General features: G+C 43.1%; 1 protein-coding gene across 1 annotated transcript; it reads right to left on the bottom strand.

Moving 5' to 3' along the window:
• Positions 1 to 18,677: 18,677 nt before the first annotated feature.
• On the bottom strand, positions 18,678 to 105,584 carry LOC143788322 (uncharacterized). The gene is made up of 13 exons (XM_077277895.1): positions 105,488 to 105,584; positions 79,220 to 79,357; positions 77,063 to 77,134; positions 68,308 to 68,433; positions 62,690 to 62,761; positions 49,658 to 49,783; positions 42,248 to 42,319; positions 39,276 to 39,419; positions 37,745 to 37,810; positions 33,294 to 33,563; positions 30,902 to 31,216; positions 21,082 to 21,279; positions 18,678 to 19,220 (listed from the first exon to the last, which is right to left on the bottom strand). The coding sequence occupies exons 1-13, from the start codon at positions 105,491 to 105,493 to the stop codon at positions 18,954 to 18,956; spliced, it is 1,872 nt and encodes a 623-aa protein (XP_077134010.1). The 5' UTR covers positions 105,494 to 105,584; the 3' UTR covers positions 18,678 to 18,953.
• Positions 105,585 to 144,179: the final 38,595 nt, after the last annotated feature.

The raw sequence follows: 144,179 nt of genomic DNA on the forward strand, positions 1-144,179 counted from the left end.
GAATACTAAAAAGGTTTGGTATAGGGCCTTCTATCTGGTGGACTGGAAAGGCTTTGGACCTAAGCAGAGATCCTGTGAACCTGTGTAGCATATGCCCCTTGTCCATTGGTCTGGCCAAGAAAGAGGGAGTACTGTCAGAGCAGAAATCCTCACTCCTCCCCAGGGCCACCTTACTCACTGTGATCACTGAGCTGCTTTTCCTCCTGTCAGGCCGTCTCGCTGAGTTTGCTTCTTTCAACACTCCTGCACTGCTGCATCTTCCTTATGTTTCACCTGACTTTAGGGTGGCAGGCCAGTGTCTGCAGGAATTTAACCTTGCTGTGTCCTGTGGAGATTAGGTTCCCTGGGCTATCCCGTGTGAACAGGAGCAGGGTTTATTTGAGGTAGCTCCTCCCACCACTCCTTGCCTGAACATTGGTTCCTGATTCCTAGTTAGTTCATCTACTAGTGTCCTGCACTTGTTTGTATAGTAACTCTCATTATCAACCTGACTAATTTACCTGTGGTGTTTGACGTCTTCGCTTCTGACTTCAGCTACTTGTATTGAACCTATGTTTCCTGCTCTGTCCTCTGATTGTCTGTTTTTGTCTTCACCCTCCTGTACCTTGTACCCGTGTATCTGAATCTACGGTCAGCTGCTACAGACCCGGAGACTGTCCTGGATTGGTACCTGCTGTCTACAGGCAGCTAAGCCTATCCTCACCGTAAGAGGCTTTAGCGAATACTCAGTAGTCACTTAGACAGGCCTATCATGATCTCTGCAGGCAGAGATCATAGCAAGCCTATAGAAGGACAAGCTCTCGGAAGATGGAACTATACTGACCATGAACTAAGCCTGCCGCGCAACTAGAAATAGCCAGGTAGCATTTCCTATTTATCGCTAGATGCCCAGCTCTGGCCTAAGACCTAAATAGCTAGCAGAGGGAAATATAAGACCTGGCTCACCTCTAGAGAAATATTCCAAAGAAGACAGTAGCCCCCCACATATAATGACGGTGAGTTCAGATGAAACTACAAACGCAGCAGGAAAATAGTCTTAGCAAATTTGAGGTCCGCTTACTAGATAGCAGAAAACAGATAGTATACTTTCATGGTCAGCAGAAAAACACTAACAAAACACCATCCAGAGATTACCTTAAACTCTGGCATTAACTCATAACGCCAGAGTAGCAATCCCTGATCAACGAGAGCTTTCCAGACACAGTAACAAAACTTCAGCTGTGAACTGGAACAAATAGGCAAAACAAAACATGGACAAAAGTCCAACTTATCAGTAGTTGTCTAGAAGCAGGAACAAGCACTGAGAGGCATCAGATAACATTGTTGACCGGCAAGAAACCACCAGAGAAATGAGCTTAAATAGCGACACCCACTACTGATGGAACCAGGTGAAACAGGAAAGAGGATGACAAGTCCAATTCCACAAGCGGCCACCGGGGGAGCCCAGAATCCAAATTCACAACAGTACCCCCCCCTCAAGGAGGGGGCACCGAACCCTCACCAGATCCACCAGGGCGACCAGGATGAGCCCTATGGAAGGCACGAACAAGATCAGAAGCATGAACATCAGATGCATTGACCCAAGAATTATCCTCCTGGCCGTAACCCTTCCAGTTGACCAGATACTGGAGTTTCCGTCTGGAAACACGAGAGTCCAAAATTTTCTCCACAACGTACTCCAACTCACCCTCAACCAACACCGGAGCAGGAGGCTCAACTGAAGGTACAACAGGTACCTCATACCTGCGTAATAACGACCGATGAAAAACGTTATGAATGGAAAAGGACGCAGGGAGGTCCAAACGGAAAGAAACAGGATTAAGAATCTCCAATATTCTATAAGGGCCGATGAACCGAGGTTTAAACTTAGGAGAAGAGACCCTCATAGGGACAAAACGAGAAGACAACCACACTAAATCTCCAACACAAAGCCGAGAACCAACACGACGATGACGGTTGGCAAAACGCTGAGTCTTCTCCTGGGACAACTTCAAATTGTCCATAACCTGCCCCCAGATGTGATGCAATCTCTCCACCACCGCATCCACTCCAGGACAATCCGAGGATTCCACCTGACCGGAGGAAAATCGAGGGTGAAACCCCGAATTACAGAAAAACGGGGACACCAAGGTGGAAGAACTGGCCCGATTATTGAGGGCGAACTCTGCCAATGGCAAAAAAGCAACCCAATCATCCTGGTCAGCAGAGACAAAACACCTCAGATATGTCTCAAGGGTCTGATTAGTCCGCTCGGTCTGGCCATTAGTCTGAGGGTGAAAAGCAGATGAAAAAGACAAATCTATGCCCATCCTAGCACAGAATGCCCGCCAAAATCTAGACACAAATTGGGTACCTCTGTCAGAAACAATATTCTCAGGAATACCGTGCAATCGGACAACATTCTGAAAAAACAGAGGAACCAACTCAGAAGAAGAAGGCAACTTGGGCAGAGGAACCAAATGGACCATTTTAGAGAAACGGTCACAGACCACCCAGATGACAGACATCTTCTGGGAAACAGGCAGATCTGAAATAAAATCCATCGAGATGTGTGTCCAAGGCCTCTTAGGAATAGGCAAGGGCAACAGCAGTCCGCTAGCCCGAGAACTACAAGACTTGGCCCGAGCACAAACGTCACATGACTGCACAAAGACTCGCACATCTCGTGACAGGGAAGGCCACCAGAAGGATCTTGCCACCAAATCCCTGGTACCAAAAATTCCGGGATGACCTGCCAATGCAGAAGAATGTACCTCAGAGATGACTCTGCTGGTCCAATCATCCGGAACAAACAGTCTATCAGGCGGACAACGATCCGGTCTATCCGCCTGAAACTCTTGCAAGGACCGCCGCAGATCAGGAGAAACGGCCGACAAAATTACTCCCTCCCTAAGGATACCTGTGGGTTCAGAATTACCAGGAGAGTCCGGGTCAAAACTCCTAGAAAGGGCATCTGCCTTAACATTCTTAGAACCCGGTAGGTATGACACCACAAAATTAAAGCGAGAAAAAAATAAAGACCAGCGCGCCTGTCTAGGATTCAGGCGTCTGGCAGTCTCAAGATAAATCAAATTTTTGTGGTCAGTCAATACCACCACCTGATGCCTAGCCCCCTCGAGCCAATGGCGCCACTCCTCAAACGCCCACTTCATGGCCAAAAGCTCCCGATTCCCAACATCATAATTCCGCTCTGCGGGCGAAAATTTGCGAGAAAAGAAGGCACAAGGCCTAATGACGGAGCAGTCGGAACCTTTCTGCGACAACACTGCCCCAGCTCCGATCTCCGAAGCGTCAACCTCAACCTGAAAAGGCAGATTCACATCAGGCTGACGCAACACAGGGGCAGAGGCAAAACGGCGCTTAAGCTCCTGAAAGGCCTCTACAGCATGAGGGGACCAATTAGCAACATCAGCGCCTTGTCTGGTCAAATCAGTCAGTGGTTTAACGACATCCGAAAAACCAGCAATAAATCGGCGGTAAAAGTTGGCAAAGCCCAAAAATCTCTGAAGACCCTTAAGAGAGGAGGGCTGAGTCCAGTCACAAATAGCTTGCACCTTGACGGGATCCATCTCAATGGAAGAGGGAGAAAAAATATACCCCAAAAAGGAAATTTTCTGGACCCCAAAAACGCACTTAGACCCCTTCACACATAAAGAATTAGACCGCAGAACCTGAAAAACTCTCCTGACCTGCTGGACATGAGAGTCCCAGTCATCAGAAAAAATCAGAATATCATCCAGATATATTATCATAAATTTATCCAGAAAATCGCGGAAAATATCATGCATAAAAGACTGGAAAACTGAAGGGGCATTAGAAAGACCAAAAGGCATGACCAAATACTCAAAGTGGCCCTCGGGCGTATTAAATGCGGTCTTCCACTCATCCCCCTGCCTGATCCGCACCAAATTATACGCCCCACGAAGATCAATTTTAGAGAACCACTTAGCACCCTCTATACGAGCAAACAAATCAGTAAGCAATGGCAATGGGTATTGATACTTAACAGTGATCTTATTCAGAAGCCGATAATCAATACATGGTCTCAAAGAGCCGTCTTTTTTTGAGACAAAGAAAAACCCAGCTCCCAAGGGAGAAGAAGATGGACGAATATGTCCCTTTTCCAAAGACTCCTTTATATATTCCCGCATAGCAGCATGTTCCGGCACAGACAAATTAAACAAACGACCCTTTGGATATTTACAACCCGGTATCAAATCTATGGCACAATCGCACTCACGGTGCGGAGGTAACGACCCAAGCTTGGGTTCGTCAAAGACGTCTTGATAATCAGAGAGGAACTCAGGGACTTCAGAGGGAATGGACGACGAAATAGAAACCAAAGGTACGTCCCCATGAATACCCTTACATCCCCAGCTCAACACAGACATTGCTCTCCAGTCCAAGACTGGGTTGTGAGACTGCAACCATGGCAATCCCAGTACCAAATCGTCATGTAAATTATACAGCACCAGGAAACGAATAATCTCCTGGTGATCCGGATTGATACGCATGGTTACTTGTGTCCAGTATTGTGGTTTATTATTAGCCAATGGGGTGGAGTCAATCCCCTTCAGAGGAATAAGAGTCTCCAAAGGCTCTAAATTAAAACCACAACGATTGGCAAAGGACCAATCCATAAGACTCAGAGCGGCGCCAGAGTCAACATAGGCGTCCGTGGCAATGGATGACAAAGAGCAAATCAGGGTTACAGACAAAATAAACTTAGACTGAATGGTGCCAATGGAAACAGACTTATCAAGCTTCTTTGTACGCCTAGAGCATGCTGATATAACATGAGTAGAATCCCCACAATAGAAACACAATCCATTCTTCCGTCTAAAATTCTGTCGCTCGCTCCTGGACAGAATTCTATCACACTGCATACTTTCTGGCGTCTTTTCCATAGACACCGCCAGATGGTGCACCGGTTTGCGCTCCCGCAGACGCCTATCAATCTGAATAGCCATTGTCATGGACTCATTCAGACCTGCAGGCAAAGGGAACCCCACCATAACATCCTTAACGGCGTCAGAGAGACCTTCTCTGAAAGTTGCCGCCAAGGCGCACTCATTCCACTGAGTAAGCACAGACCATTTACGGAATTTTTGGCAGAAAACTTCAGCTTCGTCTTGCCCCTGAGATAGTGCCATCAAAGTTTTTTCTGCCTGAAGTTCCAAATGAGGTTCCTCATAAAGCAAGCCCAAGGCCAGAAAAAACGCATCCACATCGCGCAACGCAGGATCCCCTGCTGGCAATGAGAAGGCCCAATCTTGAGGGTCACCCCTGAGCAAGGAAATCACAATCCTAACCTGCTGAGCAGGGTCTCCAGCTGAACGAGACTTCAGGGACAAATAAAGCTTACAATTATTTCGGAAATTCTGGAAGCTAGCTCTACTCCCTGTGAAGAACTCCGGCAAAGGAATTCTCGGCTCAGATACCGGAGCATGTACCACAAAATCTTGTAAATTTTGTACTTTCGTGATGAGATTATTCAAACCCGCAGTTACACTCTGGAGATCCATTATTGTCAGGTGCACACAGAGCATACAGAGATTAGGAGGAGAGAGAGAAAAAAGACTGCAGCAAGGCAGACTGGAGGAAAAAAAAAAAAAAAAAAATTCCAGCAGACTTCTTATAACTCTCCTTTCTCAACCTGGGTCTTTAACACTTTATGGGCCGGTCAAACTATCATGATCTCTGCAGGCAGAGATCATAGCAAGCCTATAGAAGGACAAGCTCTCGGAAGATGGAACTATACTGACCATGAACTAAGCCTGCCGCGCAACTAGAAATAGCCAGGTAGCATTTCCTATTTATCGCTAGATGCCCAGCTCTGGCCTAAGACCTAAATAGCTAGCAGAGGGAAATATAAGACCTGGCTCACCTCTAGAGAAATATTCCAAAGAAGACAGTAGCCCCCCACATATAATGACGGTGAGTTCAGATGAAACTACAAACGCAGCAGGAAAATAGTCTTAGCAAATTTGAGGTCCGCTTACTAGATAGCAGAAAACAGATAGTATACTTTCATGGTCAGCAGAAAAACACTAACAAAACACCATCCAGAGATTACCTTAAACTCTGGCATTAACTCATAACGCCAGAGTAGCAATCCCTGATCAACGAGAGCTTTCCAGACACAGTAACAAAACTTCAGCTGTGAACTGGAACAAATAGGCAAAACAAAACATGGACAAAAGTCCAACTTATCAGTAGTTGTCTAGAAGCAGGAACAAGCACTGAGAGGCATCAGATAACATTGTTGACCGGCAAGAAACCACCAGAGAAATGAGCTTAAATAGCGACACCCACTACTGATGGAACCAGGTGAAACAGGAAAGAGGATGACAAGTCCAATTCCACAAGCGGCCACCGGGGGAGCCCAGAATCCAAATTCACAACACAGGCCCTTATAGGGTAAGCTTGGTTCATTGTGCAGTGGGTCCCCACCGACCAACATTACTGTGTGGATTTCACATTGTGTATGGAGTAATGTACTGTGGGGTTTTGAGGAATGTACTGTGGAGGCATCATATTGCATGTGGGGAATGTACTGTGAGGGCATCATATTGTATGGTGGGAACTGTGGGGGCCATGAAAGGGGTAACATACCATATGGGGACACTATTTGTATTCATTAGAAACAATACTTCTGTGTGGGTGTATTTAAAGGATTCGGCGAGATTAGGGTCTTAGCTTAGCGTAAAATGAAAATTGCTGCACAGGCTACAGAACGTTTCTTTCTTTTTTATCTTTTACAGTTACAAGGTATGGCTAAATTGTAAATATTACAGCACGCAGCTGCTTGTCCTATTCTTATGATGTATTTGCTGTATTTTTGGCTAAGAAAATTGTGACAAATGTGACAATTTTTTTTCATTATAGGTTTTACTTACATTTTTCAGATACGTTTTGTATTGATATTTTCATATCTAAACATAAATGGAAAGCCAAAAATTGGGAAATACCATAAAAATATATAAGATGCATTGCCTAGTCAATCAACGCATATGTAGAAAGGTATTCCTTAACAAGTACTTATAAATAGGGAATATTGTTGGTCCTTGTTGTCATGAAAGGGTTCCAAGTTCAACAGCAAACATATAAAGAAGTAATGAAAAATGTTTTAAAAAATATTTTAAAAAATGTAACTTTTCCTAATTAAAAATAAAGAAATGAGAAATGAAAATTTTTTGTACAAGTACATTGTAATAGTCTAATCTATCAAAATATAAAATAAATTCTCCAGTAAAGTTAAAGCAATCATGAGAAAAAAAATCAAAACATCAGAATGCAATAAAAAGTGATCAAAATGTCATATGTACCCCATATTGGTATCAGTAATACTGTCAGCTCACCATTCAAAAAACAAGCACAAACACAACTCAATCAATAAAGAAATATAAATGTTACAGGTCTTGGAAAATGGTGACAAAAACCCAATGTTTTTTAAACAAGCTTCTGAATTTTGTTCCCATTTTATGGTGAAATAAATGGTGTAATTCAAAACTGCAAATGATCCCACATGTAGATGAAGAAGTAAGACAGTTATGGCTCTTGGAAGAAGGGGAGGAAAAAATGCAAATGTAAAAATTGGCTGCAGAGACAGGTGATTAAGAATACAGCCAAACAGGGACCGATGACAAACACATTGATGAGGAAAAACAAAATCTCATAGGTGAAGTGAATCAAATGGGGTATAGGAAGGGAAAATTGGTTAACTACCAACGCACACATTTCACGTAGCCTTGGGCTTTAAGAGGTTAAATGTGGAGGAAAGATTTGTATCCCCGTAAAGTTAGCTGAACAGTGGGTTAGCTATACACTTCCATTTCTTAGGCCATGTTCACATTTTGCGGTTTTTACCGCGGATCCGCGGCGATTTTGATGCTGCGGGTCCGCAGCAGTTTCCATAGCGTTTACATTTACATGTAAACCCTATGGAAACTGCAAACCGCTGTGCACATGCTGCGGGAAAAACCGCGCAGAAACGCAGCGGTTTACAACCCGCAGCATGTCACTTCTTTGTGCAGAATCGCTGTGATTCTGCACCCATAGGAATGCATTGATCCGCTAACTTCCCGCATGGGGCTGTGCCCACGATGCGGGAAGTAAGCGGATAATGTGCAGATGGTACCAGGGGTGGAGGAGAGGAGACTCTCCTCCAGGCCCTGGGAACCATATTTGTTTGTAAAAAAAAGAATTAAAATAAAAAATAATGCTATACTCACCTCTCAGCGCTGCACGCGGCTGTCCGGTCTCAGGGTTGCTGTGCGAGCAGGACCTGCGGTGACGTCGCGGTCACATGACCGTGATGACGCCGCGGTCACATGACCGTGACGTCACGAAGGTCCTTCTCGCACAGCATCTTTGGAACCGGACCGCCGCGTGCAGCGCCGAGGAGATTGGGACATCAGAAGGTGAGTATATAACCAATTTTTATTATTTTTAACATTACTATTGATGCTGCATATGCAGCATCAATAGTATAGGAGTAATCCCGCAGCGGAAACCGCAAAACAAACTGCGATAAATCTGCAGGGATAACCGCAGCGGTTTTGCCCTGCAGATTTATCAAATCCGCTGCGGGAGAACCTGCAGAGGACGCCGCAAAGTGTGCACATAGCCTTATGGTTCAGTGCCCCTTACTGGATAGTTTGAGATTCATGATCTCATTATAAGAGCAAAGTATTGCTGAGAGGACCATATTCTATTATTTTTTTCCATGGTGTTGAAGGATACAAGACGATTTTTAAGTTACTTAACAATTCAGGAGAGCTTTAATATTTCCAGGCCTTTTTAATATTGATAAGGTATCTGCCATTACTACCTCTCGAGGTACGGAATTTCACAGTATGTCTGCTCTAACTGTAAAGAACCATTTCCTATTTAGCTGCCACAATTGCCTTTCTTCCACTTGTAAGGAATGACCCTGCTCCTTTAGAAGGTCTTTGGAAGGAATAAATCATGTACCGGACCTTTGTATTGAAGACACATATACTTATACATATTGTGAGGCAGTGACTGGGGTCATATGCGAGAGTCGATATACATCTCCCAGGATGCGTACAGAGTCCTATTAGACCCGCTGGAGTGCCTTGTATTCACAGCAGGACGCCTATGAGTCACAAGGCAAAGTAAAAGTAAGGGTACCGTCACACAGTGCCATTTTCATCGCTACGACGGCACGATTCGTGACGTTCCAGCGTCGTATACTGCGGTCACACGTTGCAATACACGGCGCTGGAGCGATAATTTCATGACGTATTTGCGATGTAGAAGCCGTTGGTTACTGTGCGCACATCGTATACAACCTGTGTCACACAATGCAATCATGCCGCCACAGCGGGACACTAGACGACGAAAGAAAGTTTCAAACGATCTGCTACGACGTACGATTCTCAGCGGGGATCCGGATCGCAGTAGCGTGTCAGACACAGCGATATCGTAAATGCATCGCTGGAACATCACGAATCGTGCCGTTGTAGCGATCAAAATTGCACTGTGTGACGGTACCCTAAGTGTGGACCTGGTCAAGCTATGTGGCCAAGGCATTGTTCAGGAAAACCTATAAACCTATAGAGAACCTGCTAGGTTGCAAAAATAAAAAGCCAGATGTATATGAAAATTCACTACCGAGCAGAAGAGGTAGCAAAGAACAAGTAGTTTTTATTAAGGTAACAAATACAAAATAGTACAATACTTAACTATGGACAAAAAACGGTGAAAGGGAAGGCGTGCCAATAGCACCACCAGCAGAATAGATGTTAATTAATAGCTGGAGAAAGACACAGCACATTCAGGCTACCTGACTCCACATCCACTCTGGGAAATGCCCAGAAATGAGACCAGTGGCAAGCAGTGGTATAACAAGAAGAATCAGAACTCCAAATGGATAAAATGAAAGTTAGAATAACCAGTATATCCATGGAGTAGGTCCATTGAGAATAACATAAGACCACATATAGAATAACAAATCACAGTGTCACTGCACTAAATGAAAGGCAGGGCATAGAGATGTATCTGCACCGGTACCTCCAGGTCTAAGGAAAAAATGTATGCATGCTGAAGATGTTAGAAGACATTACCTTGAGACATGGTGGTAACCGGGCACCAGCGTGGTGTGGGCAGGAAGGAACCTCGACGTACGTTTCGCCTTTGTGGGCTTCGTCAGGAAAACCTTTTAACCCCTTTACCCCCAAGGGTGGTTTGCACGTTAATGACCAGGCCAATTTTTACAATTCTGACCACTGTTGTTTTATGAGGTTATAACTCTGGAACGCTTCAACGGATCCCGGTGATTCTGACATTGTTTTCTCGAGACATATTGTACTTCATGATAGCCATAAAATTTCTTTGATATTACCTGCGTTTATTTGTGAAAAAAATGGAAATTTGGCGAAAATTTTGAAAATTTCGCAATTTTCCAACTTTGAATTGTTATGCAATTAAATCACAGAGATATGTCACACAAAATACTTAATAAGTAACATTTCCCACATGTCTACTTTACATCAGCACAATTTTGGAACCAAAATTTTTTTTTGTTAGGGAGTTATAAGGGTTAAAATTTGACCAGCAATTTCTCATTTTTACAACACCATTATTTTTTTAGGGACCACATCTCATTTCAAGTCATTTTGAGGAGTCTATATGATAGAAAACAACCAAGTGTGACACCATTCTAAAAACTGCACCCCTCAAGGTGCTCAAAACCACATTCAAGAAGTTTATTAACTCTTCAGGTGTTTCACAGGAATTTTTGGAATGTTTAAATAAAAATGAACATTTAACTTTTTTTCACAAAAAATTTACTTCAGCTCCAATTTGTTTTATTTTACCAAGGGTAACAGGAGAAAATGGACCCTAAACGTTGTTGTACAATTTGTCCTGAGTACGCTGATACCCCATATGTGGGGGTAAACCACTGTTTAGGCGCATGGGAGAGCTCGGAAGGGAAGGAGTGCCGTTTGACTTTTCAATGCAAAATTGACAGGAATTGAGATGGGACGCCATGTTGCGCTTGGAGAGACACTGATGTGCCTATACATTGAAACCCCCCACAAGTGACACCATTTTGGAAAGTAGACCCCCTAAGGAACTTATCTAGATGTGTGGTGAGCACTTTGACCCACTAAGTGCTTCACAGAAGTTTATAATGCAGAGCCGTAAAAATAAAAAATCATATTTTTTCACAAAAATGATCTTTTTGCCCCCAATTTTTTATTTTTCCCAAGGGTAAGAGAAGAAATTGGACCCCAAAAGTTGTTGTACAATTTGTCCTGAGTACGCTGATACCCCATATGTGGGGGTAAACCACTGTTTGGGTGCATGGCAGAGCTTGGAAGGGAAGGAGCGCCATTTGACTTTTCAATGCAAAATTGACTGGAATTGAGATGGGACGCCATGTTGCGTTTAGAGAGCCACTGATGTGCCTAAACATTGAAACCCCCAAGTGACACCATTTTGGAAAGTAGACCCCCTAAGGAACTCATCTAGATGTGTTGTGAGAGCTTTGAACCCCCAAGTGTTTCACTACAGTTTATAACGCAGAGCCGTGAAAATAAAAATTATTTTTTTCCCCACAAAAATTATTTTTTAGCCCCCAGTTTTGTATTTTCCCAAGGGTAACAGGAGAAATTGGAACCAAAAGTTCTTGTCCAATTTGTCCTGAGTACGCTGATACCCCATGTGTGGGGGGGAACAACCGTTTGGGCGCATGGGAAAGCTCGGAAGGGAAGGAGCGCCATTTGGAATGCAGACTTAGATGGAATGGTCTGCAGGCGTCACATTGCGTTTGCAGAGCCCCTAATGTACCTAAACAGTAGAAACCCCCCACAAGTGACCCCATATTGGAAACTAGACCCCCAAGGAATTTATCTAGATGTGTTGTGAGAACTTTGAACCCCCAAGTGTTTCACTACATTTTATAACGCAGAGCCGTGAAAATAAAAAATCCTTTTTTTTTCCACAAAAATTATATTTTAGCCCCCAGTTTTGTATTTTTCCAAAAGTAACAGTTGAAATTGGACCCCAAAAGTTGTTGTCCAATTTGTCCTGAGTACGCTGATACCCCATATGTGGGGGGGAACCACCATTTGGGTGCATGGGAGAGCTCGGAAGGGAAGGAGTGCCATTTGGAATGCAGACTTAGATGGATTGGCCTGCAGGCGTCACGTTGCATTTGCAGAGCCCCTGATGTACCTAAACAGTAGAAACCCCCCACAAGTGACCCCATATTGGAAACTAGACCCCGAAGGAACTTATCTAGATGTGCTGTGAGAACTTTGAACCCCCAAGTGTTTCACTACAGTTTGTAACGCAGAGCCGTGAAAATAAAAAATCTTTTTTTTGCACAAAAATTATTTTTTAGCCCCCAGTATTGTATTTTCCCAAGGGTAACAGGAGAAATTGGACCCCAAAAGTTGTTGTCCAATGTGTCCTGAGTACGCTGATACCCCATATGTTGGGGTAAACCCCTGTTTGGGCGCACGGGAGAGCTCGGAAGGGAAGGAGCACTGTTTTACTTTTTCAACGCAGAATTGGCTGGAATTGAGATCGGACGCCATGTCGCATTTGGAGAGCCCCTGATGAGCCTAAACAGTGGAAACCCCCCAATTATAACTGAAACCATAATCCAAACACACCCCTAACCCTAATCCCAACAGTAACCCTAACCACACCCCTAACCCTGACACACCCCTAACCCTAATCCCAACCATATTCCCAACCGTAAATGTAATCCAAACCCTAACCCTAACTTTAGCCCCAACCCTAATGGGAAAATGGAAATAAATACATTTTTTTAATTTTTTAATTTTTCCCTAACTAAGGGGGTGATGAAGGGGGGTTTGATTTACTTTTATAGCAGGTTTTTTAGCGGATTTTTATGATTGGCAGCCGTCACACACTAAAAGACGCTTTTTATTGCAAAAAATATTTTTTTGCGTTACCACATTTTGAGAGCTATAATTTTTCCATATTTTGGTCCACAGAGTCATATGAGGTCTTGTTTTTTGAGGGACGAGTTGACGTTTTTATTGGTAACATTTTCGGGCACGTGACATTTTTTTATCGCTTTTTATTCCAATTTTTGTGAGGCAGAATTACCAAAAACCAGCTATTCATGAATTTCTTTTGGGGGGGGGGGGCGTTTATACCGTTCCGCGTTTGGTAAAATGGATAGAGCAGTTTTATTCTTCGGGTCAGTACGATTACAGCGATGCCTCATTTATATATTTTTTTATGTTTTGGCGCTTTTTTTACAGAAAAAATAATTATTTTTCCATCGATTAGAATATTCTGAGGATTATAACCTTTTTATTTTTTCGCTGATGATGCTGTATTGTGGCTCGTTGTTTGAGGGACAAGATGACGTTTTCAGAGGTACCATGGATATTTATATCCGTCTTTTTGATTGCGTATTATTGCACTTTTTGTTTGGCGGTATGATAATAAAGCGTTGTTTTTTGCCTCGTTTTTTTTTTTTTACGGTGTTCACGGAAGGGGTTAACTAGTGGGACAGTTTTATAGGTCGGGTCGTTACGGACGTGGCGATACTAAATATGTGTACTTTTATTGTTTGGTTTTTTTTATTTAGATAAAGAAATGTATTTATGGGAACAATATATATATTTTTTTTAGGAATTTTTTTTTTTTTTTTTTACACGTGAATATTTTTTTTTTACACTATAACATTGCACCGGGGGGGGGGGCATCATGTTATAGTGTAAGATCGCTGATCTGACACTTTGCTGTGCACTGTGTCAGATCAGCGATCTGATGTGCACTGCTCCTGGCTTACCAGGGCTTGCTCTGAGCAGGCGCTGGTAAGCCACCTCCCTGCAGGACCCGGATGTAGCCCCATGGCCATTTTGGATCCGGGGCCTGCAGGGAGGAGACGCTCGGTACAAGGTGAGCACATCGCCTTGTACCGATCGTCTCAGGGAAGCCCGCAGGGAGTCCCCTCCCTGCGCTATGCTTCCCTATACTGCTGGAACACTGCGATCATGTTTGATCGCAGTGTGTCAGGGGTTAATGTGGCGGGGGCGGTCCGTGACCGCTCCTGGCACATAGTGCCGGATGTCAGCTGCGATAGTCAGCGGACACCCGGCCACGATCGGCCGAACTCCCCCCGTGAGTGCGGCCGATCGCATATGACGTACTATCCCGTCAGTGGTCATATGGGCCCACCCCACCTCGACGGGATAGTAAGTCCAATGTCAGAAAGGGGTTAAGGGCTTTCATTTTTTAAATGGACTACATGAAGGTAGTGGGGTTGGTCTGTTTCCTCTGGACGGGTTTTCTGTTGTGAATTCTGCTTTTGGGTTCCCTCTGGTGGTAGTAGGTGGTAATGCAGTTGTCCCTGGGTTGCAGTCCTGGTCAGGTGTGTCTGCTGATTGCAGTTCTGACTGGGGTATTTAGGTGTGCAGGATTCATTAGTCCTTGCCAGTTGTCAATTGTTGTTGGGAGGTGTTGGACCTCTCCTGGTTCCTCCTGTCTTTCTGCCAAATCAGCAAAGATAAGTGTCTGGTTTTTTTTTCCTGTGGCACACATGCTGTGTGCTTCACAATTCAGTGCTATTCTTTGTGTTTTCTTGTCCAGCTTAGATTGTGTCAGTATTTTCTCAGTCTTGCTGGATTCTCTGGAGTGGCAGATATACATTCCATGTCTTTAGTTAGATTGTGGAACTTTTTGTATTTTCTGTTGTGGATATTTTTGGAAGGGTTTTAATACTGACCGCCTAGTAATCTGTCCTATCCTTTCCTATTTAGCTAGAGTGGCCTCTTTTGCTAAATCCTGTTTTCTACCTGCGTGTCTATTCTTCTCCTACTTGCAGTCATTATTCGTGGGGGGCTGCCTATCCTTTGGGGGTCTGCTCTGAGGCAAGATAGCATTCCTATTTCCATCTATAGGGGTATTTAGTCCTCCGGCTGTGTCGAGGTGTCTAGGGTTTGTTAGGCACACCCCACGGCTACTTCTAGTTGCGATGTTAGTTCAGGATTTGCGGTCAGTACAGGTTCCACTGACTCCAGAGAAAGTTTTCATGCGGCTCCAAGGTCACCGGATCATAACAGTTTTCCATGTGGCCTACGGCCACAGGTTGATTGTTAAAGACCCTGCAGTAAAGGGTTTGGTTGTGTCAATGTGGAGTTTGCATGGTGTAGAGCAGACAGCGCTAAAAGAGCACTACCTGTGTGAGGGAACCAGAGCCCAGCGGAGGGAACTCCTGGCACCCTGCAGCGTAATAAGATGGTGCGGTGGCCCTCGGCAACCGGACGCATTTATGGACTGTTTTGGTTTCCGGCTGCGATCCAGAGGATACCGTTCCTTTTGTTTTGTAAGTTTTTGGACATTAAACCTATGTTTACTTTGAACTTTCCTGGGTCACTGCCTCATCACTGCACAACGTGGACACTGCTGTATTACAATATAAATAAGATTGCCTCCGAGACATCTTTTTTTCTAAAGTAAACAAGCCTGCCTTTAAACTGACTTCCGAATATCCTTTTTAAATTGTGGAGCCAAAATTGGATCCCGTATCCTAGATGTGGCCTCACAAGTGATTTAGAGAGGAGTAATAATACTTTGGGGTTATGGGATTTTATATTGCTTTACTTTATATGCTCCCTAAAATCTTGTTTGCTTTTGCAGCTGCTGCCTGACATTGAGTGCTACAGCTTAGCTTACTTGTAACCAGAATACCCAAGTTTTTCTCCTATTCTGTAGTCCCTAGTATATTTCTGTGTAATGTATATGCAGCATATGATTACTCCAGTCATGGTACATTACTCTACATTTGTCAACATTAAACCTCATCTGCCAAGTGTTTGCCCAATCAGACATTTTATCCAAATCCCTTTTCAATATTGTAATGTCAAGGTCAGATTTTATTATCCTACATAGTTTTGGTGTCATCATCAAAGTCTGACACTTTACTATCTATCCCATCCACAAGTTCATTAATAAGAGATTAAAAATAATTGGTCCTAATACAGATCCTTGTGATCCCCACTGCTGACTTTCTTCCATTTATAAAATGTGCCAAATTATGTATGCTATCTATGCTCTGCTCTCAATAACTAACCAGCTTCTCGCACCACATATACGCATTTGGATTCTTAGCTTATCGATGCCTCAAAAAACAAATAGAATTTAATTGGTAGAAATGGGCAAAAGACCTCTTAAAGGGAACCTGTGACCCCCAAAATGGAAGGTGAGCTAAGCCCACCAGCATCAGGGGCTTATCTACAGCATTCTGGAATGCTGCAGATAAGCCCCCGATGTATCCTGAAAGATGAGAAAAAGAGGTTAGATCATACTCACCCAGGGGCGGTCCCGGGGTGGTCCGGTTCTGGTCCGATGGGCGTCGCGGCCTCCCATCTTCTTACGATGATGTCCTCTTCTTGTCTTCACGCTGCGGCTTCAGCGCAGGCGTACTTTGTCTGCCCTGTTGAGGGCAGAGCAAAGTACTGCATTGCGCAGGCGCCGGGAAAGGTCAGAGAGGCTCGGTCGAGAAAAAGAGGTTAGATTATACTTACCCAGGGGCAGGGGGTGTCGCAGTTCGGCGCCTCCTATCTTCTTACCATGACGTCCTCTTCTTGTCTTCATGCTGCGGCTCCGGCGCAGGCTGTCTGCCCTGTTGAGGGCAGAGCAAAGTACTGCAGTGCGCAGGCACCGAGCCTCTCTGACCTTTCCCGGCGCCTGCGCAATGCAGTACTTTGCTCTGCCCTCAACAGGGCAGACATAGTATGCCTGCGCCGAAGCCGCAGCGTGAAGACAAGAAGAGGACATCATCGTAAGAAGATGGGAGGCCGCGACGCCCATCAGACCAGAACCGGACCGCCCCGGGACTGCCCCTGGGTATGATCTAACCTCTTTTTCTCATCTTTCAGGATACATCGGGGGCTTATCTACAGCATTACAGAATGCTGTAGATAAGCCCCTGATGTTGGTGGGCTTAGCTCACCTTCGATTTTGGGGGTGACAGGTTCCCTTTAACCCTCCAACTACTCTTATAAAGTTTCCAAACCTGAGACCACACTAGAGGTCACAAATTTACAGAGTTTTGCATTTTATCATTATCATCAGTTTCTAAAGATCCAGTCAAGCAACCTCAGACATATGGGGACCCCATAATTCAGTTAACATTAACAAAGCATATTTATGTACAGTATTTTTCGCTTTATAAGACACACCTAGATTTTAGAGGAGGAAAATAAGAAAAAAAAAATTGAGCCAAATAGAGTGCAAAAAACTTGCGGATGACACAATGTTATGGGGGATCTGCAGGGTACACCCTTATGGGAAGATCTGCGGATGACACACTGTTATGGGGGATCTGTGGTGACGCACGGTTATGGGGGATCTGCGGATGACGCACTGTTATGGGGGATCTGCAGGGTACACACTTATGGGAGGATCTGCGGATGACACACTATTATGGGGATCTGAGACGTTACCTTGACGTTTTGGTGAATGGGCTCACAACGTTTGCAAATCTTGTGCTAAAAATCTCATGTGTTTTTTCATAAAGTTCATAAGCCAGTATGCTATTCACATTTCACATATTTCACATTTCCTTAGTTTTTAGCACAGACGAATGTGGCCATTGATCTATTTTTGTATTTGACTTTTTTTGGCTACAAATTATTTATATATATATATATATATATATATATATATATATATATATATATATATATATTGTTCGGTCAGTTGATCTATTTTACTATATACTATTTTCTGACTTGAACGTCCCGCCCTTCTCCAGGTTTTAATTACATCTCAACACAGTTGGTTCTGAGCCTCCTATATAAGTAGGCTTTATCCTGTTATTAGCCATAGGTAAGTGTTCACATTAGGCAGTCAGCTCAGATACCATAGGTAAGTGTTCACACAAGGCAGTCAGTGTAGTTACCCATTCGATCTGAGATTACCTTGACGTTTTGGTGAATGGGCTCACAACGTTTGCAAATCTTGTGCTAAAAATCTCATGTGTTTTTTCATAAAGTTCATAAGCCAGTATGCTATTCACATTTCACATATTTCACATTTCCTTAGTTTTTAGCACAGACGAATGTGGCCATTGATCTATTTTTGTATTTGACTTTTTTTGGCTACAAATTATTTATATATATATATATATATATATATATATATATATATATATATATATATATATATATATATATATATATATATATATTGTTCGGTCAGTTGATCTATTTTACCCTATTATGGGGATCTGTGGTGACGCACTGTTCTGGGGGATCTGCGGATGACACACTTATGGGGGATCTGCGGATGACACACTGTTATGTAATCATGCTTCTTTCCCTCCTCTGCTTTAGGGCTCCGTGCGCAGTGGAGCCCAGAATTCACCCTGGTGCCAGCTAGTATTTGCCGAGAACTACTGCAGCACATGCGCAGATCGAGAACTCAGTGACCGAGAGCTCCATCTGCGCATGCGCTGGTTTGGCGGCCATTTTCTTGAAGTCCTGTGCGGTAGGCACAGGCGCTTATTCCGGAAACTCCGGATACCAAAAGTGCACCGCCACCTCCAGGCCCGCTGCACTGCCCCTCCGGTGACCATGCCTTCTGCCAGCCCGCCCGCTCCGCAGCCGCCACCAGCACCACAGCAAGAGATTCCTTCACTTTTTCCCTATTTTTTTCACTATTCCGATTGTAAGACACACTCCCATTTCCCCCCCAATTTGGGGGAAATAAAAGTGAGTCTTACAAAGCGGAAAATACGGTATTACTGGTTGACATTTACACTGTTAAAATTACCGATCTCTGGATGCAGCATGTCATCTCTTAGTTACAAAAAGAGCTTAATATGATGAGGAATCGAGGCTCACAGTATATTAGATAAATGGAGAACAGTTATGGAAAATAATAATTTTCAATGAACTGACAACCTCCTATTAGCTTTCTAACACCATAGATCACAGACATTCATCACAAGCACCAACATTAATAAACGTTAGAGATTCTGGGGCACTCTCACTGAGCACAATAAAATCGGATTCATCATCGACAATCATTGAACTGTCTTGTGAATGATGAGTAGAAAGAACAGTGTCCACATTCACTTGAGTTTCAGAAGATCCTTCAGTATCACTGGATAATAACTCCAGGTTGTAGTTAGATTTGCCAGTCGATTCCTTAGCACCAAGTATAGTCACCATTTGTTTTTTCTCACTAGAAAGAGCCTGAAAAAGAATTTCTAGAAGTAACTACAAATTGAAATCGCAACAGTTATAGATTGTATGAATTTATGAAAATGACGATCTAACAAATAATGCAATTAGTCTAATAAATAGTCAAAATAATTTACCTTTCTGTCACCTATGTCATGTAAAGTTAGCCAATTGTAAAGGACTCCATGTACATTACAATAAAGTAGCCAAGCTATCCGATATCAGCAGGACCGGTCTCCAGATGATTTCAGGAGAGGGAACGAACTAGCACGCTGGATTTCCAATGACTAATCCTTTTGTTCTCCAGTAAATAAGTCTCTGCCAGAAGAGACTGGCAGCAGCTCTCTCCCTATGAGAACACATGAGCACTCTTCTGAGTCGGTGGAGCCGTCTGCAGCTATCAAATATGTATGAAGGCCTTACAAGGATTCAGTCAGCAGGTCTTCACACCCCAAACTATTTATATGTATACTATATAAATGTATACTATTTATATATAATTAACTACATTAATAAGACTTTTCACTTTTCGTGTTAAATTGGGCATATGATGTAATAAACCTTTTATGTTTTTTTCGCCTCTCCTTTGCAGAGATATTAGCAATCAAATTATTTGGCATCTAATGAGTTAACTTATGTTACGTCTAAGTAGGTGTTATCAGACAGGTTTCACTTGGGGCGGGTACATCTTCTCCTTGTTTGACATTGACTATTTATAAGAAGGCAGCAACACACTGAAGAAAGAACACACCTCCACAATGGTTTAGAGCAGGATTTCAATGGGTGAAATATAATGAGACAGCCCTGATTTCTTGGTATAACCCCTTACATGATTAGAAAGTGCTGGGAGTAGAGCACGGATGACTTACACCTTTCAGGAAAGGTCATTATATAAGCAAGGCAAGGCATGCTATACTTATACATTAACCTGCCTGTTGTGGACTACTCCTGTGTGAGATGTAATGACAGCCTGCTCTTCTCTCACTGATGAGGGATACAAGATGCTATGAGCATAACAATCATTGGTGTGACTCAGGCAGTGTGGAGGAGTACAGCAGAGCTGACAGTGCTATGAGAGGGGAAGAGCTAGGGTTTTTAATGTGACACAGGTAAACTCAGCTGCACTTTCTGACCATACAGGAGGTTTGGCCAGGAGATCAGAGCTGTCTAACATACATTTCATACCCTGAGAAATCTGCTCTAAGCTTCCTTCCTTTGAGTGTAGTTGCCAGCTTATGACTGGTCAGCATCATACTTGGAGAAGTACACGCCCCACCTCCCCCCATGAAAACTCTCTGATAACACCCATTTTTAAAGTAGCAAAAGTTAACTCCTTAGTTGACAAATACTTTGATTCCTAATATCTGTGCAATGGAGAAGCAAAATAAAAACAAAAACACAAAAACAACATTTTATTCTGATCTGCAGCCATTATTGCATTGTGTGTCCAGTTCAACATGATGCATTTTGTGAAAGACCCTCTTTTATGGGAATCTGTCACCTACAAAAAAAGCTATTTCAGACATTTTGTAGTGTTACTTTGCAGGTAAATAGGTTTTGCAACATGTTAGGCAGTGTAACTGGAACAGCAGCTACAGGAAGAATATAAAATTATAACTTAATTTCCTCTCTGTAGCCACTCCTAGAGTAAAGTAGTCTAATATTACTAACGCTATTTACCTGCAGCCGGCCACTAACCACTATATGTGCAAGTAAATAGCGTTTCTGCAGGTGACAGGTCCCTTTAAATGTGCTAAAGTCTATCAGATATAGGTAATCAGTAGTAGTCTTTTATGAAGCCTATTTAGAAAGTTGCATAATTTTGTAGTTATAGTTTTTTTTTTAGAATTCATACTACGTGCACTGTACTTACATGTGAAACTGCTTTATTTTTCACTGGATTTTTGTCTTCCATTTTCTCCACATTAGACAAAAGACAAAAGCATGTCTGCCCAAAACTTTCCATATTTCGATTTAGAGCACCATCAGACTCTTCCTCATCTTTCAAAGTACCTGGCTTTGTTTGGATTTCTCTTCTGGTGCATTCAATAGCATAATTTGGAAGTGTGGTCTAATGTGTTAGAAGTGAAATAGATTCATAATAATGTTTTTGACTTTCATGACAATGCATGAGATTCTATAAGAAAAGTAATAAAAAGTTCTACAAAAAATATGTCTATAAAGCTTGGTTCACATTTGTACGTCTACAAATGTATGATGTATGAGTGGGACGTACAATGGGGAAAATAAGTATTTGATAGACTGACGATTTTTCAAGTTTTCCTACCTACAAAAAATGGAGAGGTCTGTAATTTTAATTGTATGTACACTTCAACTCTGACAGACAGAATCTTAAAAAAAAAAAACCAAAACACAGAAAATCACAATGTATGATTTTAAAATAATTAAGTTGCATTCTATTGCATAAAATAACTATTTGATCACTTACTAACCAGCAAGAATTCTTGCTCTCACAAACATGTTACTTTTTCTTTAACCCCTTCCCGCCGCGGCCCTTTATTGTTTTTGCGTTTTCGTTTTTCGCTCCCCTCCTTCCTAGAGCCATAACTTTTTTATTTTTCCATCAATTTGGCCATGTGAGGGCTTATTTTTTGCGGGACTAGTTGTACTTTTGAACTACACCATTGGTTTTACCAGGTCTTGTACTAGAAAATGGGAAAAAAATTCCAAGTGTGATGAAATTGCAAAAAAAGTGCAATCACACAATTGTTTTTTGTTTGGCTTTTTTTCTAGCTTCACTAAATGCTAAAACTGACCTGATATTATGATTCAGGTCATTACGAGTTCATAGACACCAAACATGTCTAGGTTATTTTTTATCTAAGTGGTGAAAAAAAATTCTAAACTTTGCTAATAAAAAAAAGAAAATGCGCCATTTTCCGATACCCGTAGCGTCTCCATTTTTCGTGATCTGGGGTCGGGTGACAGCTTATTTTTTGCGTGCCGAGCTGGCGTTTTTAATGATACCACTTTTGTGCAGATACGTTCTTTTGATCGCCCGTTACTGCATTTTAATACAATGTCACGGCAACCAAAAAAACATAATTCTGGGGTTTCTCATTTTTTTCTCACTACGCTGTTTAGCGATCAGGTTTATGCTTTTTTTTATTGATAGATCGGGTGATTCTGAACGCGGCGATACCAAATATGTGTAGGTTTGATTTTTTTTTAATTGTTTTATTAAGGATGGGGCGAAAGGGGGGTGATTTAAACTTTTATATTTTTTTCATATTTTTAAAAACATTTTTTTTAACTTGTGTCATGCTTCAATAGCCTCCATGGGAGGCTAGAAGCTGGCACCACTCAATCGGCTCAGCTACATAGCAGCGATCATCAGATCGCTGCTATGCAGCCGAAATGCAGGCTTGCTATGAGCGCCGACCACAGGGGGGCGCTCACAGCAGGCCGGCATCAGTAACCATAGAGATCTCAAGGACCTCTACGGTTACTGTCCTGACACATCGCCGACCCCCGATCATGTGACAGGGGTCGGCGATACACTCATTTCCGGCCGCGTGGCTGGAAGGGCCGGTTAAATGCCGCTGTCAGCGTTTGACAGCGGCATTTAACAGGTTAATAGCGGCGGGTGAATCAAGATTTCACCCGCCGCTATTGCGCGCACATGTCAGCTGTACAAAACAGCTGACATGTCGCGACTTTGATGTGGGCTCAACGCCTGAGCCCACATCAAAGCAGGGGACCCGACATGCGCAGTTCTAGTACGGCGCCTGTCGGGAAGCCCTCCTACACTGTACTCATTACCTGTATTAATTGCACCTGTTTGAACTCGTTACCTGTATAAAAGACACCTGTCCACACACTCAATCACGCTTCAACTTCTCCACCATGGCTAAGACCAAAGAGCTGTCTAAGGACACCAGGGACAAAATTGTAGGATGGGCTGGGATGGGCTACAGGACAATAGGCAGCTTGGTAAGAAGCAAACAACTGTTGGCACAATTATTAGAAAATGGAAGAAACACAAGATGGTCAATCTTCCTTGGTCTTCCCTCAGTAAGAGAACTGAAAATGGGTTGTGGCTGGGTTTTCCAACATGACAATGACCCGAAAAACACAGCCAGGGCAACTAAGGAGCGGCTCCGTAAGAAGCATTTCAAGGTCCCAGAGTGGCCGAGTCAGTCTCCAGACCTGAACCCAATAGAAAATCTTTGAAAGGAGCTGAAACTGTTGCCCAGCGACAGCCTCGAAACCTGAAAGATCTGTATGGAGGAGTGGGCCAAAATCCCTGCTGCACTATGTGCAAACTTGGTCAAGAACTACAGGAAATGTCTGACCTCTGTAATTGCAAACAAAGGTTTCTGTAGCAAATATTAAGTTCTGTTTTTCTATTGTATCAAATACCTATTTCATGCAATAAAATGCAAAATAATTATGTAAAAATCATGCAATGTGATTTTCTGGATTTTTTTTAAAGATTCTGTCTCACAGTTGAAGTGTACCTATGATAACAATTACAGACCTCTCCATTCTATGTAGGAGGGAAAACTTGTAAAATCAGCAGTGTATCAAACACTTAATTTCCCCATTGTATATGTAAAAAATGAATAAAAGTTTGTGCCATACGTCGAACTACATCTGTCTGAATTTTAACTTATACATCATCTATACTATAGATGCTTTTAGAATTAGATTATATATCATCTCAGAAAGAAAATGTATACTGTTTAATTCTCAGCTAACTTTTAATACATGCTACAATAGAAAAAAGTGCTCACAGAACCAAAATGTAGAAAAATATAAATAGTATTATCTGTATTTCGGCACAAGATATACATAAAAACAGATTAAAAAGAAGAGTCATTCAGTGGCCAGGACGCATCTCAGCAGAAGGTTAAAGGGAACCTGTCACCCCCCAGGCGTTAGTAACTAAAAGAGCCATCTTGTGCAGCACTAATGCTGCATTCTGACAAGGTGGCTCTTTTAGTTATTGTTCGTTGCACTGCAGAAATAATCGCTTTTTAAATTTGTCCCTCATACCTTCAAATCGCCACGGGGGCAGGTCTTTCCCCCTAATCCAGATGCACCACATCCGTCACTTTGCGAGCCGGGCACCGCCTCCTAGGCGTTATTCAATTCTCCAGGTGCCTGCGCTGTCATATTCTACCTTGGGCATGCGCAGTTCGCGCTGCTCGACCACTGATATCACTTGATGTCTTGCTTACTGCGCCTGCGCGCACGCGCAGCCAGAGATCCCGCCCGCAGTGTGAATAAATCATAAGAAACTGCGGGCCGGGATCTCGGGCCGCGCATGCGCGCAGGCGCAGTAAGCAAGACATCAAGTGATGTCAGTGGTCTGGCAGCACGAACTGCGCATGCCCAAGGCAGAATATGACAGCTCAGGCGCCTGGAGAATTGAATAACACTGAGGCGGCGCCCGGCTCGCAAAGTGACGGATGTGGTGCGTCTGGATTAGGGGGGAAAGACCTGCCCCCGTGGCGATTTGAAGGTATGAGGGACAAATTTAAAAAGTTATTATTTCTGCAGTGCAACGAACAATAACTAAAAGAGCCACCTTGTCAGAATGCAGCATTAGTGCTGCACAAGATGGCTCTTTTAGTTACAAAAGCATGGGGGGGTGACAGGTTCCCTTTAAAGGGAATCTGTCACCCCCTGGGACGCTTTTAAGTTATTACTATGGGCTGTAAGGCAGTGACACTTGTCACAGGTAGAGGTCGCTGTGTGTTCTCCCCAGGTTGTGCATGGAGACAGATGAAGTCCATAGGTGTGCATGGCAGTCACGGATTTCCGGTCCGGGTTTTCCATGTGGCTGAAAGCCACAGGTTTGTTTGTTAAAAACCCTGCAGTAAGGGGTATGGGTGTGGCAGGTGTCAGGTGCAACGTCAGTGTCAGTCTGGTGTGTGCTGTTGTGCAGAGCAGAGGCCTGCAGAGCGCTGGCTGTGTGTGAAGCAGCACAGGCCAGTGGAGCCAGCAGCTATGGCAGCTGAATAGCCTGGCACCCACAGTGTGCACAGCGATTCAAGTCGTCCATGGTAACTGGTCTTGGATGTGGACAGTCCTGTGTCTGGAGGTGGATGTCCTGTGCCCAAAAGAGTCGGATGTGGACAGTCCTGTGCCTAGAGGTGTACCGGAGGTGGGTGTCCTGTGCCCGAAAGAGGACTAGCATGTGTTACGATTGCAAACAGGTGGATATGGTGCGCGGCTGCTATCCGAAGGATATCCTGGGCTGTGTGGGTAAAGAGACTGTGATACAGCGGTGCAGGACACCCACGGGAACTAGTCAGAGGAGGACTGGCGTGTGTAGTGTCTGCAACATGTGAAGCTGTGTTTGGAGACTGTAATATGGTGTGCGGTCGCCCCACAGATACTGGACAAGGAGAGGTCTGACGTGTTTAGGGACTGCAATCTAAAAGCCGTATGATGTGTAGTGCCATGAAATGACAAGATGCAACTGTGTGTATTGAACTTTGATGACATGTACTATAAAATGCTATGCACCTTTATGTGTGAAGTAACACAGTAAAGAGACTTTTGTATTCGAACTTGGTCGGTCACTGCCTCTTCACTGCGTACGGTGCTACTGCACCATCACAGGGCGTACAGATAATGGTTAAAATAGTCTTACCTGTATGCCTCATAGCTGCGTGCAGTTGTTGAGAAATTGAGTTGTGGCACCGTAAAACCATTCATTAATATAGCAGATTAAAATGCAATTTTTCAACAACTGCACTGCAGCTTTGAGGCATACAGGTAAGACTATATTAGCCATTCTAATACCTGTATGTCCATAAAAATAGCTTAAAAGCGTCCCAGGGGGTAACCGATTCCATTTAATATCGTATACAGTATTTAATGGTGCAGACTGTAGACGTAGAACAGTATATTTCAAAACATTTTAATATGTCTCCCATAAAGAAAAATTATACGTTTTTCTAGACTTCCAAAAAACAAATACAACATAAACCTGACAGAACATAGTCAAAACAACATTTATTTCACTATGTCTTGCGATTTTGGTCTTTAGATACACTGCCAAGTATGTCTGAATACAGGTTTTTGCAATTCAGGCATATACAACCAGTGACGTGCACTGCATAAAAGTGAACCAAGCCTTAAAATTATAACCCACCCCCTTCAAAAACACTTTTTTATAAAATGCTTTATTAAGTAATAATAAGCAAAAAGTATATATAATTTGTCTCACCGCATCTGTATTAATAGAATAGGTTTAGAATTAAATGATATGGTTATGTGCGTCGGCAGTCACTACTAGGATGAGCTCATTGCATACATTTGTATCCAATTAAAGTGGCTAAAAAAACGGTCTTTAGTGAATAGCTAAGCCTTCCCTAGTTTGCAGTGTGAGGTTTGAGATTTCTCTTAGGCCCCCTTCACATGTCAGTTTTTTCGGTTTGTATGTGGTCCTTTTTTTTTTTTTAAGGACTGCAAATACGGACACATGCGTATACCTATTGTATCCAATGGTGGTGCGCATATATCAGGTTTTTTCTACATGGACCATGTGTCCTTTTTTTTGCGCTGCACGGAAAAATTGCATGTGGCAAAAGTGCACACAGATGACTCATGGGTGACAAGTGACACGTAGTAGTGCCTGGGAAAAAGCAGTACAGTTTGCGCTGTTGCCATGCGCTGGCTGCTGAAGACAGCTCTGATCATTGTCGCCTAGTCTCCCTGAGCTCAGCACGACCAGGCAATAATGATGGGAGATGTATTCAGCACCTGCTGTGTACATCATGTGCAAAATTAAGAATTAAATAAAAAATTTGTTATGAGCTCGAGCGTAATTTTGATAACCAGCAGATGGAAAGCTGATGTTACTAATTTGGGAAAGGGGACAATACCTCAAAAGGTTCCCAGGTTACTAATAAGAGCTCAAAGCTGTTTACTTAGCCTTTACTGATTAGTTTTACGGGGGACCCAAGAAAAAAAATGATGTAGGGTCCCCCTATAAATTCTAATCAGCAAAGACTAAATAGACATCTCTGTGTTGATATTAATAGCCTGGGAAGGGTACAGGGATATTGACCCCCCACCCAGGCGACCAACATCAATAAAATGCCCCAAATTTGTCACTTAGCCTTGCTCTTCCCACTTACCCTGGTGCGGTGGCTAGAGGGGTTATAGGGTTGGAGTTATTGTCAGCTGACATCAAGCCCAGGGGATAGTAATGGAGAGGCGTCTATAAGACGCCCCCTTTACTAACCCCATAGTCATCTATCTATATATATAATTGTCTAAGGGTTTTTCTGTCTGTCCTGGAAATCCCGCGTCTCTGATTGGTCGAGGCCGCCTGGGCCTCGACCAATCAGCGACGGGCACAGTATCGACGTAGATGTCATAATGGTTGCCATGGCGACGATGATGTCATAAAGGTTGCCTCGACCAATCAGCGATGGGCACAGTCTGCTGCGAATTCTGGAATCATCATTGTCCATATACTACGGGGACATGCATATTCTGACTTTCTGTCTGTCTGTAACGGAAATCCCAAGTCGCTGATTGGTCCCGGCAAAACAGCCACGACCAATCGCGACAGGCACAGTCCGGCGGCAAAATGGCCGCTCCTTACTCCCCGCAGTCAGTGCCCGCTCCATGCTCCCCTCCAGTCAGTGCTCACACAGGGTTAATGGCAGCGTTAACGGACCGCGTTATGCCGCGGTGTAACGCACTCTGTTAACGCTGCTATTAACCCTGTGTGACCAACTTTTTACTATTGATGCTGCCTATGCAGCATCAATAGTAAAAAGATCGAATGTTAAAAATAATAAAAAAAATAAAAAATAGTTATATACTCAGCGTCCGTCGGCCCCTCGGATCCAGAACAGGCCTTTCCCGCTCCTCGCGACGCTCCGGTGACCACTCCATGCATTGCGATCTCGCGAGATGATGACGAAGCGGTCTCGCGAGACCGCTACGTCATCATCTCACGAGATCACAATGTACTCTTGGGACTGGAACGCGCGAGGAGCATCGGTAAATGCTTCGCCTGGATCCGGGGGCCAACGAAAGGTGAGTATATAACTATTTTTTATTTTAATTCTTTTTTTTAACAGGGATATGATGCCCACATTGCTATATACTACGTGGGCTGTGCAATGTACTACGTGGGCTGTGCAATGTACTATGTGGGCTGTGCAATGTACTACGTGGGCTATGCAATGTACTACGTGGGCTGTGCAATATACTACGTGGGCTGTGCAATATACTACGTGGGCTGTGCAATATACTACGTGGCTGTGCAATATACTACGTGGCTGTGCTATATACTACGTGGGCTGTGTTATACACTACGTGGGCTGTTATATACTACGTGGCCTGTGTTATACACTACGTGGGCTGTGTTATACACTACGTGGGCTGTGTTATATAATGTGTATATAGTTACCTTCAGTCGCGGTGAGGCGCCCTCTGCCGGATGTCCTCATGAACTGGAGCCTTGGAAAAGTTCCCACGCTCGAGTTCATATGAGGACATCCAGCAGAGGGCGCCTCACCGAGACTGAAGGTAACTATAGGTCATTGACCTACATTAGCTTCATTCCCCGAGGTTTACAGGCAGGAGCACAGCTGCTTTATAGCAGAGCTCCTGCCTGTAAAATATTTTAACCCCTTCAGATGGATTTACATCGTGGGACGTTACAGATCTACGGAGGGTATGTATATTGTTGGTTTATTATTTTTAATTTGTTACAGAACGATGGTCTTCAGGTGGATTGAGAGAGCAATAAAATATTACAACAACCCGTGTGTTTATTTCATTAAAATACTTTGCAATATTGTGTGTGTGTTTTTTTTAACCATTTCATACAATTGGATTAATAATGGATAGGTGTCATAATTGACACCTCTCCATTATTAATCTGGCTTAATGTCACCTTCCAATAGCAAGGTGACATTAACCCTTCATTACCCCATATCCCACCGCTACACGGGAGTGGGAAGAGAGTGGCCAAGTGCCAGAATAGGCGCATCTTCCAGATGTGCCTTTTCTGGGGTGGCTGGGGGCAGATGTTTGTAGCCAGGGGGGCCAATAACCATGGACCCTCTCTAGGCTATTAATATCTGCCCTCAGTCACTGGCTTTACCACTCTGGCGGAGAAAATTGCGCGGGAGCCCACGCCAATTTTTTCCGCGATTTAACCCTTTAATTTAATAGCTAGAGCCCCTAAATTTGACACACAGACACATCTTACATTAGTGAAGAGGAATATGTAATAAAAGAAGGGATATGAGATGGTTTACTGTATGTAAACCATGTCTCATATCATGTCGGGTTTGGGAAGGAGAGAGTAAAAGCCGGCAATTGAATTAGCGCTTTTATGCTATCTAGCGCTGCATTAAATATAAATATACATATATAGGTGTCTCACTGACATATATATATATGTATATATACCTATTCTATGTGTATATATCTACTCTATTCTAACCTGTCAGTGTGATTTTACTGTACACAGCACTGATTTGCCGGCTTTTCAAAGGACACCGGTGCGCACAAATCGGACAGTAATACGGATGTCATACGGATGATGTGATTACAAAAAACGGATGATGCGATTAAAAATCGCATTGCACTCGCATGACAATCGCATACGTTACATACGTTTTTTCGGTCCAGATTACGGACCGTTTTTTCTCTCGCAAGTGGAAAGGGACCCTTAGAGCAAGAATTGGTGCATCTTATGGATGTGCCATTTCTGGGACAGCTGAGAGCTGATGTTTTAAGTCTGGGAGAGGGCCAATATCCATGCCCCTTTCCAGGCTATTAATATCAGCCTACAGCTGTCTGTTTAGCCTTTGCTTGTTTTTGATTATAGGGGGACCCCACATCAAGGTTTTGGGGGGCCTCCTCTATGATAACTAGTAATGGCTAAACAAACACCTGTAAGCTGATATCAATAGCCTGTGAACTTTTATGGCTGTTGGCCCTGTTAGTAGAATATTAACATCAACCCCCAGAGGTCAGCTTTCCCTCTGCTGGGTCAAAAAATGGGGAGCCCATGCCATTTTTGAAAAAACATTTTTTTTATACATGATGCACACAACGAGTGCTGTATACAATTGCCATTATTTTTGCCTGGTTGCGCTGATCTCACGGAGACCAGGCGACAATGATGAGAGCTGCCTTCAGCACCCGGAGCACTGGGAACAGCTAACTGTACGGCTTCTCCCAGGTGCCGGTATGTGTCACATGGGCACATTGATGGCACATGTATGCAACACACGGATGTGACACACGGACGGCAAATGAATACATGGATGTCACACAGATGCCACATACCTACACATGCGTGGCACACGGACACAGACCAAGGTTCTCACCATTACTGTTTTTTCCAGTACATGAGTCAACAGGTTGTGGGAAGGGGGCCTTAAAGTTATCATACATGGCAAGTTTTGCAGATAGCTGGGGACAACTTGCAGATCACTGGGAATCTGACCGCTGTGACATCCAGTGACCCAGAAAAATGCCGTTTTGAAAGGGACTGACAGAGAAAGTACAGTTTTTGGCTATTCCCAGCAGTGCCATTCATAATGAGTGGAGTGATAGGTAGAGCATGCACACTTCTGCTCCTTTAAAGATGGGACTCCACAGAGAAGCATTTTGAGACTGCCCCCCTCAGTGATCAGCAAGAGGGACCTTAATAAATTTTATATTAAAAATGTACTTACATGTGAAAGTGTTTGGTCAGATTCCACACATGCATTATCTTTTATTTTTTCATTTGATGATGAAGACCTTTGGCTTATTTGTCTAGACAAGCATGCTTGCACAACACTCTGATTTTTATATAGATGCGATTTTTGAGATGGAAACTCAGAATATAAATCATCATCCTCATCCTGCAGAATGTCCGCTGGTGTCTGGTTTTCACTACTGATACTTTCTAAACAGTCATTCCGTCCGGTGGCTTCAAGCGTTTGGAATAAACTAAATTCCTCTGCATTTGATGTGTCATCATGTTCTTCATTCCGATACATTAGAGACTGTAAATAAAGAAGTCAAAATTTAACCAAAAATCTAAAACTCAAAATTGACATAGCATTGAATACTCAGATGTGAGTTTTTAAAAGGTCTTCAATATAGGCTCAAGCTGTTCAAGACCTCCTTCACAATGAGTTCTATGGCTGCATTTATTTTTTTTATTTCATGTAATTTTTTGGGCTGCAGGAAACGTATGAAAACGGCACCAGCTAGAGAATGCTATGTTTGATAAAAAATAAATAACCAAACAAGAACTTAAAAAGGCGAGAAAAGGGTGGAAATTCTATCACTAGAATTAATGTCCAGAGTCTCTTGTGTTTTCTCTCCTTCACTACTTTGGTGAAGAGCAGTATTAATGAAATAACCACGCATGTCGCAGCTGAATTTAGATTCTATGGAGTTACAAAGGTTGAAAAAAGACTTAGGTTCATCAAGCTCAACCTTTCTCCACATTCTGTTTTGCTAGATTATTTATAACCCACAATGTCAGAAAAGCATTCATAGCGTCATAGCGTCATAGAATCATAGAATGTTAGAAGGGACCTCCAGAGTCATCATGTCCAACCCCCGACTCAATGTAGAATTCACTGAACCATCTCACACAGATGTCTCTCCAGTCTGTTTGAAGACTTCCATTGAAGGAGAACTCACCACCTCTCGTGGCAGCCTGTTCCACTCATTGATCACCCTCACTGTCAAAAAGTTTTTCCTAATATCTAATCTGTATCTTCTTTCTTTCAGTTTTATTCCATTGCTTCTCGTGTTTCCATGTGCAAATGAGAATAAGGATGATCCCTCTACACTGTGACATCCCTTCAGATATTTGTAGACAGCTATTAAGTCTCCTCTTAGCCTTCTTTTTGGCAAGCTAAACATTCCCAGATCCTTTAACCGTTCCCCACAGGACATACTCTGCAGTCCGCTCACATCCTGGTAGCTCTTCTCTAAACTAGTATTCCAGATGAGGCCTGACCATTTTTAAATGCCTTTACAGTTTCTGCCATTACTACTTCTTGCTGTCGGGCATTCCACAATCTGACTGCTCTAACTGCAAAGAGGCCTTTCCTATTTAGCTTCTGTAATCACCTTTCGTTCACAAGTAATCAATGTCTTCTGGTCCTTTCTAAGGTCCTTGGAAGGAAAAAGTCAGGTAGCAGTACTCTGTATTGATCACACCTATATTTATACACATAAATGGGATCACATCTGAGAAAGCCCAACTTTCCTAATCTCTCATTATAGAAGAGGCCTTCCATCCCTTGTAATAATCTAGTTGACCACTCGCCTATAGAAAGACAAAGAAGTAATTCACAAATTAGCCTAAAAAATATCACCAAAGAAGCATGGTCTGCATAAAAGCTGTAGTCATCACAACGGTAGATTATTTGTAGGGGTTAATGTTTGCAGGATAGAAAGACTTACGGTAATTCATACCACATCTGTTGTGTATGGTATGAAATATTCCAGGAAAATTTACCAAAAGTATAGACCGGTCACGTGACCGCGAAGTCATCGAAGGTCCTTCGCTCAATGCATCCTTAGGAACGGAGGCCGCCGCTTGCACCGCTGAGAGCCGGCGGCCGGCGGAGGGGTGAGTATATCCATATTTTTTATTTTTATTCTTTTTTTACATGAATATGGATCCCAGGGCCTGAAGGAGAGTCTCCTCTCCTCCAGACCCTGGGAACCATCCGCACCGCACACGCCGTATAAGATGACTGGGCGTATAAGATTAACCCTGTCTTATACGGCGAGTATATCCCAAACTCCATATTTTATATGGAAAAGTTTGGGGTCGTCTTATACGATAGAAAATACGGTAATTCCAAATTGTCACTGTAAGATCAAGTAACCCAACTAAAGGGAAGTTAAGGAATTTTCAGATATAATAAACAATTAAATAATTAACTATTTATCTTAGGGGGACGAGAGGGCCTTTGCTTGATACCCAAAACTTAGAGATGAGTAAATTAACACAAATGGCACTTTTTGTTACAATACAGCGTTGCTTAAAGCTGCAACCATTGCCGCAATGTTTGCTAAGATTAATGGATGTCTTCACTTTTTAAAAGTACTTACATCGGCTCGATTAACCTTGGCTGAAATAAAGTTCTTTTGCTCATGACTTTCATCAAGGTCTTCATCTTGCGTTTGTGAAAACTTGTGTGACGTTTGTGAATGTTGCCTGGGGCATTTATCCTTCTTAGTCTGCTCGGTACCTGGGTCACTCCGCCTTTCACTTCTAAGATATGGGACATTTTGTCCTGTTTCAGGTGTCGGGGTAGAAATTTGATCCTCTATGTAATCATTATCATCTTCTGGTTCTTCTGCTTCATTTATTACTTCATTCTATAAAATATAGCCATGTTAATAAAAAGGAAAACACTCTTAAAGGGGTTGTCCAGTGCTACTTTATATTTTTCTTATGGACCTAAGAACTTACACGCTGGCAGTTGCTAACTACCTGCCTTTTGTCAGCACACAGTACTGGGTGGAACTAGTGTATGGGAGTTTTTTTGATAAGCCATATACCAACAGAAATTACACTACCCGAAAAATCAATAATAAAAAAAAATCATATTCATTAAGTATAAAATCAATTTAAAAACCAAATTTAAAGGGGATTATTTTAACAGAGACAGAAGTGGTAATCAATCATACATACATTACGTAATTACTAGTGATGAGCAAGTATGCTCGTTACTCGAGTTTCTCCACTGAAATACTCGGAGACCACCCGAGCATGCTCGGAGAAACTCGAGTAACGAGCATACTCGCTCATCACTAGTAATTACATGATTTCACAGCTCACGATATTAGTTTACATATAATTAAAGCAAAGAGGTGCAAAAATCTATGTCAACCATGTACCTAAAAAGAATGAAACAAGATCAGGCAAATGTCAGGTGCTGCAGCTCCATCTAGTGGTTATTTGTGATAATGTCATCACATAGTAATGTCTTACAAAAATCTCTACTTTGCTTCCAGCATCCAGACAACTGACAGTTGGTGCACCATATTTACTGAATAATAAACACATGGGGAGGTATACATTAACTATAAATAATCTGTTTAATATCAGATTAAAACATCAATGAATATTGTGCACCTGTCAGTCAATGGCCTGTATAATGGAGAGACACAGAGCAAAAATTATATAAATAAATAAGGTCATTGCCTATTAATAGGATATTGTGCAACCTGGATGGACATATATTAATAAGTGCAACGCATTCATGGAATAGTGAAGCAATAAATAATATAAAGTGCAGCCAGTGCTATAAGGAGTATTCCATGAATTTATGGCAGCTGATACCCTTTAAATGAATAGAGATCCTAAAGTGCAAACGAGTGCTATATGGACTGTTCCCTGAATGGTAAGCATCGGATACAATTCAAATGAATAGACATTCTAGACTATTCCCTAGGGAATAGAGGTAACTATTTCTTTCAGTCTATATACTATTGGCATGTCTGCATTAATAGTATTCGTTTGAATTGTATCAGTTGCTCAACATTCATCAATCAATAGCTTCCAATTTCTGTATTCGCCAGTCCTTGATGAGGTCAATAATACGTGGTCAAAATGTCATGTGAACATACACTGAGAGGCAGGTACGGACTGGGACTAAAATTCAGCCTTGGCATTTGCAATCACACAGGCCCATGTTGTCCTGTTTCCAAGCACCAGATGGGATATATTACTAACATTATCGTGGATGGAGGAAAGCAAGATTTACTACAAGACCAATATTTCTAATGATACCCGTGGCCTGCTGGGGTAAGTGACGGAGTCAGCGACTTTGTGCTCCATCACAACTGTTAACAGTATGGGTGTCTTGAGAACACTGATTCTGCTAACAACGTAGCAGACAAGGCAGCCCATGACCAGACAGGCCCTTCTGGCATTTGCCAGAATTGCCCAATGGCCAGTCCGGCCCTGCTGAGAGGTTACACAGGACAAGAGGAGTGGTGAGCAGCTGCTTACATTATTATATGATAATGTGGATAAATATTTTTTATATACAATGACTTGTGGATGTTATTCAATATAATAAATACATGAACAAGTACTGTAAATGGAAAATAAAGTCTTAAAAAAAACTATGGGACATTAAAGGGGATCTAAAATTATTTTCGATTCCTGCATATACCCAAAACCACGGCCACGTGTGGTAGCCAATGGGCACATGGTTAGAAGGTGAAACCTTTCTTTATCCACAAAACTGTGCAGCCTTTGGCCACCTTGTAGTTTCAATTGCATGGGGCCACCACCTTTTGAAGACCCAGCATTTTACTAACAAAAAATTATAATTTACATAAAAAAAAGTTTAATTATCAAAGACAGTTAATTTTAGTGAATCTGTCAGTAGGATCAACCATCCTAAGCTGTGTATATGAGCATGTAGGTGATAGAAAGTCAAGCGAAATGATACCTTGATATCTGCTATCAGATGTCTTGTTGCAGAGAAATTCATTTTTTGTTAATATGTAAATGAGCTGTTAAGAATCATAGAATGTTAGAATTGGAAGGGACTTCAAGAGTCATCGTGTCCAACCCCCTGCTCATTGCAGGATTCACTAAACCATCTCAGACAGATGTCTGTCCAGCCTCTGAAGACTTCTATTGAAGGAGAACTCACCACCTCTCGTGGCAGCCTGTTCCACTCATTGACCACTGTCAAAACGTTTTTTCTAATATCTAATGTGTATCTTCTCCCTTTAAGTTTCATTCCATTGCTTCTCATGCTTCCATGTGCAAATGAGAATAAGGATGATCCCTTTACACTGTGACAGCCCTTCAGATATTTATAAACAGATATTAAGTCTCCTCTTAGCCTTCTTTAGTGCAAGCTAAAATTCCCAGATACTTTAACAGTTCTTCGTAGGACATACTTTGCAGTCCACTCACCATCCTGGTAGCTCTTCTCTGAACTTCCTTCAGTTTTTCAAAGTCTTAAAAAAAGTATTTTAAAATGTGGTGCCCAGAATGGGACATGTATTGCAGATGCGGCCTGACCATGGAGGAGTAGAGGGGGTCATTCACGTGATTTAGACTCTATGCTTCTCTTAATACATCATAGAACTGTGTTTGCCTTTTGCTGCTGCATCACACTGTTGACTCATGTGCAGTCTGTGATCTATTAGTATACTGAAGTATTTTTCACATGAGCTGTTGTTTAGTTCTATTCCTCCCGTTCTATAGATGTAATTTTCGTCTTTCTTGCCCAGATGTAGAGTCTTGCATTTCTCCGTTTAATATAATTCAGCTAGTCGTTGCCCATTGTTCAATCTTGTCTAGATCCTTCTGAATCCTTTCCCTTTCTTCCCTAGTGTTAGCTTATCCCTCCTAGCTTAGCATTGTCTGCAAATTTGATCAGTTTACCTTCAGTTCCCTTATCTAGATCATTTATAAAAATGTTGAGCAACACTCGAGCCAGGACAGAGCCTTGTGGTACCACACTTGAAACACTTTTCCAACTGGATGTGCAACCATTTGTTACCACTCTTTGAGTACGACCACTGAGCCATTTATGTCAATCCCATACTTCGTCATTTTTTTCAATAAGGATACTATGAGATACTTTATCAAATGCTTTGCTGAAGTCAAGATATATTATATTTATCACATTTCCCTGATAAACCCAGTCAGTGATTCCATAACAGAAGGAAATTAAATTAGTCTGGCATGACTACAAACCCATGCTGGTTCTGGTTAAATAATGCATTCTTTTCCGAGTACTTACACACATGTTGTTTAATAAGTTGTTCAAAGATCTTTCCTGGTATAGAAGTAAGGCTCACTGGCCTGTAATTTCATGGCTCCATCTTCTTAGAAATATTGGCTGGACACAGAGATCTCCATGAAAATCTGCCTCCATAGCCTATTTTAACTGAAAGGGGTATTAACAATGTGAGAAATGTAATGACTGACACTCTGCTCTCCTGTTCTACATGTCTCATGCTGGTAGCTTCCCTATTCATATAAAATAAACTCAGGAGGCAGATTCTGTGCCTGGCCCACAGATCTTAACATCTTAACATCTCATTTGCATATTAAGAAAAATGTGGATTTTTCTGCAATAAGACATCTGATAGTAGATATCAAGATACCATTTCATTCATCTTCCTATGACCTGCATGCCCATAAACAGTAGATGGCTTAGCGGGTTTATCCTACTGTCAGATTCCCTTTAAAATTTTTTAGTTGTGTTGTCTGTGTGGAATAATATTACAATCTGAATATTAGAAGATTACATATGTGTGAAATGTTGAACTCTGAAGTTAGCCCTTATCAGACTCATCTATAGAATCACATATGCAGTTTTTATGGCACTTCTTGACGCAGTTTTTGTGGCCAAATATGGGTGTGGATACAAAAAAGAGAATTATCAGTCATTTATACTTTTTCTTTGATTTGGATTCCTATTTGGTTACGGCTTCCAATACCTGCCACAAAAAAGTAAGTGTGGCTCCCGTTAAACAGTCTGAATTACAACAGTTAATAAAATATGTAAAGCAAGGCTTACTTGAACTGGTCGACTCCAATAAAATAATTTCATTAACAATGTCAAGATGCACAGGATTACACCTCCCTAAAAATAAGAAAGAAACAAACAAAAAGCATTTTTTTTAATTATTCTCACTGTTTCTTTTCTTTGAGGATGTTGTTGAAAGGGTCCACACATTTTTTCAAAATGTACTGTCGTACATTGCATTATAATATACATATTCTAAAGCAGCTTTAACTATCATATGGTAAATTACTGCAGATCTGTACAAAGGAATGTTAAATGGCCTCTTATACCCTTCAATAATGAGACTGGATACAAGTATATATCAAATTGGAAATGGCACCATAGTGATCAGCTGATTGCACCAATCTTGCTCACGGTACTATTTCCAGCAGTAGCCGCAGCCGGCCAGACATTTCAGTCTGTTGGAATTATTTAGGTTAGAGACTTTTCCCATAGTCTATGTCCTCTCACTGATGAGTTACAATGCTCCATAAGGTTGCCCAATAGCACCATGAACAGCTAACTTTTTATGCGTGATGCATCAACCTTACAAACATAACATTAATTTTGTGCACCCACAGCAGAGTCAGTAATTGACCTTGTGCTCTACTTACAGTGGCTTGCAAAAGAATTCACACCCTTGGCTTTTTACCTATTTTGTTTCATTACAACCTGTGGTTAAATATTTTTGTAATCTGATTTGTGTGTGACACATCAGCACTAAATAGTCTAAGTTGGTGAAGTGCAGTGAGAAAAATATAGGCAAAAATTTATGGGATCAAATAACTAAAAATTGGCATGTGCATATGTGTTCACCTCTTTTGCTATGAAGTCTCTAAAAATTTCTGGTGCAAGCAATTTCTGGTACAAAATGTTCACAGTTGTAGTCATGTTCTTTACATTAGCCGATTCAAACCCTAAAAAAACAGTGACATTCCAGGTTTTGAGGTAGCAAAACATGAAAAATGCCAAGGAGTTAATTACTTTTGTAAGCCACTGTATAAGGATCCAAAACACTGTCTTCTATATTGACGTCTGTTTTCTATCAGTCTTCCTACTTATTTTGTCTATCAGAGTACGAATCCCAAACTATCTGGTACAATCAACCATGTATTAAATTAGATTTTGTACAGGAAGCTCAACACAAATTGCCCCTGCTATAACTATCCCATCAGAAATGTACCCATAAAAGACAGGTAGGGCACATGTGTGTATGTAAGTTTAGTGCTTCTTCTTGACAACGATTCAGCCCTCGCTCACCTCCACCCTCTGTCAGTGGGGCAACAGAAATTGGCAGATGCGGTAGATTATTTGGGCATTTGTAATTCCCATCTACCAGTTTAAAATAATTTACGTGACCATGAGAAAACTTATAGGACAAACCTCCCATAATAAGAGCTTAATTTGGAGCTATCATTCTTTGGCTGTCACAATCCTTCATGTTCCCTTAAGTATCGTAATTGGTGAAATTTGGTTACCAGTCATGGTCCTTATTAATCTGAGAACATTAGCAAAATACTAAAGATTAAATGTGATGTCGTACCACAACCAGAGTCACCAGCCAATCTTCTTTATCCTTGGGAATGGCAACATTTTCAAGAATAATTTTCAGTTTATCAGAATCCCAGTTTTCATTGTTAAGAAATTTGTTGATCTCCATTTTCATATCAATATCCATGATGGCTTTCTTTAGGAGGAAATTAAATATGGATAAAAATAATGAATTGCTGAATCAACAAAAATATATCACATAAAAACAAAATGAACACTAATAATTTCAACCAAATGACACATGCAAATGAATTTCACTAATTATTTTGGAATATTTTTCTTTTGAAAGGTAGCTGAGTGATTTAGTTCTTGACCGGTTGGCATTGTAGAAGAAAATTGTTTTTCGTGGTTTTTTTAGTATGTTGTTCCTATACAGACCTATAGATTTATAAACTCTGTATAATATGTAGATATATGTAGATATGCATTCCTCAAAGCATTACTCTCATCTTGGTAATTTAACATATAACAATCGTCTGTCCACTTTAGAATTACCTAAAGATCATTTCTCCCCACCTTCAGAATCATCTAAAGCTAATCTACTCCATCACCAAATTAGCTCTTCTTAGTACTACGTCCAAGATCCTCTCAAACTCCAGAACTTTCCCCCTCAACTTTTCAAGATATTACTTCACTCCAGTCTGCTCCAGATAAAAGTATAATCTACCCTTGCCCCTTGGTTTAATCTCCCTTTTGGCATTATCAAATACTTTCTTTAGCATTATATTTCTCCCCATCATCATATCTTCTCACCCAACTTCATCTTCCCCACAAGTCGCCACAGACAGAAGAGGGCCCTTGTGCAAGAACAATATATGGTACTTTTGCAGTCTTATTGTTACATTAGTGTGGCAACTCACTTTGGATAATAGGTAAAGCTAAAAACTGCAACTCACACTGCCGATTCCTATGTATGTTTCTGGTCATTGTCCTGCTGCGAGACCCATGAATTAGGATGCAAATCCAGCTTCCTGATACTGGGCACTACATTGCAACCCCAAATCTTTTGGTAATTGTTAGCTTTTATCATGCCTTGCACACAGTGCCAGAGGCAGCAAAAAAAACCAAAACATTTTTGAACCCCCACTATATTTGACTGTAGGTATTGTGTTCTTTTCCTCATTCATTTTTCAGTAAACAGTAGAATGATGTACTTTACCAAACAGCTCTATCTTGGTCTCATCTGTCCACAAGACTCTTTCAAAGAAGAATTTTGGTTTACGCACATTCATTTTGGAAAACTGCAGTCTAGATTTTTTATGTTGCGATATCAGTAGTCGGGTCCTCTTGGATCTCCTGCCATAGTGTTTAATTTCATTCGAATGTAAACAGATCGTTCTCGCTGACACTGATGTACCCTGAGCCTGCTGGACAGCTCAAATTTATTTGGAACTTGAATGGGGATTCTTATCCACCATCCAAACTACCCTGTATTGCAACTTTCTTCAATTTTTCTCTGCTGTCTAGGGAGATTAGATACAGTGCCATGGGTAGTAAATTTCTTGATTATGTTGTTCTCCATGCTTATTGTGACATACACAGACACACAATATATAGATTAAGTCAACTTCTCCCCTTTTTATTTAGTTTCAAGTGTGATTTTCATATTGCCCACACCTGTTACTTGCCACAGGGGAGTTTGAACGAGCTTCACATGCTTGAAACAAAGTTGTTTACCCACAATTTTGAATGGTGCCTACAATTTTGTCTGGCACATTTTTGGGGTTTTGTGTGAAATGATGGTCATTTTGTTTTTTTCTCAATTCATCATTCACTGTGGCCTACAGATGCGTGTACTTGGTTGTCAGCATTTTGATTGAAAATAAATAAATTTTGATGGAAGTATGAGAAATTACAGATCAAATTTCTAACTTCGCAACAAAAAAATTATGTTTAAAAGATGATGGTGATGGAAAGTAGACATGTGGCAAATGTTATTTATTAACTAATTTGTGTGATATAACTACTTGGTTTAAGGGTATACAAATTCAAAGTTTGAAAAATTGGGAAGTTTTCAAAATTTTCGCCAAAATTCTGATATTTTCACAAATAACCACAAAAAATATCGGCCTAAATTTACAACTAAAATAAAGTACAATGTGTTATAAAAAAGCAATATCAGAATCCCTGGGATATGTAGAAGCATTCCATAGCTATTACCACATAAAGTGACACAGGACAGAATTGAAAACATTGGCCTGGTCAGGAAAGTGAAAACAGGCTTTGGGATGAAGGGGTTGATGTAAGTCTATAGCGCCTCCTTCAGGCCTCGTTCTCGCTTTCATAGATGTATCTTGAGAAGCGACTTGCGGATCACACAAACACTAACAGATCTGGCAGGTCACAACTATCATAAGGCGACTGGAGCAGCCCCGATAACAGCAGAAAATGGCGGCTGCTGAGTATTCTACTACAGGCACGGAACAGACAATACCGACGGTGAAATTAAAAAAAAAAACACTGGAGTGGTGCCTTAAGAGGATTAAGATAATTTAACATTGCACAATCCGTTGATCGATGTCAGGTCAGGTCAGACATTAAATAAATTAAGGTTTCTTTGCTCCATGATATCACAGTGCTCAGCTGTCTAAAAGAGGTTGTCCAGGTTAGGCATAAAAGTCTTGTGCATCCGCACTCTGTCAGGAGTCTCCGATTCCGGTACCGGGAGCGAGTAAGTGATATGCATAATCCCGGCCACATTCTGACAAGCTCAATTCACTTGTGAGGATGAGCAAGTCTGCAATCACATAGAGTAACTGTAGACTTACGTAACCTACCTGGAAACCTCCTTTAAGGAAAACTTGGCCACATTTGTATTACCTTACAACTACTCCTCTCTGTTATAAAAAAATATGATACAATACAATAATGCATTTTACGTTTTTATGAAAAGTATTTTTTTTTTTAATTATTTAACTATATATTATTCTTTACCTATTAAAGCAGGTACATTTTAATACATACCAGGCCACGTTCATCTGCACTATTCAGTAGCCGCTGGAGAAATCCTTTAAACAGTTCAACACTTTCTGTTTCCTTTTATGATTGAAAAAAAGAAGAGACAATACATTGTATTGTATACAAATGGCGGGATCTAACTCAGATCATTCAAAAACATTGGAATGTACTTATGGTTGACCCTATTCTTAAAAAAGTATTACCCACATGACCTTCCTTTGTAGCCAAAAGAGCGGCTAATTTAAAGGACATTTTGGTTCACAGCCACTATGAACCTGTGAGAGGTGGTAAAAAACTGCAACGGATGGGGACCGTGTTGGTTTCTTCCCATGCGGTCTATGTAAGGGCTGCTTGAATCATATTAAGGCCTCCACTTTTTCCAATTATGATGGTACTCGCAGCTATGGTATTCGGAAATACTTGAATTGTACCTCAAAGGGTGTCATCTACCAGGCACAATGTACCTGTGGAAAAATATACATTGGTTTAACCACGAGGGAACTGAGAATAAGAACCCGAGAGCATGTCAGGGACATAGAGATAGCCAAGACTGTTGAGGACACGAATACCTTAAAATCGCTACCGAGGCATTTAAAAAAACATCATGGTTGCTTGAGCAGGGATCTGACCATTAGGGGTATAGATCAGTTGGATTTAGGGACAAGGGGTGGTGACTTGGGTCGGGCCAGTTAGAAAGTAGATGGATTTATCGCCTAGGGGCCAGGGGCCCACAAGGTCTAAATGAAATTTCGGCATTTTCAGCATTTCTTTAAACTTCTTCAGTAGAAGGGCGTCCTTGTAATTGTGAGGAGACTCACTTTTATCTATATGTGTTATGGTTTTAACTGTGTTAAATTATATGTGTTATTAAAAAATTTTCTTTATTTTGTTCATTAGATGGTTGCTCATGGGGCTATTTGGACGGAGCTAATTTCCACTTATGGTTTTCTTTACATTTTCCTGCAAACCAAATTTATGGACACAAGTCGGGTTTCCCATTGGATTCTTGAAGGTTGAATTTTCCTTCAATGGTGATGGTGTCTTTCTGTTTCTCACCCCCATGTCTCAAGAAAAGAACACGATATACCCAGACAAGATGCGGTTCAGGGATTGTTAAGGCTACTTTCACACTAGCGTCGTACGACGCACGACGAATTGCGTCGTTGCGACGTACCGACGCAAGCAGTGAAAGCGCCGCACAACAGGGGCAGCGGATGCTGTTTTTCAATGCATCCGCTGCCCCATTGTGAGGTGCGGGGAGGCAGGGGCGGAGTTCCGGCCGCGCATGCGCGGTCGGAAAAGACGGTCTCGATGCACCAAAAAACGTTACATGCAACGTTTTTTGGTGGCAACAGACGGACGCAACCGTCGCACGAGAGTTGCGACGTGTGGCAATGCGTCGCACTGCGTCGCTAATGCAAGTCTATGGAGAAAAAACGCATCCTGCAAGCACTTTTGCAGGATGCGTTTTTTCTACAAAACGACGCATAGCGACGTGCAGTGCACGACGCTAGTGTGAAAGTAGCCTACGTTTGACATTTTATATAGTTGATACCTTGGGAGGGTGTAATCTATATATATATATATATATATATATATATATATATATATATATATATAATTGTCTAAGGTCCACTTCCGTCTGGTTGTCTGTCTGTTTTTCTGTCACGGAAATCTCGCGTCGCTGATTGGTCGCGGCCGGCTGGGCGCGACCAATCAGCGACAGGCACGGTCCGGCTGTGAATTGGCCCCTCCATACTCCCCTCCAGTCAGCGCCCACATAGTGTTTTAGCAGTCCGTTAAATCGCGGTGTAACGCAGTCTGTTATCGCTGCCATTAACCCTGTAAGTGTGACCAACTTTTTACTATTGATGCTGCCTATGCAGCATCAATAGTAAAAACATATAATGTTAAAAATAATAATAATAAAAAATCATTATATTCTCACCTTCCGGCGTCCGCAGCAGCCTTTTCCGCTCCTCGCGACGCTCCGGTCCCAAGAATGTATTGCGGAAATGACCCCAGATGACGTAGCAGTCTCGCGAGATGATGACGTAGTGGTCTCGCGAGACCACTACATCATCACAGGTTATTGCCGCAAGGCATTACTGGGAACGGAGCGTCGCGAGAAGCATCGCTAAAGGCCTGGGCTGGATCTGGGGGCCGCCGGAAGGCGAGTATATAACTATTTTTTATTTTAAATCTTTTTTTTTAACAGGGATATGGTGCCCACATTGCTATATACTACATGGGCTGTGTTATATAATGCGTGGGCTGTGTTATATACTGCGTGGGCTGTGTTATATACTACGTTGCTGTGCTATATACTACGTGGGCTGTGCTATATACTACGTGGCTGTGCCATATACTACGTGGCTGTGCAATGTACTACGTGGCTGTGCTATATACTACGTTTTATTTTTATTTAATCGTATGAACATATATTTAAACATCATATAAGAATACATAAATGATAAACAGTGATTGAAAAGAACAAAGGAAAAGAAATCAGAGTCGGATATCGAGATTTTCTATGTGTGCAATAACATTGTCATTTCCAGTATAGAAATCATTTTTGTCTCCAGTATAAGATCTGAGGGGACATTCCTCAACAATGTGCTGAATTGTTTGATGGTCAGCTCCACAGTCACAGGCAGGAGAGTCAAATTTTCCCCACTACGTGGCTGTGCTATATACTACGTGGCTGTGCAATATACTATGTGGCTGTGCTATATACTACGTGGCTGTGCTATATACTGCGTGGCTGTGCAATGTACTACGCGGCTGTGCTATATACTACGTGGCTGTGCTATATACTACGTGGCTGTGCAATTTACTATGTGGCTGTGCTATATACTACTTCACTGTGCTATATACTACGTGGCTGTGCTATATACTATGTGGCTGTGCTATATACTACGTGGGCTGTGTTATATGCTACGGGGCTGTGAGACTCTTTCACCCGGGGCCCTCAAAAACCTGGAGCCGGCCCTGGCTTCACTGATTGGTCGCGCCCGGCCGGGCGCGACCAATCAGCGACAAACGCAGTCCGGCCGCAAATTGGCGTGGGATTTCAACCACGCTTCACTAATTGTTCGCGCCCGCCTGGCCGAATCCTGTGTATTCATTGCTTTATTCTGAAATCTTTATAAATAGAACCACAAGAGAGAAAAGACTGGACCAATAATGGTATGCACACCCATAGAATTGACAAAAAATATATCAAACTTTAATTACACCTCAAAAAAGACAAACACATAATAAAACCACTTAAAACAAGGCCTGAATACAGGACCAAATGACCATCACCCCTATATATAATGTATATGGAACAGCATAATTAACATATAAAGTGCTTGATCAAATAACAATAATGTACCAATATACAGTGTCTCCTATCCATAGTTACAATAACCCCAATAACAGAATGATATACAGGCTTAATATTACAAATATAAGAAAAGAACCAAAATAATTTCTCTCTTGTGGTTCTATTATTCATTACAGACCAGGTTTTTGCACCCTGTTTTCATGACCTATACAGGGGTGCGCCCCTTATATATATAATTATAAATCTTCATAAATAAACTACATACATATTCTAGAATACCCGATGCATTAGGATCGGGCCACCATCTAGTATACAATAATGGGAATGATGCTATTTATAATACACAATATTTGGAACATTGGGAATTTGGGATAGTGCAATATGTATATGAATATTATTGATGATATGACTATTTTTGAAATATGAATGGGGTGTTTTTTAGATCTTTTTTTATATATACTGTGATATTATTATATGACATAAATCTAATATTATCTTTGGGTTAATAGAGCCCCTATATGTTTTCAGTTAGAACCTTAATCTGGGATTTTGCAGGAGATTTAAGGTTACAGTATAGTCTAATCATTGGTGGGATTTGTTAGGTTGAGTAATAATGACTTTCACTCGCATAAGCACTTTGCACTTTATATTAATACAATTATTTGAAATACTGTATGGGCACTTTTAGCACCTTATTTTATTTTCGGTTATTAATGAGCACATAGTTCATCACATCACCTGATACCGCTAGTTGATATCATTCACTATAGATATAGTTATTATTAGCATTCAAAAGTATTGGCTTATTAATATTCACTCAACACAGTATTCTTGTATTCACGTTGCCCGTTTGTCAATATGATATACTGACAAGGGCTTGGCACTTATTAAGATACGCCACATACTCACCTAAATGTAAGAAGGCACCGTCCCCTTATGCTTTCCGTGCAGTGCACATGCACGGTAGGTCCTAGCTCCTAGCATTTCTGGGAGCGCTCGCATCTGGTTACGCTTGCGTTCCACCTAGCGTTCCAGTGAGCGCTTGCTCAGAAATGTACGTATATTACAATAGGAGCAGAACTGAAGCCGCATGCGCCGACAAGCTAGGAAAGCATTGTTATCAATTCCGCCCCTTTAGTGACGCACAGCATTTTCATTGGCTGCGAATCATAAAAGAAGCCATACCTTCCTTACTAGAACACGCCCCCGGAAGAAGCTCAGGGCGAAACGCGCGTCGAGGCGCACGAGAAAGGATTGATCGGCTCCCATTCTGTACCACTGGGTCTGTTTGGGGATTTATAAGGTAAAAATGATAATTTGGACATAGCGGTCATGTGTGCTGGCTATTGATGGCCGGGTCTTCCTTTTGTGGATAGGGGAAATCTAGTATGGATTACCATTGCCTCTACATATCTGCAGCTGGGGATAGTAACAGTCTTGGATTCCTTTGAAGCACAATATCAGATTACCGATTAGGGTTATGGATATATTATGACAATCAGTTGAAGTGTGATCCGATCATTCTCTTTGATACTCTGTTTTTGTGATATTGCTTGCTCTTGTTGTTTTTATATACTAAAAGAAAAATAAAGATTTATATATACTTTTTCATTATATGGTTCTCTTCTTGCGGTTAAGTTGATCTAAGTCCGCTTCGGATTATATACTGTTTTTGAAGTGCCATAGCAATCTAATAAGGACAGTTTCTTGGTGGTAAAGTATATTTTAATTTTGTTTGAATAAAGAAAATTTTATGAGTCAGAGAGTGTCTCCATTCATCTCTGAATAAAGAAAAATTTCTGTGACAGAGAGTGCCTCCATTCATTTTGTGATTATCTGAATACTGCTTCTTCTGGTGCAGCACTTGTGGATCCTAAAACTGACAAGCTGAAATCAACCCTATCCCATTTTAGAGGTATGAAAGTTTGAATGGCGCCAGATTACCTCTTTTTGCCTGCCTTTATCAAAGAGAGTTTGTTCAAAATGTCTCATTTATTGAATGATTCAGTTCAGTCTTGAGCTCTGATCCCAGCAATTGCAGCTACAGGTAAGGCTGTGTTCATGTACAGTCTGTTCCAATCTATGTTCTTATTTCTGCATTTCTGTTTTGTTATAGGACAATAATGGTGCAATGAATGCAGAATACCAGCTTGACCAGTCTGGCCTCACTGACTAATGGGGTGGACCCAGGTACGGACTGGGGCTGAAATTCAGCCCTGGCATTTGAAATCACACAGGTCCACGTTGACCCTGTCCCCATGAACCAGATGGGGTATATTACTACTAATATTACCCTGGATGGAGGAAAGCAAAGTTTACTACAAGACCAATATTTCTAATGATTCCCGTGGCCTGCTGGGGTAAGTGACAGAGTCAGCAACTTTGTGCTTCATCACAACTCTATGGGTATCCTGAGAACAATGATTCTGTTAACAATGTAGCAGACAAGGCAGCCCATGACTAGTGTTGAGCGATACCGTCCGATACTTGAAAGTATCGGTATCGGAAAGTATCGGCCGATACCGGCAAAGTATCGGATCCAATCCGATACCCGATACCAATACAAGTCAATGGGACTCAGGTATCGGACGGTATTCCTGATGGTTCCCAGGGTCTGAAGGAGAGGAAACTCTCCTTCAGGCCCTGGGAACCATATTAATGTGTAAAAGAAAGAATTAAAATAAAAAATATTGCTATACTCACCTGTCCGACGCAGCCGGGACCTCAGCGAGGGAACCGGCAGCGTTGTTTGTTTAAAATTCGCGCTTTTACTTGGTTACGTGAGGTCCCGGCTTGTGATTGGTCAGGGCGGCCATGTTGCCGGGACGCGGACCAATCACAGCAAGCCGTGACGAAATTACGTCACGGCTTGCTGTGATTGGTCCGCGTCCCGGCAACATGGCCGCCATTAACCAATCACAAGCCGTGACGTCACGGGAGGCTGGACATGCGCGTATTTTGAAAAGCGCGCGTGTCCAGCCTCCAGTGACGTCCCGGCTTATGATTGGTCACGGCGCCATGTTGCCGGGACGCGGACCAATCACAGCAAGCCGTGACGAAATTACGTCACGGCTTGCTGTGATTGGTCCGCGTCCCGGCAACATGGCCGCCATTAACCAATCACAAGCCGTGACGTCACGGGAGGCTGGACACGCGCGCTTTTCAAAATACGCGCATGTCCAGCCTCCCGTGACGTCCCGGCTTGTGATTGGTTAATGGCGGCCATGTTGCCGGGACGTCACTGGAGGCTGGACACGCGCGCTTTTCAAAATACGCGCATGTCCAGCCTCCCGTGACGTCACGGCTTGTGATTGGTTAATGGCGGCCATGTTGCCGGGACGCGGACCAATCACAGCAAGCCGTGACGTAATTTCGTCACGGCTTGCTGTGATTGGTCCGCGTCCCGGCAACATGGCCGCCCTGACCAATCACAAGCCGGGACTTCACGTAACCAAGTAAAAGCGCGAAATTTAAACAAACAACGCTGCCGGTTCCCTCGCTGAGGTCCCGGCTGCGTCGGACAGGTGAGTATAGCGATATTTTTTATTTTAATTCTCTTTTTTACACATTATTACATTAATGTTGTTGCGATACCCGATACCCGATACCACAAAAGTATCGGATCTCGGTATCGGAAATTCCGATACAGCAAGTATCGGCCGATACCCGATACTTGCAGTATCGGAATGCTCAACACTACCCATGACCATCAGGCCCTTCTGGCATTTGCCAGAATTGCCAGATGGCCAGTCCGGCCCTGGGTGGACCAATGGCGTTCAGTATTTTTGGCCATATCTACAATGAGGCTCTGAACTAAACCTTCCACCTAAATGTACACAGAGCCTAACATAGTAATGCTTACCTATAGATTACTTATCTATTGTGCTAAAAAAAAAAAAAGATCTTCCTTCATCGTATCTGTAGTTAGCAAGAAAAAAAGAGCCTGGAAATTAAATCAGGGCACTTATTGCATGAAGGTTTTTTGCAGAAAAGTTTGTGTTTAGTTTTTGGCATTCCATTTATGATTAGTTAATGAATAATAATAATAAAGATTAAAATAATATTGATTAAAAGCAAAATCATACCAAATCATTTTGAGGAATGGTAAAAGCAACATTTTCAAGAATAATTTGTATTTTATTGGAGTCCCAGTTTTCATTATTTAGAAACTTGTTAATCTCCAGTCTGATATCAATATCCATGACGGTGTTCTGTAGGAGGAGAGAAAGTGAGGTTACAAATGGAATCACTGAAGGAACAAAAATAAAACAAAGAAATCTGTAAAAGAAATAAAACCAGAAGAATGTATTTCACATGTACCGTAATTGAGCTGTGCTGCCGATTATGTCCAATGGAAAACAATGAATACTAATCAGCCAAATACAGTATTCACTTAAAAAATAATCCACTTATTATTTTAGAATGCATTACATAGGTAACTGACTAGTTTAATTCCAGACAGTTTGCACTTTGTAGAAAAATATATAAAATAACAAATGTACAGCAGTTGCATAAAAAAAAAAAGATTGCAAACATTATTTTTCATAATGTATCTATTTTAGTATGGCAACAAGTGAAATATAGTTACACAATTGATATTGTTTTAGTTTTTTTCTGAAAATGTACAACCAAGAAATTACATATTAATAGTTACAATTATTTATTAAAAATATATATTTATCCTTTCTACAACTCTCCACATTAAACATTTTGAAATATAGTTGTTTCTACACTGACCATTAAAGCAAACTTTATATTTCTGTTTTCTGCAGCTAATTTGTCAATGTGCAGAAGGTTTGTAATTAAAAAAAAAAATATGACTAGAATGTTTCTATGACACTGAAATACTTTAGATAGCAAGGCTCCACCAAGACTACACTTTCATTGTTGGTCCCAGGTCCTGGCAGCTTCTCTTTCAGTCCTGTGCTCAAGACAGGAGAATGACTAGAGTGTCAGTGCATGAGTAGGACTATGTGTGATGGGGGCTGGCTGACTGCTCATTTCAATAGTGAAGATAACCCCCTTTTCTCTATATACATTGCCTGTGACAGAAAAAAGGGTTGGCTTAGCTATGCAAATGAGCAGTCAGTGAACCCCCATCACACAAAGCACAAGTCATATGCCAACACGGCTGTCTGCGGCTGTGAGGCCGGTTGGATGTACTGCCACGTTATCTAAAAAGCCTTGGAGATGGCTTATGGTAGAGAAATGGACATTCAATTCCAGAAGCCTGCGTGCCAGTTGCACGGTCTCTCAAAACTTGCAACATCTGTGGCGTTGTGATGGGTGATAAAACTCCACATTTTAGAGTGGTCTGTTATTGTGGCCACCCTAAGGCACCTGTGCAATAATCATGTGTCTAATCAGCATCTTGATATGTCAGACCCATGAGATGGATGGACGACCTCTGCAAAGGAGAAGAGCTCACTAACATAGATTTAGACAAATTGGTGAACAATATTTGAGAGAAAATAGCCTTTTGTGTACGAAGAAAAAGTCTTAGATCTTTGAGTTTAGCTCATGGAAAATGGGAAAAAACAAATGTGTTGCATTTACATTTGTTCAGTATATATATGATATAAATGTTGATTGATAGTTTGTGTGAATCCTTTAGAATTTTTTTATAACTCTACATAAAATTGGTCTAAAACTAAATCATATTTTTCCACAAGTACCAAATGTGGAGAAGGCAAGTCAATTTCAAGAGAAATGTGTGAAATACAGCAAGACAACGACTCAAACCATGCAAGTCATTCTACAAAAGAATGGTTAAAGAATAAAGTTAAAGTTTTGGAATGGACAAGTGAAAGTCCTGACCTTAATCCTATAGAAATTTTGTGGAAAGACCTGAAGCAGTTCATGGGAGACAACCCACCAAAATAGCAACCTCCCCATAGCTGTTTTATGGGGAGGAATGGGCTAAAAATCCTCCAAGCCGATGTGAAGCACTAGTCAACAATTATTGAAAATGCTTACCTGCAGTTATGGCTGCACAAGTGTTTGTTATTATATATTGAAAGTAAAGGTTCACATACTTTTGCTAATTTACAGATATATGATATTGGATCATTTTCCATAATAATAAAGACAAAGCAAATCTTTTTGACTCATTTATTTGATATTGTTCTCTTCATCTACTTTTAGTTTTGTGAAAATCTGAATACATTTCTGCAGAAATATGGAACATTTTAGAAGAGTTCACAAACTTTTAAGCACCATTTTATATATTCTGCTTATAAAAATAAGGGAATGCTTGAGCATCACAGTACAGAATGTCATTCACAAGTCACTGGGTGCGATCACAACTCTTCATATCAAAGTTCAATAAAAAATGACCCCAGTGGAGGGTAAATTAAGCTCTTATTTAAATTGTTCTAGGACAACTAGAATTATAACTATTAGTTCCCTTCACTTGAATAAAACATAACATATTAATCAATTCATGACCGGAGGTATTTTTCTTTTTGCATTTTATTTTTTTGCTCCCCTTCTTCCAAGAGCCATAACTTTTTTATTTTGCTGTCAATATGGCCATGTGAGGACTTGTTATTTGCGGGATGAGTTGTAGTTTTGAACAACACCATTGGTTTGAACATATCGTGTTCTGGAAAACGGGAAAAAAATTCCAAGTGCGGTGAAATTGCAAAAAAAGTGCAAGGTCTTTCGATCTGACCCCCTTAGACTTTTATCTTTGGGGTCATCTGAAGGCAATTGTCTATGCTGTGAAGATACGAGATGTGCAGCATCTGAAACTAAGGGTACTGTCACACAGTGCCATTTTCATCGCTACGACGGCACGATTCGTGACGTTCTAGCGATATCGTTGTGTCTGACACGCTACTGCGATCCGGAACCCCGCTGAGAATCGTACGTCGTAGCAGATCGTTTGAAACTTTCTTTTGTCGTCTAGTGTCCTGCTGTGGCGGCATGATTGCATCGTGTGACACAGGTTGTATACGATGTGCGCACAGTAACCAACGGCTTCTACATCGCAAATACGTCATGAAATTATCGCTCCAGCGCCGTGTATTGCAACGTGTGACCGCAGTCTACGACGCTGGAGCGATAATCATACGACGCTGCAATGTCACGAATCGTGCCGTCGTAGCGATGAAAATGGCACTGTGTGACGGTACCCTAAGGATACTTGAAGCCTGTGCTAGCATTTCTTCTGCGGTGTTGCTATCAGTGTGAAGAGTGGGAGAAGAGGGTTGCATTGACAATCCACACAATGGGCAGCACTTTGAACACATTTTATAAGTGGTCATAAACTTGTAAATAACTCATGAAAAGAATAAGGTTACATTAAAACCAAGCACACCATTATCTTTCTTGTGAAATTCTCAATAAGTTTGATGTGTCACATGACATTGGAAAAAATAAAGTTGGAACCAAAATAACCACCCATCTAGAAAAGTTTTCCTCCTCCCATATACTAATGTGCCACAAACAGGAAGTTGATATCACCAACCATTCCCATTTGATTTAGGTGTATCCATATAAATGGCCCACCCTGTACATCACTCTGTAATGACTCTATATAATATACGAGTTTCACTCTTTGTATTGAAGAACTGAAATAAATTAACTTTTTGATGATATTCTAATTTTGTGAGATGTACCTGTATACATAGTCTGAGATAACTAATCCTTATACTAACAAGGGAATGTATCTTTTATTTGAATATAGAGTGCCAGCTTGTGAGCAGGACCCTCACTTCTCCTGTAACTGTTGAACTATGTGCTACTTTGTAATGTCTTTATTGTCTGTACAAGTTCCGGCTAAATTGTTGGGCCAGGGTCAGTAATGGACAATGACCTAAAACACACTTCAAAAAGCACTAGAAAATGGTTTGAGAGAAAGCACTGGAGACTTCTAAGGTGGCCAGCAATGAGTCCAGACCTGAATCCCATAGAACACCTGTGGAGAGATCTAAAAATGGCAGTTTGGAGAAGGCCCTTCAAATATCAGGGACCTGGAGCAGTTTGCCAAAGAAGAATGGTCTAAAATTCCAGCAGAGCATTGTAAGAAACTCATTGATGGTTACCGGAAGCGGTTGGTCGCAATTATTTTGGCTAAAGGTTGTGCAACCAAGTATTAGGCTGAGGGTGCCAATACTTTTGTCTGGCCCATTTTTGGAGTTTTGTGTGAAATGATCAATGTTTTGCTTTTTGCTTCATTCTCTTTTGTGTTTTTTCATTTAAGACAAATTAAATGAAGATAATAATACCAAAGAATTTGTTTGCAATCATTTTCAGGAAGAAACTGAGTATAATCTGACAGAATTGCAGGGGTGTCAATACTTTTGGCCATGACTGTATATGCTTGAGCCTCTTAGTCTACAACCCCTGGCAAAAAATTATGGAATCACCGGCCTTGGAAGATGTTCATTCAGTTGTTTAATTTTGTAGAAAAAAAGCAGATAACAGACATGGCACAAAATTACAGTCATTTCAAATGACAGCTTTCTGGCTTTAATAAACACTAATAGAAATGTTGTAGTCGGTAATGGTTACTTTTTTTAGGACAAGCAGAGGGAAAAAATTATGGACTCACACAATTATGTGGGAAAAAATAATGGAATCACCCTCTAAATTTCAATTCCCAAAACTAACACCTGCATCAAATTAGATCTGCTCGTTATTCTGCATCTAAAAAGGAGTGATAAGACCTTGGAGAGCTGTTGCACCAAGTCCCCTGAAGAAGCTTACGCGAAATGCGCATCGGGGCTACGTCTGACCACACATACGGATCCGTCTGGGTATGATATTTATATTTATGATTGGCGCATAGTACACTTAGTCTGGGATATTTAGCTTTGGACCACAATTGTGGTGACTCACTTGGTTTTTTCTGGATCTTCCCTACTGACTAATGTTATATGTTGCTATTTGCACTACCAGATATATAGGGTCCTGTATACACTGTATAGTGTGGTTGGTTTTGTCTGTGTCCTTCACAATTTTATATATTTGTCTATAAACATATTTTATATTATCGTGTATTATACTGCATGTTAATTGATTTTAGATTTATTTACAATAAATATTACCTTTTAACTTTCATGGGTGGTTTGGTACTCCTTTTCTGTTTGTGTTAAATGACCTTGGAGAGCTGTTGCACCAAGTGGACTGACAAGAATCATGGCTCCAACACGAGAGATGTCATTTGAAACAAAGGAGAGGATTATCAAACTCTTAAAAGAGGGTAAATCATAACGCAATGTTGCAATAGATGTTGGTTGTTCACAGTCAGCTGTGTCTAAAATCTGAACCAAATACAAACAACATGGGAAGGTTGTTAAAGGCAAACATACTGGTAGACCAAGGAAGACATCAAAGCGTCAAGACCGGAAACTTAAAGCAATATGTCTCCAAAACAGGAAATGTACAACAAAACAAATGAGGAACGAATGGGAGGAAACTGGAGTCAACGTCTGTGACCGAAATGTAAGAAACCGCCTAAAGGAAATGGGATTTACATACAGGAAAGCTAACGAAAGCCATCTTTAACACCTAAACAGAAAAAAACAAGGTTACAATGGGCTGAAGAAAATCAATCGTGGACTGTGGATGACTGGATGAAAGTCATATTCAGTGATGAATCGCAAATCTGCATTGGGCAAGGTGATGATGCTGGAACTTTTGTTTGGTGCCATTCCGATGAGATTTATAAAAATGACTGCTTGAAGAGAACATGCAAATTTCTCTTTTTGTACGCTTTAATAGTTCTCTGGCCTGTCTTGTTTTTTTAACCTTTGATTCAGTTACAAGCTTCACAGAAATAATCTTCTCAGACGAGGAAACTTCATCTTTCAGAATAATTCCAAATGACAGGGGATGATCAGGTATTGTAATACGCTTCGTAGCATATATGGCGTAATGGGAATCCACATGTTCAACAACAAAATCAGGATTGTCTGTTCCACTGATAACATCATTGAGATGCATACATGATTTCAGGTTAACTTTGCCAACCAAATATCCAGAGTAGATAACAGTAATGAAAAAAGTGCAAGGTCTTTCGATCTGACCCCCTCAGACTTTTATCTTTGGGGTCATCTGAAGGCAATTGTCTATGCTGTGAAGATACGAGATGTGCAGCATCTGAAACTAAAGGCCCCGTCTCACATAGCGAGATCGCTAGCGAGATCGCTGCTGAGTCACTAGTTTTGTGACGCAACAGCGACCTCAGTAGCGATCTCGCTATGTGTGACATGTACCAGCGATCAGGCCCCTGCTGCGAGATCGCTGGTCGTGTCGGAATGGCCTGGACCTTTTTTTGGTCGTTGAGGTCCCGCTGACATCGCTGAATCGGTGTGTGTGACACCGATCCAGCGATGTCTTCACTGGTAACCAGGGTAAACATCGGGTTACTAAGCGCAGGGCCGCGCTTAGTAACCCGATGTTTACCCTGGTTACCAAAAAAACAAACAGTACATACTCGCCTTTCGGTGTCCCTTGCCGTCTGCTTCCTGCTCTGACTGATCCGGCCGGCCGTACAGTGAGAGCGCACCGGTGACGTCACTGCTGCGCTCTGCTCTCACTGTACGGCGGCTCAGTCAGAGCAGGAAGCAGACGGCAAGGGACACCGAAAGGCGAGTATGTACTGTTTGTTTTTTTTTGGTAACCAGGGTAAACATCGGGTTACTAAGCGCGGCCCTGCGCTTAGTAACCCGATGTTTACCCTGGTTACCTGGGTGCTGCAGGGGGACTTCAGCATCGTTGAAGACAGTTTCAACGATGCCGAAGTCGTTCCCCTGATCGTTGGTCGCTGGAGAGAGCTGTCTGTGTGACAGCTCCCCAGCGACCACACAACGACTTACCAACGATCACGGCCAGGTCGTATCGCTGGTCGTGATCGTTGGTAAATCGCTATGCGAGACGGGGCCTTAAGGATACTGGAAACCTGTGCTAGCATTTCTTCTGCTGTGTTGCTGTTCAGTGTGAAGAGTGGGAGAAGAGGGTTGCATTGACAATCCAACACAATGGGCAGCACTTTGAACACATTTTATAAGTGGTTATAAACTTGTAAATAACTCATGAAAAGAATAAGGTTACATTAAAACCAAGCACTTCATTGTCTTTCTTGTGAAATTCTCAATAAGATTGATGTGTCACATTACCCTCTTCCCATTGGAAAAAATAAAGTTGGAACCAAAATGACCCCCCATCTTGAAAAGTTTTCCCCCTCCCATATACTAATGTGCCACAAACAGGAAGTTGATATCACCAACCATTCCCATTTTATTTAGGTGTATCCATATAAATGGCCCACCCTGTACATCACTCTGTAATGACTCTATATAATATACGAGTTTCTCTCTTTGTATTGAAGAACTGAAATAAATTAACTTTTTGATGATATTCTAATTTTGTGAGATGTACCTGTATACATAGTCTGAGATAACTAATCCTTATACTAACAAGGGATTTTATCTTTTATTTGAATATAGAGTGCCAGCTTGCGAGCAGGACCCTCACTTCTCCTGTAACTGTTGAACTATGTGCTACTTTGTAATGTCTTTATTGTCTGTACAAGTTCCGGCTAAATTGTTGGGCCAGGGTCAGTAATGATCCTTTAAGGCAATATGGGTCACTTGGTCAGGTGGATTCTCCAAGCAATAGGTCAGGAGGAACAGCAGACTGACGGCAATTGATGCGGAGGAAATGGACAGCACATGGATTAGCGCAGACTGTGACAGCAGGCATACAGGATGGCAGACGGTCAAGTGAGACTGGAAGCAGTAGATGAAGCTGGAGGGCAGTTATATACAGGAATAACAAAGAAGTGTTTGCAGTCGGGTAGCTTGTATCAGGGATACGGTTAACCACAGGAATAGCAGAGATGATGTATGCTTAAAATGAGTGAGAAAGGGAGAATCGGGTACAGTTTTGGTATCCGAACCAAACTTTTAAATAAAGTTCGAGTCCGGTACCAGAACCCGAACTTCCACTGTTTCGTTCATCCCTATGCAGGTGAAATCATGAACTGATAGCATGTATTCAGTTAACCACAGGAATAGCAGAAATGCGTATATATACACCGTAAATAATAACTTGCAGTGGAAATGAGTTTGAACTTTGCAGCTTGATTCAGCAGAGCTGACAAAGCAACGACAATAGCTAGGAAGTAGTGGTTGAATAAAAGTCTTACAAAGTGGAAAATTAGCCAGCTAGCTGGAGCAGAGACTACAACCCCTGGCAAAAATTATGGAATCACCGGCCTTGAAGGATGTTCATTCAGTTGTTTATATGTGTAGAAAAAAGCAGATCACAGACATGGCACAAAACTAAAGTCATTTCAAATGACAACTTTCTGGCTTTAATAAACACTAAAAGAATTCAAGAAAAAAAAAAGTTTTGGTAAGCAGTAATGGTTACTCTTTTAGAACAAGCAGAGGGAAAAAAATTATGGACTCACTCAATTATGTGGGAAAAAATTATGGAATAATCAAAAACAAACAAAAAAAAAACACTCCAACACATCACTAGTATTTTGTTGCACCACCTCTGGCTTTTATTACAGCTTGCAGTCTCTGAGGCATCTCTGATTGCTGTTGCCAGATCAGCTTTGCAGGTTGGAGCCTTGTCATGGACCATTTTCTTCAACTTCCACCAAAGATTTTCAATTGGCTTGAGATCCGGACTATTTGCAGGCCATGATATTGACCTTATGTGTCTTTTTTTCAAGGAATGTTTTCACAGTTTTTGCTCTATGGCAGGATGCATTATCCTCTTGAAAAATGATGTCATCATCCCCAAACATACTTTCAATTGATGGGATAAGAAAAGTGTCCAAAATATCAACATAAACTTGTGCATTTATTGAAGATGTAATGACAGCCATCTCCCCAGTGCCTTTACCTGACATGGAGCCCCATATAATCAATGACTGTGGAAATTTGCATGTTCTCTTCAGGCAGTCATCTTTATAAATCTCATCAGAATGGCACCAAACAAAAGTTCCAGCATCATCACCTTGGCCAATGCAGATTCGCGATTCATCACTGAATATGACTTTCATCCAGTCATCCACAGTCCACGATTGATTTTCTTTAGCCCATTGTAACCTTGTTTTTTTTCTGTTTAGGTGTTAATGATGGCTTTTCTGTATGCAAATCCCATTTCCTTTAGGCGGTTTCTTACAGTTCGGTCACAGACGTTGACTCCAGTTTCCTCCCATTCGTTCCTCATTTGTTTTGTTGTACATTTCCTGTTTTGGAGACATATTGCTTTAAGTTTCCGGTCTTGACGCTTTGATGTCTTCCTTGGTCTACCAGTATGTTTGCCTTTAACAACCTTCCCATGTTGTTTGTATTTGGTTCAGATTTTAGACACAGCTGACTGTGAACAACCAACATCTATTGCAACATTGCGTGATGATTTACCCTCTTTTAAGAGTTTGATAATCCTCTCCTTTGTTTCAAATGACATTTCTCGTGTTGGAGCCATGATTCTTGTCAGTCCACTTGGTGCAACAGCTCTCCAAGGTCTTATCACTCCTTTTTAGATGCAGAATAACGAGCAGATCTAATTTGATGCAGGTGTTAGTTTTGGGAATTGAAATTTAGAGGGTGATTCCATTATTTTTTCCCACATAATTGTGTGAGTCCATAATTTTTTCCCTCTGCTTGTCCTAAAAAAAGTAACCATTACCGACTACAACATTTCTTTTAGTGTTTATTAAAGCCAGAAAGTTGTCATTTGAAATGACTGTAATTTTGTGCCATGTCTGTGATCTGCTTTTTTTCTACAAAATTAAACAACTGAATGAACATCCTCCAAGGCCGGTGATTCCATAATTTTTTGCCAGGGGTTGTAGACTAAGAGGCCCAAGCATATATAATAGCATGCTTTTTTGATTACTCAGGCAACTCATGGCTGCATGTGCTAGCCTTAAAAAAGACTTGAGCGATGACAACATGTAACTCCGATAAACCATGCACTAGTACAGAGTGAGAGACGACCACAGAAGACGGGAGCAAGGCCTGGCTTTAGAGCAAGGACAGAACCATTGCAGACCTTATGCTGGTACAATTGGCCTGGTGCAGGACAATACCTGTCCTCATGTGACCCTGGTATGTAGGCAGTTCCTAGATGACAAAGTTAGTGATGCCATTGAACGGTCTTCTTGTTTCCCTATCCTGAAAATATTTGAGTACCTCTGGGGCATTATTTACCAGTGCATCTATTGCCGCCAATTAGCACAAACAGACTAGCCAGTAGGAAATTCACAGAAATTGGATCTGTATATGATTTCAATTGCATTAGTTAGCCTTTTGCACAACTTATTTACCCTATGGGCTCGTTCAGACGAAAGCATTAAACGTCCATGTGCTGTCCATATACAAAACTGTTAGCATACAGATAGCACAAGGACCAATGCATGTAAATATGGTTATTCACATGAATGATTTTACACATGGACAGATGATCCACGTGTAAAAGTCATGCATTACTTTGATCTGTACTGTAGATCAGACTCACTAATTATAAATCAAAGGGTGCATATGGGTGACCATCTGTATGTGCTATGCTTTTTTACAGATACAGGACAATTACAAGGGTAGGAAACTATTTGACTTTTATTATTTACCAATTTTTTAATAGAGAAATGGATGCTGCATGGATGGACAAATGAGCACACAGATTATGTACACTGACAATACAGATGAAAAATCATCATTTTTTTCTATACATAAAACAGACAATTATGTATACGCCCGTGTGAACCCGACCTAATCAGGATTACAAGGAGAGGAGCATCTGAGACTGTAATCACTGTACACTGTGAACAGTGCTGTGCCTGGAGGTTGCACATCCACACAAGGTAAACCCACAGATGTAGCCAAGTTTAAACATCACGCCATCTTGATAACTTGGCACAGAACCTGTTGTAAAATACTCTCCAGCCGCCGTCTTCAGCTCAACCTGGCACAGCCCAGTCCTGATCTTCTGTCCACAGCTTCTGACTGACCAGAAGTCAGAGGGAATGGTCATAAGCGCTTAGTCCCTTCACGACATCCACCGTACATGTACGGCGCTGGGGGAGGTGCGTTCCTGCAAACCACTGTACATGTATGATTGTGCGAGCTTAGTTCCAGTGCCCGCACGAACATCAGCAGGTGTCAGTGTGCTATATGATAGCTGACACACTGCAGCAATGCCCACAGTCTGATCACAGACATTTCACTCCTCTGATGCCGCTGTCAATAGTGACATCGACATCGATCAGCATAGCAGAGGGAGGGGGCTCCCTTTCTCGTCCGATTGGCACACCGCAATTACAATCACATTGTGACGATGGTCTCCAGGATGACAGCGGGGTCACTCAGGTACAGTGGCTCTGTAAGTTGCTGCTCAGAGCATGAGCTGACAAGCCTCATCCCTGCCTGTGATGCACTGATCTAATGCCATGCAATTCAAAAGCATTGCAGAGTATTAGATCAGCAATCAGCGTAGGGAAAGTTGTTGTCCTATACTAGGACAAAGTAATATATATAAAAAAAGTTAAAACTTGTGAAAATATCGCAATCAAAAAAAGTTGAATACAAATAAAAATGTGTCGCTAAAAAAAGTCATCTTGTCCTGCAAAAAAAAAAAAGCTGCCATGTAGCTCTATCACCGGAAAAATAAAAAAAGTTATAGCTCTCAGAATATAGTGATGCAGCAATAATTCTTTTTTTAATAAAATTGTTTTTTTTGTGTAAAAGCGGCAAAATATTAAAACAAAGATATACAGTAAATGTGGTATCGCTGTAATCATACTGAACCGAAGAATAAAGCTGTCTTATCACTTTTACCACAAGATAAGCGACAACAAATTCCTGTTTTTTGTTCATTCTGCCTCCCAAAATCGTAAAGAAAGCGATCAAAATATGTTATGTGCCCGAAAATGGTACCAATAAAAGCGTCAACTCGTCTCGCAAAAAACAGGACCTAACATGACTCTGTCAGCAGAAATATGCAAAAGTTATAGCTCTCAAAATATGGAGATTCAAAAATTTTGTTTAACAAAAAAAGCATCTTTTACTGTGAGACAGCAGTCAAACATACTGTAAAAACCCGATATCGCTGTAATCATACTGACCTGAAGAATAAAGTTGTCTAATCACTTATACTACACAAACAATTATGTAAAAAATAAGCAGAACAAATATTTCACCTCCTGATGATTTGTTCATTCTGACTCCCAACGATTACAGTAAGGCTTGGCACGCATTTATTCCGCACTCTTCGCTGAGAGCTTACACCAGTGTTACCGTGTACATATCTGAAATACATGATTCAGACGGGACCACTGTCAGAAAATTCCCTATAATGAGGCAGATGGAGTCACTGTGGAAGCTGTCTGGCCTATGATCCGGCGGTGTCTATCCTTTTAAGAGTGTATAAAGTGCCGTCGGGCACAGTTCTGTGCACTTCTGAAAAGAAGGCCAAACAGAGTACAGAGTAACTCTGTTGCCTCATTATAGTGAATGGATCCCTCGGAGGCTTCATCTGAATCACGTCATTCTGAGATTTAGATGTGCAAATTGTCTCATCAGAGATGAAGAGGACTTGAACTCCAGTGCCATCTATTGGTAGTAGCAATCCTACAAGTCATTATCGACCCTTTAACAAGCCTTGCAATAGGACTTAGGATTTTTGCACCATGATATCCTAGTGCTGTGCTACCTAAAAGGGTTTGTCCAGTTTGCATAAAAGTCTGCAGTTACAATATGTGACATCAGACTTATGAATCCTCACATCGCGATCAGTGCGGTCAGGAGTCTTTGGTTCCGATACCGGGAGCGAGTAAGTGATATGCATAATCCCGGCCACATTCTGACAAGATGTTCGTGGCCTCACTCAATTCACTTGTGAGGACTGTGAGGATGAGCAAGTCTGCAATCACATAGAGTAACTGAAGCAGACTTACATAACAAACCTGGAAACCCCTTTAAGGAAAACTTGGCCACATTTGTATCACTTTACAACTACTCCTATATGTAATGAAAAATAAGATACAATACAATAGTGCATTTTACATCTTTATAGAAAGCCATTTTTTTATTATTTTTTAATTATACATTAGTCTTTGCCTATTAAAGCAGATACATGTTAATACATACCAGGCCACGTTCATCTGCACTATTCAGTAGCCGCTGGAGAAATCCTTTAAACAGTTCAACACTTTCTTTTTCCTTTAATGATTGAAAAAAAAGAAGAGACAATATTACTATTTACATACACATAAAATATAAGAGAAGGCTGTTTTTTTCTTAATTTTTAGTAGTCTCAGCCCGTGGCTGAATCACTGCCTGTCCATAGGTTCCTGGCTATTATTTGTTATCATTCGAGGAGTGCGACTAATGGAAACCACTAGGACAATATACCCAATAATATTGTATAATATACTTAGTTCCCTGTGTTTGCCTAAAGCTGAATTTGCATCAAATATATTCATCAGTGAGCTTATGTTTTCTCTGCACCTTACAGTAGATGAAGTATATCAATGTGAGCATGAACTGCTATGGACACTGGACCTGTACTAATCAGTTGTGTCTGGCTCAGGCATACAAATTCCGGATGTAAATCACTTTGAAAAGTTGCGACATTTTTGCACATCATGCAGTTGTGCAAAAATGTTGCAACTTTTGATGTTTTCGCACCAGTTTCGCCCAGCTCCACCAATGTGGAGTTTTGCTATAACTCATCTAATTCATAACAAGCTGTAGTGTACCTAAAGCCAGAAATCTTACCCCAGTCCCTGACTGGAGTAAGATTTGTGACGAGGCAACAGAGGCGAATGCCACTTTTCAGAGACGCCTGATTCAACAAGAGGCACGGACCTCTGACTCCAGCACGCATTGTCTGACTCCAGCACGCCCCCTCATCAAGACAAGCATGAACATCGCTGAGCTGTTAGACACTGCTCTATAATTGGCCAAATCATTGGAGTGCACTCGTGCCAGCTTCAGTCTGTGTACAGTCTGTTCCAATCTATGCTCATATTTACACTTTTCTGTTTTGTTATAGGAAAATAATGGTGCCATTAATTCAGGACACCAGCTTGACCAGACGGACCTCACTGACTAATGGACCATGGTGTTCTGTATTTTTGGCCATATCTACAATGAGGTTCTGAACAGAGCCTAACATAGTAATATTTACCTACAGTGCCTTGCGAAAGTTTTCGGCCCCCTGGAAGTTTTCAACCTTTTCCCACATATCATGCTTCAAACATAAAGATACCAAATGTAAATTTTTGGTGAAGAATCAACAAGTGGAACACAATTGTGAAGTTGAAAAAAAATTATTGGTTATTTTAAATTTTTGTGGAATTTCAAACACTGAAAAGTGTGGCGTGCAATATTATTCGGCTCCTTTACTTTCAGTGCAGCAAACTCACTCCAGAAGTTCATTGTGGATCTCTGAATGATCCAATGTTGTCCTAAATGCCTAATGATGATAAATATAATCCACCTGTGTGTAATCAAGTCTCCGTATAAATGCACCTGCTCTGTGATAGTCTCAGGGTTCTGTTTGAAGCACAGAGAGCATCATGAAGACCAAGGAACACAGCAGGCAGGTTCGTGATACTGTTGTGGAGACGTTTAAAGCCGGATTTGGATTCAAAATGATTTCCAAAACTTTAAACATCCCAAGGAGCACTGTGCAAGTGATCATATTGAAATAGAAGGAGAATCATACCACTGCAAATCTACCAAGACCCGGCCGTCCCTCTAAACTTTCATCTCAAACAAGGAGATGACTGATCACAGATGCAGCCAAGAGGCCCATGATCACTCTGGATGAACTGCTGAGATCTACAGCTGAGGTGGGACAGTCTGTCCATAGGACAACAATCAGTCATACACTGCACAAATCTGGCCTTTATGGAAGAGTGGCAAGAAGAAAGCCATTTCTCAAAGATATCCATAAAAAGTGTAATTTAAAGTTTGCAACAAGCCACCTGGGATACACACCAAACATGTGGAAGAAGGTGCTCTGGTCAGATGAAACCAAAATCGAACTTTTTGGCAACAATGCCAAATGATGAGTTTGGCGTAAAGGCAACACAGCTCATCACCCTGAACACACCATCCCCACTGTCAAACATGGTGGTGGCAGCATCATGGTTTGAGCCTTCTTTTCTTCAGCAGGGACAGGGAAGATGGTTAAAATTGATGGGAAGATGGATGGAGCCAAATACAGGACCATTCTTGAAGATAACCTGTTGGAGTCTGCAAAATACCTGAGACTGGGATGGAGATTTGTCTTCCAACAAGACAATGATCCCAAACATAAAGCAAAATCTACAATGGAATGGCTCACAAATAAACATATCCAGGTGTTAGAATGGCCACGTCAAAGTTCAGACCTCAATCCAATCGAGAATCTGTGGAAAGAGCTGACAACTGCTGTTCACAAACGATCTCCATCAAACCTCACTGAGCTTGAGCTGTTTGCCAAGGAAGAATGGGCAAGAATTTCAGTCTCTCGATGTACAAAACTGATAGAGACATACCCCAAGAGACTTGCAGCTGTAATCGCAGCAAAAGGTGGCGCAACAAAGTATTAAGTTAAAGGGGCCGAATAATATTGCACGCCCCACTTTTTAGTTTTTGAATTTCCACAAAAATGTAAAATAACCAATAAATTTCGTTCAACTTCCCAATTGTGTGCCACTTGTTGTTAATTCTTCACCAAAAATGTACATTTGGTATCTTTATGTTTGAAGCATGATATGTGGGAAAAGGTTGAAAAGTTCCAGGGGGCCGAATACTTTCGCAAGGCACTGTATATATTACATATCTGTTATTGTGCTCCAAAAAAAAAGAAAAGAAAAAACAAAGACCTTCCCTCACTGTATCTGTATTTAGCAAGAAAAAAGAGTCTGGGAATTAAATTGGGGCAGTTATTACATGGAGAGTAGTGATGAGTGAACGTGCTCACATAAGATGTTATCGGAGCATGCTCGGGTGCTAACCAAGTGTCTTCGGTGTGCTCGAAAAATATGTTTGAGTCCCTGAGGCTTATCCGAGCACAGGGCCGTATTTGCCACTAGGCACTCGAGGGCACGTGCCTAGGGCGGGGCGATGCGGGGGGCGGCACCTAAGCAGGGTTTTTTTTTTTTTTAAGTCCGGTCCGGCCGTGGTCACCTTAAGAGCCGCCCCAACAACAACAGCCCCCCCCCCCCCCGGCGCCGCCGCTGCTGCTGCTGCCTACTTGCTGGCCCAGCCCCCCTTGAAGACATCATGCGGATGCGGCGGTATTGACTGTCATACTCACCTCACTGCTGCTCCAGCGGTGCCGGCCGGTCTGCTCTCAGCCATTGCACATGTGAGCGCCGCGGTCACATGGTACCGCCTCATTAAGGTGATGAATCACCTTAATGAGGCGGTACCACCTGACCGCGGCGCTCACACAGGACGAGGGACGGTGCTGCGCAGGGACACAGAGGTCGTGGAGGATTCCGTTTTTCTGCGCCGCGGTGTGACGTGTGAGCAGGTGAGGTGAGTATGATATTGATAGCCAGGGAGGACGGGGGGAGCCGGGGACGGGGAGGATGAAGGAGGACCGTGTCGGACGGCCCGACGGGGAGCCGAGCCTCGGAGGCGGAGCCGTACAAGATGGGACTGAGCGTCGGGGAGCCGATGAGCCTCAGCCACGCATAAAGCCAGGCGGCCCAGGGGGGGTGAGCCACGCATACGGCGGGGACGGTTGGGGGGGGGGGCGGCTGTGAGATGAGCCAGTGCAGTGCGGTGCCTGAGCCACCCACGCATGATACAGGGAGGGGGAGATGAGCCACGCACACAGAGGGGGGGGGATATGGGAGATGAGCCAGTGCCTGAGCCACCCAGCATATACAGGGAGGGGGAGATGGGAGATGAGCCAGTGCCTGAGCCACCCAGCATATACAGGGAGGGGGAGATGAGCCACGCATGGGGGGGGGATATGGGAGATGAGCCAGTGCCTGAGCCACCCAGCATATACAGGGAGGGGGAGATGAGCCACGCATGGGGGGGGGGATATGGGAGATGAGCCAGTGCCTGAGCCGCCCAGCATATACAGGGAGGGGGAGATGGGAGATGAGCCAGTGCCTGAGCCACCCAGCATATACAGGGAGGGGGAGATGAGCCACGCATGGGGGGGGGGATATGGGAGATGAGCCAGTGCCTGAGCCACCCAGCATATACAGGGAGGGGGAGATGAGCCACGCATGGGGGGGGGGATATGGGAGATGAGCCAGTGCCTGAGCCGCCCAGCATATACAGGGAGGGGGAGATGAGCCACGCATGGGAGCGGGGGATATGGGAGATGAGCCAGTGCCTGAGCCACCCAGCATATATAGGGAGGGGGAGATGAGCCACGCATGGGGGGGGGGATATGGAAGATGAGCCAGTGCCTGAGCCACCCATGCATATGCAGGGAGGGGGAGATGAGCCACGCATACAGGGGGGGGGCTGGGAGATGAGCCAGTGCCTGAGCCACCCATGCATATGCAGGGAGGGGGAGGGTGGGCCATTATACAGTATGCATGGAGCATCATATGTGGCCATTCTACAGTATGGAGCATCATGTGCGGTCATTATACAGTATGGAACATCATGTGTGGTCATTATACAGTATGGAGCATCATGTGCAGTCATACAGTATTAGGCATCATGTGTGGTCATTATACAGTATGGAGCATCATGTGCGGCCATTATACACTATTGAGCATCATGTGTGGCCATTATACAGTATGGAGCATCATGTGTGGCCATTATACAGTATGGAGCATCATGTGTAGCCATTATACAGTATGGAGCATCATGTGTAGCCATTATACAGTATGGAGCATCATGTGTGGCCATTATACAGTATGGAGCATCATGTGTGGCCATTATACAGTATGGAGCATCATGTGTGGCCATTATACAGTATGGAGCATCATGTGTGGCCATTATACAGTATGGAGCATCATGTGTGGCCATTATACAGTATGGGGCATCATGTGTGGCCATTATACAGTATGGAGCATCATGTGTGGCCATTATACAGTATGGAGCATCATGTGTGGCCATTATACAGTATGGAGCATCATGTGTGGCCATTATACAGTATGGAGCATCATGTGTGGCTATTATACACTATAGAGCATCATGTGTGGCCATTATACAGTATGGAGCATCATGTGTGGCCATTTTTTTTTCTGTTTATAATTATTGTATATAAAACAGTGTGATCAGCAGTGCTAAATGGCTGTGGTTGGGACGTGGATATGGGTGTGACTAGTTGTGAAATGGGTGTGGTCAGAGGCGTGGCCTAAAATTTGCCGCTACGCGCGCCGCACACTTTCTGCCTCCTTCCCTTCTTCAAAAGTTGGGGGGTATGGTACCGCATTTGCCAGATCATGACAAGTGCCGCAAATCCCATAGGGAACGAATGAGGCCGAACGCAGTGTTGCCGTAAGTGATCCGTTACGCGGCACATGCAGAAAAACTGCCGGATCTGCTGCAAAAGGCGACTTTCACATCAGCGATTCTTGCTAAAATCACTGCCGATAGTGTCATACTCACCAAAGGGGGAGGCAGCGCTAAAAGTGCCTAGGGCAGCAGAAACTCTAAATACGGCCCTGTCCGAGCACATTCGCACATCACTAATGGAGAGTTTTGGCACAAATGTTTGTGTTTAGTTTTTGGTATTCCATTTATAATTAGTTAATGAATAATAATAATATTGATTAAACGCGAAATCATACCAAATCATCTTTAGGATCGGTAAAGACAACATTTTCAAGAATAATTTGCATTTTATTGGAGTCCCAGTTTTCATTATTTAGAAACTTGTTAATTTCCAGTCCGATATCAATATCCATGACGGCGTTCTGTAGGAGGAAAGAAAACGTGACTAAAAATGGAATCACTGAAGGAACAAAAGTAAAATGAAGAAATCTGTAAGACAAATAAAACCAGAAAAATGTATTTGACATGTAATTGGGCTGTGCTGCCGATTAATGAATACTAATTGTTTCAGCCAAAAATCTTCTTTAAAAGTAATCCACTTATTATTTTAGAATGTATTACATAGGTAACTGACTGGTTTAATTTTAGACAGTTTGCACTTTATAAAAAACACGTACTATAACAAATGTACAGCAGTTACATATAAAAAAGATTGCAAACGTTATTTTTCTTACTTAATGTATCTAATTTGAATTGAAATATAGTTAGAAAATTGATATTGTTTTAGTTTTTTTCTGAAAATGAACAATCAAGAAATTACATATTAAGAAGTGAAATTATTTATTTAAAATATTTTTATTCTTTTTATGACTCTCCAAATTAAACATTTTGAAATATTCTTGTTTTTAAACTGACCATTAAAACAAGCACAATCTTTCTGTTTTCTGCATCTAATTTGTTAATTTGCAGAAGGTTAGTAATTAAAAAAATATGATTCGAATATTTCGATGTCACTGATATACTTTAAAACTGTAAAGCGTTGCGGAATATGTCAGCGCTGTATAAAAAAAAAAAAAAATATATATATATATATATATATATATATATATATATATATATATATATATATATATATATATATATATAAAAAGATAGCAAAGCTCCACCAAAACTTCACTTTCACAATTGGTCCCAGGTCCTGGCAGTTTCTCTTTCAATCAAGTGGGCGAGACAGGAGAGTGACTCCTGTGACAGTGTTTTAATAAAAAAAAAAATTGTAAGACAGCTGCCATATGTGAATGCAGTCTAACAATCGTTTTAAAAAATGTGTTTTCCTTCAAGACCGTGACATGACTGTTCTGCTTGGCCTAATGCTTAGGCCACGGTCACACGTTGAGTATTTTACCTCAGTATTTGTAAGCCAAAACCAGGAGTGGGTGATAAATAAGGAAGGTGTGACGTGTTTCCATTAAGGTACCGTCACATTTAGCGACGCTGCAGCGATCTAGACAACGATGCCGATCGCTGCAGCGTCGCTGTTTCGTCGTTGTGTGGTCGCTGGAGAGCTGTCACACAGACAGCTCTCCAGCGACCAATGATGCCGCTCCCCGGGTAACCAGGGTAAACATCGGGTTACTAAGCGCAGGGCCGCGCTTAGTAACCCGATGTTTATCCTGGTTACCAATGCTAATGTAAAAACAAAACAAACACTACATACTTACATTCCGGTGTCTGTCCCCCGGCGCTGTGCTTTCCTGCACTGACTGTGAGCGCCGGCCGGAAAGCACAGCGGTGACGTCACCGCTGTAATCTGCTTTACAGCTGGCCGGCGCTGACACTGCAGGAAAGCACAGCGCCGGGGGACAGACACCGGAATGTAAGTATGTAGTGTTTGGTTTTTTTACATTTACACTGGTAACCAGGGTAAACATCGGGTTACTAAGCGCGGCCCTGCGCTTAGTAACCCGATGTTTACCCTGGTTACCAGAGAAGACATCGCTGAATCGGCGTCACACACACCGATTCAGCGATGTCTGCGGGAGTCCAGCGACGAAATAAAGTTCTGGACTTTCTGCTCCGACCAACGATGGCACAGCAGGATCTTGATCGCTTGATCGCTATCGTTCAGTGTGAAGGTACCTTTATACTTTTCCTCTGATTGTTCTTCTCCTGGCTTTGGCTTACAAATACTGAGGTAAAATACTGAACATATGAAAGTAAGCTGTGTATAAGGGCTTGTTTCCACTTGCGAGAAACACGTCCATATCTCGCATGTGAAAACCAAGCTGTGGCGCCGGCACTTAGGAGCGGAGAGTGCGGCTGCATGTGTTCCTATGCGGCCGCACGCTCCGCTCTGGAGTGCCGGTGCCAGAGCTTGGTTTTCACATGCGCGATACGGACGTGTTTCTCGCAAGTGGAAACAAGCCCTAAGAGGGAGACTCGTCTCTTCTTTAGAAGACTTGTTAACTGCCAAGTTCTTCCCAAATGATCTTACAGTCTACAAGAAATAAGCGGTAGATACAATAAGCAAGATAATCAGCACAATTTTCTCAACCAGTCATTGCTGTTTCAGCAAATTTAAGGGGGTTGTCTCCTTTCAGGAAATATTGGTCCCCAGGTGCGGTTTGGTATATAAAAAACAAACAAACCGCACTATAATCATTTCCCTGGGTCCAACACTGAGTCGTTGCCGCTGCTCCCATTGTCCATCATTGACTATGGCAGTGATGTCACATCGATAGCCTGATCGCCAATAAGTGAGCTCAGCAGCTCTGCCGGTGTACACAGAATATCACGCTCACAGTCACCGAGCTCACTGATTAACTGAGCAACGTGACAAAAGTGCCATAGTCAATGCCGGACACGGGGAGCAGCAACAACGACTCACCGATGCACCTAGGGATTGGGAGCACATTGCATTTATGCTTTTTTTTTTATCTCAGTTTGTGCCCGTGACCAATATTTCCTGAAAGGTGGCAACCCCTTTAATTGCTCCTAATGCACCACCTACAGTACATACACTTTACATAACTACACTATCCCAGATGAAAAATTGAGGAATAGCAGGCTCAAGACAAAAACATGGCACTTTTATGTGATTATAATATCAATATGATATCACACCATAAATATTATAAAAAACAAACAAAACTGGGTTCACATATCTTAATAAATGTCCATAGTTCATGTACAGTACAGGACACAAGTTATGAGGTGGAACATCAAGCAGTGAGTATGAATTTATATAGGGCTAAGTGCAGCAATCTGCTCCAACACTAGGTGTCACTATACAACCACCAAAAAAGATTAGGGAGTAGGCAGGGAATTCATCAAAAATGGTGTCTGCAACCACCTGACTATGGAAAAATGTTCCAGAAACTGACACAGCAGAAAAGGTCAGTTACAAATGTTAAATGGTAACACATATTAACCCTTTAATAATGGCTAGGCCACATTCACACTAGCAGTATTTGGTAAGTATTTTACCTCAGTATTTCTAACCCCAAACCAGGACAGGAAAAATCAAGAGGAAAAGTATAATAGAAACACGTCACCACTTCGACATTTATCACCCACTCCTGGTTTTGGCTTCTAGACACTGAGGTAAAATACCAAATACTGAGCGTGTGAATGTGACTTTAATTGAAAAGTACATCATGATCAGATGCTAGTTTCAAGCCCTGACGTACATTTTCCTCATGCTGGTCTCTTGGGTACTACCAGTACACCTGCAAGATCACCGTTTTTAGGCTGCCGTCACACTAGCAGTATTTGGTCAGTATTTTACCTCAGTATTTGTAAGCCAAAACCAGGAGTGGGTGATAAATGCAGAAGTGGTGACGTGTTTTTCCTCTATTTGTTCCACTCCTGGTTTTGGCTTACAAATACTGAGGTAAAATACTGACCAAATACTGCTAGTGTGACGGCAGCCTAAATAAAAAAAAAATAAGTACATAAATGGCACACAATTTATATCACTATGTCTATAATGTATGAACACTAATTATGCAGTTTGCAGTTTAACCCATACAACGATCTCCATAAAAAATCATAAGAAACAATTTCAAATTGCTATTTTTTTGTTCACCCATCTCACAAAGAATGGTATAAAAAGTGATAAAAAAGTACCATCTATTCCAAAATGATACCAATAAAAATACATACAGTATATCATAGCTCCCAACCGTCCCTCATTGTGTGGGACTGTCCCGGTTTTGTTGCTTCGCCCCGCTGTCCAGCACGGGACGCTCTGATCCCGCCCGCCCTCCCTCCTTGAAGACGATACTCACCTCACCTTGCTCCAGCAATGCCTGGTCTCGGCATACACAGCTCGTCCTGAATGAGCGGTCACGTGGTACCGCTCATTAAGGTCATGAATATGCGCATATTCATGACCTTAATGAGCGGTATCACGTGACCGCTCACGCAGGAAGAAGGTGCTGTGCCGGGAGTCGGGATAGAGCGAGGGGGATGTCGGCGCGGCCGCGCGATGTGAGACAGGGGTGAGTATGAGGGACAGGTGAGTACGGGGGACGGGGGGATGAAGGAGGACATAAGCCGGCGCGCCATGCAAGATGGGAGCAGGAGAGGGAGCGGGGGGGTGGAGAGATAAGCCATGCATTCAGGGGGGAATATGAGCCATGCATTCAGGGGGGAATATGAGCCATGCATACAGGGGGGAGAATATGAGCCTTGCATTGGGGGGGGGGAATATGAGCCATGCATACAGGGGGGAGAATATGAGCTTTGCATTCGGGGAGGGGGGGGGAATATGAGCCATGCATACAGGGGGGGGGAATATGAGCCATGCATACAGGGGGGGAATATGAGCCATGCATTCGGGGGGGGACTATGAGCCATGCATTCGCGGGTGAATATGAGCCATGCATACAGGGGGGGGGGGAATATGAGCCATGCATACAGGAGGGGAAATATGAGCAATGCATACAGGAGGGGGGGGAATATGAGCCATGCATACAGGAGGGGGGGGAATATGAGCCATGCATACAGGGGGGGAGGGGGGAGTATGAGCCATGCATACAGGAGGGGGATAATGAGCCATGCATTCAGGGGGGGGGGAATATGAGCCATGCATTCAGGGGGGGAATATGAGCCATGCATTCGGGGGGGGGGGATATGAGCCATGCATACAGGAGGGGGAATATGAGCCATGCATACAGGAGGGGGAATATGAGCCATGCATACAGGAGGGGGAATATGAGCCATGCATACAGGAGGGGGGATATGAGCCATGTATATGGGATGGGAGGGAGATGAGCCATGCATACAGGAGTGAGGGGGATCATGTGGGATCATTATACAGTATGGAGAACTGTGTGGCCATTATACAGTATTGAGCATCATGTGTGGTCGTTATACAGTATGGAGCATCATGTGTGGCCGTTATACAGTATGGAGCATCATGTGTGGCCATTATACAGTATGGAGCATCATGTGTGGTCATTATACAGTATGGAGCATCATGTGTGGCCATTATACAGTATTGAGCATCATGTGGGATCATTATACAGTATGGAGAACTGTGTGTGGCCGTTATACAGTATGGAGCACTATGTGTGACCATTATACAGTATGGAGCACTGTGTGGCCATTATACAGTATGGAGTACTGTGTGACCATTATACATTATGGAGCATCATGTGTGGCCATTATACATTATGGAGCATCATGTGTGGCCATTATACAGTATTGAGCATCATGTGTGGCCATTACACAGTATGGAGCATCATGTGTGGCCATTATACACTATGGAGCATCATGTGTGGCCATTATACAGTATTGAGCATCATGTGCAGCCATTATACACTATGGAGCATCATGTGAGGCCATTATACAGTATTGAGCATCATGTGTGGCCATTATACAGTATGGAGCACTGTGTGTGGCCATTATACAGTATGGAGCACTGTGTGTGGCCATTATACAGTATGGAGCACTGTGTGTGGCCATTTTACAGTATGGAGCATCATGTGGGGTCATTATACAGTATGGAGCACTGTGTGGCCATATTTTTTTTGTTTATAATTATTGTATATAAAACAGTGTGATCAGCAGTGCTAAATGGGTGTGGTTGGGACCTGGATATGGGTGTGACTAATTATGAATGGATGTGGTCAGAGGCGTGGCCTAAAATATGCCCCTCTTTCCCATCTTCAAAAGTTGGGAGGTATGTATATATATATATATATATATATATATATATATATATATATATATATATATAAAAAAAATCAATAAGAGTTGAAGCCGCACACCATACTGTAGTTATATGGTGCTCTTTATTGGCCAATATGGCTTGAAAAAGGTTCACAACTAGGACTGAAACATCGCCATATGGGCCAATGAAGAGCACCTAATAACTACACTATGGTGTGCCGCTTCAACACTTTTTGATTCTACACAAAATGACTGGTATGTGCCTGTGAGGCTCTGCATCCTATTTTTTTAACTGTGCTGCTCTTTGTCTATATATATATATATATATATACAGCTCTGGCAAAAATTGAGAGACCATCACATCAAAACCCAGTCATGGGCAGCCCAATCTCCAGATCTGAACCCCATTGAAAACCTCTGGAATGCAATCAAGAGGATGATGGATAGTCACAAGCCATCAAACAAACAAAGAAGAACTGCTTACATTTTTGCGCCAGAAGCAGTGAGAAAGACTGGTGAAAAGCATGCCAAGACGCATGAAAGCTGTGATTAAACATCATGGTTATGCCACAAAATATTGATTTCTGAACTCTTCCTGAGTTAAAACATTAGTATTGTTGTTTCCAAATGATTATGAACTTGTTTTCTTTGCATTATTTGAGGTCTGCAAGCAATGCAGTATTCTGTTATTTTGACCATTTCTCATTTTCAGAAAATAAATAAAAAATGTATTGCTTGGAAATTCGGAGACATGTTGTCAGTAGTTTATAGAATAAAAAAACAATTTACATTTTACTCAAAAATATACCTATAAAGAGAAAAATCAGACAAACTGAACATTTTGCAGTGGTCTCTTAATTTTTGCCAGAGCTGTATATCCTGTAAAAAGACGTCCCCACACAGCTTTATCTGCTTAAAAAAATGTTATCACTCTCAGAGTGGAGACACATGAACAGATAGATGATAACGAAAAAAAAAGTTATAATTGTGTCAAAGTAAGAAAATGTAAAAAACTGTAGAAATGTGTTATCCCTTTTATTGTACTGACTCGCTGAATAAATTTACCGTATACCGTGCAGTGAATACCATAAACTGATCACAAAACTTGCAGATTTGCAGTTATTATTGTATTGCCCCCACTAGAAAAAAGAATTATAAAATCCAATCAGTAAATTATACATTCCCCGAAAATCGCAGAATTAAAAGAATAGAACGCCTGCGACAAAAAACAAGACCCAAATGACCACATTGGCAGATAAATAAAAATATCACAACTTTTGAAACAATGAAAAAGTGAAAACAAATTCTCTGTTGAAGGAGTTATAAAATAAGTGGTTCCTTAAAAGGTTAAATGCAGTTCCACCTGTGCATACCAGCACTAATAAGAGAAGAGTCAGAAGACCATATAACTCGGACTTTGGGGATTGGAAAACAATGCTCGGGCCGGTCGATAGCTCTCCCAACATGCACGTGACAACTGCACAGAAATACATGCTGTAATGCTCAGGTCGGGAGAGCCGCAGGCCAGTCTGAGCATTGCATTTAAATTATCGCCAGAATTATATGGCCATTATTTATAATGGTTGGGAGACATTGATGGGCATGCATTGTTACAAGAGAGAGGCACAGATGGGGCATTATTATGAGTGAGATGTATAGATGGGACATTATTACGAGTGGGTATTTTTACATGTGAGAAGTACAGGAGCAGCATTTTTGTGAGTGGGAGGCACGGATGTGGCATTACTATGAGTGAGGGGCACAAATGGGGCATTATTACGAGTTGGAGGCACAGATTTGGCATTATTACAAGTGAGAGGTATAGATGGGACATTATTATGAGTGGGGTATTATTACATGTGAGAGGCACAGGCACAGATGGGGCATTATTACGAGTGAGAGGTAGAGATGGGGCATTATTACGAGTTGGAGGCACAGATGGGGCATTATTATGAGTGAGAGGTATAGATGGGACATTATTACGAGTGGGGTATTATTACATGTAAGAGGCACAGACGCAGCATTATTATGAATGGGAGGCACAGATGAGACATTATTACCATAGGAGTGAGAGGTACAGATGGGGCATTATTATGAGTGAGAGGCACAGATGGGGCATTATTTATAATGAGTGGGAGACACCAATGGGGTATTATTATGAATGAGGGGAACATATGCTCCTCCTTTAGGTCTCTCTTTGAGCAAGTTTATTTCTAGAATAATATTTATTATACCGACAAAACTGTGGTTATTGTCTACATTTGCAGCACTAGGAGAGGATTCACACTAGTGCCACTGTAACATAATATATATCCTAGCACTTGGCACCTGTCCACACTGCCCAAAGTACCAATACCTGGTTTAAAAACAACAGTATCACTGTGCTGGATTGGTCGGCAAACTCTCCTGACCTTAACTCAATAGAGAATTTATGGGGTATTGTCAAGAGGAAGATGAGATGACCCCAGACCCAACAATGCAGATGAGCTGAAGGCTGCTATCAAAGCAACCTGGGCTTCCATAACCCCTCAGCAGTGCCACAGGCTGATCGCCTCCATGCCACGCCGCATTGATGCAGTAATTGATGCAAAAGGAGCCCCGACTAAGTGTTGAGTGCATTTACTGAACATACATTTCAGTAGGCCAACATTTCGGATTCTAAAAAAATCATTTTTCAAGAACGGAAATAAATTAACTTTTTGAGGATATTCTTATTTTGTGAGAAGCACCTACATATAATAATAATTCCATAGGAGAGGTGCACTTTAAATAACATTACTCATTTTTATAAGCTATCAGTATTTGATCTGTATTTAGCTTTTTACTTTTTGCTGTTCTATAATTACCTAACCACATGGCGTTTATAATACATACCAGGCCATGTTCATCTGCTCTTTTCAGTAGTCCCTGGAGTAATCCTTGAAAGAGTTCAAGACTTTTCTTTGCCTTCAACAATTGAAAGAAGAAGAGACAATGATACTTTTCCTAAACTTCCTTATATAAAGTACTTATTATGCATTGAAGGGAACTTATCAGCACATTGTTACATATGGAACTTTAGATAAAATTACACCATTTGCAAAGATGCTATGGGCTAGACATAAGAAATCTAACATAGAAGACATATGCAAATCAGGTTGGAAGTGCAGTGGGGGTGTCATTGTACTGGGACTGCTTCTTCCAGGTGCACTTACTGGACAAAATGTAAAAATTTGAATTGAGTAAAACAAAAACATTATACAGGGGCAAAAAAATGAATGTGTCACTATTTTTCCACAACCAGCATCAATCACCTCTGTCCATTATTTCTGGTAGTGGAATTAGCTGTATTCACTTAAATTGCGATATTGTGTGATTCCAAGCTCAGTCCAGGGACCAGAGTGCTATTGTTTCTGGAAAAGATGCAGATTACTTTTTCTATTCCTGAACAATTGATTTAATGGGAAACTGACAACTGATACATGCTGCCTGAACCATGGGCAACCTGTACGGCATTCCAGAGAAAAACATACTTTAAACCCCGCCTGATCCCCTTGAGTGACAGGTGCCCGGCCGGTATGCTTTTCCCTGAAACGCCGCTGTGCTGCAGAGTCAAACACACCAGGCTGAGATTATACAGCCAGCGTCTGATACATGTAACCCGTAGTTTGTTGGACACCATGCATCAGTTATAATAAGTCAAATGACAGCGCCTCAAACAATGGTGAAAAGCAAGTCTTACATTTTATTCTGCCTCCTGTGGCGATGTTTTGGTCCAAAGACAGAAAAAGGTCTTCGGACTGAAATGTCGCCACAGGCGGCAGAATAAAATGTAAGACTTGCTTTTCACCATTGTTTGAGGCGCTGTCATTTGACTTATGATGGAATGTACTCTGGGATGGACTCCCTGGTTATGACGTGCGGTTCTTTGTCTTAATAAATAGACTTGGACATTTTTTTGGGGTGCGATTTAACCCTTCATATTTTGATAACCATCAGTTGTCAGATTAACTTTAAAACTGAAATAATTGATATCAGTATTACTCTTTTATACTATGATGTTATCTTCATTGTTAGTTTGGACAATATAAGTATTTATAATTTATACCTTAGCCACATTGCTGGTTATGAAGTCAGCCTTTGTTTTTTTAAGGGGGGAAGGGTGTCCACTACTTTTATATCCCCGACCATATCCTTAGGATATGTCATCAATATCAGATCGGAGGGGTCCGACACGACTCTCCCACTGATCAGATTCTATCAGCCCCAATGGTGGCCAGATGTAAGTGAATAGGGGCAGCAGTTCTCAGCAATGACCACTAAACAGTGTACAGAGCTCTGCTGTTCTGCTCCAAACACTGTTTACATCCAGGCACTGATAACAGCTGACCGGTGGGGAGCCAGGTGTCCGACCTCCTACCGATCAGACATTGATGATCTTCCCTGTGGAGAGGTCATCAATATAAAAGTGCTAGACAACTTCTTGGAGACTTTACGCACCTCTCCTGCAGGCAGCAACACTATTCATGTGTATAGAACCCCAGTAAAGTTTGTTATTGCTGTGGAGGGGATGTGTTAAGTCTCATTCAGACATCTGCTATTCTCATAATCACTGATTATGCTGATCAGACTTTAATCAGAATGTGGTCCGATTGTCATCAGTTTTTCTTGTATGTGGAGTGAAAAAAAGAGAGTTTCTCCACCTTCTCCCATATCTGTGAAAATCAGACCGCCCGTGAATGCAGCCAGATGTTGTCTAATTTTTTCATGGACCCATTGACCTAGATTGCCGATTTTATTCTGATGCATGGATCTAAATCGGACATCTCTCCTCAATTTACCGCGAAAAATCACGGTCCTGTGAATGACCCCATAGAATATCATAGGTATGAGTGATATTCGTGTAAACCATGGATAGAACTTGTACGAGGCTAAATACTGTGCCGGTGAAGGTTATTGAAAAGAGCAATGGACTTCATCAAAGTGTCTATTGTTTATATGTTTCACTCCAGTACTGTGTGACAGGTTTTGGCATGTAGTCAGTTCTATTACCTTTAATGTGAATTTCATTGATTTTGTGCTTTGGTCATAATGCTCCATATCCATGGGGTCAATGAACTCTTCATCATGGCTGGTGTTCGTAATTTGCCCATAGGCACATATCATAACAGCAAGCATAACTTTCCGTATCTGTAAATTAAAAACATTGAATCATTATGTTGCACATAATCTAAAATATTATTACAGCTTATTATTTATTGTGTATAGTGTACTATTCTATAAAAGTGACAAATGAGCATCCAGACGTAACCAAATTTATGCCAATTAGTGTAAGTGTAGGCTCACGTGAGCGTATAAAAATTGTTCAGAGTTTCATTCAGAAAACGGGATGATGTTTTTCTCACTTGTCATCAGTATACAATTTGTTTTTAATATTATCTTTTATTAATCATTTATAAGACCATTTACAGTCTACTATGTTACAGAATTATAATGTTATAATGTATCCGTAAAAATCGTATGTTATACTGGTATCTGATTTTTTTTTCACTCACCTATAGACTTGAATGGTGAATATCATCCGATTTATGGAAGAAACTAGTGCACATTGCAATTTTTTTGGGGGTGTCAGTGAGAAAAAAAATCACTAGTTTGCACTGCCCCAAGAATAACGTTGGTCTGAATATTGCCATTTTTACACGGACAGCATTGGGTCCAAAAACACAGTCTTGTGAATGAGCACTAAAAGTGACTGATATAAAGCTACAAGAACCTTATAATATACATTTTTTGGTTGGGCAAAAACTGAATATCAACAGATCCTTTTTCCTTCAGATGACGGAGGACACAATGCACATGCAAAAGTATCTACATAAATATCATCTACACATGCCATAACTATCTCCACCAACACTAGCTATACCTTTTAAACATAATACAAAATTGTTATGGAGGATAAAGTCCCTGGATATTTCTTGCTGCTATTAAAATTGTAAATTTATATTGCAGTAATTGCAAACTCTTATTTTAAGGAGAAAAATACTTTATGACTGAGATCATGGAGTCATTAACCACTAATTAATAATTTATGACTGACTTCATGGAGTCATTAACCTTATGCTGGTTTCAGCATTTACTACCAAGAATTGAGCTTAGCTTGTACAACTATGCAAGTGTTAAAGAACACCTTTGTAGGAAATGGTAATTAACATATGTCTATGGGTGCTCATTCCACAATAATCTTTAAGTGTAAACAGGCTGCCGATCGCCAATGAAAGAGTAAAACACTCGCTGATTGGGTGAAATGATCTTTTGCGCAGCGTAAAAGGAGATCGTTCTTAGCATTGCCTTGTCCTGTATGAGTAGGACTCTTTGCTGAGAACCATGGCAGCCTATGTGCACTGCGTGATCTATTACAGATTGTTCAGTGCACATCGGTCTTGCTCCTGCCTTATGCATCCTCCAACTGTCAACCACCGGTGAACTAACCAGAGGCCCTTGCCTTGTCATGTCATGTTATGATCAGTTATGCTATTTTCTGACATGCATGGTGTCATTTAAAATCCTTTTATTGCAATCACTGTACCTTTCATATCTTTCTTTGGTTCACTTTACTTTAAGTGAGATGTTGCTATAACACAGATGACGATTGCATCTCAACGCTCAAATTGGCCAGCGGCGGCTCTCCTGACCCGAGAATGACAGCACTTATTTCTATGCAGCTGTCACAATGTTCATGCAATGCGATGCGATTGTTGTCCGTGTTAGACGACCGCCTGACTGCGCCCTAATGCTGAAATCAATGTGCTGTGCAGATCAGAAGACACATGTATGCATGGTGAGCATTGCGCTGCATAGGCTCAATATTAGGTAGGGCCAGATGAATAACTACCGTAAGTCTCATGGTCATACAGAGATAGAGGTGTCTAATGAGTGTATTACTGGGCATACAGACAAGCAGTTCACTGAATAATGGATTATTTCCATAAACATAGCTTTTATTGTATTAGAAATATAAAAAAACTGTAAATAACATAATTCGATGACAAAGTGCAATACAGTTATACATATCCCTAGAAATGTCTTGTATCAGCAAAGATTGGACTAACATATAGAAATATACACTGTAAAAATTACAGAACTTTAGTCTCTTTTTTCCCCCAATACTGTAGTTGGTATGACCTTAAATTATTCTTACAATGGCTCTACCAAGTCACTCCTACCATGTCTATATCCGTTTCATCGCCCATACATTAGGTAACTCATCAGGAGATACAAATCCTAAATAGTTTGTTCACACAATCCTAGAGACTTCATATAAACCGAATTATGACACTGTGCATCCTAATCACTTGTCCATTTGGCTTCATTATAACGCCTTAAGGTACCTTCACACGAAACGACATCGCTAGCGATCCGTGACGTTGCAGCATCCTGGATAGCGATATCGTTTCGTTTGACACGCAGCAGCGATCAGGATCCTGCTGTGATGTCGCTGGTCGCTGAATAAAGTCCAGAACTTTATTTGGTCGTCCGATCGCTGTGTATCGTTGTGTTTGAAAGCAAAAGCAACGATACCCAGCGATGTTTTACACTGGTAACCAGGGTAAACATCGGGTTACCAAGCGCAGGGCCGCGCTTAGTAACCCGATGTTTACCCTGGTTACCAGCGTAAAAGTAAAAAAAACAAACAGCACATACTTACATGCGTCCCCCAGCGTCTGCTTCCTGACACTTACTGAGCGCCGGCACCTAAAGTGAAAGTGAAAGCACAGCGGTGACGTCACCGCTGTGCTGTTAGGGCCGGAGCTCAGTCAGTGTCAGGAAGCAGACGCTGGGGGACGCATGTAAGTATGTGCTGTTTGTTTTTTTTACTTTTACGCTGGTAACCAGGATAAACATCGGGTTACTAAGCGCGGCCCTGCGCTTAGCAACCCGATGTTTACCCTGGTTACCCGGGGACCTCGGCATCGTTGGTCGCTGGAGAGCGGTCTGTGTGACAGCTCTCCAGCGATCAAACAGCGACGCTGCAGCGATCGGCATCGTTGTCGCTATCGCTGCAGCGTCGCTTCGTGTGAAGGTACCTTTAGACACTACCTTAAATGGATTATCTGGGACATTGGTATTTTTTTGCAACAGGGCTAAGAAGTTATCGGCAGGTAGTTGCTAACTACCTGCTTGTTCTCCCCTGTAACAATCTGTGCCGGCAATTTTTCTGCTTCAGGTGAACTCAGGTCAACAGAAAAGCTCCTTCTCTTCCACACGGCTCTGTCGATGGGTCGTCCCTAACGATGTCATGCTGATTGACAGATGGCTCCCTGCAGTGAGAAGGCTGTCAGTCAGCATGACGTCAGCAGTGACACTCCCCTGACAAAGATCGTAAAAGGAAAAGCTGCTCTGTTGCTCTGCTCCGCTCTGTTGACCTGAGGTCAAATGAATCCAGAGCCAGGACAGATGTTGCAGGACAGAACAGGTAGGTAGCAACTGTGTGCCAGTGAGTTTTAGCCCCATAGGCCTGGCTAACCCTTTCAAATTACTGGCAATAACGAGGCTCCTTTATATACACACTAGTCTATCTCACACTATATTATCTGACTGTGGACCATCACACCGATACATTATTAGTTTATTAGTTCTTGTCCACAATTATTGTTCTGTGATCTCAAATTTTTGATCAAAATACCATCTCGTCTTAAGACCCTGCGTACTCAGATACACTTATTGTTATTTCTCTAGCACTACCACTGCATGTGATACTGGAGAGGATATTCAAGATGCTGACAATTCTGCACTCCTCCAAAATCAGGCAAGGGAATCACAGAGTTCAGAAGAGTTGCATACTTTATTCAGGGCTATAAAACTACGAATTTTGTGGACGTCTTGTCCACTTCCTCAGGTACATAGCCAATACTAACCACATGGTATTACTCACATATATAGGGTGGGTTGGACATAGAAAAAATGGGCGTCAAACACACCTAGCGCCCTGAACGCTGCAGTTATATTAAAATACAAACATAAATTTGTTGCATATCTATACAACAGTGATTAAAATGCAATTTGTTAGCATAAAAATTATATATGATATTAACAATGTAAGATTTTTCTGCAGATAAATTGAAAAAAAGGAAAAAAAAAGTCTACTAAGACTGAAATTTTTTTTTAAAGCTTCAAGGGTCAATTAACAGAATAGCTCAGAGGTCTGTGCTCCGAGGTCCTTTCACTTCCATGATGTTTCCAAGGATGGTAGGTTCTAATCCTGGTCTGCAATTAAGACAAGATTATATTATGAAAAAAGGTTTTTCAATCTTAGCAGACTTTTTATTTCTTTTCAATTTTATTTGCAGAAAAATCTTACATTTTAATTTTAATGTCATATACCGTATTTTTTGGATTATAAGACGCACTTTTTTCCCCCAAATTTGGGGGGAAAATGGGGGTGTGTTTTTTAATACAAATGTACCTTACCGGTACCGTTGCTGCAGGCTGGGGTGAAGGGGTGTCCGGTGGTGCTGCGGCTGTCCGGCGCTGCTACCCAGTGCTCTGCTGGTGTCTCCGGTGGCACTGCAGGGGTGTCCGGCGGTGCTACTGTGGGTGTCTGGCGCTGCTGCCCGCTGCTCTGCTGGTGTCTCCGATGCTGTGGGTGTGCGGCCGGCGTTGCTAAAGCTGCTGCGGTGGTCCCCAGTGCTGCCGGGGCCCACCCCACAGTCACATGATTTCCTGTGCAGTGGACTCAGAGAAAATGGCAGCCGGGGGAGCGGCGCATGCGCAGATGGAAATCTCAGCACCAAAATCTTGGGAGATGAGATTTCAGGGCTGAAATGTTCATAATCATTTAGGAACAACAATACTAATGTTTTAACTCAGGAATAGTTCAGAAATCAATATTTTGTGGAATAACCATGATTTTTAAATCACAGCTTTCATGCGTCTTGGCATGCTTTCCACCAGTCTTTCGCACTGCTTCTGGCGTAAAAATGTAAGCAGTACTTCTTTGTTTGATGGCTTGTGACTGTCCATCATCCTCTTGATTACATTCCAGAGATTTCAGTGGAGATTTGGAGCTTGGGCTGCCCATGACAGGGTTTTGTTGTGGTGGACTCTTATTTTTTGCCAGAACTGTGCATCCACTTTCCATCGCCCAATAAGACTTTGTTGATTTAGGGGTTACATGCTCTAGCTGACTGCTTAAGACCACAGAGAGATTTTTGTATTCTGTAAATGAGATTCTCTTTGATTTAAAGGGAACCTGTCACCTGAATTTGGCGGGACCAGTACATGCCAGCGCAAGGCAATATTGCCTTGCGCAGGCGTTTACTCCGGAGGACAGAGAATGAACTTCAATCCAATATTGCGGCCAGCATGCAGCCAGCGGTTATGGAAAGGGTGAATCAAACACCCAAAAACCCCGCCCATATGACCCAAAACTGGTCCCGCTAAATTCAGGTGACAGGTTCCCTTTAACCCTCAGGTTGAGTCATGTACAAGACGTCTTCAATATTACAATTAAAAAAAGCAGTTTTGATGTCCAAATGTTGAGAAACATCTTTTTTTTTAAGCAACTATAGCTATTAGAATCCTGAATGTGGTCTGCTTAGCAACTAGAGAAAATATGGCATCATAATGTTCACCATATTTCTGAAAATATCCTTTTGCGACTCATCTTGCTTTAAATCTGCAAATCTTGCTTTCATAGTTATACTTGGTCTTAAAAATCAATTTACATTTGATTGCATTGTTGTCTTGAGGTAGTTTGGTGAGTTTTGAAGTTCGAAATTTATGAAGGGATTTCATTTCCTCATTAGCAGCATTAATCCACTTCAGTTTTTCATAGACAGCTAATTCTGCATCTCATGCTATGACTGTGGCACCTACTCAGGTAGTGTTATGACAAAGTAGACAGACGCTTAGCTGGAATTCCCTTGTTTGATCTCGATGATTATCTGACTTCAGGTTCACTTGATTTTTCTGTTGACTAAGGGTACTGTCACACTCTGCAACTTCCCAACGATCACGACCAGCGATACGACCTGGCCGTGATCGTTGGAAAGTCGTTGTGTGGTCGCTGGAGAGCTGTCACACAGACCGCTCTCCAGCGACCAACGATGCCGAAGGCCCCGGGTAACCAGGGTAAACATCGGGTTACTAAGTGCAGGGCCGCGCTTAGTAACCCGATGTTTACCCTGGTTACCATCGTAAAAGTAAAAAAAAAAAAAACGTACATACTCACATTCCGGTGTCCGTCAGGTGCCTTGCCGTCTGCTTCCCGCTCTGACTGAGTGCCGCCGTAAAGTGAAAGCAGATCACAGCGGTGACGTCACCGCTGTGCTCTGCTCTTACATTCCGGCCGGCAGTCAGTCAGAGCGGGAAGCAGACTGCAAGGGACCTGACGGACACCGGAATGGGAGTATGTACGTTTTTTTTTTTTTTTACTTTTACGATGGTAACCAGGGTAAACATCGGGTTACTAAGCGCGGCCTGTTATGATATCAGTGGCTGGGGATCACAGGAAATACTAGCTAAGTAACTAAACATAGACACGAGCTCTAGGGAGGTGGTAACTGGACTGACCGCAAAACCTGATCCTATCCAAACACACTAAAGGTAGCCGGTGAACGTGCCTAAAATCCTGGACGTCTCGACGCAGCCTGAGAAACTGACTACCCCTAAAGAGAAAGCAAGACCTCACTTGCCTCAAGAGAAATAACCCCAAAGATATAGGAAGCCCCCAACAAATAATAACGGTGAGGTAAGGAGAAAAGACACACGTAGGAATGAAAACAGATTCAGCAAATGAGGCCCACTAATACTAGATAGCAGAAAACAGATAGCGAACTGTGCGGTCAGTAAAAAACCCTACCAAAATATCCACGCTGAGAATTCAAGAACCCCCACACCAACTAACGGTGTGGGGGGAGAAACTCAGCCCCCCAGAGCTACCAGCAAGCTGGGAAATCACATATTAGCAAGCTGGACAAGAAACATATAGAACACTGATGATCAAAAAATGAACAAAACGGAAACTTAGCTTCTCTTGAAGAGACTGGGAGCAAGGTAGTCAGAAGGAATCAGAATAGCACTGAATACATTGACAGCAGGCATAGACTGAGAGTCCAAGTGAGCTTAAATAGAAAACCAGCCCACAGATAACGAGACAGCTGATGCCAGTCACAAACCTGCAGAAAGACAGCACTCACACAGTACCACTTGTGACCACAAGAGGGAGCCCAGAAATAGAGTTCACAACAGTACCCCCCCCTTGAGGAGGGGTCACCGAACCCTCATCAAGACCCCCAGGGCGATCAGGATGAGCCGCATGGAAGGCACGAACCAAATCGGCTGCATGGACATCAGAGGCGACAACCCAGGAATTATCCTCCTGACCATAGCCCTTCCACTTAACTAAATACTGAAGCCTCCGTCTGGAAATACGAGAATCCAAGATCTTCTCCACCACGTACTCCAATTCGCCCTCAACCAGCACCGGAGCAGGAGGCTCAACAGAAGGAACCACAGGCACCACATACCTCCGCAACAAAGACCTATGGAACACATTATGAATGGCAAACGATGCTGGGAGGTCCAAACGAAAAGACACCGGGTTAAGGATTTCCAAAATCTTATAAGGACCGATGAAGCGAGGCTTGAATTTAGGAGAGGAAACCTTCATAGGAACATACCGAGAAGACAGCCATACCAAATCCCCAACACGAAGTCGGGGACCAACACCGCGACGGTGGTTGGGAAAGTGCTGAGCCTTCTCCTGTGACAACTTCAAATTGTCCACCACATGGTTCCAAATCTGCTGCAACCTATCCACCACAGAATCCACCCCCGGACAGTCAGAAGGCTCAACCTGACCCGAGGAAAAACGAGGATGAAAACCAGAATTGCAGAAAAAAGGCGAAACCAAAGTAGCAGAACTAGCCCGATTATTAAGGGCAAACTCGGCCAATGGCAAAAAAGTCACCCAATCATCCTGATCAGCAGAAACAAAACATCTTAAATAAGTTTCCAACGTCTGAGTGGTTCGCTCGGTTTGGCCATTCGTCTGAGGATGGAAGGCCGACGAAAAAGACAAATCAATGCCCATCTTAGCACAAAAAATCCGCCAAAATCTGGACACAAACTGGGATCCTCTGTCAGACACAATATTTTCAGGGATGCCGTGCAAGCGAACCACATTCTGAAAAAATAAAGGAACCAAATCGGAGGAGGAAGGCAACTTAGGCAAGGGCACCAAATGGACCATTTTGGAAAAACGATCACACACCACCCAGATGACAGACATTCTCTGAGATACTGGAAGATCTGAAATAAAATCCATGGAAATGTGCGTCCAAGGCCTCTTCGGGACAGGCAAAGGCAAAAGCAAACCGCTGGCACGAGAACAGCAAGGCTTAGCCCGAGCACAAATCCCACAGGACTGCACAAAGGAACGCACATCCCGCGACAAGGAAGGCCACCAGAAGGACCTAGCCACCAAATCTCTGGTACCAAAAATCCCAGGATGACCTGCCAACACCGAAGAATGAACCTCGGAAATAACTCTGCTGGTCCATCTATCTGGGACAAACAGTCTCTCTGGTGGGCAACGGTCAGGTCTATCAGCCTGAAATTTCTGCAGCACTCGTTGCAAATCTGGGGAAATGGCAGACAAAATAACTCCCTCTTTGAGGATACCAGCCGGCTCTGAAACTCCCGGAGAGTCAGGCACAAAACTCCTAGAAAGGGCATCAGCCTTCACGTTCTTCGAACCAGGCAGGTACGAGACCACGAAATCGAAACGGGAGAAAAACAACGACCAACGAGCCTGTCTAGGATTCAGGCGCTTGGCAGACTCGAGATAAATCAGATTTTTGTGATCAGTCAAGACCACCACACGATGCCTAGCTCCCTCGAGCCAATGTCGCCACTCCTCAAATGCCCACTTCATAGCCAACAACTCCCAATTACCAACATCATAATTCCGCTCGGCAGGCGAAAACTTTCTTGAAAAGAAGGCACAAGGCTTCATCACAGAGCCATCAGAGCTTCTCTGCGACAAAACAGCCCCTGCTCCAATCTCAGAAGCATCCACCTCGACCTGGAAAGGAAGAGAGACATCAGGCTGATATAAGACTGGAGCTGAAGAAAACCGGTGCTTCAGCTCCCGAAAGGCTTCCACTGCCGCAGGAGACCAATTAGTCACATCAGAACCTTTCTTGGTCAAATCCGTCAAGGGCGTAACCACGCCAGAAAAATTAGCGATGAAGCGACGGTAAAAATTAGCAAAACCCAAGAGCTTCTGAAGACTCTTAACCCCTTCATGACCCAGCCTATTTTGGCCTTAATGACCTTACCTGAGGTAATAACTCAGGAACGCTTCAACGGATCCTAGCGATTCTGAGATTGTTTTTTCGTAACATATTGGGCTTCATGTTAGTGGTAAATTTAGGTCAATAATTTCTGAGTTTATTTGTGAAAAAAAAACGGAAATTTGGCGAAAATTTTGAAAATTTCGCAATTTTCACATTTTGAATTTTTATTCTGTTAAAGAGTTATGTGACACAAAATAGTTAATAAATAACGTTTCCCACATGTCTACTTTACATCAGCACAATTTTGGAAACAATTTTTTTTTTTGCTAGGAAGTTATAAGGGTTAAAATTTGACCAGTGATTTCTCATTTTTACAACAAAATTTACAAAACCATTTTTTTTAGGGACCACCTCACATTTGAAGTCATTTTGAGGGTTCTATATGGCTGAAAATACCCACAAGTGACACCATTCTAAAAACTGCACCCCTCAAGGTGCTCAAAACCACATTCAAGAAGTTTATTAACCCTTCAGGTGTTTCACAGCAGCAGAAGCAACATGGAAGTAAAAAATGAACATTTAACTTTTTAGTCACAAAAATGATCTTTTAGCAACAATTTTTTTATTTTCCCAAGGGTAAAAGGAGAAACTGGACCAGGGACGTTGTTGTCCAATTTGTCCTGAGTACGCTGATACCTCATATGTGGGGGTAAACCACTGTTTGGGCGCACGGCAGGGCTCGGAAGGGAAGGCGCGCCATTTGACTTTTTGAATGAAAAATTGGCTCCAATCTTTAGCGGACACCATGTCGCGTTTGGAGAGCCCCTGTGTGCCTAAACATTGGAGCTCCCCCACAAGTGACCACATTTTGGAAACTAGACCCCCCAAGGAACTTATCTAGAAGCATAGTGAGCACTTTAAACCCCCAGGTGCTTCACAAATTGATCCGTAAAAATGAAAAAGTACTTTTTTTTCACAAAAAAATTATTTTAGCCTCAATTTTTTCATTTTCACATGGGCAACAGGATAAAATGGATCCTAAATTTTGTTGGGCAATTTCTCCTGAGTACACCAATACCTCACATGTGGGGGTAAACCACTGTTTGGGCACATGGTAAGGCTCGGAAGGGAAGGAGCGCCATTTGACTTTTTGAATGAAAAATTATCTCCATCGTTAGCGGACACCATGTCGCGTTTGGAAAGCCCCTGTGTGCCTAAACATTGGAGCTCCTCCACAAGTGACCCCATTTTGGAAACTAGACCCCCCAAGGAACTCATCTAGAGGCATAGTGAGCACTTTAAACCCCCAGGTGCTTCACAAATTGATCCACAAAAATGAAAAAGTACTTTTTTTTCACACAAAATTTCTTTTAGCCTCAATTCTTTCATTTTCACATGGGCAACAGGATAAAATGGATCCTAAAATTTGTTGGGCAATTTCTCCTGAGTATGCCGATACCTCATATGTGGGGGTAAACCACTGTTTGGGTGCACGGCAAGGCTCGGCGTGCCATTTGACTTTTTGAATGGAAAATTAGCTCCAATCGTTAGCGGACACCATGTCGCGTTTGGAGAGCCCCTGTGTGCCTAAACATTGGAGCTCCCCTACAAGTGACCCCATTTTGGAAACTAGACCCCCAAGGAACTTATCTAGATGCATAGTGAGCACTTATAACCCCCAGGTGCTTCACAGAAGTTTATAACGCAGAGCCGTGAAAATAAAAAAATAATTTTTCTTTCCTCAAAAATGATTTTTAGCCCAGAATTTTTTATTTTCCCAAGGGTAATAGGAGAAATTGGACCCCAAATGTTGTTGTCCAGTTTGTCCTGAGTACGATGATACCCCATATGTGGGGGTAAACCACTGTTTGGGCGCACGGCAGGGCTCGGAAGGGAAGGCACGCCATTTGGCTTTTTGAATGGAAAATTAGCTCCAATCATTAGCGGACACCATGTCGCGTTTTGAGAGCCCCTGTGTGCCTAAACATTGGAGATCCCGCACAAGTGACCCCATTTTGGAAACTAGACCTCCCAAGTAACTAATCTAGATGTGTGGTGAGCACTTTGAACCCCCAAGTGCTTCACAGAAGTTTATAACGCAGAGCCATGAAAATAAAAAATAATTTTTTTCTCAAAAATGATTTTTTAGCCCACAATTTTTTATTTTCCCAAGGGTAACAGGAGAAATTGGACCCCAAAAGTTGTTGTCCAGTTTCTCCTGAGTACGCTGATACCCCATATGTGGGGGTAAACCACTGTTTTGGCACACGTCGGGGTTCGGAAGGGAAGTAGTGACGTTTTGAAATGCAGACTTTGATGGAATGCTCTGCGGGCGTCAGGTTGCGTTTGCAGAGCCCCTGATGTGCCTAAACAGTAGGAACTCCCCACAATTGACTCCATTTTGGAAACTAGACCCCCAAGGGAACTTATCTAGATGTGTAGTGAGCACTTTGAACCCCCAAGTGCTTCACAGAAGTTTATAACGCAGAGCCGTGAAAATAAAAAATGTGTTTCCTTTCCTCAAAAATATTGTTTTAGCCCAGAATGTTTTTATTTTTGCAAGAGTAACAGGAGAAATTGGACCCCAAAAGTTGTTTTCCAGTTTCTCCTGAGTACGCTGATACCCCATATGTGGGGGTAAACCACTGTTTGGGCACATGCCGGGGCTCGGAAGGGAAGTAGTGACGTTTTGGAATGCAGACTTTGATGGAATGGTCTGCGGGCATCATGTTACGTTTGCAGAGCCCCTGATATGCCTAAACAGTAGAAACCCCCCACAAGTGACCCCATTTTGGAAACTAGACCCCCCAAGGAACTTATCTAGATGTGTGGTGAGCACGTTCAACCCCCAAGTGCTTCACAGAAGTTTACAACGCAGAGCCGTGAAAATAAAAAATCTTTTTTCTTTCCTCAAAAAAGATGTTTTAGCAAGCAATTTTTTATTTTCACAAGGGTAACAGGAGAATTTGCACCCCAATATTTGTTGCCCAGTTTGTTGTGAGTACGCTGATACCCCATATGTGGGGGTAAACCACTGTTTGGGCACACGTCAGGGCTCGGAAGGGAAGTAGTGACATTTGAAATGCAGACTTTGATGGAATGGTCTGCGGGCGTCACATTGCATTTGCAGAGCCCCTGATGTGCCTAAACAGTAGAAACACCCCACAAGTGACCCCATTTTGGAAACTAGACCCCCGAAGGAACTTATCTAGATGTGTGGTGAGCACTTTCAACCCCCAAGTGCTTCACAGAAGTTTATAACGCAGAGCCGTGAAAATAAAAAATAATTGTTCTTTCCTCAAAAATTATGTTTTAGCAAGTAATTTTTTATTTTTGCAAGGGTAACAGGAGAAATTGGACCCCAACAGTTGTTGCCCAGTTTGTCCTGAGTACGCTGGTACCCCAAATGTGGGGGTAAACCACTGTTTGGGCGCACGTCGGGGCTTGGAAGGGCGGGAGCACCATTTGACTTTTTGAACGCAAGATTGGCTGGAACCAATGGTGGCGCCATGTTGCGTTTGGAGACCCCTGATGTGCCCAAACAGTGGAATCCCCTCAATTCTAACTTCAACACTAACCCCAACACACCCCTAATCCTAATCCCAACTGTAGCCATAACCCTAATCACAACCCTAACCCCAACACACCCCTAACCACAACCCTAACCGCAACACACCCATAACCCTAATTCCAACCCTAACCCTAACCCTAATCCCAACCGTAACCCTAATCCCAACCGTAACCCTAATCCCAACCCTAACCACAACTGTAACCCCAACACACCCCTAACCCTATCCGTAACCTTCACCACAAGCCTAATCTTAACCCTATTTCAAACCCTAGCCCTAATTCCAACCCTAACTCTAATTCCAACCCTAACCCTAAGGCTATGTGCCCACGTTGCGGATTCGTGTGAGATTTTTCCGCACGATTTTTGAAAAATCTGCAGGTAAAAGGCACTGCGTTTTACCTGCGGATTTACAGCAGATTTCCAGTGTTTTTTTGTGCGGATTTCACCTGCGGATTCCTATTGAGGAACAGGTGTAAAACGCTGCGGAATCCGCACAAAGAATTGACATGCTGCGGAAAATACAACGCAGCGTTTCTGCACGGAATTTTCCGCACCATGGGCACAGCGGATTTGGTTTTCCTTAGGTGTACATGGTACTGTAAACCTGATGGAAAACTGCTTCGAATTCGCAGCGGCCAATCCGCTGCGGATCCGCGGCCGATCCGCTGCGGATCCGCTGCCGATCCGCTCTGTGTGCACATGCCATAACCCTACCCCTAACCCTACCCGTAACCCTAACCCTACCCCTAACCCTACCCCTAGTTCTAACCCTAGTTCTAACCCTAACCCTAGTGGAAAAAGAAAAAAAAATATTTTCTTTATTTTATTATTGTCCCTACCTATGGGGGTGATAAAGGGGGGGGGTTATTTATTATTTTTTTATTTTGATCGCTGCGATAGAAACTACCACAGCGATGAAAATGTACTTGTAATGAATCTGCCGGCTGGCAGATTCGGCGGGCGCACTGCGCATGCGCCCGCTATTTTCCAAGATGGCGGCGCCCATGGAGAAGACGGCCGGACACCAGGAGGGACATCGAAGCTAGGTAAGTATGGTGGGGTGGGATCGGAACACGGGGGGGGGGATCGGAGGACCGGGGGAGCGGACAAGAGGACCGGGGGAGCGGACAGGAGGAGATCGGGGCAGAAAGGACGACTGGGGGGGCGATCGGTGGGGTGGGGGGGGGGGGTTGATCGGGGTCTCCAGCCATGGCAGATGCTATTGCAGCATCGGCCATGGCTGGATTGTAATATTTCACCATTTTCATAGGTGAAATATTACAAATCGCTGTGATTGGCAGTTTCACTTTCAACAGCCAATCAGAGCGATCGTAGCCACGGGGGGGTGAAGCCACCCCCCCGGGCTGAAGTACCACTCCCCCTGTCTCTGCAGATCGGGTGAAAATGGAGTTAACCCTTTCACCCGATCTGCAGGGATGCGATCTTTCCATGACGCCACATAGGCGTCATGGGTCGGATTGGCACGGGTTTTCATGACGCCTACGTGGCGTCAAAGGTCGGGAAGGGGTTAACAGATGTAGGCTGAGTCCAGTCATGAATAGCCTGGACCTTGACTGGGTCCATCTCAATAGTAGAAGGAGAAAAAATAAAACCCAAAAAGGAAACCTTCTGTACTCCGAAGAGACATTTTGAGCCCTTCACAAATAAAGCATTAGCACGCAGGACCTGAAACACCATCCTGACCTGCTTCACATGGGACTCCCAATCATTAGAAAAGACCAAAATATCATCCAGATACACAATCATAAATTTATCCAGATATTCTCGGAAAATGTCATGCATAAAGGACTGAAACACAGAAGAAGCATTAGAGAGTCCAAAAGGCATCACCAAGTACTCAAAATGGCCTTCGGGCGTATTAAATGCTGTTTTCCATTCGTCCCCCTGCTTGATACGCACAAGGTTATACGCACCACGAAGATCTATCTTGGTGAACCAACTGGATCCCTTAATCCGAGCAAACAGATCAGACAATAATGGCAAAGGATACTGAAATTTGACCGTGATTTTATTTAGAAGACGATAATCTATACAAGGTCTCAGAGAACCATCCTTCTTGGCCACAAAAAAGAATCCTGCACCAAGAGGGGAGGAGGATGGGCGAATATGTCCCTTCGCCAAAGACTCCTTTATATAACTCCGCATCGCGGCATGTTCTGGTATAGACAAATTAAAAAGTCGTCCCTTAGGGAACTTACTGCCAGGAATCAAATTTATAGCACAATCACAATCCCTATGAGGAGGCAGGGCACCGGATCTGGGCTCATCAAATACATCCTGGTAGTCCGACAAAAACTCAGGGACCTCAGAAGGAGTGGAAGAAGCAATTGACACCAAAGGGACATCTGTTGTGATTTTGCTTTTTGCTCCCTCTAGTGGTCATTAGTGATTTGACTCTGGAGCGTCTGTCTTTTCCTATATCCTCACCTGGGCCGTTAGTTCAGGGGCGTTGCTATATAAGCTCCCTGGACCTTCAGTTCAATGCCTGGCATCGTTGAAATCAGAGCTAATCTGTTGTGCTCTTGTCCTCTGATCCTGGTTCCTGTTTTTCAAGCTAAGTCTGCTTCTTTGCTTTTTGCTTTTGTTTTGTTTGGTATTTTTGTCCAGCTTGTTCCTATCTGTATCCTGACCTTTGCTGGAAGCTCTAGGGGGCTGGTGTTCTCCCCCCGGACCGTTAGACGGTTCGGGGGTTCTTGAATCTCCAGCGTGGATTTTTATAGGGGTTTTGTTGACCAGATAAGTTATCTTGCTATATTCTGCTATTAGTAAGCTGGCCTCTCTTTGCTGAACCTGGTTCATTTCTGTGTTTGTCATTTCCTCTTACCTCACCGTTATTATTTGTGGGGGGCTTGTATCTTGCTTTGGGGTCCCTTTCTCTGGAGGCAAGAGAGGTCTTTGTTTTCTTCTCCTAGGGGTAGTTAGATTCTCCGGCTGGCGCGAGTCATCTAGCGATCACCGTAGGCATGATCCCCGGCTACTTCTAGTGTTGGCGTTAGGAGTAGCTATTTGGTCAACCCAGTTACCACAGCCCTATGAGCTGGATTTTTGTATCTTGCAGACTTACACGTTCCTCTGAGACCCTGTCCACTGGGGTCATAACAGACATCGCCATGAATCCCCTGACAACCCCAACTTGACACAGACATAGCTTTCCAATCCAGAACTGGATTATGGGCCTGCAGCCATGGCAGACCCAAAACTACAACATCATGCAAATTATGCAGCACAAGAAAGCGAATCACCTCCTGATGTACAGGAGTCATGCACATGGTCACTTGAGTCCAATACTGAGGCTTATTCTCAGCCAATGGCGTAGCATCTATTCCCCTCAGTGGAATAGGAAATTCCAAAGGCTCCAGAACAAAACCACAGCGCTTGGCAAACAACAAATCCATAAGATTCAGGGCAGCACCTGAATCCACAAAAGCCATAACCGAGTAGGATGACAAAGAACAGATTAAAGTAACAGACAAAATGAACTTAGGCTGTATAGTACCAATGGTGACAGGTTTAGCGATTTTTTTTAAGCGCTTAGAGCATGCTGAGATAACATGAGTAGAATCACCACAGTAAAAGCACAACCCATTTTGATGTCTATGACTTTGTCGCTCAATTCTAGTCAGAATTCTGTCACATTGCATTGACTCAGGTCTCTGTTCAGAGAACACCGCCAGAGGATGCGCAGATTTGCGCTCCCGCAAACGCCGATCAATCTGAATGGCCAAAGCCATTGAATCACTCAGACTTGCAGGCGTGGGGAACCCCACCATAACATTCTTAATGGCTTCAGAAAGACCCTCTCTGAAATTTGCAGCCAGGGCACACTCATTCCACTGAGTAAGCACTGACCATTTCCGAAATTTTTGACAGTACACCTCAGCTTCATCCTGACCTTGAGAGATAGCCAGCAAAGCCTTTTCTGCCTGGTTCTCAAGATTAGGTTCCTCATAAAGCAGTCCAAGCGCCAGAAAAAACGCATCCACATTCAGCAATGCAGGATCTCCTGGCGCCAGAGAGAAAGCCCAATCTTGAGGGTCGCCGCGTAACAAGGAGATAACAATTTTAACTTGCTGAGCGGAATCACCAGAGGAACGAGGTCTCAAAGATAGAAACAATTTACAATTATTCCTAAAATTCAGAAACCTAGATCTATCTCCAGAAAACAACTCAGGAATAGGTATCTTTGGCTCAGACATAGGGCTATGAACAACAAAATCCTGAATATTTTGCACCTTTGCAGCAAGATGATCCACACTAGAAGTCAGACTCTGAATATCCATGTCTGCAGCTGAGCTCAAAACCACCCAGAGATTAAGGGGATGAGAGAAGCTAGACAGACTGCAGCAAAGGAGGAAAAAAATAAATAAATTGTACTCAGGACTTCTTTTATCCCACTTCATGCGATGCTTTAAACACTTTTTAGGGCCTGCTGTACTGTTATGATCCCAGTGGCTGGGGATCACAGGAAATACTAGCTAAGTAACTAAACATAGACACGAGCTCTAGGGAGGTGGTAACTGGACTGACCGCAAAACCTGATCCTATCCAAACACACTAAAGGTAGCCGGTGAACGTGCCTAAAATCCTGGACGTCTCGACGCAGCCTGAGAAACTGACTACCCCTAAAGAGAAAGCAAGACCTCACTTGCCTCAAGAGAAATAACCCCAAAGATATAGGAAGCCCCCAACAAATAATAACGGTGAGGTAAGGAGAAAAGACACACGTAGGAATGAAAACAGATTCAGCAAATGAGGCCTGCTAATACTAGATAGCAGAAAACAGATAGCGAACTGTGCGGTCAGTAAAAAACCCTACCAAAATATCCACGCTGAGAATTCAAGAACCCCCACACCAACTAACGGTGTGGGGGGAGAAACAGCCCCCCAGAGCTACCAGCAAGCTGGGAAATCACATATTAGCAAGCTGGACAAGAAACATATAGAACACTGATGATCAAAAAATGAACAAAACGGAAACTTAGCTTCTCTTGAAGAGACTGGGAGCAAGGTAGTCAGAAGGAATCAGGATAGCACTGAATACATTGACAGCAGGCATAGACTGAGAGTCCAAGTGAGCTTAAATAGAAAACCAGCCCACAGATAACGAGACAGCTGATGCCAGTCACAAACCTGCAGAAAGACAGCACTCACACAGTACCACTTGTGACCACAAGAGGGAGCCCAGAAATAGAGTTCACAACAGTGGCCCTGCGCTTAGTAACCCGATGTTTACCCTGGTTACAAACGAACGCATCGTTGGATCGTTGTCACACACACCGATCCAACGATGACAGCGGGAGATCCAGCGACGAAAGAAAGTTCCAAACGATCTGCTACGACGTACGATTCTCAGCAGGGTCCCTGATCGCTGCTGCGTGTCAGACACAGCGATATCGTATGGATATCGCTGGAACGTCACGGATCGTACCATCGTAGCGACAAACTCGTAGCGACTACTGCAACTCTCTTCTGATCGGTCTCCCCCTTACCAAACTTTCTCCTCTCCAATCCATCTTGAATGCGGCAGCCAGGGTCATATTTCTGTCCAGCCGCTTCACCGATGCCTCCATCTTGTGCCAGTCATTACACTGGCTACCCATTCGCTACAGGGTCCAGTATAAACTCATCGCTCTCACCCACAAAGCTCTCCACAGTTCTGCACAGCCTTATATCTCCTCTCTCTTCTCTGTCTATCGCCCTACACGTGCCCTCCGTTCTACAAATGACCTAAGACTAGCATCCCCTGTAATCTGAACCTCGCACCTCCATCTCCAAGACTTCTCTTGTGCTGCGCCAGCTCTCTGGAATGCACTTCCCCAGACGATCAGACTGATACCTAGCCCCGACCTATTCAAGCACGCTTTGAAAACCCATCTCTTCAAACAAGCCTACCACATCAACTACTCAGTAAACAAACTTTGCCCTGTTCCCTCCTTCCAAATATTATTCTGAATCTGCACCCTACTATTCATCTGTCTCCACACCCGCTATGCACACGATAACTGCACTTGATACTTGACTATTGCACTTAAACACACGGGCTGATGACCGGATCATGCAGCTTTATATGAAAATCCCTATTTATCATAATTGCCAGACCTGAAATAACAAGCACTTTTCACCTATTGTGTCCCCCCATTTCCTTGTAAATTGTAAGCTTGTGAGCAGTGACCTCACTCCTAATGTCACTGTTTAAATTGTCTTAACTTGTATTGAATTTATTGTCTGTACATGTCCCCACGTAATTGTAAAGTGCTGCGGAATATGTTGGTGCTATATAAATAAAAATTATTATTATTATTTACATGTGGTTGGCAAATCTGAGTCAAATCGCATACTTCTTTCACTTTCAGAAAGTGTCCAGTCCTTCTTTCTGTTACACCATTTTGTTCAGGGTGGTATATCACAGTGGTCTGAAACACGATTCGATTTTTTCTTAAAACACTTTATGTCTCATTACTTGTATAGTCAGTTCCATTATCTGCATGCTGAATTTTTGTCATTCTCCTAAATTTGCTATATACTTCAGCAAGATATATTTCAATTTTCTCTGGAACTTCATCTTTGATTTGAAGCAGATAGACAACTGCATATCTTGAATAATCAATTATAAATGTGGAAAAATATATTTTCTCTCTAGCAGTTTGTGTACTCATTGGACCACAAACATCTGAGTGTATTAAGTCCAGAAGCTGTTTTGATTTCGTAGTACTATTCTCAGAAAAGTATTTTTCTGACATTGTCCGATTACACAAATCGACAGTAATACCATCAGCAAGTTGATTTTGAACTCATTTTCTTACTGCTTCTGGGTCTCTATGTGCAAGACGCCTGTGCCATACATGGATACAATTCTTGTACTGTTCATGTTTAGCAGTGTACAGATTTTCTTAGCATTTTAGCTGGTACAACTCGTCTTTGATTTTTCCTTTTGCTTGTGTGTGACCTTCTTTAGTGATAATACAGCTGTCATCTTTAAATGTAACTTAATTTCCTTGCCTTGCGAGTTTCTTCACAGATAACAGATTGCTTTAAAAAATAGGGACATAGATGACGTCCTTTACTGGGATCTTTCTGTTTTGTGTTAAAGGCGTTTCCACTAATTAGTTCACTTCTTGAACTAAATGTTTGTCCCAGATAAAATAAAAAAAAAACTATATTTACTTCCTGTGCTGGCGCCATTCCAGCGATGTCAGCACTAGCGCTCTCGGAGCTCTTGAGCAGAGTTTTGACTTGTTGTGTCAGGCACCCAATCAGCGCTGAAGTCAGTGTCTTTGTGATGAAAATACGCTGCATCCAACGCGCTGCTACTTCCGGATCATGGGCACATAGCCTAAAACTGATAAAGGAACATTCAAATAGCGCAGAACTGGGCAAAGTGTGGACCGAGACAGTGTAGGAGCAGGAAAACAGTGGCCCACGGGCCGCACCGAACTCTCACAGGCCCGTCCGCTTGCTGTCTCTATCTGTGCTGATTTCATTGGTGGAGGAGGGGCCTCCGACCACTTCCACCACCAATCAGCATGTGAAACAGCTGACGTGATGACGTCAGTTCCTCGCGTCACCTGTGTACTGCGGAGAGTCAGCGCACCGGAGACAGAAGCAGAGCTCCAGTGGAAAGGGACCAAGGTGAGTATGTATTCTTTTTTTTCATGTGTATGGGATATTTGGCTGGACATGCAGAGGTTATTGGGGCCTCATTCTGGACATGGGGAGGCTATGGGGGCATCATCCTAAACATGGAGAGGCTATGTGGACCTCATGCTCGACATGAACAGGCTATGGAGGTCTGATGCTGGACATGGGAAGGCTGTGTGGGGCACATGCTGTGTATAGGTAGGCTGTGTGGAGCTGTGTACAGGTAGGCTGTGTGGAGCTCATACAATATATAGGGAGGCTGTGTAGGGCTCATGCAGTATATAGTGAGGCTGGGTGGGGCTCATTCAGTATATAAGAAGGCTTTGTGATGTGTAAGCAGTATATAAGGAGGCAGTGTGGGGGCTCATGCAGTATATAGGAAGGCTGTGTGGAGCTTATGCTGTATATGGGGAGGCTGTGTGGGGCTCATGCAGTATATAGCAAGGCTGGGTGGGGCTCATGCAGTATATAGGGAGGCTGTGTGGAGCTAATGCTGTATATGGAGAGGCTGTCTGGGGCTTATGCTGTATGTGGTGAGGCTGTGTGGCACTGATGTATGTGGAGAGGCTGTATGGGGGTCATGCTATATATAGGGAGGCTGTGTAGGGCTTATGCTGTATATGGGGAGGCTGCCTGGGGCTTATGCTGTATGTCGGGAGGCTGTGTAGCGGTGTAGCGCTGATGTTTGTATATAGAGGGGCTGTGTGGCGCTCATGGTGTATATAACCATTCTGCTGCCTCACCAACCACCCAAGCAGCCGCCTCACCAACCACCCGAGCTGCCGCGTCGCCACGCCAGAGCTGCCGCCTCACCGCCACCAGTGCTGCAGCACACTGAACTCCTGTCTATTCCCCATTATCCCAAAGAATGTAAGTCCGCAAGGACAGGGTCCTCTCCCCTCTGTACCAGTCTGTCACTGTAAATTTGTTTACTGTTAACGATATCTATAACCCTGTATGTAACCCTTTTCACATGTACAGCACCATGGAATTAATGGTGCTATATAAATAAATAATAATAATAATAAATATAGGGAGGCTGTGTGGGACTTATGCTGTATATAGGGAGGCTGTGTGGGACTTATGCTGTATATAGGGAGGCTGTGTGGGGATCATCCTGTATATAGGGAGGCTGTGTAGGGGCTCATATATACGATATATAGAAGGGGCTATATTTGGGTTCAAACGATATATAAGGGGATGTCAGCAGACTTAATTCTGCTCAATATTAAGTGATACAATTAATATTAATATAATTATCAATAGCATTATAATTATAATTCATATATTGCTATTAATATTGAGCAGAATTTATTTCCGCCTATTGGTATGGCCCTTCACAACAGTGACGGTCTCTTATGTGCCCCTCAGGAAAATTAATTGCCCAACCCTGAAATAGAGCGATCCTGGTGGAGAATACGACCTGGCAACCATCTTCACTGTCCACCAGCGACACGATTGCAAGGTGGCAATGGATTTCCATGGCAGTTAGGGACCTATAGTCGGCCCTTGTCACGGTCATCTCAGTACACCAAAGGCTGAACTTCATATGGAATTGTTATTTGTATGTGTTATTGCAGTGCATAGTATAAGCAATCAAACAATCGCAGGTTTCACTCTCGAAGGAGGACTAAAAAATAAAGTGAAAAGTCTAAAAAAGATTCTTAAATATATATAAAAAAACCCGAAATTTTTGAATCAACCTTCTTTTCTACAATCAGAAAATAAAGAAAATATAATAAATAAGGATATCTTGTATCACTGAGTCCATAAAGGTCCAATCTATCAAAATAAGAAGCTATTTAACCCATAAACTAGATACCATAAGGAAAAAAAATATGGAAACGCCAGAACTGCAGTCTTTTTGGTTACCATTAGTGATGAGCGAGTATACTCGTTGCTCGGGTTTTCCTGAGCACGCTCGGGTGGTCTCCGAGTATTTGTGACTGCTCGGAGATTTAGTTTTCCTTGCCGCAGCTGCATGATTTGCGGCTACTAGACAGCTTGATTACATGTGGGGATTCGCTAGCAACCAGGCAACTCCCACATGTACTCAGGCTGGTTAGTAGCTGTAAATCATGCAGCTGCATGAACAAAAACGAAATCTCCGAGCAGTCACAAATACTCGGAGACCACCCGAGCAACGAGTATACTCGCTCATCACTAGTTATCATATCTCCTCCAAAAAGCGTAAAGCGGTGTATCCCAAAATGGTATTGATAAGAACTTTAGTTTGACACATAAAAAAACATGTCCACAGGCGCATGGAAAGAAAAATATACTAATTATAGGTCTAATAAAATGGCAACACAAAATGATTTTTTTTTACAAAAGTTCAAACTTTTTCAGACTACTGAAGTTATACAAAAGTATATATACTTTTAGAATTGCAATTATAGAACTGGACTTGAAAAATCATGTTGTCAAGTAATTTTTATCCCATAATCAAAGCCATAGAAAGTTACACCAAAGTCCCCCCCCCCCAAAAAAAAAAAAAAAAAAAAGAATGAAGAATTGTGTTTTTTTCCTCATTTCACATCACTTGGATTTTTTTTCCCATTAAGAAAACAAAAAAAAGTGTGGCTCTTGGAAGAGGAGCGTGGAAACAACTAAAGTGCAAAAAAGGAAAATTGGATAGAAAATGGAAAATCATTAGGGTTAATAGAGGACCTGTTAGCTTTTTGGACATGTTAACTGTAGTAATTGTATTTCCTATCATATAACTGCTCTGTAGCATCTGGCTTAAAACTTTGCTTTGTGCGGTTCCTCTCTTACTCCAAATAGAATTTATGAATACATTGAAAACTGGCTGTTGCCATTTGGGGGGGTCCTTCTTCCTCCTTCCAATCATCGCTGGCATTATCAGAGTGATAGTACAGTGACACGCCCCTTTGACATGGAGGGATAACAGAGGAACCACACAACTATTGTTGTAAGAAGAGGTGCTCCACTTTAACCCCTTCCCACCATATGACATACAGTTACTTCATATATCGAGTCCTTGAATTTGATGCGGGCTCGCACGCAAAGCCCACATCTTTCCCAGCAGATGATGGCTGAATTATTCAGTCATCATCTGCCTCTAACAGCCATAGGTCTGGTGCGTTTTTCTAATCTTGCGAGTACACGGAGTTTTATGTGTGAACGTTTCCCATAAATTTGCATTAGATGCGGAAAATCCTCAGGTAAAAAAACACACATGCATTAGCCTGTTAAATGCCGCTGTCCATCTCTGACAGTGCGATTTAATGTATTTAAGCAAGGGGTGCATTATTCCACGTGCTCATCAGCGCACTGCTGACGTTATCACGGTGCGCTGATGGGTTGCCATGACAGCCGAGGGTCTGCTGAAGAACTCTATGCTTGTCATGTCAGTTCACCTATGAAAGCCAGCAACTGTGATTTCAGCTTTACATAGTAGTGCTGGTGCACTGCTGTATACAGCACAAGTGATCAGATGATCGTACTTACCAACCTTGGACGTATGGATCCGTCAAGGTGGTTTTGCACACACAGGAGCTGTGTGCGTATGACCACTGCCGGGTGATCAGCTGATACCCGGTACTCACTGTACCCAAACATAAATATTTTTATGGGGAATAAAAAGGAAAAAATTACATGTTTGTGCTGCAGTGTCCGGAACGACCACCCTATCAATATGTCACACTAGTTAACCCTTTCAGTCAACACCATAAAAAAATTAGGCAAAAAAGATGCTTTATCATGAACAAAAATTGGAAGGAATTGCGTTAAAAAAGACGAATGTAAGAAAATATGAGATTGCTGAAAACGTCATCTTGTGCAGAATAATAAAAAAGTTATAGCTCTCAGGATAAAGTGATGCAATTTTTTTTCTATAATACTTTTTATTGCGTAAAAGCATCAAAACATAAAAACTATATAAATGTGGTTTCTCTGTTATGGTACAGACCCGAAGATTAAAGCTGCCTTGTCAATTTTACCACACAAGAAACGGCATAACAAAAATGCCAAAATACAAATTCTTGAATTGTTGGTTTTTGTTCATTCTGCCTCCCAAAAATCGGAATAGAAAGTGTTAACAAAATGTAATTTGCCCAAAAATTATACCAATAAAAACGTCAACTTGTCCTGCAAAAATTAAACCCTCACATGACTCTGTTGGCAGAAATATGTAAAAATGAAATGCCAATGGAAAATGGCGATGCAAAAACTTGCAAAAAACAGTATCTTTTAGTGTGTGACAGCAGCCAAACATAAAGACCCGATATAAATCTGGTATTGCTGTAATAGCACCAACCCGAAGAGTAAAGTCGTATAATCATTTATACCACACAAGGAATGGAATAAAAAATAAATAAAACCAATTATTCACCTGTTGATTTGTTCATTCTGCCTTCCAAAGATTGTAGTAAGGCTCAGCTCACATTTATCCTGCACTCTACACTGAGCGCTTACACCGGGGTTTCCGTGTAAATCTCTGAAATACATGATTGAGATGGAACACCTGGCAAAAGATTTCCTATAACGAGGCAGATGGAGGCACTATAGACAATGTCTGACTTGTGATCTGGCTGTGTCTGCCTTTATAGGACTGCATAACAGTGCCGTCGGCCACGTTTTGTGCACTTCTGAAAAGAAGGACACCGCTGAACAGAGGCCAGAAGGAGTCCAGAGTAACTCTGCTGCCTCATTATAGTGAATGGATACTTTAGGGGTTTCATCTGAATCACAGCGATTTGTATGGAAACCCCGATGTAAGTGCTCAGTGTAGAGCACCAGATAAATGTGATCCCAAATGTTATGTAAAATGTTCCTAACAAAAGCTTCAAGGGCACAAGTTGCGTTTTTTTCCACGCTTTTTTTGCGGTGAAAACGCTTACAAAACGCTTCCCATTATTATTATTATTATTGTCATGCCCATGCCGTGGAAGAAAACGCAGCATGTTCATTAATTTTGTGGAATTTCGGCAGATTTGCTGCTATATTATTGTATTGGGACGCTCCGGAAAAAAACGAGAGTGGATTTCCTGTGAAAGGAGTCCGGTTTTTATCAGGAAAATTCTGCAAACATTCTGCAACATGGGCACATAGCCTCAGTGTTTAGTATTATTTATCCCTGGTGCTCCCTTGGGTAGTTTTTTTTTTAAATGCGCCATATGGTTTTACAGATATGGGCCTCATTAGTTAGTGCTATTTTTTATGTTTTTTACTATGAGGGCCTGACTCACCGGGTAATAATAATAGAGAGCAGCCTGAAGATAGGTCCCAGAGGATCATATTAGGCTTTTTACATAGTCACCAAACAAATAATTCGGTTTTCTGTGTAATGCAGGACGTGTAGGGAAAAAATATGCTCTGTGTAACAGTTCTTCTATTATCCCAAAATTCCATAGCAGAGTCTGTTTCCCTGACAACCGGATAACATCATCATTTACCCTTTGATGCTTCAATTTAAATATATAAACATAGAATAAAAACATAACGCATAGGCCAAGTGCAGTAGATAAATGGATAGTAATTAGTAACACATGCAGAAAACATAATGTACCTAGCTAACTTTTTTAAATAAAAAAACAAACGTAAAAGCCATCCCAGTGGGGACGGTCCCTAAATCACCTGTTATGTCCAGCAGGCCTGCACACAGACGGGGCAGAGACGAGACCTGTGCCCGGCTGTGCGGTGGCTGCAAAGTGCAGGAAAGGAGACACGGAAATCTAGTGTAATGTCACACCCTCACTCATGAATCAATGCTCTCCGGCCAATCTGTGAATGCCCAGAAAAAAACATTTAAGTTACGAACATTTTTACCTTCATGCTGAAGTCAGAGCTTTGCTGGAGCCGAATGCAACGAAAGTGAAAGTGAAAGTGAAAGTTCCTCCGTCTCCGTCCGAACTTTGTTCTGCTCAGTTGTGCACGGATATGAGAACATCACAACATATAGCTAAGTCACAGTCCTTGTCTGGTTAATTTATTTGGTTATTTTACATTTGCTGATTCATTGTGCAAACGTGTGTGTGTGTGTGGGGGGATTCTAAGTTTAGAGTGAGTTTACATAGTGCAGATTCTTGGCAGAAATTCATTTAATAGATTTACAGGGGCTCTTTCCTCAGCCAGGAGCATGGAATTGTTATAAATGTCATTCAGAAGTTTGATTTCTGCCACATGCATTTATGTATCAGAAATCTGCCATGTGAGTACATAACCTTGAGTTTTTTACTTGTGAGTTATTAATGAAGGGGGGCAGAGGTGTAGCTAGGAATTTGGCACTCGGGGCAAGAATTATTATGTTTGGCTCCCCCCTCTCTCACACAAGCACTTATGCAATTTAAATAATCTTTATTTTTATATAGCACTAACATATTACACAGCAATTTACACACATTATTATCTCTGTCCCCGTTGGGGCTCACAATCTAGATTCCCCATCAGTATGTCTTTGGAATGTGGGAGGAAACCAGAGAACCCTGAGGAAACCCACACAAATACAGGGTGGACATACAAACTCTTTGCAGATGTTGTCCTTTGTGGGATTTGAACCCAGGACCCCAGCGTTGTAAGGCTGCAGAGCTAACCACTGAGCCACCATACTGCCCTTGCTGCAATTTGCACACTTAGTCACGGGCCGACAAGCTGCTCTTTCTAATTCCCTCAATGTTCAGTGAAAAACTGAGAGAAGCAAGAAGAAAAGCTTGTTATCAGATGACCGTAAGATTGAAAATCGCACGAGTAAAATAGCCATGTGATAACTGCTGGAACAAGCAAGCAGAACTGAATCTTGACAGTGAGTATGAGGCTGCCGTCACACTAGCAGTATTTGGTCAGTATTTTACCTCAGTATTTGTAAGCCAAAACCAGGAGTGGAACAATTAGAGGAAAAGTATAATAGAAACATATGCACCACTTCTGCATTTATCACCCACTCCTGGTTTTGGCTTACAAACGCTGAGGTAAAATACTGACCAAATACTGCTAGTGTGACGGCAGCTGAAATATGTTACATTCTGTTAAGATTGGCTACAGGGTTTTATTTTATAATTAAAGGGCTCGTCCAAGTGTGAGATGAAAGTCTGCATTGTTTATTCCGCAGCATGTCAATTCTTTGTGCGGATTCCGCAGCGGTTTACACCTGCTCCATAGTAGGAATCTGCAGGTGGAATCCGCACAAAAACCGCGTAAATCGCACATCCAAGCTCTTTCCACCTCCTGTCGCCTCCAGTTCAAAAATATCTCCGGAACCCGTCCTTTCCTCAGCCATCAATCTACTAAAATTCTTGTGCATGCCCTCATCATCTACCGCCTTGACTACTGCAACATCCTTTCCTGTGGCCTCCCTGGTAACACCCTTGCACCTCTCCAGTCCATCCTTAACTCTGCTGCCTGACTAATCCATCTCTCTCCTCGCTACTCCTCCGCTTCCCCCCTCTGCAAATCTCTTCACTGGCTCCCATTCCCTCAGCGTATCCAGTTCATATTACTAAGGCTACGTTCACATTTGCGGTCAGGGCCGCAGCGTCGGGCGCCGCAGCGGCGCCGCATGCGTCATGCGCCCCTATACTTAACATGGGGGCGCATGGACATGCGTTGTGCTGCGTTTTGCGCCGCATGGCCGCAAGCGTTGGACGCAAGAAACGCTTCAAGTTGCATTTTTTTTGCGTCCAACTTGCGGGCAAAAACGACGCATGCGGCGCAAAACGCAGCGTTTTAGCGTGCGTTTTGCCGCGTTTTTGTTTGCGTTGTGCGCTGCGGCGCCGACGCTGCGGCGCACAACGCAAATGTGAACGTAGCCTAATACTGACCTACAAAGCCATCCATAACCTGTCTCCTCCATATATCTCTGAACTAATCTCCCGATATCTTCCCTCACGTAATCTCCGGTCCTCCCAAGACCTCCTTCTCTCCTCCACACTTATTCGCTCCTCATCCAACCGCCTCTAAGACGTCTCCCGAATATCCCCCATCCTCTGGAACTCTCTGCCCCAACACGTCCGACTATCAACCACATTCGGATCCTTCAGACGGAACCTGAAAACCCACCTCTTCAGTAAAGCCTGCAGCCTGCACTGACCCGCGCCTCCTCACCACTACCGAAGCTACTGCCTCACCAACACCGGAGCTCCTGCAACCCTCAACCTATTGTTCCATCCCCACCATCCTGTAGAATGTAAGACCGCAAGGGCAGGGTCCTCGCCCCTCTGTATCAGTCTGTAATTGATAGTTTGCTTACTGTAAGCGATATCTGTAATTTGTATGTAACCCCTTCTCATGTACAGCACCATGGAATCAACTAGCACTAAATAAGCACTAAATAATAATAATGATAATATACCAAAATCAGTGCGGAAAAATCCCATACCTTTCCGCAACGTGTGCACATACCCTAACAGCTGCAGTTCGCCCTGTCAGAATTCAGAAGTCTGCAGTCACATAGAATGGCTGCAGACTCATCACAAACTTGGACAACCTCTTTAATTCTCCAAACATAAATAAAAATATGAGAATTAGTATCGCAAAAAAAATTTAAATCCAAGTACCTGATAGATGACGTTGTCTCTGGAGTTGTTCTCATTCTTTTCTTCTTCATCTTGCCCAGGCGACAAGATGACTTTTCTCATCCACAGCCAGTTTCTGCAAACTTCCATCTTCTCCAGTCTTCTGCAGCAAATTCCCACACAATGCCCTTAACCCCTTCACCCCAAAGCCTGTTTTCACCTAAGTGACACGGCCAATTTTTACAATTCTGACCACTGTCACTTTATGAGGTCATAACTCTGAAACGCTTCAACGGATCCTGGTGATTCTGAGATTGTTTTCTCGTGACATATTGTACTTTATGATAGTGGTAAAACTTCTTCGATATGACTTGCATTTATTTGTGAAAAAAACAGAAATTTGTCACTTGAAGTGACTTTGAGGGGTCTATATGACAGAAAATGCCCAAAAGTGACACCATTCTAAAAACTGCACCCCTCAAGGTACTCAAAACCACATTCAAAAAGTTTATTAACCCTTCAGGTGCTTCACAGGAATTTTTGGAATGTTTAAAAAAAATTGAACATTTAACTTTTTTTTCACAAAATTTTTATTTCAGATCCAATTTGTTTTATTTTACCAAGGGTAACAGGAGAAATTGGACCAAAAACGTTGTTGTTGTACAATTTGTCCTGAGTACGCCGATACCCCACATGTTGTGGTAAACCATTGATTGGGCACATGGCAGAGCTCGGAAGGGAAGGAGCGCCATTTGACTTTTCAATGCAAAATTGGCTGGAATTGAGATCGGAACCCATGTCGTGTTTGGAGAGCCACTGTCGTGCCTAAACAGTGGAAACCCCCACAAGTGACACCATTTTGGAAAGTAGACCCTCTATGGAACTAATCTAGATGTGTGGTGAGCACTTTGAACCTCCAAGTGCTTCACAGAAGTTTATAATGTAGAGCTGTAAAAAAAATTAATATAAATTTTCACCAAAAATGATCTTTTTGCCCCAAATTTTTTATTTTCCCAAGGGTAGCAGGATAAATTGGACCCCAAAAGTTGTTGTGCAATTTGTCCTGAGTACGCTGATACTTCATATATGGGGATAAACCACTGTTTGGGCGCATGGCAGAGCTCGGAAGGGAAGGAGCGCCATTTGACTTTTCAATGCAAAATTGGCTGGAATTGAGATCGGAACCCATGTCGTGTTTGGAGAGCCACTGACGTGCCTAAACAGTGGAAACCCCCACCAGTGACACCATTTTGGAAAGTAGACCCTCTAAGGAACTAATCTACATGTGTGGTGAGCACTTTGAACCTCCAAGTGCTTCACAGAAGTTTATAATGTAGAGCCGTAAAAAAAATTAATATAAATTTTCACAAAAAATGATCTTTTTGCCCCAAATTTTTTATTTTCCCAAGGGTAGCAGGATAAATTGGACCCCAAAAGTTGTTGTGCAATTTGTCCTGAGTACTCTGATACTTCATATATGGGGATAAACCACTGTTTGGGCGCATGGCAGAGCTCGGAAGGGAAGGAGCGCCATTTGACTTTTCAATGCAAAATTGGCTGGAATTGAGATCGGAACCCATGTCGTGTTTGGAGAGCCACTGACGTGCCTAAACAGTGGAAACCCCCACCAGTGACACCATTTTGGAAAGTAGACCCTCTAAGGAACTAATCTAGATGTGTGGTGAGCACTTTGAACCTCCAAGTGCTTCACAGAAGTTTATAATGTAGAGCCGTTAAAAAAAAAATATTAATTTTCACAAAAAATGATCTTTTTGCCCCAAATTTTTTATTTTCCCAAGGGTAGCAGGATAAATTGGACCCCAAAAGTTGTTGTGCAATTTGTCCTGAGTACTCTGATACTTCATATATGGGGATAAACCACTGTTTGGGCGCATGGCAGAGCTCGGAAGGGAAGGAGCGCCATTTGACTTTTCAATGCAAAATTGGCTGGAATTGAGATCGGAACCCATGTCGTGTTTGGAGAGCCCCTGACGTGCCTAAACAGTGGAAACCCCCACAAGTGACACCATTTTGGAAAGAAGACCCCCTAAGGAACTTATCTAGATGTGTGGTGAGCACTTTTAACCCCCAGTTGTTTCACTAAAGTTTAGAATGTAGCGCTGTGAAAATTAAAAAATCATTTTTTCTTTCCACAAAATGATGTTTTAGCCCGCAATTTTTTTTTCCCCAAGGGTAACAGGAGAAATTGGACCACAAAAGTTATTGTCCAATTTGTCCTGAGTACGCTGATACCCCATACATTGGGGGGAACCACTGTTTGGGCGCACGGCAGAGCTCGGAAGGGAAGGAGCGCCGTTTGAAATGCAGACTTAGATGGATTGGTCTGCAGGTGTCATGTTGCATTTGCAGAGCCCCTGATGTACCTAAACAGTAGAAACCCCCCACAAGTGACCCCATATTGGAAACTAGACCCCCCACGGAACTTATCTAGATGTGTTGTGAGAACTTTGAACCAACAAGTGTTTCACTACAGTTTATCACGCAGAGCCGTGAAAATAAAAAATATTTTTTTTCCACGAAAATTATATTTTAGCCCCCACGTTTTTATTTTCCCAAGGGTAACAGGAGAAATTGGACAACAAAAGTTGTTGTCCAATTTTTCCTGAGTACGCTGATGCCCCATATATGGGGGGGAACCACTATTTGTGCGCACGGCAGAGCTCGGAAGGGAAGGAGCGCCGTTTGAAATGCAGACTTAGATGGATTGGTCTGCAGGTGTCATGTTGCATTTGCAGAGCCCCTGATGTACCTAAACAGTAGAAACCCCCCACAAGTGACCCCATATTGGAAACTAGACCCCCCACGGAACTTATCTAGATGTGTTGTGAGAACTTTGAACCCCCAAGTGCTTCACTACAGTTTATAACGCAGAGCCGCGAAAATAAAAAATATATTTTTTTCCACAAAAATTATATTTTAGCCCCCATGTTTTTATTTTCCCAAGGGTAAGGCTGGTTTCTCACTTGCGTTTTTATCTGCATGCGTTTTTTTAAAAAACGCATGTGTGAAAAAACGCATGTAAACGCGGTAAAACGCATGCGTTTTATAGACGCATGCGTTTTTATAGAAAAACACAAGAAAACAAGAAAAAAACAAATAACCCTACCCCTAACCCTACCCCTAACCCTAACCCTACCCCTACCCCTAACCTGAAATACGTGGCACTGAAATACGTGGCACTGAAATACGTTTATATACGTATATACGTATATAAGTGCCACGATATTTCAGTGGCCATGTATATAAGTGCCACGTATATAAGTGCCACGTATATAAGTGCCACGTATTTCACGTAAATGCCACGATATTTCAGTGCCACGTATTTCACTGAAATATCGTGGCACTTAAATACGTGGCACTGAAATACGTGGCACTGAAATATCGTGGCACTGAAAGACGTGGCACTGAAATACGTGCCACTGAAATATTGTGGCACTGAAATACGTGGCACTGAAATACATGGCACTGAAATACGTGGCACTATGACTGTCAGAAAATGTTCATTAAACGGTTAGGGGTGAGTTTAGGGGTAGGGTTAGGGTTAGGGTTTGGATCCCTTTATCATCTTGATGGTGGTGAGTGACTTTTCAGTGTGTGTTCTGTTTTTTTTTCTATAAAAACGCATGCGTTTTTAACGCAAACAAACGCGTTGAGATCGGACACCATGTCGCGTTTGGAGAGCCCCTGATGTGCCTAAACAGTGAAAACTCCCCAATTCTAACTGAAACCCTAACCCCCAACCCTAACCCCAGCCCTAACCCTAGCCCTAACCCCAACCCTAACCCTAGCCCTAACCCTAGTCCTAATCCTAGTGCTACTTTCACACTAGCGTTTTTTTGCATACGTCGCAATGCGTCGTTTTGGCGAAAAAACGCATCCTGCAAAGTCATCTGCAGGATGCGTTTTTTCCCCATAGACTAACATTAGCGACGTATTGACACACGTCGCAAGCGTTGTGCGACGGTTGCGTCGTGTTGTGGCGGACCGCCGGCAGCAAAAAACGTTACATGTAACTTTTTTTGTGCCGACGGTCCACCATTTCCGACCGCGCATGCGCGGCTGGAACTCCGCTCCCATCTCCCCGCACCTCACAATAGGGCGTGGAAAAACAGCATCCGCTGCCCCCGTTGTGCGGCGCTTGCACAGTATGCGTCGGTATGTCGGGCCGACGCAGCGCGACGGCCCCGTACCGACGCTAGTGTGAAAGTAGCCTAACGGGAAAATGGAAATAAATATATTTTTTTAAATTTTATTATTTTTCCCTAACTAAGGGGGTGATGAAGGGGGATTTGATTTACTTTTATAGCGTTTTTTGGGCGGATTTTTATGGTTGGCAGCCATCACACACTAAAAGACGCTTTTTATTGCAAAAAATAGTTTTTGCATCACCACATTTTGAGAGCTATAATTTTTCCATATTTTGGTCCACAGAGTCATGTGAGATCTTGTTTTTTGCAGGACGAGTTGACGTTTTTATTGGTTCCATTTTCGGGTACATGACATTTTTTGATCGCTTTTTATTCTGATTTTTGGGAGGCGGAATGAACAAAAACCAGCAATTCCTGAAATTCTTTTAGGGGGGGCGTTTATACCGTTCCGCGTTTGGTAAAAAGGATAAAGCAGTTTTATTCTTCGGGTCAGTACGATTACAGCGATACCTCATTTATGTAATTTTTTTATGTTTTGGCGCTTTTACACAATAAAAACTATTTTATATAAAAAAATAATTATTTTTGCATCGCTTTATTCTGAGGACTATAACTTTTTTATTTTTCTGCTGATGATGCTGTATGGTGGCTTTTTTTTTGCGGGACAAGATGACGTTTTCAGCGGTACCATGGTTATTTATATCCGTCTTTTTGATCGCGTGTTATTCCACTTTTTGTTTGGCGGTATGAGAATAAAGCGTTGTTTTTTGCCTCGGTTTTTTTTTTTTTTTTTACGGTGTTCACTGAAGGGGTTAACTAGTGATATAGTTTTATAGGTGGGGTCGTTACGGACGCGGCGATACTAAATATGTGTACTTTTATTGTGTGATTTTTTTTTATTTAAATAAAGAAATGTATTTATGGGAATTTTTTTTTTTTTCTTTATTTAGGAATTTTTTTTTTTATTTTTTTTTACACATGTGGAAAATTTTTTTTTTTACTTTTTTACTTTGTCCCAGGGGGGACATCACAGATCGGTGATCTGACAGTGTGCACAGCACTCTGTCAGATCACCGATGTGACAGGCACATTGCAGAGGCTTGCCGGCGCCTGCTATGAGGAATTCTCAGCAGACGCCGGCAAGCAGGGTCATCTCATGACCCGGAAGGAGTCCCGCGGCCATCTTGGATCCGGGGACTCCTTCCAGGTCACCGGAGCAGCGCGATCTCATCGCGTTGCTCCGGTGGGAGAGCGCAGGGAGCCCCCGTCCCTGCGCGATCCCCCTCTATGCCGCTGTCACTATTGACAGCGGCATCAGAGGGGTTAAATGCCCGCGATCGGCGACAGCGCCGATCGTGGGCATTGCTGCGGGGTGTCAGCTGTCATATACAGCTGACACCCGCACCCGATCACCGTGGCGCTCAGCGCGAGACCGCGGTGATCGGGGCGCCGTACTAGTACTGCGGCTGGCACTAATGCAGTGCCGGCAGCGCAGTACTAGTACGGCGCATGTCGCGAAGGGGTTAAAATAGCAGTGTCATTATAATGCTTCGGAATAAAAATATTATTATTATTTATTATTATAGCGCCGTTTATTCCATGGTGCTTTACATGTAAAAGAGGTATACATAATAAAAATGAGTAGAGAAATCTTAAACCATACAAGTGACTGACTGGTACAGGAGGAGAGAGGACCCTGCCCACGAGAGCTCACAATCTACAAGGGATGAGTGAAGATGCAGTAGGTGAGGGTAGAGCTGGTCATGCAGCGGTTTGGTGGAACGAGGGTTACTGCAAGTTGTAGGCTTGTTGGAAGAGGTAGGGCTTCAGGTTCCTTTTGAAGGTTTCCATGGTAATTTAGAGTCTGCCCTACGCTGAGTTCCTGAATAATTAATTGTCCCTCATAATATTCCCTGCACTAAATATGACCCACACACTGTCCCTCTTATGGTACATGCTCTCAAAAATGCCCTTTCCTTTCCACTCTGGGCCCCCTCTTCTCACTATACTCTCACACTGTGTCACCACTTAGGGCCCAGTCTCTATACTATGCTCCCTCACCAAACTCCCCCTCCTTGGCTAACTATCCCTTACTGGCTGTGCCCTGACACCAGGCTCCAGGTTTTCGTGGGCCCCGGGCGAAACAGTCTCAGTGGGTCCCTTTAACCCATACCACGATTCATGATGCACAGATTCAGCAGAGAATTATAGGTATAGTTTATTACCAAAGATTTCACTTGCTTCTTAAATTACACGAGTAATATCTATTGTAAATACTACAATAGCTCAGAAACCGGTGAATCCTCGCAGTGCACAGTGCGTGCCCAGGTGGGATTCAAAAGTTTTCGTTTTAGACTGGAAAGTATAGTCCTCCATACAGTATAATGAGCCCCATATATTGCTCCACACTGAATAATAGGCACCATATAGCACTCCATAGAGAATGAGCCCCATATAATGCTCCATATAGAATGGGCACCATACATAAAAAATAAATAAATACTAACCTTTCTTTGTTCCCCGTTCTTTAAATTTCTCCTGCTCCACATATTGTGTCTGCACCCGTCCCTTCTATGTTCCCAAAACTTGTGTTCTAAACTCTTCCCTGGTAACACTAAATCTCCACACACAGTAAATATCCGCCACCACAGTAAATCCCAACACACACAGTATATCTCCCCTCCAAACAGAGTAAATCTCCCCCCACACAGTGAATATCCCTCACCACAGTAAATCTCCCCCACCGCAGTATATCTCTCTCCCATCACAGTATATCTGTACCCCACCACAGTATATCTCCCCACCACAGTAAATCTCCCATGCACAAAGTAAATCTTCCCCACACAATAAATCTACCCCCTCCGTTATATTTAAAATTTGGTGTATTCAACTCCAGTGTGCAGCACTTACCACCAACGTTCTTCGCGCTCCTGCGCCCTGCGAGTGATGTCACATGACCCGATCACGCTGCTGACGTTGCTCTGACCTGGTGGTGAGGGCTTCAATTGTACACGCGTCTGAAAGATGTAAGCACAATTGTTCACTGAGAGTCAGTATGAACTTCCCTATAAGTTCTGGTCTGGAGGCGGAGTTGGTTAGTTTCATTTGGAGTGAGAGATCAGACAGTGAAGGAAGAGGAGGCAAGAAATGAGGAGAGCCTGGCAGTGACTGAGCTCACCCCAGACCCCAGGAATGAGCGCAAAAGACCGGACACCGGAGTTCGTGGTTGTGTGGGAACTGCAGGCCCCGCAGCCAAATCCGGAGGACAGGAGATTGCAGGTCTCCTGGCCCCAGCTGACAGCCGAAGGCACAGCTGCATACCAGAGCCCAGAGTCACCACGAGGGAGTGACACCTGGAAAAGGCTCGAGCTGCCTGCCATATGGGTAGTGTTTCACTAAGTGGACAGACCGAGAGAGGGACTTGAGGAGAACTAAAAGTGCAAAAAAACAGAGAATAGCGCAGTAGGAAGGCTTCCAACCCCACCTGGCTAGGTGGACTCCGAACTGCTTCCAGGCTGCCAGGATCTCCATCACCAGCTGTGACTTGTGTCCCGGACTGCACCTGCAACCTGGGATTTCAGGTAAAGAAAACTGCAGCTCTTGTGTCCTCTAGTTATTCCTGCACCCTCAGTCCTGCACCTCAACGTGCACAAGCCCCTTACAAAACTGTACCGGTAGCCCTGGGGCCCTGCTCCACCCATGGGAAGCAGAACCATCCCAGCTGCATCACCATTGGCCCCAGCGGTCTCCTTAACCCCTTAACGACCGCCGATACGCCTTTTAACGGCGGTCATTAAGGGTACTTAAACCACAGCGCCGATAATTAACAGCGCTGTGGAAAAAGTAAATAGTGCCCCCCACAGTCCGATTTTCTCCGGAGTCTCGGCTGCCGGGGGTAGCCGAGACCCCAGAGAACATGATTCGGGTCGGTTTTTACCGACCCCGCTTTTGCGATCGCCGGTAATTAACCGTTTACCGGCGATCGAAAAAAAAATAAAAATCCGGACTTGCGTTTTCTTTCTCTCCCCTCTAATGTGATTGCACATTAGAGGGGAGAGAAATATGGTCCCCCGAGCCCCCCACGGTACCTTATGTACCGAAAAAGGTATCCCCCTGGTCCCCGACCCTCCTCCTTCTTCCTAGGGCTCCAAAATGGCGGGCGCATGTGCAGATGCGTCCGCCAAAACCTAGCTTCCCCCGCAGTGTATTGGGGTCGGTTTTTACCGACCCCTGGAGCGATCGCAATCCCGGGGGTCTTTACAGACCCCCGGGGTTGCGATCGCTGCATATAGTTTGTAAAAAAAAAAAAAAAAAGTTTGCTTTGCATTTCTCTCCCCTCTGATGTGATCGCACATCAGAAGGGAGAGAAATAGAGTCCCCCGAGCCCCCCACCATACCTCTAGCAGTGTCCCCCTGTCCCCGGTCCAAGGTCCCTGGTCCAAGGTCCCCAGCCCATAGCTCCCGGCCCCCCTTCTTCTCTGCTGGAAGAAAATGGCGGGCGCATGCGCAGTGCGCCTGCCATGATCTGCCAGCAGAGACCCAGCAACCTGTGAGAATTTTCTCATAGGCTGCTGGGTTTTGATTACTGTGATATGTCCTATCACAGTGATCAAAACCCCAAATGTTTGATAAACATGGCAGCACTTGGGATGTCCCTCTCTCTTCTCTCCTTGTAGTTGTTCTAGGAGAGAAGAGAGAGAGACTACATTTCAAGTGCTGCCCTGTCAGTTACAAAAAACAGATTTCTATATCCGCCAGCATCCAATTTACCCACCCCCGTTCTCCGTAATCCCTGCATCATCAGCAGAGGATTATAAAAAAAATTTAAAAAAAAATTATAATAAAAAAAAAAAAAAATTGTTAGGGTTAGGGTAGGAAATAAATAAAATGGCCCACAGAACTTTCAGCGCGGAGCAAGCTTACAGCCTGCTTTGCTCCGGCAGCTCCGGCAGTGAAACAGAATCTGCCTCTGAAGCTGAGCAGCTTTCTGACAGTGATGACGACTCTTCCTCCACGGGATCCCCCAGCCCGGTGGTAGCGGAGTCGGTCGTCACTGCTGAAGCTTCAGAGGCAGGACCAAGTACCGCAGTCCCCCCACCGCAATGGTATAATGACACCTCATTTTCCCCTCAAATTCCCCCTTTTTCTGCAGTCCCTGGAATAAAAGTAGATGTCGCCAATTTTACCCCCATTGATTTTTTTGAAATTTTCATTAGCCCCGAAGTCCTGCAATTAATCGTCCACCAAACAAACCTATATGCCAGGCAGTATATTTCCCAAAAACCCACTGCCTTTCATTCCCGTTCCTGGATCCCCACAAATGTCCCCGAAATAAAAAAATTCTTAGGCCTCACCCTGAATATGGGTAAAGTAAAAAAACCCACTCTCCGCTCTTACTGGGCAACAAAAGCTGTCCACTGCACCCCTGTATTTGCAGCCATCATGTCCCGAGTCCGTTACGAAGCTCTGATGAGATTCCTCCACTTCAGTGACAATTCCCAAGCTCTCCCAAGAACTGACCCCAACTACGATCGGCTAAATAAATTAAGACCCCTAATTTCCCTCCTAAAAACTTCCTTTCTAAATTCCTATACCCCAGAGCAAAATGTGGCAGTCGACGAGTCCTTGATGAGCTACAAGGGCCGTCTGTTATTCCGCCAATTTATTCCCTCCAAGAGAGCCAAATACGGCGTAAAATTATACAAAGCTTGCGAGAGCTCATCAGGGTACACGTCAGCCTTCTTAATTTATGAAGGTAGGGACCGCCAAATAAACCCCCCAAACTGCCCCCAGACAATTGGTATCCCAGGCAAAATTGTCTGGGAGCTAATGACGCCCTTTCTCAATCAAGGGTACCACGTGTATACTGACAACTACTACACGAGCATCCCCCTATACAAATCCCTACATGCTGCAAATACAGGGGCCTGTGGGACAGTGAGGAAAAACAGAGTGGGGCTTCCGTCACAGTTGGCGTCCAGACGCTTGGAGAGGGGGGCGTCATTCTCACTTGCAAGCGACCAACTTCTTGCAGTGAAGTGGTAAGACAGGAAGGATGTCTACATGCTTTCCACACTGCATACGGACACCACTGTGACGGTCAGAGAGAGGGGTGCCACAAAGAAAAACCTGTCTGCGTCACAGACTATAACAAACATATGGGTGGTGTAGACCTGTCAGACCAGGTTCTGCAACCATACCTGGTCAAGAGGAAGACCAGGGCGTGGTATAAAAAGGTGGCAATCTATCTCATTCAAACTGCCACATATAACAGCTTTGTCCTATATAAAAAATCCCAAGGACCACTTACGTTCCTGCACTTTCAGGAAAAAGTTGTAGAGAGCCTCATATTTGAGTCCATGGCACCGGGGGAAGCCTTCGACTCTGAGGATTCCCGGAGACTTTCAGAACGCCATTTTCCTCACCCTGTCCCTGTCACTCCCACCCAAAGGTATCATTAAAAAAGGTGCCGAGTTTGCAGAAAGCATGGCAGACGGAGTGATTCCCGATTCTATTGCCCCACATGCCCATCCCAACCAGGCCTTTGTGTCTCCCCCTGTTTTGAGACCTACCACACCACCTACAATTATTAGTTTGTTTTTTTTCAATAATTTTTATTTTCTTCTTAGTGGCCCAAGTAGTACAATTTGGAACAATTGATAAATAATATTTTAATTAGTAGATCCCATTTTACCCCATTTCACAATTAATTCCAGAACTTGATCAATCCCATACCAAACTACTATCCCAACAAATTCTCATCCACATACCCACGTCTGTACGCTCTAGTGTGTGGACCCCACAAATGTTCTTTCAAAGTCAGGTCATCTGAAAATTCTAGGACTCGATCAATCCCATACCAAACTACTATTCCAACAAATTCTCGTCCACGTACCCACGTCTGTACGCTCTAGAGTGTGGACCCCACAAATGTTCTTGCAAAGTCAGGTCATCTGAAAATTCTAGGACTTGACCAATCCCATACCAAACTACTATCCCAACAAATTCTCGTCCACGTACCCACGTCTGTACGCTCTAGAGTGTGGACCCCACAAATGTTCTTGCAAAGTCAGGTCATCTGAAAATTCTAGGACTCGATCAATCCCATACCAAACTACTATCCCAACAAATTCTCGTCCACGTACCTATGTCAATAAGCGTTAGAATGTGGACCCCAGAAATGATCTTGAAAAGTGAGATCATCTGAAAATGAATTCTAGGACTTGATTACTCACAAACATTTTTGACCATTTATCTAACTTTGACTGTTTTTATGACTGTCTTGCTACACAAAACTTTGGCTTCCATTTATATTACTTATATTTATGTTGATGATACGGGCATGATCATTTTATTGTAGGATTTCTAAAAAGATTAGGAAGTTCCGTACTTATACACTATGGGCTTTACTTTATGGTTCTTGCCGAACCTCTGGTACCAAACAATACTTTCTATAGAGAACTGGTTGTTTTGTGCGTATAGCGGTTCTGACCTTGGTGGGTGGGAGCTTGCTATGGTGTACCACGTCTATTGGCACATTTGTCCTCATATAGGGATTGATGGAGCTAAAAGGACGTTGTACGACCAGTCTCTGAAAGTGTCTGCCATTCTAGCCCTGATGGTGTTCTTTCATCTTTGGAACAAACTCCGCTTTGCCACATAGTTGGCTGCATTTTCCTACACATTTTGCCCTTCATTCCAGTACAGTTTATTCTTCCTGCTACAATATACGCAAATGCGGGACAACTGTTTTGTTAGCAAGACCAATTTTATAGTCAGCCAATGTGTTTTAGGAGCATGCCTCCCTCTGTGAGTAATAATTCCTGGAAGGATTTTTTTTTTTTGCTCAATGTCTCTAGAAGCCTTGAATGGGTCCTGGATCTTCAATTTCAAATAAAGCCAAATTTGTCACATTGTGCCCCTTTCTGTCCAAGCCCTGCCATTTGTCCAAACAGAACTTTTTGACTACATATGGGATAACTCTGCGCTCATAATAAAGTGGGTAACGAATTGTGGGGTCCACTTTTTGATGTTATTTCTGAAAAAGTGAGACATTCAGGTCTAAAACAAGATTCTCGTGGAAAAAAATAAATTTTTTCAATATGACGACCTAATGTTATCAAACTCTGTGTCGTACATGTGGGTTCAAATTGCTCAATATACACCTGATTAAAATCTTTGAGGGGTGTAGTTTCCAAAACCGGGTCAGTTGTGGGGGGTTTCTGCTGTTAGGCACATCTACAAACCCAAAATGGCGTCCGCTCTCACAATTAAGAGATTAAAAAGTCAAACTGCGCTCCTTCCCTTCCAAGCTCCGCAGTGTACCCAAACAGAGGTTTACCCCCACATACGGGGTATCAACATACTCAGGACAAATTGCACAACAACTTTTGGGAAACAATTTCTCTTGCTACCCTTGGGAAAATAAAAAATTGGGGGTGAAAATATCATTCTTGTGAAAAAAAAATGATTTTTAATTTTTTCGTCTCTACGTTATAAACTTGTGTGAAGCACTTGGGGGTTCAAAGTGTTGACCACATGCCTAGATAAGTTCCTTAGGGGGTCTAGTTTCCAAGATAGGGTCACTTGTGGGGGGTTTCCACTGTTTAGGCACATTAGCGGGTCTCCAAACGCGACATGGTGTCCGATCTCAATTCCTGGGAATTCTATGTTGAAAAAGCCAAATGGTGCTCCTTCCCTTCTGAGCTCTACTGTGCACCCAAACAGAGGTTTACCCCCACATACGGGGTATCGACATACTCAGGACAAATTGCACAACAACTTTTGGGGTCCAATTTGTCTTGCTACCCTTGGTAAAATAAAAAATTGGGGGTGAAAAGATAATTTTTGTTAAAAAAAATGATTTTTAATTTTTTCGGCTCTACATTATAAACTTGTGTGAAGCACTTGGGGGTTCAAAGTGTTGACCACATGCCTAGATAAGTTCCTTAGGGGGTCTAGTTTCCAAAATGGGGTCACTTGTGGGGGGTTTCCACTGTTTAGGCACATCAGCGGCTCTCCAAACGCGACATGGTGTCCGATCTCAATTCCAGGGAATTCTATGTTGAAAAAGCCAAATGGCGCTCCTTCCCTTCTGAGCTCTACTGTGCACCCAAACAGAGGTTTACCCCCACATACGGGGTATCGACATACTCAGGACAAATTGCACAACAACTTTTGGGAACCAATTTCTCTTGCTACCCTTGGGAAAATAAAAAATTGGGGGTGAAAAGATCATTCTTGTGAAAAAAAATGATTTTAAATTTTGTTGGCTCTACGTTATAAACTTGTGTGAAGCACTTGGGGGTTCAAAGTGTTGACCACATGCCTAGATAAGTTCCTTAGGGGGTCTAGTTTCCAAAATGGGGTCACTTGTGGGGGGTTTCCACTGTTTAGGCACATCAGCGGCTCTCCAAACGCGACATGGTGTCCGATCTCAATTCCAGGGAATTCTATGTTGAAAAAGCCAAATGGTGCTCCTTCCCTTCTGAGCTCTACTGTGCACCCAAACAGAGGTTTACCCCCACATACGGGGTATCGACATACTCAGGACAAATTGCAAAACAACTTTTGGGGTCCAATTTGTCTTGCTACCCTTGGGAAAATAAAAAATTGGGGGTGAAAAGATCATTCTTGTGAAAAAAAATGATTTTTAATTTTTTCGGCTCTACGTTATAAACTTGTGTGAAGCACTTGGGGGTTCAAAGTGTTGACCACATGCCTAGATAAGTTCCTTAGGGGGTCTAGTTTCCAAAATGGGGTCACTTGTGGGGGGGGTTTCCACTGTTTAGGCACATCAGCGGCTCTCCAAACGCGACATGGTGTCCGATCTCAATTCCAGGGAATTCTATGTTGAAAAAGCCAAATGGTGCTCCTTCCCTTCGGAGCTCTGCTGTGCACCCAAACAGTTGCCCCCCCCCACATATGGGGTATCGGCATTCTCCGGACAAATTGCACAACAAATTCTGTGGTTCATTTTCTTTTTTTACACTTGTGAAAATAAAAAAAATTGGTTCTGAAGTAAAATGTTTGTGAAAAAAAAGTAGAATGTTCATTTTTTCCTTCCACATTGCTTCAGTTCCTGTGCAGCAACTGAAGGGTTAATACACTTCTTGAATGTGGTTTTGCGCACCTTGAGGGGTGCAGTTTTTAGAATGGTGTCACTTTTGGGCATTTTCTGCCACATAGACCCCTCAAACTGACTTCAAATGTGAGGTGGTCCCTAAAAAAAATGGTTTTGTAAATTTTGCTGTAAAAATAAGAAATTGCTGGTCAAATTTTAACCCTTATAACTCCCTAATAAAAAAATTTTTTTTTCCAAAATTGTGCTGATGTAAAGTAGACATATGGGAAATGTTATTTATTGACCATTTTGTGTGGCATATCTCTCTGATGTAAGGGAATAAAAATTCAAATTTTGAAAATTGCTAAATTTTCAAAATTTTCGCCATATTTCCATTTTTTTAATAAATAAACGCAAGTAATATCGAATAAATGTTACCACTAACATGAAGTACTATATGTCACGAAAAAACAGTCTCAGAATCAGCAGGATCTGTTGAAGCGTTCCCGAGTTATAACCTTATAAAGTGACAGTGGTCAGAATTGTAAAAATTGGCTCGGTCATTAAGTACCAAATTGGCTCTGTCACTAAGGGGTTAAGCAGCGTCGGCCATTTATAGACGAATACCACAGGTGGCGTCACGAGCAATCCCCTACCAACATTCTCTCACCCCTTTTATTGCACGCCCAGTTACCGTTGCCGTGACCACCCTTTTAAGAACCGTTCAACCAAGTTCCGAGTACCTCATGGCCCTAGCGGGTGTTGCAGATACATGGTATTCTAATTATTTAAAAAATATAAATCTGAAAATTGTGACATGCATTTATATTAAGCCTCCTGTAATCTCATACCCTAAATAAAATCCTTAGTGACCAATTGCCTCCAGAAGTCACATAATTAGTAAATTGAGTCCACTTCTGTGTAATGCATTCTCAGTATAACTGCGGCTGTTCTGTGAAGGCGTCAGAGGTTTGTTTGAGAACACTAGGGTTCAATCAACACCATAAAAACCGAGGAACACATCAGACTAGTCAGGGGTAAAGTTGTGGAGGGGAGTAAAGCAGGGTTAGTTTAGAAAAAATAGCCCAAGCTCTTATCTCATGGAGTACTGTTCAATCCATCGTCCAAAAATGGAAGGTGTATGGCACAACTGCAAAATCTGCTAAGATGTGGCCGTCCACCTAAATTGACATCCCAAGCACGGAGAGCACTAATAATAAGGGAATCAACCAAGAGGCCCATGGTCACTCTGGAGGAGCTGCAGAAACCCACAGCTCATGTGGGAGAATATGTCCCAAGGACAACTATTAGGCCGGAGTCACACTACCGTACAACATGACCGAGTGCTATGTGATAAAACCGCATAGCACTCAGCCCAGTGTTACTCTATGCAGCAGCTCAGACCTGCAATTATTTTCTCATGCCGAATGGGCATGTGAGAACAGTTGCAGCATGATGTGATTGGCAGCGAGACTTGGCTCACTCGCATCCATATAAGTCTATGGGTGCGAGTGACAACGCACAACACTCGGATATCACCCGAGTGCGTTGTGATATACGCCAACGCAGGATTAATTTCTACACCTCTTATGTAGCTCTGCTCTGTTCGGAGCACAGTAGCATGACACTCAGCTCCCGCTAGCAGCAGAGCAGGAGCCGAGGGTCATTAGCATATCGCATCCGATGCTCTCACATCGGATGACATACTCTGGTGTCACTCAAGCCGTAGTCGAATACTCCACAAATCTGGCCTTTATGGAAGAGTGCCAAAAAGAAAAACATTTTTGAAAACAGGTCATAAGAAGGCCCATTTGCAGTTTTGTAAAACGTCATATAGGGTGAATAGCTGGCATGTGGAAGAAGTTGCACTGGTCAGATGAGACCAAAGTAGATGTTTTTAGGCTAAATGTGAAATACTATGCATGTTGGAAAACGAACACTGCACATCACCCTGAAAAACCATCCCCGCCATCATTAAAAGGATGGGAAGTGCGGGGACTCTAGACATGTTGTGAAAGCCAAGGTCCGCAGCAGCCTCTCACCTCCGAACACCCTTTCCTCCCAGTCCAAGGCCCACACCATCACCCCACTCCTGCCGCCGCCAGCTTCCTGCAGCAGCAACCCTGCCTCCTGGGATCCCGCTCCACTGCAGCCGGCTCCCACTGGTAAGCTGCATTCGGATTATAAGACACCCCCCCATTTTCTCCCCAAATTTAGGGGGATAAAAGTGCATCTTATAATCCAAAAAATATGGTACTTCACAAATACTTGCTACTTTGTGTTTTTATATCACATAAAATCCGAATAAAATACTTTTTACTTTGTGGGTGTAACGTGAAAAAATGTTAAAATGTTCACTGGATATGAATACTTTTTTAAAGCACTGTATTTGTGTTAGTTTTTATACTCTGCCCATTTTATCTTTGTGCGTTATGATACCGTATTTGTTTTGTCAGTTTCCCAAAAAAATAATTAATCTGTTTATCAAGATTAACAATAATAACTGTATTTAACGTAATTTGCTGCAATGGACTGCACGATGCAAGATAATTATATTCAGTGCTGTCATATGCTCATTTATTAATTAATTATACATTAAAAATTAATTATTTTAATATAAAATAAATAGCAATTATTTAAATACTCTCCAGAAATTTTCCAGCATTGCACAATATCTATGGAAGGTTGTACCTCTACTGGGATAGACTTTCTAAACTGTAATCTGGAGTGATGGACAATATACCAACTTTCTATTGTATTCAATGCTATAGATTTATGATACAATTAGGGATGAGCGAGCACTAAAATACTCGGATGTTCATTACCCGAACCGAGCAATTCCTAATGCTCGGATTCTCGTTTTGGGTAACTAGTATAATGGGAGTCAATGGGAAATCCAATAATTTTTCCAGCAGACCCTATAAGGAGGTCTGGGGGACAGTGAAAATGTTGAAATGGATGGAAAAAGTGCTGAATAGAACAATAGCATGGAGATGGCCCCTAGAAGAATCTCTGACTGCCAGATTGCTGCTGAGAACAATGGTGGCACACTTTTTCTCCACTTTAAGGACTACAATAAAACATTCAAAATCGAAGAGAAATTGGAGTTTACAGGAAAAACATTCTTTCCTGTATAGTGAGTTTTTTTCAGGCAAAATATAAAAATGATTAAAAAACAACAACAATTGAAGTAAATCAAAATTGATTTTTTTATTAAAAAAATTAGAAATTTCATTGTAATTAATGTAGGAAGCAAGAACTGCCAAAAATTAAATGGAAAAGGGACCCAGATACACTCTTTATTAGACATAAAGGAGGGCCTCACACACACTCTGATTAAATTGTCATGTAGTGGTACTCCTAGACTCATAAAGGCTATGCACTGAGTGCAAAGCCTGCAAAAAATTATAAGCAGGGTCATCCATACGCCCTTGAAGGCATCAACTGTGGTGCCTCATTCAAATATTGTGAATAAAGTGTAGCTTTGGTACTCCTACACTCAAAAGTTCTGCACACAGTGCAAAGCCTGCCAAAAAATTAAAACAGGGTCATCCATAGACCCCTTAAGGCACCAACTAGAGTGCCTCATTTAAATTTTAAGAAAGTACAGTTTACAGTTTTGGTATTTCCACACTCATAAAGGCTCTGCACACAGTGCCAAGTTAGAAAAAATTATAAGGAGGGTAATCCATACACCCTTGAAGGTACCAACTGGATTGCATCATTCAAATATTAAGAAAGTGTAGTTGTGTTATTTCTACACTCATAAACATGTGGGCTAATCCAGGCTTTGTTCATCTTTATGAGAGTGAGCCTGTCAGCATTTTTTGTTGTCAGGTGAAAGGTCCTGTCTGTTATGACCCCCCAGCGGCACTAAAAACCGGCTCAGACAAGACACTAGCTGCAGGGCAGCACAACACCTCCAAGGCACAGAGAGACAGCTCATGCCAGATGTCCAGCTTTGAGACCTAATAGTTGAAGATCACAGAAGAATTAGGGAGTACGCTGGTTTTTGGTCAGCCAGGTATTGCTTATTCATGTTTAAAAACGTTTCCCTCCTTGTCAAAAATACCCTGTCATCAGGGCCTGGATGCTGGGATGGTGTCATAAATATGGCCCAGGCCTTTGACAGTGTACTCCTGCCTCTGCTGTACCTGGAGTGTTTTTCCCTCACCTCTCCATATTTTGTTGTGCAAGGATGCTTGCCCCCTGCCATTTGCATTTTCTGATGGGAATTTTTTCAATCTATTTTCTACAATGACCTTCTGATATAGCACCATTTTAGTAGATTTCTCCACCTTAGGAAAGAGAGATGCAAGGTTCTCCTTGTAGCATGTGTCTAGCAGGGTGAACTACCACTACTTTTTTTTACCAAGATGAATATAATGCAAGGGTCATGGGAAAGGCAGTGGTACATAAAGTTGGCCATATGTGCCAAGCTCCCTACAGCCAACACTTCCCTGTGTCCACCATGATGACCACTTTCCATCTTCTCCTCCTCATCTCTCTCTCTCTTCTTCATTGCCCTCCTCAGTCCATCCAGGTAGGAGAGACGGGACAAAGCATGTGTGGGTACTAGCCTCTGTTGCAATAGCATCCAGCTCCTATTCCTCCACCTCAGCCTCCAAATCCTCACTGTTACCCAATCAGTGCTGAGCAGATGAGATTAATCTGGGCTGGGTAGTATCGCCCTGACCCATGTCTTCCTTCGCAGGACTGCCATTAGGAATTTTGGAGCCCATACTGGCAAAATTTTTTGGGCCCCCCCTTGAGTCCACCCAGACTCCACCCCTCGAACCGTGCGCAGTCCCACTGCCCTATCTTGGATAAACTCCACTTCTGAACCACATTCTCGCCAATCACATATTTACAGTTCCCATCACCAAAATAAATAGCCAGCAGCTTTTGTTTTGTTCAAAAGAATTTTTAATCCACCACCATGACAAGGTAGACTCTTTTGGCCGGGCTCTACTCTACTTTAACTTACTAGACATTTGTTAACATATCCAACACAATTTCGGTATATTTTTATTTATTTTTCAATTTTAAAATGATTAATAATATCACAAACAAGGAAAAAATACCGCCGCACTATGACCAGACCACTTATTACCACCATATAGTGATCAAATAATAGCACATATAAGGAACAAATACTGCCACACCTTGACCAGACCACATATTACCACCACATAGTGACCAAATAATACTACATACAAGGAACAAATACTACCACACCATGTCCAGACCACATATTACCACCATGTAGTGATCAAATAATAGCACATACAAGGAAGAAAAAACACCACACCATGACCAGACTATATATTACCACCACATGGTGACCGAATAATACTACATACAAGGAACAAATACCATCACACCACCTCCAGACCACATATTTCCACCACAGTGACTGAATAATAGCAAATACGGCTACACCATGGCCGGACCACATATTACCACCACAGTGAGCAAATACTACAATACTGATCATCATTAATAAAAAAACACAATACTAATATCACCATAAGTACCATTATATACAGGAGATCTGTACTTTGTATACAGTGTTCGTGTAGAGGTAATATACAGTGAGCACCGATGACATTATATACAAGAGTTCTGTATAAAGTGTATAGTGTACAGGTAATACAGTGATCACTGGTGACATTATACACAGGAACTCTGTATATAGTATACAGTGTATAGTGTCAGTGTACAGGTAACACACTGACTCACTGGTGACGTCTCTGGTAGAAGTCCTTCATCTTTGTTTTCATCTTCATCCATCACACACCGCCATCACTTCTTCTAGCCAGGTCTGCGGAAAATAACAGTTATCTAGAGCACATTCCCAATTATTCCCCAACCTTTATAATATGCCAGATGAAAAAAAAAAGCGACCGTGTCGCCCTGCACAGTAACAGGACCTCTCCTCCCCCACACTGAAAACAGTGTCTTCAAAAATAATATCCTTTAATTAGCCCCTACTGTAATAATATCCCACATTCTGGATCCCATGTGTCCTCCCATTCTGGACCCCACGTGCCCTCCCATTCTGCCTCATGTCTCTCTATACTTCCACCATGTCTCTCCGTATTGCCCCCATAGTCATCCATAATAGTATGATGTATATATAATAGTATGATGTATATATATAGCAGAATAATGTAGCCCCATAGTAGTATAATGCACCCCCATAGAAGTATAATGCACCTCCATAGCTATATAATGCATCCCCATAGCAGTAAAATGCACCTTCATAGCAATATAATGCACCCCATAGTATAGTCATCCATAATAGTATGATATATATATATAGCAGAATAATGTAGCCCCATAGTAGTATAATGCACCCCCATAGAAGTATAATACACCTCCATATCAGTATAATGCACCTCCATAGCAATGTAATGCATCCCCATAGCAGTAACATGCACCCCCATAGCAATATAATACACCCCCATAGTATAATGCACCCTTTAGTACTAAAATGCACCAGTATAGGAGTATAATGCACCCCCATAGGAGTATAATGCATCCCCATAATATAATACACCCTATGATACTATAATGCAGCCCCATAGTATAATGCACCCCACAGTATAATCTCCTGCATGGTAACAGATTTTAACTGATCGTGCGTCAGAGAATCCTGCTGCTGGGGCCCCCTCTGCTCATCAGGCCCCATACGCCAGTATGGTCAGTAATGCCCTGATAGCGACCCTGTTCCTTCATCTCCACCTGGTCTGCATGCAAATCTTCATGTTTAATTGTGAGCAGTGACTGTTTAAGTAGGCACAGAAGCTGGATTGTTGCACTGATTATGGCATCATCTGCACTCACCATCTTTGTGGGGGTCTGTTGTGAATTTGCTTTTTGCTCCCTCTAGTGGTTGCTAGTTTTTTGACTCTGGTTTTTCTGTCATTCCTTTTATCCGCACCTGGGTCGTTAGTTAGGGGTGTTGCTATATAAGCTCCCTGGACCTTCAGTTCAATGCCTGGCAACGTAGTTATCAGAGCTAGTCTGCTGTGCTCTTGTCTACTGATCCTGGTTCCAGTTATATCAGCTAAGTCTGCCTTTTGCTTTTTGCTATTTGTTTTGGTTTTGTATTTTTGTCCAGCTTGTTCCAAATCTATATCCTGACCTTTGCTGGAAGCTCTAGGGGGGCTGGTGTTCTCCCCCCGGACCGTTAGACGGTTCGGGGGTTCTTGAATTTCCAGTGTGGATTTTGATAGGGTTTTTGTTGACCATATAAGTTACCTTTCTTTATTCTGCTATCAGTAAGCGGGCCTCTCTGTGCTAAACCTGGTTCATTTCTGTGTTTGTCATTTCCTCTTACCTAACCGTCATTATTTGTGGGGGCTTCTATCCAGCTTTGGGGTCCCCTTCTCTGGAGGCAAGAAAGGTCTTTGTTTTCCTCTACTAGGGGTAGCTAGATTCTCCGGCTGGCGCGTGTCATCTAGAATCAACGTAGGAATGATCCCCGGCTATTTCTAGTGTTGGCGTTAGGAGTAGATATATGGTCAACCCAGTTACCACTGCCCTATGAGCTGGATTTTTGTACTCTGCAGACTACCACGTTCCTCTGAGACCCTCGCCATTGGGGTCATAACAGTTTGCCAGGCCAGTATTAAATGTTTAATGCATTGCAGAAGAGGGATTATAAGAAAGAAGATTCTGAGTTTTTTTTTTCTTCTTCCCCTTTACCTCAGAGTGGCTATGCTTGCTGCAGACATGAATGTCCAGACCTTGATTGCAAGTGTGGACCAGCTGGATACTCGTGTGCAGGGCATACAAGACTATGTTATCAGAAATCCTAGGTCAGAACCTAAAATACCGATTCCTGAACTGTTTTCCGGAGACAGGTTTAAGTTTAGGAATTTCGTGAATAATTGTAAATTGTTTTTGTCCCTGAGACCCTGTTCATCTGGAGATTCTGCTCAGCAAGTAAAAATTGTTATTTCGTTCTTACGGGGCGACCCTCAGGATTGGGCTTTTTCGCTGGCGCCAGGAGATCCGGCATTGGCTGATCTTGATGCGTTTTTTCTGGCGCTCGGTTTACTTTATGAGGAACCCAATCTTGAGATGCAGGCAGAAAAAGCCTTGCTGGCTATGTCTCAGGGGCAGGACGAGGCTGAAGTGTATTGCCAAAAATTTCGGAAATGGTCCGTGCTGACACATTGGAACGAGTGTGCACTGGCCGCTAATTTTAGAAATGGCCTTTCTGAAGCCATTAAGAATGTTATGGTGGGTTTTCCCATTCCCACAGGTCTGAATGATACTATGGCACTGGCTATTCAAATTGACCGGCGGTTGCGGGAGCGCAAAACCGCAAATTCCCTCATGGTGTTGTCTGAACAGACACCTAATTCGGTGCAATGTGATAGAAAAACCGCAAATTCCCTCATGGTGTTGTCTGAACAGACACCTGATTTAAGGCAATGTGATAGAATCCTGACTAGAAATGAGCGGAAAATTCATAGACGCCGGAATGGCTTGTGCTACTACTGTGGTGATTCTACACATGTTATCTCAGCATGCTCTAAACGTATAGCTAAGGTTGTTAGTCCTGTCACCGTTGGTAATTTGCAACCTAAATTTATTCTGTCTGTAACTTTGATTTGCTCACTGTCATCTTATCCTGTCATGGCGTTTGTAGATTCAGGTGCTGCCCTGAGTCTCATGGATCTCTCATTTGCTAAGCGCTGTGGTTTTACTCTTGAACCATTAGAAAATCCTATTCCTCTTAGGGGTATTGATGCTACACCATTGGCAGCAAATAAACCGCAGTATTGGACACAGGTTACCATGTGCATGACTCCTGAACACCGCGAGGTGATACGTTTCCTGGTTTTACATAAAATGCATGATTTGGTTGTTTTAGGGCTGCCATGGTTACAGACCCATAATCCAGTCCTGGACTGGAAGGCTATGTCAGTCTCAAGTTGGGGCTGTCGTGGTATTCATGGGGATTCCCTGCCTGTGTCTATTGCTTCTTCTACGCCTTCGGAAGTTCCGGAGTATTTGTCTGATTATCAGGATGTCTTCAGTGAGTCTGAGTCCAGTGCACTGCCTCCTCATAGGGACTGTGACTGTGCTATAGATTTGATCCCAGGCAGTAAATTTCCTAAGGGAAGACTGTTTAATCTGTCGGTACCTGAACATACCGCTATGCGTTCATATATCAAGGAGTCTCTGGAGAAAGGACATATTCGTCCGTCTTCTTCCCCTCTTGGTGCGGGATTCTTTTTTGTGGCAAAAAAGGACGGATCTTTGAGACCTTGTATTGATTATCGGCTTTTAAATAAGATCACTGTCAAATTTCAGTATCCTTTACCGCTGTTGTCTGACTTGTTTGCCCGGATTAAGGGTGCCAAGTGGTTCACCAAGATAGACCTTCGTGGTGCGTACAACCTTGTGCGCATTAAGCAAGGTGATGAATGGAAAACCGCATTCAATACGCCCGAAGGTCATTTTGAGTACTTGGTGATGCCTTTTGGGCTCTCCAATGCGCCTTCAGTTTTTCAGTCCTTTATGCATGACATTTTCCGGAAGTATCTGGATAAATTTTTGATTGTTTATCTGGATGATATTTTGGTTTTTTCTGATAATTGGGATTCGCATGTGGAGCAGGTCAGGTTGGTCTTTAAAATTTTGCGTGAAAATTCTTTGTTTGTCAAGGGCTCAAAGTGTCTCTTTGGTGTACAGAAGGTTCCCTTTTTGGGGTTTATTTTTTCCCCTTCTGCTGTGGAGATGGACCCAGTCAAGGTCCGAGCTATTCTTGATTGGACTCAGCCCTCGTCAGTTAAGAGTCTTCAGAAGTTCTTGGGCTTCGCTAACTTCTACCGTCGTTTTATCGCTAATTTTTCTAGCATTGTGAAACCTTTGACGGATATGACCAAGAAGGGCTCCGATGTAGCTAACTGGGCTCCTGCTGCCGTGGAGGCTTTCCAGGAGTTGAAACGCCGGTTTACTTCGGCGCCTGTTTTGTGCCAGCCTGACGTCTCACTTCCCTTTCAGGTTGAGGTGGATGCTTCGGAGATTGGGGCAGGGGCCGTTTTGTCGCAGAGAGGCCCTGGTTGCTCTGTTATGAAACCTTGTGCCTTTTTCTCTAGGAAGTTTTCGCCTGCCGAGCGAAATTATGATGTGGGCAATCGGGAGTTGTTGGCCATGAAATGGGCATTTGAGGAGTGGCGTCATTGGCTCGAGGGTGCTAAGCATCGTGTGGTGGTCTTGACTGATCACAAAAATCTGATGTATCTCGAGTCTGCTAAACGCCTTAATCCGAGACAGGCCCGCTGGTCATTGTTTTTCTCCCGCTTTGATTTTGTTGTCTCGTATTTACCAGGTTCAAAGAATGTGAAGGCCGATGCTCTTTCTAGGAGCTTTGTGCCTGATGCTCCTGGAGTCGCTGATCCTGTTGGTATTCTTAAAGATGGAGTTATCTTGTCAGCTATTTCTCCGGATCTGCGACGTGTGTTGCAGAGATTTCAGGCTGATAGGCCTGAGTCTTGTCCACCTGACAGACTGTTTGTCCCGGATAAGTGGACCAGCAGAGTCATTTCCGAGGTTCATTCCTCGGTGTTGGCAGGTCACCCGGGAATTTTTGGCACCAGAGATCTGGTGGCCAGGTCCTTTTGGTGGCCTTCCTTGTCAAGGGATGTGCGGTCATTTGTGCAGTCCTGTGGGACTTGTGCTCGAGCTAAGCCTTGCTGTTCTCGTGCCAGCGGTTTGCTCTTGCCCTTGCCTGTCCCGAAGAGACCTTGGACACATATCTCCATGGATTTCATTTCTGATCTTCCGCTATCTCAGGGCATGTCCGTTATCTGGGTGATATGTGATCGCTTCTCCAAGATGGTCCATTTGGTTCCTTTGCCTAAGCTGCCTTCCTCTTCCGATCTGGTTCCTGTGTTTTTCCAGAACGTGGTTCGTTTGCACGGCATCCCTGAGAATATTGTGTCAGACAGAGGATCCCAGTTCGTTTCCAGGTTCTGGCGATCCTTTTGTAGTAGGATGGGCATTGATTTGTCGTTTTCGTCTGCTTTCCATCCTCAGACTAATGGACAGACGGAGCGAACCAATCAGACTTTGGAGGCTTATTTGAGGTGTTTTGTCTCTGCTGATCAGGACGATTGGGTGACATTCTTGCCGTTGGCTGAGTTTGCCCTTAATAATCGGGCTAGTTCCGCCACCTTGGTTTCGCCTTTTTTCTGCAACTCTGGTTTCCATCCTCGCTTTTCTTCGGGTCATGTGGAGCCTTCTGACTGTCCTGGGGTGGATTCTGTGGTGGATAGGTTGCAGCAGATCTGGAATCATGTGGTGGACAACTTGAAGTTGTCACAGGAGAAGGCTCAGCGCTTTGCCAACCGCCGCCGCGGTGTGGGTCCCCGACTACGCGTTGGGGATTTGGTATGGCTTTCTTCCCGCTTTGTTCCTATGAAGGTCTCCTCTCCCAAATTTAAACCTCGTTTTATTGGGCCTTACAAGATATTGGAAATCCTTAATCCTGTATCTTTTCGTCTGGATCTTCCTGTGTCGTTTGCTATTCACAATGTATTTCATAGGTCCTTGTTGCGGCGGTACATTGTGCCTGTAGTTCCTTCTGTTGAGCCTCCTGCTCCGGTGTTGGTTGAGGGCGAGTTGGAGTACGTGGTGGAGAAGATCTTGGATTCTCGCCTCTCCAGGCGGAGGCTTCAGTACCTGGTCAAGTGGAAGGGCTATGGTCAGGAGGATAATTCCTGGGTGGTCGCCTCTGATGTTCATGCGGCCGATTTAGTTCGTGCCTTTCATGCCGCTCATCCTGATCGCCCTGGTGGTCGTGGTGAGGGTTCGGTGACCCCTCACTAAGGGGGGGGTACTGTTGTGAATTTGCTTTTTGCTCCCTCTAGTGGTTGCTAGTTTTTTGACTCTGGTTTTTCTGTCATTCCTTTTATCCGCACCTGGGTCGTTAGTTAGGGGTGTTGCTATATAAGCTCCCTGGACCTTCAGTTCAATGCCTGGCAACGTAGTTATCAGAGCTAGTCTGCTGTGCTCTTGTCTACTGATCCTGGTTCCAGTTATATCAGCTAAGTCTGCCTTTTGCTTTTTGCTATTTGTTTTGGTTTTGTATTTTTGTCCAGCTTGTTCCAAATCTATATCCTGACCTTTGCTGGAAGCTCTAGGGGGGCTGGTGTTCTCCCCCCGGACCGTTAGACGGTTCGGGGGTTCTTGAATTTCCAGTGTGGATTTTGATAGGGTTTTTGTTGACCATATAAGTTACCTTTCTTTATTCTGCTATCAGTAAGCGGGCCTCTCTGTGCTAAACCTGGTTCATTTCTGTGTTTGTCATTTCCTCTTACCTAACCGTCATTATTTGTGGGGGGCTTCTATCCAGCTTTGGGGTCCCCTTCTCTGGAGGCAAGAAAGGTCTTTGTTTTCCTCTACTAGGGGTAGCTAGATTCTCCGGCTGGCGCGTGTCATCTAGAATCAACGTAGGAATGATCCCCGGCTACTTCTAGTGTTGGCGTTAGGAGTAGATATATGGTCAACCCAGTTACCACTGCCCTATGAGCTGGATTTTTGTACTCTGCAGACTACCACGTTCCTCTGAGACCCTCGCCATTGGGGTCATAACAGGGGTCACAAAGTTTAGGAGGAGTGCACAAATGTCAGACATCCATGCCCATTCTTCAGCTGTTATTTGCACAGGCTGACCAGAATACCGACGGGCCTGTTGGAGCTGGTATTCAACAACTGGCTTCTGCTGCTCATAAATCCTTGCCAACACATGCAGTGTAGAGATCCAGCGAGAGGTCACGTCGCACACCAGTTGGTGAGCTGGCACTTGCAAGTGCTGCTGCAGTACTGCCAGAACAGCAGTAGCTGTAGCGGACTTGCAGAAATGGGCTCTGACGCAGTTTTCCTTGACCAGAAGTTTTGGCAAATCTGGGTAGGTTTTCAGAAACCGCTGAACTACCAAGTTGAGCACGTAGGCCAAGTATGGTACATGTATGAGGTTGCCAATTTTCACAGCCAACAAAAGGTTACAGCCATTATCACAGTAGACCATGCCTGATTGTAGGTTCAGCGACAAGAGCAAAAATTTGTTTGATTATGCCTTTCAATAACTCTGCCGCAATGTGTTGTTTGTCTCCTACACAAATGAGCTACAGCAGAGCCTGTTCCTCCTTCACTGAGGCAGTGCTGCAGAGCTTCCTGCTGAAGTGGACGAGGTGCTCTAAGATGCCATTACTTACCCATGGGCTTAATGTCACAGGACAATACAAAGGTGACATCAACCTCACAAATATGAATCCCCCTTGCCACCGCCACAGAGCAAATGGTAAATGCCGGGCAAATAACCAGAATTGACACATCTAATTGATGCATCGTTTCTGTGAAGCTGCGTGTTGCTTTTTTTATGCTGATGGTGGATAATATCCATGGCCCATTACCAGCCTGAGAATACCAGCCCCCAGCTGTCAGTTTTAGCTTGGCTGGTTGTCAAAAATGGGGTGACCTCACGCCATTTTTTTAAATGATATAATGATAATATAATAATCTTTATATAACGCTATCATATTCTGCAGTGCTTTACAATTCAACAGTTCATATACAAGTGAAAAGGAACAACGCTAAAGACAATACAATAATTAAAGCAAAATAATCACGACCCTGCTCGTAAGAGCTTACAATCTACAGAGAGGTGGGTGAGTATTTATTTAAATAATTAAAAAACATTGTGGGGACCCCTCTATTCTTGATAACTAGCCTTACTAATACTGACATCTGAGGGTTGCAGCCCGTCGCTCTCACCTTTATCTGGCTGGGTATCAAAAATATAGGGGAACCCACGTCAATTTTTTTATTTTTTTTAATTCATACCGCAATTGATGGATCAATTATTGCCACTTTTCCTCGTGTCTGCCCTTAATTTGACAGATTTTGGGCCCCTCTAAAGGTGTTGTGTACTTGTTTTGATTTTGCCTCATAATTATAGGGGATAACTCAGGAGACTCTTTGCGTGGAACAAGACAACTACAGGACACAGTTTTATAAGTGGTAAAGTCTACATTATCACACGGTGATTCAAACAGGTGCAGAGAGAAACTCAAGTCCACTACAGTCAATAGGAAACTTCAGTGGTAGATGCAAACAAGCAGAAAGTCTATGAAGCACAGTTATTCTTGAGGATACTTGACACGAATAAATTCTTGTCTTAGTCCAGACACAGATAGATATGCTTATAAGGCAGTTCAAATCATATCTTAGCTCAACCAGGGAGGCCTGGTTAATAGTCTCAGGTTATTGCAAAGCAGCAACAGCTTACATGTCCAGCAAATGCAGATGGAAGTAAACACGAGCAGCAGATGAAGGAGGATTACTGGAACTTTGTGTATGCAGCAGGAGCTCAGAGCAGAGTAGCAGGATCACCACACAGGTTCACAGGAGCAGGTGTATAGCCAGGGAGTAATCAGAGGTCAGGAGCTGGATGCAAGGCAGAATACTCTAGCACAGACTGAAGGCTGGGGTGGAGTTTTATAGCAGGAAGACACAGTGCACATGAGACCAAAGACGCCATCTTGGAAAAGGGCAGTAATGTACAAAAAATGTTCAGAGTCCTGACAGCCTCTTATTGAATGCAATGGTGTTTGGCTTTGTTCTGCGAGCATGTTGAGCAAACATTGGTAAGTTCGGCTAACAAAGCCGAAACGAACCTTAAAAGGTTCGCTTATCTGTAATAGCAATGCAAATTTTTTAACAAATAATTTCTTTTTTAGGGGGTTTTGAGGCACAACTGTAGCATGCTAAATGCCGTATAAAATTTCACTGCTCCAAAAAATTGTAGTATTACTATGCCAGGCAAATTTGCCCAGTTGAGATAGATGTATGAGACTGCATTATCAGTATAGCAATACTGTTAAGATCCAACCAAGTCTAGCTGTATGTTTTTGAGGCACACCTGCCGCAGTAAAATTATGTATAATATTTCCCTGCTCAGAACAATTTGCAGGATTAAGAACAAAAAGGTTATTATTAACCCAGAGTTGCAGGCTGCAGCATAAAGGATATGCAATTCACCCTATTCTGTACTACATCCTACATGAACTCTTCAGCACAATCTCTCCCTAAGTGCTACTAACAGCAGTATTACTATTTATTATAATTAGCTCTAAGAAGGGCTGTTGATGTACTTCTCATAAATATAAATGTGTTTGAATCCCTAGCTAATACCCAGCTACAATTCTGTCCCTCTCTCACCAGCATCTCTCCCTACGCTGCCTGTAGCGGGGGTACAGTGTGCCGAGCATGGTGTCACGGGTCTTATGTAGACCTGATGATGCTACGCGGCCAGTCAATTACAGTAATGCTACAATCTAGATGTCTACGGCATTACAGTGACTGGCAGGCAATTCCAACATGTTCATTGGCTGTCTAAAAAGTGCTAAACATGTGGGGAGGGGACTCGAGCTAATGCTTGAGTATTACAAAAATGTTTGCAGAGTAATGAGCATCTCGAGTACACTGTTGTTTGAGTGAGTAACAAGTAGTGAGGAGCATGCTCGCACATCACTAGGTATTATCCTTAAGCATTCATGGCAAAACCAGTAACTGATTCATGATAGTGGACAACCTCTTTAAGTCCAAGTGGGTATTATCATATCGTTTTTACTGGGGGGCATGTACTTCATCCTCCTGTATGATACTTACCAATCATAAGCAGGTATCAACAAAGAAGTGCAGGAGGATCTGTGATAGCATCATGGTCATGTGACCACAGTCCACAGGTTCTACGAGCCAGAGTGTGCAATCTAAATAAACCCTTCACCATACATTACACAGCACAGAATTCTGAAGCTATTTGCTGTTGACAAAGAGATCAAAACTGTAACATTGGTGGAGATTAAACTCTATTTAATGCTATGTGCAAAAGTGACTGATATAAATGAAATGAAGGGAACAGAACCGTACAGAGTGCACTGATGGACTGGAGTATATGAGCGATCATTCATTCAGTTACATAATTTTGTGGTACACTGTTTGTTACAGGATATTATGATGCTGTGCAGCAACTGATACTGAACTGGACCCCAGGAATTGGAGTAACATATGAGATGTAAGAAACACCACAACTCCTCATGATTTTGATGAGCGGGCATCGCCATGCCCTGTCACACCTCCATCTCCTACCACAGCTCTGCTCACTTTGCTGAAGCTCAAAATTGCATGAAAACACCAAAGGTAGCAAAGTTTTTGTGCAGCCTCACAATAGACCAACATTTTCCAACTTTTCAAAGTTTTTTTTACACCAGCTTTGTGGTGTAAAAGCTTTGATGAATCAGGACCTATGGGTTTTTAATAGTGAAATTATCCTATTCATGAAGTAATGGGACTCATGCCGTGCTAACGGGTGGATTAAGGGTAGCCAGGGCCCCGGCCTGATCAGACACTGTGGACCTCCCGGTCATGTGATGGGGTCATGTGATGGGGTCATGTGATAAGGTCATGCAACGGGGTCATCATATACCTGAACCAGATTATTCCAGAAAAATAGTTGCTGTGTGAAACTATAGTGCGGCGCCCCAGTGTCCTGGTCGTCGCAGTGATGTCATTATCCTTTCAGGGGAGAAGTGATGTCATGTCTGAAGGCAATGAAAGACAAACACATTCAGGTATCACACACATGCAACATGTTCACACTCCAGACCAGAAGGGGGAGCTCTAAGCCTGTTTAGGGTGAGCTCCCCTATTTACATCCTGATCTGGAGGAAAAGGAGTCAGTTCCTGTCAGGCAGGGAGAAGGAGAGGAGATCTGCTGGCATGACGTGCTGCAACTCCTGGGAAAAGACACTAAAAGGTGGACATACAGTGGAGAGTGTGCAGGAAAGCAGAGCATAGGAGAGGAATATCAGAGGGAGATCAGCCAGGAACAAGCTGCTCCTTTCTGAGGCGCAGTAGCCAGGAATACCGAGGGAGCAACTGTCTCTAAGCCTTGCTCCAGAGACCGGCAGGACAGTCAATTCCAAGTTGGCTGTCCGACCTTAATACCTAAGAAGACTCAGTGGCAACTGTGGGGGCCGGGGCGTCTCTAGGGTCCCTACAAAAAGCCTCAGGCCATCAGTCATACGGGTTTGTCCTATCCACACCATCTGGGGGACAGAGAGGAAGACATACCACCAAGAACATCTACAAGCGTTGTGAGGACCTTACCGGGAAGCTCAGCAGGGAGGTACTACAACACCCAGGCGCTAGTAGGAAGGCTATTGATTTCCACCTGGATAGAGGGACTCTGGAATTGCCTTCAGACTGACCGGACTCTGCCTGCCCTGTCATCTGGCGCTCCGGGCTGAGGATACCATCTGAAGTCTTCAGTAAACAAGGTAAAAGACTGCAAACCTGTCTGCTCGTTCTTTACTGCACCTTGCCCATACATAAACTCTTTGACGGGATGCCCCTGAGGGCCACGGACCGGGTCAGCCACCGTGATACCCCCCCGAATAGCAGGATCCAGTACCGAGTACCCCATTGCCCTACTCTGGGGGCGATCCATTTTGGCGTCAAGAACAGGATCTACTTAAGCCTGAAAAATCCGGTCATGTGCGTCTAAGAACTGTGCCAGAACTGTATGTGAACTGCGCTTTGCTTAAAGACTGTGTGTTGCAAATTGCCGCCAAAATCCGCCATTGCCACGCCATGTGGAGTGCAAGGGGAAGAGCCATAGCCTTGTGGGCGGAGCCAGCCGAAAGGAGCGCGAAGCAAGAAGACGGGTGCCGTGCTGCTGACTGGGAAAGCCGGAAGTGGAGACGCCGTACAGCAGAGCCGCCAGAAGAGAAGCTGCAAAGTGCTGATTCCGGAGAGGAGCTCCGACTTCCACCAGGTTAGCAGAGGGGAGGAGTGGCCATGTCTGATCCAGGGCGGGAAGTAGCGGCGGTTGCAGCCGCAGTCCTGGAAGCGCCTCCAGGCCCCGCAATAGGCACAGCCGCAGGCCTTGCACCACCGCCGGGTTCCACAGAGCTTACCGCTTCCGTCAGCCAGCCGGACACCGCCACTGCTACAGCGGCCATTATGCCCTTCTCCATGCCATACATACCTGAAGCAGCCTGGCTCCCACGATACTCTGGAGAATCGCATACATTAACTGACTTTAAAGAAGGGATCTGCAGCCTGCTTGAGTTTTATCCCTTGACAGAGCCTCAGAAAGTTCACATGGTAACGGGCCAACTGTTTGGGAGCGGCTCTGAGAGAAGTGAAGTCCTGGTCCGCTGCGGATAAGTGAACTGCGCAGCAGGTCTTTGCAAAGCTTAAAACCACCTTTGACACCCGCACCGCTACAGAAATTAAATTGACGTTCTATGGGTGCAAGCAGAGGCCGCAGGATAGCTTACGGGACTATGCCCTTAATCTCCAGGAGGCACTGCGGGCAATCAAGCAGGATGATCCAAACAGCATGCAAGATGAGGATAAACTCTTAAAGGAGCGGTTCATCTAGGGGCTCCTGTGCAGTCACCAAAGGGCCCAACTGCACCTCCTGGCCATGCAGAATCCTGACCTGACCTTTGCGCAATTTAAAGACAAGGCCATCCAAGTGCTACAGGAGCGACAGCCCAGCCGTGCAATACCTCCCAGGTGTCAAGCCCTCACGTACCACCAGGAGGTGGTGCCAGATGCTCAAGTTTCTGCCGAGGCCGATGCCCAGATCCTGGAAGACGATTCCCCTGCAGGACTACGCCTCCAGATGCAGGAGCTGACCAAGAGCGTTGCTACCTTAGCTCGGACCGTGCAGTCCCTACTGGAAGCCCCCAAGGAGAAGATCAAGCTGGCTTCCAGACCAGAGGATGTTCCCTGGCGACGACAGAGGAGGATTCCGCCGACCAGAGGCAGAGACGACGATCGCTTTCAACAGGACTGACGACCCATCTGCCGCCGCTGCAACCAGGTGGGCCACATTGCAAGGTACTGTCATTTAAACGAGCAACCCCTGGGGCAGAGGGCCAACCCCCAGGAGTAGGATGACCAGGCCCGCAAAACTGGAGAGCCAAGTACATTGGAGGATGACCTGTTCTCCCCATTGTGATCGACGGTATTCCCATGAACGCTCTGTTGGACACCGGTTCTCAGGTGACAACTATGCCTTACATCCTTTATAAATGTTATTGGGAGGACACCGACATTACTCGTGGCCCTGATGATGATTTTATCATAATAGCCAGTAATGGTCAGCCATTGCCACAAGTGGGGTACAAAGAGGTCACCATTAAAGTGGGGCGGGTAGAATTGAAGGCTCAAGGAATTGTAATTGTTGATATTGACCGACGTGAATGTAACCCCATGATGACCATTGGTACCAATGTCATAGAGAATTGTCTTGCAGAGGTTATTGTCTTGTTACAGCAGGTGGCAGAAACAGCTGGTTACAGTGAACAACGTGCCCTGCAGAAAGAAATCAGAGCTCTGATGCAGAGACAGCAGGTAAAACTGACTGGTGGTGAAATTGGCCGTGTCACAGTGAGTGATTCAATCCCCATTGCAATACCCCCCAGGAGTGAAATGTTAATCTGGTGTCGGGCAGCAATAGGCCTCAGAGGTAAAGACTACCAGGCCCTGGTAGAACCTGTGTATTCAGATAGTAGGCCCACCCTCCTGACAGCCAGAGGGGTGGTTGAAGTCCGCAAGGGGAGGGTGCCAGTACTTGTCCTTGACTGTGGAGAGGAAGAGTTCCACCTAACCAAATATGCCACACTTGCAAACTTTACTGTTGATAATAATGTGATACAGGCACCAGAACCCTTGGTCCCATCCAACCAGGCGGAGGACAATGGCTCTGCAGGGCAAACGGAAGATTGGTGTCAGAAATTACACGTGGGCACTGACTCTACCCCATCACACCAGAAACAAGGGGCTTACAGAGTGGTTCATGAGTATGAGTGGGTATTCAGCAAGCACCCCCTAGATTTTGGGCAGGTAAAAGGGATTCAACATCATATCCCCACGGGAGATCATCCACCCATTAAAGAGAGATACCGTCCTGTACCCCCAGCTCATTATCAGTGTGCCAAAGACATGTTGCGAGAGATGAAGGAGGCTGGGGTAGTGAGAGACAGTTGTAGCCCCTGGGCTGTTGTGAATTCTGCTTTTGGGTTCCCTCCGGTGGTGGTAGGTGGTAATGCAGTTGTCCCTGAGTTGCAGTCCTGGTTAGGTGTTTCTGCTGATTGCAGTTCTGACTGGGGTATTTAGGTGTGCAGGATCCATTAGTCCTTGCCAGTTGTCAATTGTTGTTGGGAGGTGTTGGACCTCTGCCTGGTTCCTCCTGCCTTTATGCCAAATCAGCAAAAATAAGTGTCTGGTTTTTTTTTTCTGTGGCACACATGCTGTGTGCTTCATGATTCAGTGCTATTCTTTTGTGTTTTCTTGTCCAGCTTAGATTGTGTCAGTATTTTCTCAGTCTTGTTGGATTCTCTGGAGCGGCAGATATACATTCCATGTCTTTAGTTAGATTGTGGAACTTTTTGTATTATCTGCTGTGGATATTTTTGGAAGGGTTTTAATACTGACCGCTTAGTATTCTGTCCTATCCTTTCCTATTTAGCTAGAGTGGCCTCTTTTGCTAAATCTTGTTTTCTGCCTGCGTGTGTCTTTTCTTCTCCTACTCACAGTCAATATTCGTGGGGGCTGCCTATCCTTTGGGGTTCTGCTCTGAGGCAAGGTAGTATTCCTATTTCCATCTATAGGGGTATTTAGTCCTCCGGCTGTGTTGAGGTGTCTAGGGTTTGTTAGGCACACCCCACGGCTACTTCTAGTTGCGGTGTTAGTTCAGGATCTGCGGTCAGTATAGTTTCCACCTACTCCAGAGAAAGTTTCATACGGCTCCAAGGTCACCGGATCATAACACTGGGCAGCTCCATTAGTCCTCGTCAGGAAGAAGGATGGCACGATGAGGATGTGTGTTGATTATAGGCAGATAAACTGCATTACACATAAAGATGCATACCCACTGCCCAGAATAGAAGAGTCCTTGGCTGCTTTAAAATCTGCTAACTACTTCTCTACCTTGGATCTCACCAGTGGGTACTGGCAGGTTCCCGTAGCAGAGGCGGACAAGGAAAAGACGGCCTTCACCACACCGATGAGTCCTTGTGAATTCAACTACATGCCATTCGGACTGTGCAACGCCCCAGGAACGTTCCAGAGGATGATGGAGTGCTGTCTTGGACACAAGAACTTTGAAACCGCGTTGCTATATCTGGACGATGTCATTGTCTTCTCCAAGACTTATGAGGACCAACTAAAGCACCTGGCCGAGGTGTTCGAAGCCCTGTCCAACTTTGGCCTAAAGGTAAAACCGTCCAAATGCCATCTGTTAAAGCCCAAAGTGCAGTACCTGGGCCATGTAGTGAGTGCTGAAGTGGTGGCCCCAGACCCTGACAAGGTCACTGTGATCAGAGACTGGCCAAAGCCCAGCAACCTCCATGAAGTCTGGCAGTTCCTCGGGTTGGTAGGCTACTACAGGAGGTTTATCAAAGATTTCACCAAGAAAGCCGTGCCATTGCAAGACCTGTTGGTGGGCCAATCCAAGAAAACCAAGGGTAAGAATACCTCATTTGACTGGAATGACGGCCTGGAAGGATCCTTCACTTGTTTGAAGTTGGCGCTGACGGGAGAAGAGGTGCTGGCCTACCCTGAATATGACCAACCGTTTGTGCTGTATACGGATGCCAGCAACATGGGACTAGGAGCCGTATTGTCCCAGGTCCAGAAAGGCAAAGAGAGGGTAATTCCCTACGCCAGCAGGAAAC

The sequence above is a fragment of the Ranitomeya variabilis genome, chromosome 8 (genome assembly GCF_051348905.1).
Source record: "Ranitomeya variabilis isolate aRanVar5 chromosome 8, aRanVar5.hap1, whole genome shotgun sequence".
Lineage (NCBI taxonomy): Eukaryota > Metazoa > Chordata > Amphibia > Anura > Dendrobatidae > Ranitomeya > Ranitomeya variabilis.

What these genes read in the sequence shown, in the direction of transcription:
- LOC143788322 (XM_077277895.1), bottom strand. An exon ending in ATTGGAGTCGACCAGTTCAA is followed by an intron (nt 33,564 to 37,744) that starts GTAAGCCTTGCT and finishes TATATTTTATAG; the next exon opens with AATGAAGTAATAAATGAAGC. An exon ending in AAAATAAAGCAGTTTCACAT is followed by an intron (nt 19,221 to 21,081) that starts GTAAGTACAGTG and finishes ATTCTTTTTCAG; the next exon opens with GCTCTTTCTAGTGAGAAAAA.